Source organism: Phaenicophaeus curvirostris, chromosome 16, assembly GCF_032191515.1.
Source record: "Phaenicophaeus curvirostris isolate KB17595 chromosome 16, BPBGC_Pcur_1.0, whole genome shotgun sequence".
In the NCBI taxonomy this organism is placed as follows: Eukaryota; Metazoa; Chordata; class Aves; order Cuculiformes; family Cuculidae; genus Phaenicophaeus; species Phaenicophaeus curvirostris.
Genome location: NC_091407.1, coordinates 3,737,199 through 3,881,377, shown reverse-complemented (window position 1 = coordinate 3,881,377; position 144,179 = coordinate 3,737,199). Strand labels below are relative to the sequence as shown.

The following is a 144,179-nucleotide window of genomic DNA, read 5'->3' as shown; positions in this document are numbered from 1 at the left end:
AATTTGTCTCTTTATGATTTAAACAGAACACAAGTGGCTTTGAAACAAAACTCTGCAAAGGCTTCCCTGGACAGTATTTTCAAGATGCCTCCTGCTGTGAACATCCAAGGACTTATGTTGGAAGAGATTAAAATGTGTCCATAAGACATAAATCCTGATGTTGCTTTGGATGGGATCTTGGTCAGGGTGGTGAAATTGCTGTGCCTTGTGCTCAAAAGCCAGGAGGCACATCTGAAGTTGGAGATGAAAGACAGCTCCATGAAGCCAAAGCAGGAGTCCATGAACCAGCTAGGACTCATCTGTAGCTTGAAAGACCACATCCCTGATGGGATCTGTGCCAGTTTCTGATAATCAAGCTGTATTTGACCTCACCTTTCACTGACATGAGTCTGGCAAGCAGAATGGTTCCTTTTCTGATAGCTAAATTTGAAAAAAAAAAGGACACAAATTGGCCAATTTTGTATGATAGGCTAAGATAAACAAAGGGAAAATGTATAAAGATAAGGAAAAAAATTATTTTCCAGAACATGATGAAGTCTTTGTGTGTGCAGAGACCTTCCTTTTCCCTTCTGAGCCATCACAATCCATTAAGTCAAGACCTCAGGATCTAAAACCTGAAAGTAATTAGGCATTGACTGAAACAAACCATTTCATTGCTGTGTCTCTTGTGTCAGCAACGTTTGCATTAATGCAAAAGGACCCATCAGAAATCTGATATGGTCAATAAGTAGTTTCTGCTTCCGTAATTTCTTCTTTATGTTAGAAATTTGCCTGTTAATAACTGTCTAATTATTTATTTACTTAGTATGGTCCATGGAACATAAGTTATTTTAACTGCAATTTTAATTGACTGTACATAATAGCTATTGGTGAAATATACGTAATTAGGAAGACTATAAAATTAGGAAGTCTATTACATGTAAGTAATAGTTGCTATTCCATTCCATGGCTCCTTTTATGGAAGATTGCAAAAATACTTAAAAATCTAATCTAATCTAATCTAATCACAAGAACTTCTACCTTTTAAAGGGTCTTCATTTGTGAAACAGAGGGAAAAAAATACTTTCAAAAGCTAAATCATTGTGATCTCCATTTATATCACTGTGCCTCTTCTCGACCAGACATTCTGATGGGCAGAACTTGAGCTGTCAGTCTGGATTTTTATCCCTAACTGACTGTCCTGGCTATTGAAGTCTTAATCCAACCTTTTAACCCAACCTGAAATACATTTATTTGTGGTTGAGCTAAAGACAATTGGGAGCGTTTTGACATCGCATATATTCTGCCTTCAGTGTCTGGAAATTCCAGTTCCTGGCGTCAAGGAACTGACTCCAGTCACTTCCACAATTTCTAGAAATAGCTGTGACCTGCTTTTTTGCACCATTGCTGTCCTTTCAGCCTAACCTGAGCTCTGAGAAACAGAACGCTATTGAAGCGTGACCTTTTTAAGTGCTTACTGCTTGGCAACTTTGTTTTTCCTATTTAATTACAGGTTTCATGTTTAGAGCATGAAGAAGAACATCTTGTAAAGGCACCTTTTCATGTGTGGACAGACCATAAAAATGTAGGCAGGGGCTACTTTTCCACAGGGTGCCCCTGTGGCATTCAGAAATGCCTCAGTGCTCTGTTATCAACTGGACCTGTTTAGAAGAGAAAGAAAAACGACCCCTGAAGTATAACCAACTCCTGCTTGGTTACCTCAGACCAGACACTATTTGGTTGTGTGGGACCAAATGTCAAGCTTGACAAAGAAGGCAAGTATAGAGTGAGTTAGGCTATTGTGGAGAAAGAGAAGGAATACAAACAATGTTGAGAATAGTGACATTTCTGTCAGGCCAGTGGGTGCAGCACACCCACTTTCTTATTGTGAAAATCTTGTGGAGTACAAGTTCTCATAGTTAGCATGGCTGTTATTAAAATCCACTACAACATATGTGACCCATTAGCTTTCTTACTGTTAATAACTGCAATTTTGTGAGTCAATCTAGATGAAAATAGCTTAATTAAAAGTTGCCCTAATTAGTGTGTTATTGCACCAAATGGAAAGGATAATACATTAATGTCCCTCTAGAGCTTTTTTTTTTTTTATTTCTCCCTTTCTATTGAAAGATTTAGCATATGACTGACTGTAAATTACTGATACATTAATTTATGCTTGTGGGATGAGAAAGTTATTTTCAGTAGAACAAAATCTACAACCTACTGATGTAAGAGACGCCTTGTGAGATTCCTCATACTGTAAATCAATCAGTTTCTCCCAGTTCAGGGCTTTGGGGCACCAGCTAAGCTTGCTTTTGTACCACAAGGGCTTATGAATTGTTAAATTTTCTTCCTGATAGGGTAGATGGTGGGTTTTGTGAGTCAACTGAGGTGAGGAACTGAGAAGGAGGAAGAATGAATGTAAAGGATATGAAAGCTAGTAAAACTTCTTTAATATAGGACTATGAACCACTTGGCAACATAGAATCAAATGTGCAGGCAGCCAGGGAGATTTCTACTTTGACTCTTTAGAAAAATATGCATGTACATATGCATTTATTTATTTGATGCTATCAGCACCTTCTTATTTAGCTTTGCATTATAAAGGTATTTATAATACTAATCCCATTAGGCAGATAATATCCCTGCCATGTTCTGGGGAGAGCTAATTACCACTCCTATTGTTCCACTCCTTTTGATTGCTTAGGAGACAAGTAGCTCTTCCAGCCAGTAGACTCAGTCACTGAAATTTAAGACTTAATTAGATCCTCACAACTTTGGTCCAAAGCCACATGGAAGTATTAAACCACTAAGGTACTTAAGCTGATGACTCATATAAGTCATGCTCTTCGTTTGCAGTGAGGGTTCCCATACAACACAAACACAACACAAGCAAGGAATCTACTTATAACAGAGCTGTTACTCAACCGGGTAGGAAAACAGTAGGGTGGATGGGATCTGTCCAGTTTGGGTTTACTCTCATCTGCCAAAAAAAAAAAAAAAAAATTGTTTCCATTTACTCTTTCGGCAAACTTTTCAGAAGAGGACTCTAGCATTTAAAGAGAAACATGAGCGCACTTGGAAAAAGCTAGATAAATTGGGGAATCTTTCTGCTCCTACAGACCTTTGTTTACTGAACAGCATCCAGCCTCGATGAGCTTGGGCTACCACTGAAAGTGCTCCAGGTACCTATTAACATCTCAGGCAAGTCAGTGAAGATAATGCATCTTTCCCTGCTTTCATGTCTTTGACCACAGGGTGATGTGCTCAAAAGTCAGTTGTTATGAACACGCATATTTTGTGTAATTTTCCTTTTAGTAAATGTAGCAACCTCTTTCATATAAAAAACAACCATGTTTTCTTAGGCCCTCTTTAGAAGGCTGTGCTGACATGGGATTAGATGGATCTTCGTTTTTTGTTTGACACCATTTGCATTTGATTATTAGTAATTACGAAGAAAACACATAAACAATTAAAGTTTGATGCCCCGTGGTTCACAAAGGAACACAAAATTTTTAGAAAAGACGTTTTAAATTTTCAAACAAAATCCAACTTTCCCCAAAGTTCAGTTTCCCAATAAGGTCATAGTAGATAATTAGTTCTGCGTTAGCATTTATAAAGGCTCCTAAATGTGCTAGGTTAAGGACAAAAATGGTCAAGCGCCAATGGAGAATTTGAGGCAGCTGCTTCAGAAACCATTTTGATCCAGAGATTTTTAAAGTGATGATTGTAGGAGATGGAGTGGGTGGCTTCAGCTCCAGTCTTTCTCTGAATACAGCCTGACAGCTGTATTAGTGGTGCAGCTATTACAACTTTGTTGTCTTAATGATGAGAGATAAAATGAAAATTTTGACCACTACCTCAACAAAGCCCCAGTATGCCCCTCCTCTTTGGAGCCTCATGCCTGATATACCTTGAAGGAGTAACCTCTTTGAAGATCCATTCGTGAAGAAAGCCGTGGCACTTCTTATCATAGCTGGGCTCCATCTTCAAGGCAAGGAAAATTCCAATGAAACTTCAGGATCCATGGAGGTGGTTTAACTTTTATTAGTCACCCCCTTGGCATGCAGGCTTGAAGATGTTATTGTGATTTTTGTTGGGGAACACATGTTTGTCCTTAGCTTTACTTACAGCCCCTGGTAGAGCACAAGATTTGATGATTAGAAGAGAAAGTTCACTAAAAGCTCCCCTATTTATAGATGTGGTGAAATGACAGGGCTCTGTCCTCAGCTTGTGATTTCAAGGAAAATGAATGTCCATTTGTTGCATGGGAAACAGAGCCAGAACAATTACATAGTTCCACAATAAAAACACTGTTTCACGTGTTCATTATGAAATGGAGGAAAGTTATAACTATTTAGTTAATCAGCTGTGACAATAACCCAGGAATGGAACTGTCCCTGAATAATGCAGTCATGTAGTATCTATATTCATACACATGCTGCTGATTTAGCAATAAACATAAAATACAAGGAAAAGAAAGGAAAGATACTGCTTTTTACAGCCCCATAATCCTACTACCTACAATCCCTGCAACAATCACTACTTGTACTATTTATAAGTAATCTGTACAAGTATTAAATGAATCAGGAAGAATTACAAAGTTAAACATATACTTGCTGACAGTGAAGGTCTGAACGTATTTATAATTGATGTAAGGAGGGAACTGTGCAATTTACTCTAAGCATGGAGTGATTTGAAACAGCTTGCTCAGTGCTTCTGAGTGCTTTTCCAGCAGGGTGGCAAGTTTCCTTAATAAGAAACCTTGTATTATCCCATAATAGGTGTTCAGGATCTTCCTAGTTCTTCCACACTCCATTTGTATACCTTAGAGGACCTTAATATAAGTCTATCGAAGTTAAAGTGATTAATTTTACTCACTTCCTAGGATTTAAATCAGACCCTAGGTATCTTCATCTCCCTGACATTTACTTTCATGGAGTATTTGATTTTTCATCACTTCCTTGTGTGTTCTAGATCCAGCTAATGTGGAAATCTCTGCTTCCCCAGTCAGGGGACATCACCCTTCTGGGATTTTATCTTAACTAGAAATGATCATCTGCGTTATTCAGAAACCTTTCTGTAAATACACTCCTCATAGATGCCTGCAAAATTAGAATCCCTTATGAATATGGTATTTTGTGGCTTAGGATAAAGTATTAATTGATCAAGGAAATAGTCCAAAATGCAACTGGACTGAAGTTTATGTCCACTGAGTTTCTCTTTGTTTTTCACTCCTTGCATTATATTCAGATAAATCCATCACATCCCTGTTAACCAATATTTCTTTCTAATAAGATTGTACTCTTCAAAATACGTAGTACTAGTACTAAGAAGTATCCAGACAGCTTTGACTTGTACCCTCTACTGCAGGGCATACATAATTTTCTCACTTAATAATGATTTAAAAATGTTTAAAATCTAAACAAAACAACAAGTTCCTACTCTTGTATTCAGGTGTGATTTATCCCTTTTTTCATGATGAGACAGGCATAATAATTCTACAAGCCCTTGGGCTAGTATACACGAGCATTAAAGTGAATTATGACATGATCAAACGGCTAAGGAAAGCCACAGTTATTCTGCAGAAATGAGCCACATTCTGCTCCCCTGTAAGTGATGGCATGCTACAGAAATCAGCAGTTACCTCCCTGGAAAATTCGTGCAACCTAATGTAAACTCGAGATTTTAGCGTTGTCATGCTTGTTCACTCTGCTGCCAAGACAATAACACTGGAACAAGATTATAATTGTTCAGTTTTACACTGCAAGTGCACCCCTAACACTTTGTGAAACAATGGGAACAAAACAAGAGATAACTTGAATACATGGGTTTGAAATATGTGTGGTTTCCGGATGCAAAGCATAAAGGGGGAAAGTGAAAGAATTCTACAGCTATAATACTTTGACCAAAGATCAGAGAAGTCAATGGGAGTCGTTCCATTTTTCTTTCAATGAGATTTAGATCACATCCCTTTGGGGAGTCATATTGAAGTTTATTTCCATTATAAATATACAATTGATATGTCAAATTATACTACCTTCATGAGAAAAAGATTACACAGAGTCACAGCCCAGCTGAATTTCACATGAAAGAAAATTGCATCAAGTTACTATTGCCAAATTCTAAAGGGAATGACATTTGACAAGGAAAACATTCATCCTTCTTAGATACAATCACTAAATTTTATTCTTTCTGTGGTGATAATCCTACTGCATTCACTAATGAGCAGTCTGTCCCTTTTAAAGATTGGTCCTTGCTGACCTTCCTCCATATCTTCCTCCTGATCTTAGCGTATGTCTTACTGGGAGGACAAAAATTATATGTTTTTACTGCAAAACAGTCAACTGCTGTTGGAGGTTGGCTAGGGTACTAGTAGTGACTAACTCATTTTGAAGTATAAATTATTGTCTCCATGGATTTCTTAATTCAATTACTATCTTGATTAATAAATTACTTTATTTTTCTCCTCTAGTGAAGACAACGCATTATTTCAAAGGTAATCTCTTTTTTACAGTCATAAGCTTGACCCTCTGATTTATGGTTTTTATTCTCTGAATATCTCATGTGTATAAACCATATCCAGCTTCAGAAGGAACCACAACTTTTGTGAAGACCTCTGTACTTAAAAAATTAATGAAAACAACCAACACATTGTTAATTACACAGAAAACTGGTATAGAAAAGAGCCTTTGATAATATTTACATCTGAACCTGCTCTTTCCATTTCATCAAGCACTCAGTATTCAGAATTTTCAATCATTTCTACTCATTGTAAACATAATTTGGTTTTGGTGGGTGGAATTCTCATTAGGCTCTGAGCTGGCTGACATGTTTTGATAACTGAAAAACAAAGTTAAAATCTCAGTGATGTGAAAAGTAGCATGTTTGTTTATTTTCCCAAACGACCCTACTGAAACTCTCTCCCAAATTAAAAACATTCTGATATATACTGCTAAATTTCACATGTTCGTAAATTTGAGAGATATAATAATTTTAGACTCTAAATTACTAACCTCTCCCTATATTTCATATTCTCCCAATACTGAGTGTACTGACAGGTTGGAAAGAGGGCACAGCAGAATTAAGTCTAAGAAGAAAATTAGAGCAAATGGATGGAGGAGTGTTTTTTAATCTGTCTGTTTCCTGAAGTCTTCAGATGGTGACTAGATGCCTACAGATTAGACATTTTTTTTGATCAAGGAGGTAGAGAACTTCGTAGTTGAAATGACATTGAGTGAGTCATACAGTAGGTCAGACCAGATCATCTAAGGAAATCTTCAGTTGTTAGAATACACATCCCTCTGAATACAGTTATTAATATTTGCCAAAAGCCAAAGACCAGATCTTCCTAAATCGGTTATCTCAGGGGGGAAGAAGAGCTTCAGGGCACCTACAAATCATTTTTAAAAGACCTAAATGGTAAAGCTGACCTAGGACAACGTGATAGAAGATGCTGGCTGAAATTCTGGCTCCACTGAGCCTAGGAGGGAGTTTGCACTCAGTGGGGCTGTGTTACCACCCAGTGTGTCAATGGGAAAATTGCCAGTTTAAAACAAGAGAAAATTATATAAAATATTTAACTGCAGGAAGCAAAATAGAAAAGCTATTCCAGTCCCAAGTTCCCCAACTCCCCTCAGGACTCCCCCCCGCAACTTACCAACGATGGGGGCCAAATGAAGAGTGACATCAGATTGCTGGTTTGCCTTAGCACAAGGTATGTGTGAAGCAAGTCTCAGCAGAAGACGTGTGTGAGGCAGGAAGTTATTTTTTCTTCTAATTCTTAAAATATGCAGCTAAAGGAATGAGAAATTACATAGATTGGATGAAACAAAGTTCATCAGTGAGTTCACAACATCACAGAAAGTTTGAGGTTGGAAGGAACCACTGAAGGTCATCGTGTCCAACCCACCTGGTTGAGCAGGGTCACCTAAAGCAGGTTGCCCAGGACCGTGGTTCCACTACACAGAAACATCCAAGGCCATATTCCAGTGTTCACCATCAAAATTAATTGACAGTGCCATCAGATCTTTCTTCCAGGTGCAAACACTTCTCTTGCTCTCTCAGTACCACTGTTTCTCATTCACCCATGGATCATCCAGCAGAGATTTATTGACATGCAGGTAGATATTAAATCAACAGTTGTTACCAGAGTCAGGGCAGAGCATAATTCTAATTGCAGGAAAGAGGAGGGAAGGGGCGGGGGGGGGGGGCTTTCAGAATGTTTTATTGTAATTTAAGTAGGCTTCTAGGATATGAGAAGCCAGCAATCATGTCAAAAGTTACGAGGAGTTATCGTGCAATTGCAAATCCATATTTCTTCACTCTAACAGACAATCTAAAAGAAGAGCAGCTAGAGCTAAGTGGCAGAACCAGGAGGAGGAAGAGAGCTCTGGTTAGTCTCTCTGTTTGATCAGATCATAACTTCACAGTAGCAGCTTCCACAGCAAAACCCTTGTAGCCCTTCTAGATCAACTTTCAAGCTTGACTTGCTGGAGTTGGGAAATTTCAGAAACGTGAGAGCAGCTAGGAAGGCAGAGGAAAAGTTCTTTCTGGCTGCAATGAAATGCATGGGATCCCTCTGTGGCACAGCTTGATCTCCTTTGCCTACAAACCCTGCAGGTTCCCCAATAAGATGGAATACGTTAATTTGTCATTTGTTATTAGGAAAATCCTGAGAAGAATCAAGACCATGTTGTGAATGTTTGATGGGCACCTGTCTGGTTTTTTTCTAATTGGCTAAGATTTTCTCTGCTGGATGCATATTTCAAAGCACCATAAAATCAATCCTCACTCAACTATTTCACGCTGGTAGACATCCCAAAGAATGTCACTGAATGAACTGAAGTAATTCGGGATACTACTTGGCATAACAGAACACAATTGTTCTGCTGAGATTGTTCCAGTTCAAATCTGGTAAGATTTGAGCTATTAATTTTATTTTTTTTGCTTGTCAATTAGCTTTTCCAGCATTTTAGATGATATTTCCTGTTTTAATCCATCCAGGGCACAATTGATTTTTTTTTCCTTGCAGTTCCCAGGGCAGAAGGAAGAAAATGGGCATCAGTTTAGATGGTTTCTGCCAGGAAATATATAATAATGCTGTCATTCTTAAGAAAACTCTGCAGCAGCAGGCTCAGACAGCTACAAACTGGAGAACATGCATGGATTTGTCATCCTGCCTTACTCTTAAACAACATTGGGTTCTTTGTCAATTGTGAGGAAACAAGGGGGGAAACCCCTTGGAGGTGAGCCACACATTTATTTGTTCCTGAGTTCTGATCGCTATGTTGGCTGCAACACAATCCTTTTTTTAGAAAGGAAAGGTGAGCATCTGTGTGACTTGTTCAGAAAAGTCAACGGATATGTTTGACAAATGCATTTTCTTGACATAGCTTGACTTGCGACATCCAAGGACAGGATGTATGTGACCGTGTAAATCCCATGTTCATGATAGATCGTGAGTGTTGCTACCTGTCACCTCCAGCTCCACTTCTGCTATGAAGAAGCCATGAAGTGTGGGAGTGATGCATGGGCTGGAGTTGCCCTGCAGGCAGCCTGCCCTGGTGACTGCGTGGGCAGAAACATCATTTTTGGTCTTCTGCATCAAAGTCCCCCATCATGTTTCCACTTAAATTAGTGATTTCATAAGACTGGGTCTTTCATCAATTTTAGCTGAGTGTGTCTCACTGACACGGGATATATCTGACTTTACTCCACCTCCTTCTTCTTGACCATTCACAAGGCATGAAGAGGTTCAGCTCTCTTGTGGCCAAGCAGATACTAGATCTATGGACCTAAAGTCCCACCAGTTCCTACAATGCCTGTTTCCAGTGGGAAGAAGATGCCAAAAGATCCATTATTCAGTGTTGTAGATTATTCAGGATTTTTGCCTTCACTAAATACTTGGAAGATATCATAAAAATATTTGTTCCCAGAGCTACCAGAAAACCCTGTAAAGCACCTGAAGACAATTACAAGTATTTAGGCATAATTGAGGTAATTTCATACTTAGAGTCTAGGACAAACTGTATCAAGTGCTATCTCTTCCTCTTGCCCAGCCTCTGCTGGACCCCACCACATCACGCCTCTGGGACATGCTCTGTATCACCTCTTCAGGACATGCCGTGATGCTCCAGAGCTCCCTCCCATCAGCTTCACAGCTAGTGCTTAGCCTAGCACTAGGTTACAATAAATAATCATGAAAGAGAATTAAGAACTAACTGAGAAAGACCAGCAAAATCGTCACAGAGCTAAGGAGCTTTCCATAGCTTAGGCTTGAAAAAAAATTGTCACAAATTATATTTATCTTCTAATCCTTCTCTATCCCTTGCTCAGTCTTAGTGAGAGAAATATATATCTCTTCTCTTTTAGATTTTGTAATTTTCCTCATTAATCTTGTATTGTCCAACTCTGTTCCCATTCAGCCTCAAGGCTGGGACCCTGGATCTTCAGCAAGTATTTGTCCCTCTCATCACAGTTCTTATTCCTCTCTTCCCTTAGGAAATGTAGCTCATTAAAGATCAAGCAGAATTTAATTAAAATATCTCTCTAATATATAGCATTTCCCTCCTCATCTCCACTGCGTTTTTCTCAGTATATTTTATTTTCACCAGTTGGACTAACCTCTCAAAAACAACTTTCCAACTCTGTAGCTCCATCATAGTTAACAGAGTTACCCTGCATTTACAGTGAGAGTAAAGATCCCAGCTTTATACTGTTGTATCATGTAATCAGTAAAAGCTGCAGTTTACAGGTTCTGCAGCCTTTTAAGCTTTTCTTAATAAGGAGTACTTATGCTTGTCACAAAAATGTAACTTTGTGATTATACAAGAATAAAACTTCCTTTTGTCTTTCCTTCCAGGTGTCCATGTGTCTGCAACAGGGAATCTGGCCAGCTCACAGAAACTGCCTCTCCTCCAAGAACTACATATTGAGGCAAATTCCCAGCTTATTAAAAAATAGTTCTGCTATATTGCCATCTTGTTTGTTCTTCAATTCCTCTGTATTTTTCCCTTCTTATTTTTTTCTTTTTTAAATTTTTTTTTTAATGTTGCCTCTGGCTTTTGGGGAAAAAAAGGAAATGGAAAAGAAAAAAAAAAACAACCCCCAAGAAATTCTTAAATATGCCTTTATTTTGGGCTTCTCAGTGTCACTGAAAAATCCAAGGTCACTTCCCAACTCCTGTAGTAATTGATAGGAACATCCCAATGTTCAGTTGCTATTTGTGTAGTAAAGAGCTGATTGGGTGAATAAGCTCATGAGAACCTCCTAAAAATCCTAAAAAAACTTTAGAAAAGTACTTCATAAAACTTCTCTTCAGCTTCTGACAGAAGTGCCTTAACTTCACTGTTGCTTAAGTCTTTTCTAAAGTACATTAAATCAAAACTGGAATGGCTAAAACTTTAGTAATACTGCCCCAGAAGTTAATGTGGTCTAGACACTCAGTTTCAAAATTTAGGTTAGTTGTTTTAGATTAGTTTTCTTGAGTGAGACAACTTTTCAATTCAGCGGTGTTTTAGTTTCTACATGATCACCTGAGCTTAAAGCTTCCAAGATATTTTTCTAGATTTTGAAAGTAAAACCCAATTATGGTGAGTTCTGTGAAACTGGTCCTTCAAAATAAAAGAAAATACTACGGTCTGTGGCTCGGTTCATGAAGACAATGAGTTGACCATGGCAACTTATTATATATTTTTAATTATATTCCATCCTACATTATTATTTTGAAGGAAAGGATTAACATACTGAGAACAGACTGCCTTATGCCCTTTCTTCTTTGAATGCTGTAAAAGAATCCTACAAGTTATTTTGTGTCCTTAATTTTTTACACTTGTGAAAAAAATTGAAAAAGTGTAATATTTGATCACGAATCATCAAAATGGCACCGAGGCTCCCTGCAACAACACAGCAGACAGTTGTGTAGCTATTTGCAGCTTCACTTAATTGAATGCAGTTTCACAATGCCACTTTCTACTGCTTCGCTTTGAAGAATCCATTTTCTTACTGTTTAAAAATGTGCGTTAGGTTTCTGAGAGGAGACTTTCAGTTGTGCCTGTTGCTGGCTGTTGATAATCTTTCACCATAGAGCCTCTCCTCCCTGCCCCAGGCGATGCTATCTGCACAGCTCACCAGGGATGTTGTTTGAGTGAGGGAGTTACACCTCCCAATCATAACACATTCTTATCCTTTTACATCACGCAGCGAACCGGCAGCCTGATTTAGTCATTGACAGCCTTTGGTGTCTCTCCATTGCACAATGGTTACGGTTTTAATATATGGTCTCCGTGTTTTGTTTTTTTTCTGCTCTACCATAGCTAAGCCACAAGGACTCGTGTCCTCCAGCAGCAAAACGTGATGTTTTAGTAAACTTTTCAACCCTCCTCGCATGCTGCCAAGCTGAATGGTGGGAAAAACTTGCTCTGTCTTAATGGTCTGAGTGGATTCAGCATCGGGCTGCGAGTACGAGTGTTTATGGAAGGAAGGAAAGCAAAAAAAAGGGTTTCACGGAGGGGTATGATGTCACCCAGATCACAGCCTATTTCTGGAACTGGGCTGTGAAACCCATGATACATTTTGACACATAAATGTTGCCAAGTAAAACTGATAATATAATTGTTAATACGGTCACAGCCAACTGTTTTCCAGATAAGGAGGTAAACTCTTCTATGAAATACAGTATTTGTGGAACGTAGCACCTAGTCTGTTCCTTGCTTTCATTGGCTCTGTGATTACTTACTATCATATTTAAATAAAAAGACTAGATTATTTGGTACCATAAGAACAATGGCTTGCTTAATGGTCTTGCGGCCTTTATCTTAAGTCAATACAAAAGTTTTGAGTTTCTAAGCCTATGTCAAGGGCAGTGAAACAAGGGCCACATTCAGTGAACTAGTCATTTGTTTATTTTTTAACGCACATGTAAGTATCCTATTTTGGGGACTCAGATATACTTAGATGATTCAGTTAAATACAGATTAATTTTCAAAAAAATTACGCCTGTCTGAGGAACAACATCTGACAGAAAATACTAGAGGTTATTATGTGCAATTTGTTCTAGACAAGAGTAATGATCAAACAACTTCCTCGTCTCTGCCATAGCGCAAGTTCCCCATACAAGGTACATTTTGTATAGCATCCTTCAGATGATCTTTGTTGCTAAAAGCTTGACAGGGCTCCACAATGTAATTATAGAGTAATTAGGAGTAAGTAATACCAGAAAAGAAGAGATACTCTAGAAGTGTAGATATGAAAGGGAAGGAATAATTTCAGATATGAAACAGAGAGAGACTGTGGTCCAGAGTTATAAAAAAACTGCTCAAAGGGGCTCAGAACACAGAGACAAAGGATGACAGCCAGGATTCAGGGTGTGCAGGGATCAAGCGGGGACTGAAGGATGAAGCCTGGGCTTGAAAAGCAAGTGGAGCATCTTTGCCACCTGCAAAAATGCAGGCAGGACAGTGTTTAAAAGTTATTTATGTGACCACTTAAAAGTTTCAGAGAAACAGAAGTCTGCCTGGGTTTTAGACTCCTTTGTGCCCCACAAAGGCTCATAATGCCCTTTTTTTACATTGTTACAGACAGAAAATTTGAAGAGTAAGTTTATAAAATCTTATGGTGTTTAATTTTTTAAATCCGTGCTTCCTACCCCTTAAATTCAGAAATTTCTGATTACAATGAAATAAAATTAAAGTTTTGTCCTGAAGTGGATCACTGCAGTTCATTTGCAGCTATGGCAAATTTACTCCACTATGGAAAAAAAACCCAAACAGGTCTCTCATTGAGTCTTTCCTTAAAACACAGAATAACATCTTTTTATTGCTGACAATTCCCTTTCCCAATGTGAGAGTGGAATGAGTGGCTTCAGCAATGAACACACTGTATTTCTGACTTTAATGGTGTCTGAAGGTACATAAACAATTCAGATAGGAGCGCTTTGTGTTATTCCCATTTCCTTGAAAAAGTGTTTTCTACAATGATATGAAGGCAGCAGCATGGAGGGGATGCTTTTTATCCTTTGCTTTCTCAAGTAGCAGTTTTCCAAATAAAGGGTCAGAGGCTGAATGGGAGCATGGAAGTGGGCTGCCAGGAGATAGTTATATATATTGTTTTTCCTTACCTAAGAGAGAACATGAATTCCAGAGGATTCAGTATTGCTGCCAACTCAGCTTGAGCTCATTTCTAACCTTTACTGCACACTGAGCAGCCATTGGCCAGCTAATACCAGAGTGCAGTCCTGCCTGATGAAGCCTGGATTTTTGTGTAATTGGTTCCCATGTTACTGAACTTACAATGCCACACTGCACCTCCTCACCTTATCAGGCACCTTCCCATTGGCCCAGTGTCCAGTCTGACAGCTACGTGTCTCCCTTTTCATGAGACCTGGAGGAAGACCTTATTGGTGGTAGAAGGGGATGGTCATTTGGAACCCTTTATTTATTTATTTATTGGTTGAGAAGGTTTGGTTGGGGATAACGCAGCTAATGCTGCAAAGCAGAGATGGAGAACTTGCATTTCCATCCTGAATATCCATTGTTAGTGCTGGCTGTGGGAATTGTAACATTCGTGAAAACAGGTGCATGTTCACACCAGTGTTCCAGAAGAACTCTGCTCTCTACAAGAATCTCAGTTTGCTGTGAAAAGGCTATTTGTATGTAAATAACTGCTATGCACGTTTCAGATTTCTAATGTCTATGAAATTTCAGTTACCTAGTAAAGGAGGAAAAGGAAAAAAAAAGGAGCATCACGTGACAGATTAGTTTAAGAAATTATATGGCCACTCAACACTTCTATATCTGCGTGTAGCTGGCCCTGCTAAGCTTGTTTTCCTCTCATCATTAACCTCTTTGTACAGATGGGGATCCAAGGAGTGAAAAGATGAAATGCTGAAATGCTGTGTGACAGCCAAGCAGGGAAACCATGACCGAGCCATGGAGACAACTCACATTTCCTGAGGAATAAACGCTCAAAGCCATTTCTAGGTGACAGAGGAACTGGGCAGGGAAAATCGTAGCAGGCCACAGAAAGTCAGAGATAAGGGAAACAACTTTCTCTGAGGCACTTACAAATTTCACAAAAATCAGCAGGAATTAAAGTTAGTCACATTTTGCTTGTGCACACAACAGGTAGTTGATGTTGGGGGCAAAAAATAATCAGGAAGGAAGTGTTAAAAAAAAAAAATCAATACCAATTATCAGCCTTGCCTCTACCTTTGCCCTCACATCTCTTGAGGTGCCTCATGGCCAGCGTGGCAGTCGGCACCATGGATTCAGTACTCACCATCACCAGAAGGGTGGGAACCACTGTTAGCAGCAGCAGGTCTCCAGGGTGGGATTCTCTTGGATGGAGCAAGCGTCTGCTTTGTTAGTGGCTAATCTATCTGACATGGCTCTCCTGCTCCTCTGCCAAGAGCCAATTCCATCATTTGTGTGCTCACAACCTAAGAAAGAGGGTGCAGGCCACAAGCAGGGAGAAGATAGGATAAGTAGGATTAGTGGATGATAAGGTAGTGTTGGTGACCAGAATAGCGGGGCTAAATGTCTTAGCAATGATAAACTAATAAGCTTTGTCCAAACACCATTAGTAAACCAGTTACCACTAGACAACCCCCAAAGGATTGATCCCTTTGGGGCACCATGGCCAGGTCAAGTGCTGCCCGGGGTCATTGCTGAGCTGATGTTATTTCCCAAGTCTCAGCCACAACCTGGCTAAAAATTCCTTCCTTCACGTGTCAGAGTGGGCTCCAGGGCTTCAGTTCAAAGGCAACATCAGCTGAGCACAGGTTTCTATTCCACAGGAGTGTGGTGATCATGTTACTTTCTTGTGGCTATGGATAGTGAAGAAGAAAATAATTCGGTAAGTCTGCACCATGTTTTTATTGTCATGTCAACAAAATATTTTCTGCCTCCACAGACTGTAGAAGTACTTAGCATGCAGCATCCATACAGTTCTGGAAAGCACTTGAAAACCATCAGCAGAATCTCACTATTCCTTTTTTTAGCTACATAATGAAAAAGCAAACAAGAAATATGCTGATTCCCAAAGTGAACTATTCTTTTTTTTTTCTGAAGCAATTTAATTTTTTAGCTTTGATCTGATACTAGAACCCAAAGGACTTACTTGCTATTTCTAAATAATGAGTCTAATGTTTATGCTCTGAGCCTGAACTTTTCTGGTTTTGGAAAAAATGTGACTTTACATAAAAGTCCTTTGATTAAGAGATCTGCAGTCAGAGGAGTTTTCGATACAATAATGAAAAGGCCTTTCAGATTGCTAACTCGAACACTGCTCAGCGTGATATTACTCAAGATGGGGAGAAGCCGACAGAACAATCACACTATTAGTCTTTGCTTTGCCAAGTGTTGTGTTAGTCATATTCCTGGTCAAATCTCCCAGAAGTGGCAAGAGAAGCCTTACATAGCATGGAGTGATGCATGCCTCATAGTGCACCCTGACCTGGGTGGTCTGTCACACTGCCTTTCTCCTTTTCTTGTTTTTTAACCCTGTTGCATTGAGGCTTGTGATTGCTATACAGAGGGAAATTGCCTGGAGGAAAAACAGAGGCTGTTTCCTCTTGCTATGGTCCAAATTCCCCTGTAGAGGGATGGTACCTACAGCAGGCTACAGCAGGCTTTTCTTCTGAGCAAGGTCACAGCACAAAACACAGCATTTTCTCACTTGCATAGTAAAGATCCCATTCCCTGCCCCACTGGAGCATCCAGGCGTTGGGCAAAAGGGCTGCTGTGCACCCACCTCTCCCTGGGCACTACGAGCACCTAACAGCTGGGCTCATCTCTGCTCTTTCTGTGGCTGCAAAGGTCACCCCTCTGCCTCCGTCCCCTCTTTCTTAGACATGAGATGGAAGGAGTGACTTTCACCCTGGTGAAGTGGGTTGAAGTTTTGGAGCTGAATGCCTGCGTTATTTATGCAGAACTGACATGCCTCTTTGTCCTGAGCCATGTGGCCCAGATTCCAGCCCTTGTATCTACAAAACATTACTCATGTGCGCGCTCCTCTTTCAAGTCCTTGATTCCAACGGGATTACTCACATGTGCACGCATACCACGACGGTGCCTGATTGCAGCTCACGTCCCTGCAAAGCAGAGGTAACTCCTGCTGCTTTCAGCTGATTTACACCTCTGAGCCAGAGATGAAAATCTGAAGCAGGAGAGGCTAGCTGGTAAAAGAAAGATCAACCTGATACCTATTTCTCCTCCTTATGCTCCTTCATGTTTCCAATATCCCCTGTCATCAGGGCAGCCTGCTGGAAGGTGTGCTCCTCTGTACCATCTGGGCATTGCTGCATACTAGGGGTTAAAATGAGAAGGCACTTTGGTTTTGGAGATTTATTGCTTTCCTCCTGCTATATTTGTAAAGCTCATCATTAGCCATCCCCACCCCTGAAGCTGTCTTGACATTTTTTCTTTCGTTCTAGAGATGTACTTTACTGAGGAAATTATAATTATTAAAACACACAAGGTCATGCTCTAGATGAACTTCGAAACAGTTCAAATATGTTTCAGGTTTGAAACTATTTAGCAGCTATGGCCAAGTGGTGAGTTCATAACAAAAGAATGGTTAATTTCTCACTTCAGATAACATTTTCCACGGAAAGCGTTAAAGCATATTGGTACAGAATTATTAAAGGTGGAAAAGACTGGAGACACATAATCAGTCATTAGTCCTGATAATTAGATCTTAAAGGCAGGCTCAGGGATGGGGCAGAGTGATTCTCCCTGAATGAGCCAGTGTCTGCACCTTGCCTTTAAACACTCTTCTAAACTTTTGCATGTTCAGAAATTCACTGTGATTTTGTGGTCTAACAGTGAGGGACATCTTGAGAGCTACCCCACAAACACCCCTTCTCCCCCTCCTGCAGATAACAAGTTCTGGTTACACATCTCTGCACAACATCATCAGGCCATCACTAGACTTGAAATTTGCAATTGATACACTGAAATAGCAGTGAAAAAACCCACCAATATCCCTCTCCCTGAGTTACCTTCCCCTGTGCGTTGGGATGGTAGAAGGAAAGCAACGGCAGGTGTTCGTGGCTTCCCCAGCGGTCTGCATCAACAATAATCACTGCTTTTCCCTTGCAAACAGGGAAAGGGGTTTTGACAAAGCAGGTTTTGAAAGATCAAACCTCCTTTGTGCAGACAGCAGCCTGAAATAAGCCTCTGTGAGATTTGTGGCTAAAGTAGGTTGATCTCTATTGGTTATCTTCCAAAAGTTGGGCTCTCCCATGCAAACCTCCCCTCCTTCATTAACCTGTATGTCAGTGTTGAGGTTTATCAGTAGCCATTAAAAAAAATGACTTAAAACAATGTTTCTCTTAAACAAAACAAAACGAACCTCCAAACTAGCTCTGCCTTCACTGGCACTGACATCCAAACATGAATCCTAGATGTTACAAATTTTTCCTCAGCAGCTTTCCCCTAGAAATAGCAACAGCCCAGACAGGGTCATCCAGACAGCTTCAGCCATGCCTCTAGCTCCCCAGGCTCATTCTGCACTGGTGAAAACACACAGCACATTTGACTTTTGCAGGTAGAGTTGTGAAAATCTACTGAACAGAAAACCAGGAGGTGACTACATGCTATTGCCACATGCATGTCCCACTGCCACGACCGGCAGGAGACACTGGAATCTGGGCTATGACTCTGGATAAATCAGTGATACCCCTGGCTGCTGGCACAGGGGAGAAAGGTGATGCTTTGGGGTTTTGCCCTAGCTGAGGGTCTGTTAGTTACTCAGCTATGCAGAGCTATAGACATGCTCACAGATTGTCTCTGAATCATGTCCCAGTCCTGAGCCTCACCTATGAATTTTCCTTCTTGCCCAGGTATCCGATTTGATTTTTAATTTAGGAAGATTTTACTTATGTCGTTGTTGGGGAAGAAAAAGGATCAGCAGTGAGCATTCAATACTAGTTTCATTTTTCATCACCATTATCAAGGTTTGGATTTTCACTTTGGAATGTCCTTATCTAAAATGAAATCAAATAAGCACTTGGTGGTAGGGGGTCCCACACTCCCTCCTCACCTAAGGGAGATTGTGCAATGTGTAGCATTTGCCCCACTGTTGCATGCTTGAATCCGTTCACTGAAGCTGACACACCTACATGTCTACCTAAATGTAATACCTACATGCACGTGTGGCTGATAATGTATATTATCCATTCTCAAAGGTTTACACCACAGAAGGCTTTCCGGGCTCCGGATACAGATAAGACTGGCTGTGGGTGCAGTTATAGGTAGATATTCAAGTAAAGTGAATACATGGAAAACTTTAAGCATATATTTAATGAACCTAGAACAGCACACGGCAGGACACCAGTGGGACCCCATCCCTGTGAGTCACACAAAAGTAAGCTCTGCATAACAGGAAGATCACACAGATCTGACCATGCTGTGAGGACCTCAGAAAGGCTTTCACTTCATCCATCCTCATGACCCATGTGCTTCCAGAGCATGTTTCCAACTCCAGCTTCTGTCAAAAGCTGGATGCAGGAAGAAAAGGGCTCAAGGACCCTGAACTCTAGCCTCTTCTCCCAAGTGACAGGGGACAGGACGAGAGGGAATGGCCTCAAGCTCCACCAGGGGAGGTTTAGTCTGGACATTAGGAAAAAATTTTTTACAGAAAGGGTCACTGGGCACTGGCAGAGGCTGCCCAGGGAGGTGGTTGATTCACCTTCCCTGGAGTGGTTTAAGGCACGGGTGGATGAGGTGCTGAGGGACATGGGTTAGTGTTTGATAGGAATGGTTGGACTCGATGATCCGGTGGGTCTCTTCCAACCTGGTTATTCTGTGATTCTATGAACCCACCACATGACCAGACCATCCAGAGGGGCTGTGTATTTGTGTGCCCATGATGTGGACATCTGACAAGTTGAAACTGGAGAGCAGTCTTGGGCCTGGGCTTACTTGCAAACATGGAAACACCTAGTTTCCTCCCAACCCCCTTTGTGTTGTGAAAGCACATACATCAAAGCAAGCCGATTCCTGCCTCTGCTTCTGCCACACAAGGGATGGACAGAATGGGCCCAAGCATTACATCATCTGCTTTCCGTGGTGTGGGGAGAGCTCGACTTGGAGCTGGGAGGCCTGGCAGCTCTCTGGTTTCTCAGCACCTTCCAGGCTTTCTTTTCTTCCTGAACCTAATGGGTAAATGGCAGCTGAGCTCACGAGGATTTTAAAATGAGCTCAGAGGAGCTGGTTCATGAGAATTAAAACCCTTGGCAAATGACCCACACTAGCTGATATTTTTTCCAATTATGGGGGAGAGTGTTTTCCAGTTAAGTGTATTTTTTTAACTCTCATAACCAACACATATTTTAAGCCTAATTCCTCTGCAACCCCTTTGGAACCAAATACACTCTTTCGAAGCACACATGCCTCTGTCTGAAAGACTGAACAGCTTTTCAAATGGGTGTCTGCTCTCTCACTCCCATGCATCAAGTTTGGCTCCTGGACAACCTAACTGGTTTGTGTGGGAAGCAGAGCTGCCCCAGGCTGGCAAAATGAAAGAGTGAAACCTCTAGGAGGGGGAATAACGGCACATTAAAGTTAGTAGTTGAAGGACCTGATCTAACAAATAAACAGAAATAACAAATAGGGAGAGGAACAAAAGGAAGCAAAAGACAGGTTCCTATCAGACACATGTTGATGTTGCTCACCTGACTTGTAGACTGCAGTGAACCCATCTGCCCCCACACACCAGTATTGCCCAGGATGCATGATGTTGTCTAAGTAAATCTTGCTGCTTTTGATTTTTTGGAAATATTAGTGCTATTATCTGCAGTATTCTACCCTCATGTCATTGAAGAAGAATGTTCTGAAAATGAACTGCTGAAGACTTTACAAATATCAAGAGCCAAAAATCAGCTCTCGTATAAATCCATTGTCTTGGATAGAGTTACTGCAAGGGTGATGCCTCCCCTCCTCTCTTCCCAATCTTAATCAATACCATTTCATTCTAATTTCTGTAACAGTTTGGAAGCAGCTCTGGGAAAAGCTCTAGTTGCCAAAAGTGTGGATTCTGCAAGATTAAAATGTTTTGTGAATTTGCCTCATTTCTACTGAACTATTCCTGCTGAGGCAAACAAACATTCAGAAGAAGCACCCTTCAAAACAGAATGTTTTGATTTTCCAGTCAGAACAAATATCTTAACACTTGCTGCTGTCCTTAACATCAATTAAAAGAAAATAAAATTTTAATGACATTTCTCAAACTTGAAGGGAAATGTAACATTTTGTCCCAGACAAGCTATTGTGTTGGCCTGAGCTAACTAAAATTTATTTGCTTTTTCAGCTTGCTAAAATAAGTAAATCTTTGTTTTCTGACTTGATCCATTAATTTCAATATTGGTTTACAAAATCCTCAGAGGAACAAATGAAGAAATAATAACAAGCAAGTAAACTGTGCTCTCATCTGGCTCTACATGGGAAGCTGGAAAGAGCATGAATGAGTGAGCTGAGCTCAGGTGTTGACTTAACACTGCTACAAATTCAGTGTGCAAGTGAGTTGGGAAGATAAAACTATTTGGTCCAAAGAATACCTTCAGCAATATGCTGCCTTTATAATGCAGCTTCAGCTTTCAGAATTCTCTGCCTGTGACAGGGATCAGAATTCATCTGTACAATTTCAATATATTGATTTTATACCTTTTCAGTTCGTGAAGGTTGTGTCTGATCTGGTGTGCCATTTTCTTTGAGCAGATTAAGCAGAATTGTGTGGTACAATGTTTCAGCAAAGCTTGGTCTCACCTGTCTTTTAGCAACCTGATTTGTAACAGATTTTTTATAATCAAGGTAGCTATACGAAATAACCCAGGGCAGTCATCTTTCTCACTTCCAAAATCAGGGCTGAAAATTCAAGAGCAATCCTCTAATTTGGGAAAAGTTGCTTTTTCTTGGATTTCCTTGCATGCCAGGAACCTACTTGAAAGTCAAGACCTCACCTTGGCTCACACACACAGGTTGCTTTGTTAAACAATATCAAAAGTTTTGCTCCATTGCTTCTTCTTCCGGTAGCAATGAACTGATTACTTAAAGATCAAAAGTCGTACAAACTCATCCAAACAACAGAAATTACAGCACAATTTGCCGTGCTTTAGTTCTAAACCAAAGATTTCCCCTCTGACTTGCACCAAGGCTCCTTCAGTATTTCTCTTCTGCACCACATCCTTGGTAATTCCCATCAGGATACTTCAGTGGCAAGGAATTTTTTTCATATATGCATATCTTCTGGCATGGCACTTTCACAAACTTCTCTGTTGAAGATGTGGTGGATTCATTAAGGAATCTACAAATACCAAGAAAAGGCGAAAAAATTTACGGATCTGGAGAGGACCTTGGTACAGATCGGAAGAACAACACTGGCTCACTGCCAGACATCAAAACTGCTATCACTGCACACCCCATGTGCAGCACTGCTGCCTTCGAAGAATAGCCTATCCTTTTTGCAGCATAAATTAGCAATTTTTCCTTGAACTGCAAAAATACATAATGTGAACACAAATCTGATCTTATTTACACTGTTGAGAGGTGAGACCCTCTACTGAAATTAAATCATTACAATAATAATGTAAATGAAAGGGAACTTTGGTAAGGGCTGAAAATACCACTAGTCTGTAAATCAGTGGGCTATCGTCTGCTTTCTGAATATCTGGGTTTCCAGTTAGGCAGGTAAAATATTGGTCAAGTTGCCAGGACAGTACGTACACTCCCATAGCAGATTCTTTCATAGTTTCCTAGTTGCACATTCACTAGAAGAGCATACTGGAGACAAACACAGCAAAGAGAAAGTTTCTTTGGAGTCCACAGCCTAATGTAAGTTAACATGGCTCTACCAATTCTCAATGGTCAGTTTTGCATAAGGAAAAAAATGAGTCAATTTAACTAGTTGAAGAAGTGCTGCTTGACATGTGGAACTAATTCAGAAACCAAGGGAGGGAGCTACTTACTTGCTGTGAGAAAATAAAGCTCCATTCAAATTAATGGAGTTGCACTAATTCACTTCCATGGGGATTTACTTCTGGTCTCAGAAGTATCTGCTCAGAGTAGTTAATGGGACCTTTGGCATGGACTTAGGAAAGCCTGAATATTGTCCTAGTTAGTAGGTGGTGATATTAAAAATTAAACCGGGATAATATTGAACAGATAAGGCATGATTTTAGTATTATTTGAGACATGCAATCTGAAAGATAATTAGTTTATTAAAAATACACTAGAACTGGATATTCCAGGTACAATCTGTGTTGTGTCAGCCTGATGACATCCAAGTGGGTTATGCACTTCATAACTTGTCAACCTGTAGTCATTCAGTTGTTATAAAGCTCTAAAATCAATCCAGTCAACTTTATCATTATATAAAGAAAGAACCTGAGTTGCTGAACAAAGTGCTCTGAACTCCATGGTTCCATCCATCATCTTGTCCTAAGGAGCTTGCTGTCTTGCTTTCTTGAAACTGGCTCCTGTTCAGAAAGAGATTAAGCAGCAAGTTTTCAAAGGCAAGATAAAAGCAGAACTATGGGCTCCGTGCTTGCCTTTGTTCAACAACTTCCACCTCCTTTCTTTGGAGCACAGAGGAATGGCTGGAGAATCTGGGTTTTACAGATGAACAAGGCTAGGGAAGAAGAAATCACAGTGTTGGAGAGAATAGCATGTGCTGGCATGCACTCAGTTACAACTGTGTTAACAAGTGGATATTGTTCAGGGGAAACACAGTAATCAAGTTTATCTGCACACTGTCCCAGTTTAGGTTTCACAGCCATGTCTCTGGTCCCTGCAGGAATTGGCTGAGGCACCAGCTACCAACAATGGGAATAACAGGGCACCGTGCACTCCTGGTGTCAGCCTGACCCTCCTTTACTCTTCTATCACTGTGTTAACTAAACATATTTACTGTGAGGAAGTTCTACTACATCTAAACATTTCCTGCTGCCTGAAATACTTTCAGTCAAATACAGCTGAGACAAGAACAAAAGTAAGAGAAATGTCCAAAGAAATTAGGAATTTCTAATGCCCTATGTAATGGCCAATCAGATAAGGTGTTCATTAAGGTCTTGTGTACTGGGAACGGATATAAAACTGAAGACTGGATGTTGCTTAATGCTGTTTAAAGGAAAATCTTTCTGAAAGGGTCATTTCTGTCTACTGAAAGACCACAAGCAGTATTTGTAAAGCATATTAACAGCACTGCTAATGATATATATAGCTCAATAAATCATATGATGGGTCTGATTTATATTCTACTCAACTAAACGATGCTGCTTAGGACAGCCCCAATGCGGCTGTTATTAGGCTGTGTGACCCTCATTGTCTTCCTGTCAGGATCTAGAAACCGGTGCATGTACCTGATTTACAGCACTGGAGGATGCTGGAGGGACCGTGAGGCAAATATTCCAGGCATATATAGGCACAGTTGGTCCTAGAGAAGCATCAATTCAAGACATAATACACTTCAATGCATAAAACCAAAACAAAACGCAAAGCAGTGGAACCCTCATTTCCTCCTTGATATCCAGTTTTGGGGATGACTTTTATCTAGCCCTTTCTGGGAAAGGGTTAGGCATCTCCTACTATGTCTTCCTAGTATGTGATTTGCATATGTCACTCAGAATGTGATTTGCATAGTAATTGTTGACTAGTTTTCTCCTTGATGGATTTACATGGGCTCCTAAGGTAATGATTAAGGTGTCTAAGGAGAATATGAGGCTAAGGTCCACATCTTCCTTAAATGTGTTGTTCAGTTAGCTAAATGACAAATAGATCATCAGACATCTGTTAAGGTGTGACATAAAGCAATAGCCCAGTAAATTGGCTTACTGATTCCTTCTGCTATATGAATACCAGAGTTTCAGCTCTTACATATTAGTTTCACTCCCTGTTAAAGCGAATGGGTAAAAGCAGGGTTAAAGTGCATTACTGAGGGCTTTCCTGCTAAATCTGCACCTGTCTACTTGCACATAGCTACACAGTAGATGGAGTGCCTGGGACACATAAATAAAGTGCTTCCTGGCAGGTCATTCGAGATGGTGTAGGATGGTATGTTTTTATATCATTCCTTCCAGTCCTGGAGATATGAGATGATCTAATCACCAAAGATAAGCAACATCAGGTCTGGTCGGTATGGGGATGAGAAACCTCCAAGAAAAACACAGGTGCTCCAGGAAATGCTGCTGTGTTCCAGCGCTGCAGACAACACTGCATGGGGCTTCGGGAGCGCATCTGCAGTGGCAACAAACCCACTGGGAGAGCTATAAATCCCTGGCACTTCGTACAGAAGTGGGGTATTACCTCTTGGGTGTGTGCTCTCATATTGTAATTCCTGATGAGAGAGAGCTCCTGCTCCACGCTTCTCCTACGACAACTGCTATACCAGTTGACTATGATGAGTACTCTTCTCCATATGCTGTAAGGTGGTTTTAAGAGGCACAAGTCTCTCAGACAAATCACAATATGCATAATTATTTAACTAGCTAAAATATGACCCTGTTCTACCTTGTGTCTTGTTTCCCTCCTTCTCCATAAAAGCTTCATGCTGTACCCAGTGCAAACCAGCTCCCCTGTTCCACCCTGGAGAAGGGTGAATGTCAGCACTGGATTTGTATTTCTGCACAATGAAAGACGACAGGAGTTTGTTTTTACCTCTAGAAATGATGTTGCAGTATTGGTCAGTCACCACTAGCAACTGACTCTGGATTTATTCTCCTTTCTTGTTTTGGGAGGAATGGATGGCAAAGCAATACTTTAAGAGTAAAATTGTTCTTCATCTCTAAAATACTGTTTTTTTCATACTGTTGTGGGTTTTTTTTTTCATACTGTCTGGTGGTTGGGTTTGGGTTTTTTTTCAGTATTTTGTTATGTTTTCTTGTGGTGGTAATTAAACTGGTAGACAAATATCTAACCTTACTGGAAGATTTAGGCAACTCGTGCGTTCTGAAGTCTGCCTTGTCTGTTAAAGGAAACTTGAATGTTGCAATTTTCCCAATTCTGAGAATACAACCTTCTGCAAATGAACATTTCACAGAAGCAGCAATTATGTGTTTTGGATAAGGAAAAGGTGGGAGGGAAAAAAAAAGAAGTGAAGAAGATATTCAAAGAAATTTTGGAATTGTCTGTAATCCTCAAGAGACACGTGAGGATGAGAAGTGGACAATTTCTAATAAGAGAGCTGTGTCTGTTGGTTTCTCCACACAGAAAAATAGAGCTAAATTATACCACAAGATAGACTGAACAGCAGTTCACTTTATAGTTTAAACGGCTTGGGAGCTTCCAGAAAAATCTTCTGCATCAAACCTTTACTACTATTGCCACCATGTGGTGAAATCTAACAAAAGGCTTCTCTAGATGCCACACAATTTATTTATTCATTATGATTTGTCTTGTATTGACTGTATTCATCAACATTTAGTGACCACCATATTTTTAATGATGACAAGAATTACAAACTTTATTTTGCCTTCTCAGAGAAAGCCTTGCATAAGATGCAGCAAGTTCCTCTGTGGTTTAAGTCGCAGCATCTGTGGTAAAATTACCCTAAAGGAATTGGCATTTTCAGCTGGACCTGAGCTCTGGGGACAAGGGACCCTCCAGCTTTCCTGTAATGTTCCCAGACTCATCCTGAGTGCCTCAGGCTGTTGGCAATCCCCCTCTAACCAGCAATGTCATGGATACTGCAACAACCGCAGGTCACAAAGCCTGAAGTTTGGTTATTTCAGCAGTTTGGTTAATATTTTACCCGGTAGATTGGGGAATCCTCCTACAATGTGAGTCCAAGCTGTACATTCCTGCCCATTTCTGCTCAGGTCTGGTTCCTCCATTGCCATTGAACACATTTTAGTAGATAAAACAGTTACGAAGCACTCGATCTATACAGATCCCCGTGCCATTTTCCTTCCAGTTAATCCCAGCCTCTGTCCTGCTCTTTTTTCCTTGCTTATTTAAACTAGCCTGTTTTCAACTATTTGAACTGAAGTACAGGTTTTGCCTGTGTCTCCTTTGTGTGTCCTGAGAACAAGGGTAAGAGCAGGGATTGTGGGCAGTGCCCATATTTGCCTGTGCTGTGAATCTGAAAATACAACTATCATCTAACACACCTGATACCCCTGCTCTTACAGGTGGCCTAGTGCATCTACTGTTTTCCCCGTTCACAAGACATATTTATTGAAGGCTGTTTCCAATTCAGGCTCTGTTTACCGGTACCCTTAGTGGTTTTTTTGGGTAGGCGCTCAGTTCATCCCAATTTAGTGTCTACAGGTAGTTACACTACGTCCCCTGTGACAGAAATGAGCACTTAGGGCACCATTCAGCTGACCCAGTTGAGAAAGCTGCATCAACAGAGACAAGTCATGCTTAGAGAGCAGTGAGCATCTTGACTGCATCTTGCTTGGTAGTGAAGGAAACTCAAAGGGCAATGTAGACATTGTAAAGATGCATATATCATGATATACATCTATACCCCCTCAGGGAACAGGCTGTGTCCCTCACTGCCAGACACAGTTCCAGTGACTTCCCTCCTTTCTTCAAAAGTTCAAAATGTGGGAGAGGAGCCCCTGATTGATAGATAAGGGACATGAAGGTCCTTTGGTGGTTCTGACACCAAACTGGGAAAAGAAAAAAAAAAAAAAAAGATAAGGTGGTAGAAAACTTGGGTGGATTGAAGTGAAAGAGGCTTTTGGAAATTTCTGAATGAAACTAAATAATACACGCCTGCCCTCTACCCCTGAAAATGTTTAATTTTGATTAAAGGGGTATGTTTTTCTTAGACTGAAACCACGGAATTTCTTTAATTTTCAGGCTATTTAACCTTCTCAAGGCTTGTGCAGGCATTCTTATGAAAAGAAAACTAATGTTTGCAAAACAAGAAGTCAAAGAGTTAACTTTTGGAAGCATAAAAACATCAACTGCAAAGGTTTTCAGGATAAAATATTTAATATAAAAAACATTGAAAGAATCTGTTTAATAAGAATTATTCCCTTGCCTTTATTCCTTTTTTTTTTAACTGAAAAGATTTCAGAACAGCTTTTGTCCTGTATTTTATTTTTTACTCATTGAAAACATTGACTTATTTAAAAAAGACCGGATTGGGATAGTCTAAACACTCCCATTCCTTAAACATGCAGAGATCTGTGTTATAGATGGTTGTAAGTGCAAACGAGCAAAAGAATAGGCTATGAGGAAAAGAAAAACATCCCCATTATACTGTATTTATTTATCTATTGATGTGTGCTGTCATCCATGCACCATTGCTGCTGTAACAATCTTTGTCCGTTAGCTCATTCATCTGTTTAGAGCTGCTGATCATTTCTTTGCCATAGCAGGTGGCTCACCCACATCCTAAAACACAGCCATTTGGCCAAAAATTTGCTTTTCTCCCTTTACCTTCCCCTTATTTGATGACTCTAGTGGCGCATCTTTTATGACTCATGTTTTGTTACTGCTTCTGCCAACCAGCATTCGTGCTTCTGCCCAAATCAGCTCCCCACCCTCAAAGCTTGGGGTGAAAGCGGAATGTTTTCCCTTTTACTCTATCAAATGTATCCATGGAACCCTCTGAGTAGTTATAACAACCACGAAACCTCATCAATTTACCAAGAAAGCCTGCCACAAGTCTCATCAAAAAAATAAAAGGGCTTTAATCACAGCAAGACTCACCCTTTTGAACTTTGCTTTTAAGTAAAAAATGTACATGAGGCAAACACAGTCTTTGGCACATCTACATGGAAAAACTTCAGAGTGCTCCACAACTTGGCCTCTTGAGCACGAGGCTGAGCTCTCACTCTGTCAGTCTGATGGGATTTTTACTACTTTTCTTTTTTTTTTTGGTTGCTCTCTTGTTGGGATAGAGGGAATCTCTAGCTGCCAGATACCAAACTGTGTATGAGCTTATTGAGCAGTCAAAATAAAAACTTATTTCCTTTTCTATACATGGTAATGAGAGAGCTGTTCCTTTCTTCGGGCTTTAGATGTTTGTCTTTAGGCTGGATTTAGGTAGTTTGCAACGACAGTCATCGACTGTCCAGATTCTCAGATAGATAAAAATTCTTTGCAATTAATGACAATTTTTTCCCCCAGGATCTCAGAAACATCAGCCAGGCTAAGGATGCTGTTCTCAGCAAGGAAAGCTGCTAGTAGTGAATTTAGCAGCTATTCCAGCTGAAATAACATTAGGACTTTCTTTTTCCTCTTTATGAGCTGAACTTCAGCAGTGTGAATCCAGCATCTTTCCTTCAAGTATAGTTCACCCTGTTTTTTCTGTAAATATCTGTACATATTAATATTAGAGACAAAAAGTATGTTAAATTAACATTGAGTTCAATGCCAGTAAAAGTGAAAAAAAATCAACGTTGAAATGATTACTTGACTTTAAACTCACTGCTTGTTTCTGGCTGGGTGCCTAAGCCTATGATTACCAAGGTCACGCACTTTGATGAAGTTCCCTGGCACAGTGGGAGAGTTAAAATAATGTATCATAGTTCCTTTTGCAGTGGGGTAATGCTACAAACATTGTTTATTTGGTCTCTATCCTGCCTCCAGCCATCCCCACTTCAGACTAGGAAGGAATCAGCTCTCATGAGGTAAACAGGGTCAAAGCTGGTGAGGTGTTGGGATGTGAACAGTGTGAATGCTTGTGGCCAAATATTTTATTAATAAAAAAAAAGAAAAAAAATGTCGATGTGAGTCCTCTGACAGGCTTGTAAATTAAATAAAATTTCTCAGGTGTTTCAGCCAAGAGAAGATGATAGCTAACAGTAATTCAAAATAATAATTCATAATGCTCCAATGTTTTGCTTTGCAAGATTCACAAGATGAAGCTTTGCTTTGCTTTGACTCCAACATTTTTGTTGGGATCTTTTGTTTAGAAATGGATCTAAACATGTTTGTGCTTCAAGGAGAAAGCAATAATGGAAATTCAATATTTCACGGTAGATTTTTGCTTGGAATGTTTTGTTTTAATGAAATTTAAGATAATTTTTTTTCAGTGCCTGATTGTGTCTGTGAAAAAAAAAACAGGTAGAACAGCATCTCATAGGGCTGGCAAAAACTGAAGTCCCTTCCTATAGCTTTGCATTACTCTCCTGCTTCCCAAAGGGAGTAGTCCTGGAGCCCTGATAAGGGAATGCTTTCTCTTCTTTGCTGCTTTGGGAAGTTACTCCCTGACACCTGCTGTTCACAGCTAAAAATGAGGTGTTCTTTGCTTCTAGATAATCACCCCCTGGTACACTCCATCTTCCCTCTAGCTGTTCCCTGCGTATTGCTCACTACACCTAATGAAATACTGGTTGCTTGCCTGTAAGGTGCTGCCTTTCAGCAGCCTTTCCTGGTCTTCTAGTTTGTTGAAAGGTGCTAGAATATACCTTAGCATCGTTCATTGTTGTTGTCTTCATAATAACTTCATTTATGGTTTATTAAAGCTCTTGGTTGAGGAGGCTAAATTCATACAAGCAGCTCTTGGATGCTCTACATTAAGGTGAGGCCAATATTTATGGAAAACAAAACATGTTTGATAGGAATGGTTGGACTCGATGATCCGGTGGGTCTCTTCCAACCTGGTTTTTCTATGATTCTATGGCAAAAACGTTGGGGTTTGTGGTTACTACAGAATGTCCCCATTGTTTCCTTTTCTGGTGCGATTCCTTCACCGCTTGCCTTCATTGGCCAAGTTTGCTCTTTTTCTTGACAGAATGGCTTGCTAAAACCGTGTTTTCTGATTAATATCACAGTTTGACAACACTTCGGATGAATAGATGGAACAGATCTTCTCTCTGCTTCTTAGAAAGAAAACAGCCCTGAAATCCTTCTGCTGGTCCCATTCAGGTGAACGATGCAAACCACCAGATTTGTGCACAGTGAAAATCAACACCAAGAGCCTGTGAGGAGTAAGGAGCTTCCAGCTTCTCCCAGGGAAAAGATAGGAGCCTCAAACCTGGATTTTTTTCCTGTCTGGAGTGGTGCTTTCTTTGCATTTTGCATTGCAGAGCTGGGAAGAAGCCAGAGATGTCTCATCTGCTGGAGAATCATGGAGGAAATAAGTACCTGTGGGGCATCCCTCACACTGTAAGGGGTTGATGCAGGGGCTGTGGCTTCTGCCATCTCCTCCACATGTGGTTAAAGGACACGGTGTACCCATGGTGTAAACACCTGTACTCCTGAGACCCTCCCCGGAGTTACTTTCCTTTGAGGACCGTGGTGGGCTTTGCTGTTTCTGTTCATATATGGTTTGGATTTACTGCAGGCTCCCCGGGTTGTGTGCACACACATCACTCACAGCACACCAGTGTTCCCTTCCTCCAGCTGCTCTCACCATTTGGCCTCTGCTCTGGTACCAAAACCAAATCCCTTTCTGCCCCACAGACCCCACCAGACTGACTCAGAACCCAAACTCAGCAAATTCAAACCAGCAAGGCAGAGTGAACTGGGAGACCTGCTTTCAATCAGATTAGTCTGAGGGAGGAGGAGGAGGGATCCTTGCAGCTCTCCTAATTTTAACCATAGTTAGCGCCTAATTAATGAAATATTTAACTTGTCTGGGACATGGGCTTGGTGGAGGGAGAGATACCTCAGGCCAATCAGCACTGATGAATTCTGTTTCTCTTTGACAGGGCAGAGCATTTCTAAGAGATGTGTGTGTGATTGCTTCCAGATTTACAATTACTTCCATCTTTTTAATGCTAGATTTAGAAAAAGTACTCCAAAGAAGTTGGTTTGGCATAATCTAATTTTCTCATGTGAAACAGTTTGTAGACCAGATGACCCCAAACAATAGGAGGGTTTGTCTCAGCCTGGATGCTCTTGCTGCAGGCAGCCTTTCTCTCTGCTGCCCTCCTGTAACCAAACGTGAACAACTGTCCTTTCTTTATGTTTGTCAGCTCTGCTTGGGGACTTCTATACTCCTGCCTTAGCCAGGTTCCAGTGCTGTCAAGTGATGAGCACATTACAGCAGATAAGACTGGATGCGTCTCCTGCCAAGGAGAGGACCAAAACCAGACTAAGTCAGATTTTTTTCCCACTAAATAGCAAATTTTGGAAATTCTCTGAGGTTAGCCAGAAGTTAAGGGACGTAACCTTGGACTAGTTAAGATACAGATGAGCTCACGGGGTTTTAAAACACATCTAGCTCAGCTGCATTTTAAATATCTCCATTCAGATAGCACTGCAGTCATCAAAACGTTTCATCTGAGTTGTTCCAGGGGTGAAGATGGAGCATGAAGGAATTTTTCATCATCCTAAGTGACTGCTATGAAAGTCTAACAACACCCATCTGCAGCTGATCAGATTAATTGCCATGGGGTAGAGATGCAGCTCATTTCCTAGAGGGGCACACCTCTCTCCACCTACCTACAAAGGGTCCTCAGCCTCCTCAGAATTTCTTGCCTTGTTTGTCATCCTTGTCATTTGCCCTGGTACACGGGACGAGAACATGGCAATAATAACTGGTAAGAGATTTCTGTGTGTCATTTGTGTGACAGTCAGGTTGTAGGAAGAATTCCCAAAAGCTGGGATTTTCAGAGGTCCCTCTCCTTCCAGCACTGTTTATCATTCATGTCCTTGAGATTTACCTTAGCCATATGCTTTTTTTTTTGTTCATTGTGGTAGTTTATTTTGCAATCATTACAGTGGCATATGAGTGAATAACATTGTGAATGTTAGTATGATTTTCATTTATTTCCAGAGACAATAGCCGTGTGAATCAGCAGGGCTCCACTATATACGCTGAGGATTTCAGAGTTGTTGAAGCTAGTTGGAAAGGAATGGGAACTAGGGGCTGTAGAGTAGCTGATTATACACTCATTATGATTCCATCCTTGAATGTGAGGAGTATCAAACGCTTGATTAGAGCGCCGTATATAAGGAGAGCAAATATAACTGAGAAATCTGTGGATTATAATCCTTCATTAAGAGAAAAAGCTAATAATAAAAGAAAGTGCCAGATAGAGTGCGCACAGAGGTGGACTTATGTTAGTATAGAGAATTGTTCTTCCCAGCAAAATACACGTAATGCTTATCAGAATGCCTTTCCTGCTTGTGAATCTGTGGTTCGTGTTTGACTGTATTGCTTCAGGTTACAAAGACATTTTTCTGCTTCCTTCTGAGGATAAAACGCTGAGCTGTGGGATTTGATTGGAGGTCAGGGTGGTCTTAATCTCCTTCTGCATCTTTTCTCCTCTGCCCTCTTCTGAGGACCTAATTTAGATAGCCACGCAGACTGTCCCCAGGGCTCAGTGAATGCCAGCACTGTGCAGATCCCCCAGCCTGCTTGCAGAGCCACAGGATGTGTTAGAGTACATCGACCTCTGTCCCTGTGCTCTCTGCCTTTACCCCAGTTCATTCAGTCTCCGCAAGCTCCTTTGAGTTGCCATGGGAGGACAGGAGATGAAGATAACCAAGCTTGACGATATTTTCTTTATTTGTTGCCCTCTTATCTAGCTGTACAACCTGTTCTCCTGAAATTTCCCCGCTACAATTTCACATCTAGACCAAGATCTGTTGGAAGTTAAGTGACTATTACTGAAATGTCTCGCTACGTTCATGAGGCATTTGCAAGCAAATATGAAAACTTAGTAAGGAATGTGGTTTCTCTCATTGTAATTTCTGTGCACAGAGACCAACAGCAAAATCTCCTTAAGGCTGATCAGGTGGTGGCTCAGGGCTTAGAGCCGTGATGACTTGAGTGGCATATCCACATGGCAAGGTGCTTCGTTGCTGAAATGCTCAGCTGCCATTGGTGAGCTTCAAAGAGTCCCATTACTGCACAATGAAGAACTCATTGTTAAATGGACTGAGTCTTGTGTCATTACAAGTCTCAATTTCACTCCAAGCATTCTGGATGCCTGTTTGGGTCGATGCCCTTCAGGAATTTGGGGGGAAACCTTCCCCCTGTTGGCTCTGTTAAATTAAGCAGAAGAAAATGATTGTGATCTTCTACATGACTGCCTTTAAAATGTTACTCCCACAGATTTCTTTCAGCCACTATCCTGTTAAAACATATCATATGTGATTCTCCCTATATACCATGTAAATATTGAGCCAGGGACTCAGCAGTGTTTGGAAGTGCCGCTCACTGGCAGCGTTGGCAGCAGCTGCTGGTTTTTGGCTAATAATCACCTGGGCTGCTCCTCTTCTTCAGGACTTTATTTTGCAATATGCTTGGATAGATAAAACTCAAAGTGTTGGTGTCATTCACTTATTTTCTAAGGTCTGGTGACCCAATTTTCATTTTTACCTAGTGAAGAATTTTCTGGCCTCATATTTCTTTCACAAAGAGTAGTGGAAAGAAACATTTCAATGAGTGACCACAATGGTCTTTTCCTTGCTGTTTTGGTATTCCAGTTTGATCTAATTTGTGGCATTTCCTCCTCATATTTGTTGTTTTATATTATATATTTAAATATGATGTATCCATAATATAAAAAATGTGTTCTGTACTTTTGAGAACATTTCTACAAAGGCTAATTCTTATGCTATAATTTGAAAAACATGAATCATAAACAAAAATTAAAGGGAACAACTGACTTAAACATACTTAAGGTAATGACATGCTTTCAGGGAAAACAACTACGTATTAATTTTCATGCCAAGTCAAATGTACCCTGGAAGAAGATCTAGATATATTAATATTCACTTATTTTAAAATTGGTTATATACTGTAACTTAAACAGAATGAGGTAATCAATCTTTATATGGCTGTATAAATAAAACAAACTACTTAATTTATTTTAAGTTACAAAGACTTGGGCTCGTAATGGGAATCGAGTGCATTTGTGAATTTATGTAACAAACATATCACTACCAGGACCAAATTACATCTCAATCAATGTTAAAAGCCATCTGACATTTCCCTTTGATTTATGGATTAACCTTTACAGTTAATACAGTCTAGCATTTATTGTTCTCATCAGTTCGTGGTTTGGTAGCAACCTCAGAGCTCATTGCAGGGAACTGACTAAATGATTAGCTTTTCCCACCATGATCAAACAACTGGTGAAAAAGATTTATTTTGCACAGCTGGTGGATGCTAATATTTAAACTAACAAAACAAACCTTTATGAAGGACAAATGAGTCTTGGGTCCTGATTCTGCTCAGTAAAGTTATTTTTTCTGGGGAAATCAAGGTGTGCCTATTGACTGGGGTTAAACCTGGCTAAAAACATAATGTATTTAAAAAAATGTGACATGAAAGCAGCCCTGAAGTGGCAGCCAGAGGAATAGGTTTTATTTCAGGATCAATTTGTAAGCAAGAAGTAGAAAATTTACATACCTCATTGTCTGAGCCGTTCTCTCTTTGGCATGGAAAAGTTTGGAAAAAAAATACAGGTAGTTTTGCCAAATTCTGCTCCCATAAATATTGTTCAGATGCTGAGGGATTGTATGTTAGAATTACAAAAAATTAAGCAATTATATGCATCACTTTGTGGAAGTAATTCAAATACAAAAGAGCTTTCTTGAATAAAGCATTACACCACCTGAAAATAACCCAACTCATTCTCCAAATTAGCCTGATTGAAGACTAATTAATTTAATAAAAAACATTATGCAATTTAAACTTATTTTACTGATGAGAAGTCAGTTAACCAGAGACTTTTCAAGTGTCATTTTACACACATTTAACCACCATGAAATTCCTATTAACTTTTGTATTGCAAGAAAAAGGGGATTAGCACCTGGATGAGTATAACACAGTCTGGGTCCACATAAGCCATGGAGAAGATATGACAGGCCGGTTACGTTAGTCTTCTGTTTTTTTTATGATAAAAGATAGACTGAGTTTAAGAGCTTTGAGAAAATTGAGAGATTTGGTTACATTTGTACTACTCTTCTCAATTTCTCTTGAGTTTGTCCTAGACACCTTATGTTAGCAGTGAAATTTCCACTCTGTCTCATTTGCAAGAAGGAAAAGTTCACTAAGAAGAGCCACTCTCGCTGTATTTGGGCATGTCTGCTTCCTCCTTGTCTTCAATATTCATTTTTCTTAAGGTTCACAGAAGGTTTCCAAGCCTTAAAAGCCATTGTTCGTTATAGCTGAGCTCTTGTTTGAATTGCAAACATCTGGCACTGCAAAGAGACCAAGTCCTATGCTGCAACCTTATTAGAGTTCATAGTGGCCCCAACGCATGCTACCTTACACCTTCAGCAGTGGTTGTGGGAGGATGATCTTCATCGTTACAGTGCAGTTTCATCTATTTCATTCACTCTCACAGCTAGTTTTTGCTGTGGCTTAGTCATACATGCAAAGCCCCAGGGACTTCTGAAGGACAGAGGAGAGCAGAACTCATTAGTAAAAGCTCTTTTCTCACAAATCACACAGGCAAGTAAAAAAAAAAAAAAATACAAACCCAAAAAAACAGTCCAAAGAACTTTCCCACTTCTACTGAACTTTTCTTCTGAAAAGGTTGGCCTGCTGAGAAGCCACAATCCGTGACAATCCACTTTTTCTCAGCCACTGTGTAGCTGATGGACATGGATCATTACTTCAGGATGGCACTGAGACTAGGTTTGTAGCAAATACCAAGTAACGAGCTTGTTTTGGCCTGGGAAATTTCTCTGAGGGAAAAAATAAAGATGTCATCTTGTCAAGCCTGTATTATTGAGATATTGAATCCTCCCTGCTTCGAATAGGGTTAGGAATATCCCAGGAAGAGTCAGGCTGCATTCTCCAGGAGATTTGACATCCAGAGAGCATCCACTATGGCAAAATTAATTTAAGGTCATGCATGGATTCCTTGGATTTGAACAAATATCCTGACAGTATCGTTTGAAGAGAATGGTTCAATAACTCATTGCAATACCATTGATGCCAATACTAGAGAGCTGTCTTTACATTACAGTAGTTTTCTACTCATTTTTACTGGCAGCATGAAGTTTGGGGTTTGCTGTGGTTTGTGTTTGTTTGTTTGGGGTTTTTTGTGGGCCTTTTTGGAAAAAGTTGGCAGTAGAAATGCTTCCACTTGCTATTATGGCACAAAGTTTGCTAGCATATGCATCAGTGTGAGTTAATGTACAGTGCAAGTTGGAAAGTTTCTTTCATTTAGCTGGAGACATGGGTCTGCTTGATCTCATCTTGAAAATAAGGAGTGAGAAGTTTATTAAAAAAAAAAAAGGTAACATCTTCAAGCTTTGTAACCTGGTCCCAGACATCTTTGTATTTGTTTTTGTGTTTCTTACAACTCCCTCTCCTGGAATCCTGTGCGAATAGGAGAGCTGGTAGTTTTTCAACCTTTATGCATGACTCAGTCCTCTGCAAAACAGATCTATGGCAATTTGTCAGTGGCAGGATAGATAAAATGTTGAAGCACTTGAGAAGATTAAAGCAGAAGCAGGAAAGGTGACAGCAGATGAAGAGAATGTAGGTCAATAGCACGAGCCCACTGATATTGCATATTTCTAACAAAATGCTTTACAAAGGTGAACGCTCTGTACTGCAACAAAAGGGGACGTGGAGACACTAAGACATAAAATTACTTGCCCCAAGGTGTTGCCCGTGTTGGAGACAAAATAGACCTCAATCTCTGGAGCCAGAAGATTTTATTCTTAGACTATACCAGAGAAAAGGCTGGAGTGCAGTAGCAAACAAAAATGTTTTCTTGGCTGTAGTTTAAAAAAGAAACATAGACTTTCCTGCCATCTCAAATGAGTGCATTATAATCAGAGTGTGGTTAAATCTAATAAAGGTGTCCATGTGCCACCACCAGCAACACTCCTTTTGTAATGGCCTCAAGCTATTGCTATTAGTCGTTCAGATTGCAATTTCCCTGTACTGTATGCCACTATTACTGGATCACAGGTGAGGAAACAGGAAGCCTGATAATCAATTTTAGTAGCTACACAGTCATTTAGCTTGTGAGCTCAGCAGTTGGAAAAATTCTAAACTTCAGCTCCAGAATAAAGACAGAGGAGTAAAGAAAATATTCCTATCCATTAAGGTGTATTCATTTCTTCCCCTTGCTGAAATCAATTTCTGGTGTAAGTAGCAAGCTACAGATTTATCATCCTGTAGCACAGACCTGTCGTGGTTATTCATTTTGACTTACAAAACAGGCACTTAAAGGAGACCTGAGCCTCCTCTCAAATAAGCATCTGCAAACAAGGAGTGTTTCAGGCAAGAGCGCTTTGCCTCCTCTGCCAGTGAGTGCTGGTGGACGTGCTGGTGGTGCCCACACCTAGCTCCACGGGGACCCGTCATAGAGAGGGGAGGGTGTGGGGACTGTGAAACGTGGGCAGCAAATCTCTCACAAGGTGCAGATCCTATACTATTTTCATCCATCCAAAATGCGCTACCATTTTAATCCAAGTAACATAGATAGACCCAAGAACAGATTAGGTGGTGGTCTCCAGAGATGAGGGATCTGATCCCTGCATGTCTTCTGTGTCCCTTCTGCTTTCACCTAGTGGGAATGGACATGAGAGAAAGCAGGCTGCTGGGATTGCCTAGGAGCAGTTGATATGGCTTGTCCCCTCTATCTACGTGGTCCTAGGAGAGAAGTTAGGTGAGACCAGGCTAAGGATGTTCTTTGCGGTACACGTCCTGCTTTCCACCTGGTCTTGGCTTGTCTGGGTTTCATATACTTGGGAGCAGAAAGAACCAGGCTTCCTCTTGACTTTAGGATCAGAACCTAAACTGGATTAAAATGCTGCTGCCTCAATTTTAAAATGTTATTTTCCATGACATGATTACATGACCTACCTTTGTTTATTATAAATCTAATACCACAAGTTACACTTCAATGAGTTCACATTTTATTTGAATTTTTTTTTGTCTGGAGTAGCCTAAAGCTCTTCAAGAAACAATTGCACAAAACCATATGAGAGCTGCTAATTTATAATCTGCAGCATCACAGCACAACTAGCTTTTCATTTGGTTAAAAGGAAATGGTTACTTAGAACAACAAAGCAAACCATATGTCTGTAGTTTATATTAAATGCCCTTGGTATTTATTAGGGATACACAATGCATCATCCTGAAAATATTTATTTCCTTGTAATTTCAACAACAGCAAAATAAAAGAAGAAATTATACAGTGTCATCCCTTCGCCAAACTGTAGCAGATCCTGGGATAATTTCCTGTTGAAAGAAAATTTGTGATCCTGAGTCTGGGTATTAATTTAGTATAAATTATTTATTTGACTATATACCAGCCCCAGAAAAGAGGTGCTCTGAAAGAACATAGAAGCATCTTTGCATCAGGAACCTCACCCCAGATGCCAACATCTGGCTCTGCTGCGTTCAGCCCTTGGGCTTTGGAGAATTTCTTCTCTATTTGGACACGTTTCCCATTGAATTCAGGAAGTGTTTTGCCTGGCTGAAAGACAGAACCAGAGAAACCTGTGGAAACAAGCTGTTATTTTGTCTTGAGAATATACCAAGCAACTGCTAGAAGATATTTAATTTTCTCTGCTGTCCACATGGCCTTTAATGTTGTTAATCCTGGTCCTGGCACCAGAAGATGAAGTTTTGGTCCCTTCAACCTCATGGCAAAACTCCCATTAATTTCATGAGAGTCAGGACACAACCCATGAAGCCAGTCCCAGATGCTCCGACACAGAGCAATGTTATGGGCTGATTAGTACTGAAATGCCTCTCAGGGCTTGCTAATCGCTTATATAGCCCTCAGCCTTGGAAAAGATTGAGACAGAGTAATCATAAAACACAGCTCATTCCACCTGTTATCTTCCACATTCGCTTTTATGGAGAGAACTACTGTTTTCCACTCTCGGAGAGGCTATGCTGGAAGGAGAGGATGGCAGCAGAGGATGCTCGTTGCAGTCAATACTAGGATATTGTAACGCCTTGAAGCAAACAGGGGAAGACAGGGAGCGATTTTGATGTAGGAATAAATATATGTGGTACGAAACCTCAAAAAGGATTTTCAGCTAAAGCAGATCTTGCTTGGGACAGATGGCTAATGGTCAGCAGAGCCTTTGGGCTTAAGAAGAAAGTTGATTCTATAATAATTTTTTTTCCTGTACAAATGAAAACAGGACAGAAAGCACTGGCAGCTATGGGAACTGCAGCTTCAGTAGGGCAGTTAGACCCACACGCATGGGGTTGTAAGGCCAAGTGCCAGTACAAACAAAAGTTTTTCATGGCTGAGGGGAAGAGGAGCATTGTTGTAGCTGTGAAAATTTCAGGAAGCCTAATTCTTTAATTAGAGCCACTGATATCACTATGAAAACTGAACAAACTTCCAAACCTATTAAATTTTCATCATGCCTTCAACGAAGACCTAATAGGGAGCCACTTTTGTGAAGAGCAGTTATAGTGAGGACCTGTAGCAATGAGAAAGCTGCGCTGAAGTGCACCATACAGGCTGGCAAGTCAAGGAGTATTTCTACATCTTATTTCCAGCCTGCTCAGGTTGGCAAGACATGATAGTACGTGCCCAATATAAATGTCCAAAACTTTCTTCTGAAATACAGCAGCAGAATGACGACCCTCAAAAGATGAAAGGTTGTTCCCATTGCCGCACGCTGCCAATCCCTGCTGTGAAGTGACAATGAACACACAGAGAAACACTCATGACAGCAACAAAAAGAAAAAAAAAAAGAGTTGGTGGGGCTTACTGCAACTTCTAGTTTTCTCCTCTGACAGTGCTCTGCAAGCGCTTATTTTCAGTTTCATAGTTATGGTGAGAAACATGGTATGTTTTGATTCCTAATTTAGCCTGTTTATCCTGAAAGATTCCAGGATCTTCATTTGAAAGATAAATTCAAACCTTGTTTTTCCTTTGCAGCACTCATTCCATAACAAAAACATTGCATGCCATACTTCGTTACAGGGCTTGGAAGACCTTCATGACCATAAATTTAGGAACTTGTGGAACACAATGGACTTAAGGATGGAAACAAGCCAGTTGGCCTATCTGGTCAGGTCCATCCCTTCTGTTTGAATTAACAGCTGGATTTCACAGTGGGAGAAATCCAGCAGTTCTTTCTCAGGCAAAATTCTCACAGTAGGATTTGCCTCCAACCGTTGTAGCTAGGGTGGGAGGCAGCACAACTTACTTTGTTATTTTTTGTTAGCTCTCTGGGTAAAAAAATTCCAGTGCAATTTCCATAGGACTTGGACCTACCCTGTACTTAAATTTAATGACCCTGAGTGCAATAAGAAAGACAGTCCCAGTAAGAGACAGAGGCCATGGACTAAATTCTTTGTGCATTGTAGTACATATGGTAGCCACGTTCTGGAGAAAGTAATTAGAAGCTGAATGTTGAGGCAAAATCAAGAGGCAGGATCATTTGTTGCCTGAGAATCTATCTAGGAGATGAGTTTCTAGCGTGGCAGGCTGTGTGAGTACAGATGCTGGGTATAAAATGGGAAGTTAGGTTTCATATGTGCTATTTCAATTCCCAAAGTAATTGTAATAAAGTTAATGGATTTGCAAGGATTTACATGCCCACAGCTGGGAGGAGCCAGTGTGGGGAGAGGCCAGCTGGAATGAGCAGTGCAGGATTTCTGTGTCTTGGGTTTGGGGTATGAAGTGCTGATCACAGAAAGGGATTTGTGTTACACTTCCAGAGGTGAAGACTGAGGCCCTTTTTGCTCAGGGGCTTGTGGGCTACGTCCCCTCTTTCACTTGTGCTTGAGTGTGGTGGGACACTGGAGAGATGCTGCCCTCAATTTACAGTACAGGGATTTGATGCGCAGTCCTGAGGTCCTTGCACTGTACTGTTCACAGAGTTCCAAAGCAGCTTTGTACTACTGGAAGATGTGTAGCAGAGCTTTTTCCCCAGGGTTTGTACCTCCAAACCCATTTCCTTCCCATTGTGTCCACTCTGTTGGTAGAGAGTGAAGAGGACACATGAGATTTGGACCTGAACAGGCAATATCTATCCAAAAGGAAAACCCTCTGTGACAGAAAATGGTACAAAAATCTCAATTCAGCTTTGAGGGAGCACGTAGATTGCTCTGTGAGTTAGCTGAGGACCAACTTGCTGTGCAGCCATGGAAGATTGTAACAGCCCGAGCAGCAAGATGGAGCACGATAAAGCAGAGGCGTGGGGAGAGCCAGCTCTCCAGTGTGGTTTGACCTTCAAATGCTCCTCAAACAGCCTCTGTTTATACAGGGATTTAATGGGTCTCAACTAATAAGATCTATCTGATTGGCTGAAAAATAGGGGGGGCTTGGTTCTACTGACAAAGAAAAGGGTTGTTTTCAGCTACGTGATTTGCATTAGCACTGCCGTAGCGAGGAGGAATCTCTTCTGAGGGCAAGGTTCCCGCAGGTGAGGTCAACAAGTGGCCTCATTGGGTGTTTTCTGAGACAGAGCATCACCTTGCTGTGCGAAAAGCATTTCTGTGACACCAATGACAAAAAACTAAGAAATTCAATAGTTAGAAGTGAAATCAATGCAGAATGACCATCAAAATTATCATGTGAAGCCTTCCTTTAAGAGGATAAATAAACCAAACACCCCAGGGTCCCTCAGTGAGGCCGAGCCCAGCTTCTCCTCAGAAAGAAACCTTTCACCTTTCCTTTGCAAATATATTTCTGATCCTAGAAGAGGAGGGCAACTTATTCTTGCCCTGCTTTGCCCACCAACCTGGCAAGGAGGAGCAGCTCTTGCACATGCCTCCTTCCTCACCTCGAGGTTGGAATGGGGAGTGTTAGCCCCTCCAAGGGAAGCACCTCTTTCGGGGGTTAGAAAATCCATGGCTCACTTGGGGTCTCTTTTTTTGAGTAAGGAATACCCTTTGAGATGAGGAATTGAGTCAAACAGCACCATCTTTTCTCACGTTGACTGCTGTGCACGACCTGAACAGCCTAGCGATGGCTTTGGTGGAGTGCAGACCCCTGCCCTCGCCTGGTTTCAGCTCAGCTTTTAACCCATGGACAAAACCACCTATGTCTGGAGAATATTCACAGGAGAAGGAGGGATGCTCCTGTGGGATTTTATCTTTTTTTTGGTTTATTTTTGTTCTGGCTTTATTTTAGTGGCTGACAGGCTGTGATGAAGCTAAAGAAACAGCTCTAGACTCAGAGTGCAGGGATGAAAATTAAAAAAAACCTAGACTTTTTTCCCCCTTCCCTGAGAAAAGGTAATTTACGTAAATTTATCCACGACCAGCATACAGCAATAGCTCACAACTTTGTTAATGGAAACCTGGTGATCCATAACACTTGTGTGGGAGACATTTGCTTGGGGGTAATACAATATTAATGTTAATATCAATGATCGATCAGAGGATTTGCAAGAAAGGCATAAAGTATTTAATTATAATTACATTGCGAATGGCTCTGTAATGGCTACGACATTTGAATAAGGTCACGTCTAGCCCTCACCCCTGTTATGTTGTTCTATATTAAATGCCATTCACTTTAAGTGCTGGAAACCTTTCTGAAGTCGTCAGAATATAATATACTGGGTAAATTGAAATATGTCCCTTCATTTTTTGAAATATGATTGATACTCTTTGCAAAACAAATGTTAACACCTATTTGTACACAAATTTCTTTGATTATATGTTAGGGAAACTCAAGTATGACAGTCTCTCCTAGCAGGCACTTCACTGTGAGTAAAGGACGTGGTTATTTGTGAATATTAATTCAACTTACTGAAAATGGTTTCAGATCTCTGCTGTAAATCCACCGGGGTGCATTTCTGCCTTTCCTAATATATTATTCTTATCTTGCTTAGTAGCCATAACTGTATCTCCATCGATCTCAGCAGCCCCCTCTGTTCACCCAGGTAAAGTGATGCTTAGTAGGAACTTTTGCAGTCATTGAATTATCTTTTGCTATCAGCAATAACAAAGAACACATAGTAAGAATCACATTCACACATTTCACAGCAAAAAAATATATATTTCATATATACTGCAGATGTAGACTAGAACTATCAGTCTAACAGCAGCATTGCCATGTTTAAAACAATCAAGAAAAAAAATCCGCGTATAAAGCATCAATACATAGATGTAGGTAGCATCCTGGAGGTGCACACGTACCAACCCACATGTGACTGCATGCATTACATTGAAGTACTAAATGAGGACATGCTCTTTCCACACCTATTTACTACTGAGCATAAATAATGAAGGAGCAAATTCTTGTCCCTCTTCACATGAGAATTCATCTATCCAGTGACCCCAGAGATTTTCTTTTATTTCTAACATAGGTGTAAACAGCAGATCAGTTAGGTGTAATGCATCAAAGTTTGTTTTCAGATAATCTCCCAGGATAGCCATTGATTCACAGAGCATTGAAAGCTCCTATTTGAAGAGAGAATTTAGTCGCCAGAAAGCATCCCATCAAAGTTTGGAATACATGCAGTGATGTAACTGACGTGATTTTCCATTTTGGCTTTTCTGAAGAAGAAGCAAAGACTTTTGCATGCTGCGGGAAAGCCTGAAGATAGCAAGACTTATAGTTTTCCAAAAAATGAACATTTATTACCGATCAGTATGAGATACCACTGATGGTAAATTTTAAGTATATGGCAGGAGTTTCAGCATCATGACAACATATATCATGCATTTTTACAACATATAAGTGCAGTAATATTGTTCCCTTTCTCAATAACAATATATAAGAATATATAGTATAAATGTACAGTATTTATTAGACACAATGTAAAATAACTTAGTGAAATGTCAAAGCTTCAGCATAAAAATTCAAGTCATGCCTGAGTATACCTCTAGCGCAATTTTGTTTTATCTTATCTCGTATACCTTCATTTACCTCTTGTTCGTGTTGCAAAGATAATTTTATCTCTCTGTATATAATTACTTAAAACCACCAGAATCCTTGTCTTTTTTTCTTTTATCTGCAGTAGGTGAAGCCTGTAGCTGCCAAGCCAAAACCAAGATATTGTGAAGTCTTTAGTAATGCTCCCATTAGGTACTGGGAAGCAATTCATTGTGAATAGACTGTATTAAAGCCAGTTCCTAAATGCTTGTTACAGTTAATCAGTGTCCATCAGGTTCTGTTCTGAAATATTTCACCCCATGTCAGTGGTGATGAAATGGCTTTCTTTAGAAATCGAGTTCATGATCCACATTGCTATCTGTAAATTATGAATCTCACCAGCTTTGCTGAAATCATATCAAGTATCACTTTGGTAATTGCTTGCAAGAAGGATCAATAGAAGAATCTACTGAACAGGAATATAGAGCTTGCCTCAAAGACAGTAGGTGGAATTCTAGCTTTGGTCAGCACTGGATACAGCTCCTTGCAAAGCCTGGTTTCCCTTCACACTTGATACATGAAATATGTTCAAAGACTTTCCTGCAGCATCTTAGGAAGCTTTCTGATAGTACAAGGGGAGAATTTTTATTTGTAAAAACAAGGCATTAAGACATCCTATGCCTTGGTCAAATTATCCATCAGAGACTACCAGAATTCAACAGCCTTGCAGGTAGCTTTCTTGGTATTATTTTGAATACAACTTCAACAGTTTAAACAACTCTGCCCTAAATATCAACAAAAATGCACATTAAACAGTTATTAATAACTACATTTTCTAGATAATGATGAAATAAAGCTGCAAAGCAGTTTGAAATATGTTCTTTAAATAAAAAAGAAGGGAAGGCAGTGATTTTCTGTGATTCCTTTTAAGAAAACATGCCCCCTTACATTCTCAGCCAGTGTAAATTGACAGAATTGCACTGTTTTAGATCATCTCAAGTGCTGGCCTATATACTTCAGTGGAATTAATCCTAATTTCCACCAGCAAAAGTGGGATCAAATTAACTTTGTTTTGAATAAAGTAAAGGGTGACAAGCAACCTTCCTTTCTGTTGAATTCTGCTTGAGAAAGGAAATTCTTTGTGATGTTAAATTATGTCCAAGACAGTTTAGAAAACAAAGCTAGGATTTAATGAATTTCAGAATAGTGAAAACTGATATTGGTAACTGTTATTTATGCTTTAATCTTAGCAAAGTTCTTTGGGAACAGAGAGAGTATCAGCAGCTGAATCAGTAACCCTTTCTGGGCACTGTTCAGGAGGAAAATTAGGAGGCAGGTGGCTGATATTCAGTGACATGAGGCTGCTGAATATACTGCAACTCAGACTTTGTTACCCTGAATAAATAACATCACATTGTCCAGAACTGGAGATTTATTTGCTGGGTCTCCAGTAGATGATACTTATTTTCTTGCATATTATATTGAGATTTCAGGACAGGCAAAGGGTCAGGGGCTGAAAGGATGTAATCAATGCTGAACTTAATTTCAGAATCCGATTTTGCTAAGGAGGAATTGCTTAAGCTCTGCCTGTTGGTCATCCTGTTCGGACCAAACCCATGAGGCTCCAGCAGTCTTGGACCCAATTCAATTCTTTCATGTTTACTTTCAGAACAGGAAATGTTGTTTAAAGCCGAGTCCACAGAAGATGTATCAGGGGATGAAGGACTTTTCCCTCTGCTTGGTCTCTGCTCTTTATGATCCTTCTTCATGTTCCTTCTCCTCCGTCTTCGCCTGTAATTCCCATTTTCAAAAAGATCCAACATGGATTCACATCCTGTTGCAAAGCTCCAATAGTTTCCTTTCCCCTTCTCATTCCCTTCTGTTCTGGGAACCTGTATTTGTTTAAAGGCATTCGTATGTGTTACAGATGCTGCTGCTTAACATCTGCATTCATTTACATTCAAGAATGGTGTAAACACATATGACAACTTTTAAGCCTACTCTCTTTCATTATATGGATAGGATGTAAACTCAATCCTCTTCAATTTGTTATCTATTAGCGCACATCACACAAGGATATACTCTTTATTTCTGTAATTGACAGCTCAGACAGATTTTAAGTGATTCGCAGCTCAGCTGCTTGTTTCCCTTCTTTCCTAGTGATGAAATTATTACAGTTTTTTTTTTTAGCCATGCACAGTGTGTATTTAAATATACGGTTACTGATCTTACCTTTACAAAACAACTGTTAAGCGATAAGTTATGTCGGATGGAGTTCTGCCAGGCTCTTTGATTTGATCTGTAGTAAGGAAATTTCTTCATTATAAAGTCATAAATGCCAGACAGGGTGACTTTATTTGAAGGGCTTTGCTGGATGGCCATTGCAATTAAGGCAATGTAGCTGAAAAAAGGAAAACTTGCTGTTACACCACCACCTTACTCACAAACTCGGATATTAGGATCACATGGATACATGTGTGCCTGTATCCTGCTTCAAAAGTTCTTCCAGTGGATCTGTGACCTGACCTGAGAATTCCCAGGGATGAGCCCCAAGTGTGGTCCTCACCTCTTCGCCCTGAGCCCCTGCAGTGATGCTCAGGCTTTGCTTCCAGGCAACTGAGTCCGGTCGGGCTGCTTGCCCTGGCACTCAGCACAGAGTGCTGCGATACAGGAGGATTACAGAAAGATCACCCACCTCCCAAACCCCGGCAGAAAAGTTTCCCTGAGCTGAAAGGCTGCAGTGAGATAGATCAGGCTCACAGACACTGTCACTGGAGACCTTGCCTGCTCATGGAAAGGACCTTAGATGCCTCTGAGAACATCTACACTGCATGCCTTCCCACCACACTGGTGATTATCTGCATCCAATTCACCCATTGGCATGTTGCACATTTAATTCCCCTTTTCCTGGGGCTCCTGGAGGTCAGAAGAGATGACCTGAGAGCTGATGTCTCAACAGCATACCAGAGTTGCAGGAAGAAACAAATCATGACCACTTCAAACACAGAGAGGAGGAAAATCTACTCAGTGCCGTGCCTGTGCTGGGGTCAGACCCACAGTGCATACATGGGGAGAGGTCCCATGCTCCCCTGAGAACTGTGATCCCACCATCCCAGAACTCAGAAACCTCCCCGGAGATGGAGCGACTTGGAAAAACTTCATCTTACCTGTATGCTGGTCTGGTGAATTTTTTCTCTTCATCAGAACTACAGGTAGGATAATCATCCCCATCATAATTAAAGCAGTTATAGGGGTATTGCGTGTTGTCAAACATCGTCCTGCTCCTTGCTCAGCTCCTGTACAGTGAGAGAGATGGAGTGATGTTTCTCAGAGCTTGGACTCTCTCCTCCCTTCTTCCCTCCCCTCTGCCTGTCTCGTTCCCTCTCTCCCCCCTCCTCACGCTCCCTCTCCTCTATGCACACATAGTCTCTGTGGTGGGGTGGGGATTGTTTTTGCAATTCTCACATCCCAGACAGCCTGTCTGTTAGGATATGATTTTATTTTTTGCGGGGGGAGGGGGTTGCTGTTATTATTATTGCTGCTACCTCCAATGGGGCGGCGGAGCCAGGCGGCTGCTGGCTGATGGAGCTGGTGAATTTGGGGGTGAACCTTTCAACTGGGGTGTGCGCTGCCAGTAGCTCCGCTCGGCTCGCTGGGTGGTCCAGGCTGGAGAGGGGCCAGCGCTTCCCCCGCCACATCCACAACGTGACAAAAGCAAACAGCATGATGTTAATAAATCATGCTTCAAGGTCTCTCCTTGGAAATTAAACTTTGAGAACAGCGTGCAGCTCCCCCCCCTAGCCCCTGAGTCCTCCCCCTTCATATTTTTCTTTCCCTGGTGAAGCAGGGTGGCTTTCTTATTTATTTATTTTTAGAAACCCGATGTAAAATAAACAGACGTTCCAGGCAGTAATGCACGCTTGTCCTGATCTGCAATCTATAATACAGTATAATAGACATAAATTATATTTCCATGACTAAAGGAAAATGCGTACGTTCAAAGAAAGTAGAACAGAGGGATATGAGGGACTACTGTCAAGCAGGAAAGTAAAAGGAAAATAGCTGTAGGCAGGAGAGCTGCCTGTGTGGGCTTTGATCTGAAGGATGAATTAGACTAATAGCCCTGTGTGTTGGCATCCAATACTGTAACAATTTAATAGTTTTTCAATGCTTTGGAGTGTTTTCCAACAAGTGATGTAAACCAAAGGCATTACGCGCCATTTCAGGGGAGACTAAAAAGGTGTATGCCATATGATAATTAAATTATTTGAAGACAGCTCTGTCCCAGAAACTAGCCCCAGGAGGAAATGAGTATTGGAAAAGAGAAAGTAAATTGGTGTGCAGAGAGTTACCTGGATGGGAATATAAAAGCAGAACCACTAGCAATGCAACTTTTGTTTTCTATAGCATCTTTCATACAAAGTATGTCCCCAAACCCCTTTTGGAGTTAAAGGATACAATTAAGGGAAAATTCACCCCAGTGATAAAGAGCCCTTTAAAATGATACTTACTTGGATCCTAGAGTTTTGATAAAGATGGACATAAGAAAGACTTTACTGTAGAATATAACAATACTTTATAGCAGGGAGTAGGGGGACATACATGGCATGAAAAAATAGATGCAAGAGGTGTTTGCTTGGAAATATGAAGCCAGAACAGGTTCCCAAAATAAAAAATTATCTCCAATCTAAAATACATCAATAGGCATATGCATGAGGCATCCACTGCGGAGGAGGTCTTAATACAAAGGGTCAGCTGCTGCTGCCTAAGGCATTAGCAAGGCTTTAATATTGAGTAACATGGAGCGGATTCAGTGGTGGAGAATGAAATACCTAACTCCTGAGCTTCATTCATACTTTGCCCAGCTGGATGGAGAAAGTTTAAAGTAAAGAAGGATCTGGGCCACAGACTTGGGAAGATTTTTCATCACTAAAGCTCAAGATCCTTGAGACACAAGTAAATGTCTGCTTTTGTCTTTAGTGGTGGTTCTTCTCTTTAAGGTGTCATACCACACTGAAATTCCAGTAATTCAAGCAGTCTCGCTTTTGATTTATAACAATTTCTAAAAAGCAGAACTAGGTTAGTTGGCTCTGATTTGACACAGCCTGTTAGCACCTTTTTTCAGTTCTTTATATGTGAAAATTGCTTTGCTAAGGAAGTCAAACACTATACTTTGACCAAAATCCTTACGTATTTGCTGACAATATGTAATAGGTGAAGTATTCTGTAACAGGAATTAGAGCAAATGATTGCAATGTCACGCACTTAGTAACGTTATTTACCTTGATTCTTGTCTTTTCTTGCTGTGGTGAGTGTTAGCAGCTCACTCATATCTAGCACATCTACAACATGCGTTATAGCTGGTGGCCAGCTCTACTCTCCGTGCAAGAGTTCATGACCGTTGTATTCCGCATCCATTTCAGTGGAAAATAAAACTAGATTAAATTTCCATCTCAGCGACTGGTTTGTAAAACTAGATCCAGCACACGTAGGTGGATTGTAACAACCAGGGCTGGTGTCCTTGAGCAGCATCTCAGGAGTAAGAGCACAGGTGGGTGGAGTGTGTGTTACCATTTGTGTAACACACAGTCTGTGAAGCAACATTATTATTTCCTGATAGACAGCAGTGGGCTGGAGGATTTAGTTTCCAGCTCTGTAAATATCACTGAATTCACCTCCTACAAATTCATATAGGCCATGAGAATGCAGGCCATTTTTGAGTCTTACCAGATCAAAAAATTTATATATTATCTCTCATTAACTTGCTTCTGAAATCCAGATATGCGAAACTGGTTGAGTATTTCGCAAGATATTTTTTAAAGCCTGTATACTGATATTTTATCCCCAAATGGATGTTTATGATCCAACTATAATCCTTGGAAATAATATTCATAAAGAAATGCTAATATGCTCTCCTGTGTACAGTGGTGGAGCTAGCAGGTGCCATGCTTATGGTGGCAAAACATGTTGTACGATACCTTTTTCCTAGCATCTGTGTAGCCATTACAGTTTAACTAGAGTAACTATAACTCATCCCTGTCATAATCATAAAAGTATAGTTTTGTCAGGCTAGTGTTTTCTTACATTGTATATTTTCAGAGCACAAGGTTGTAAACCACTTGATTTGAGATTGTAAATAGGCAATAAAAATTCTCTGAAAGATTTGCTAATTCTTTAACATTGATATTAAAAAGTTATTTGCAATTTTTGTAATTATGACATAGATTATGAAAATTGTACGTGAAGTTCTGGCTGGTCATAAATCCAAACAGGGCTGAATTACTAATCTTTCCCAGAGCATAGTAAATCCTTTTCTAGTAAGACGCTCTCAAATAAGTGAAGTGACAACCACTGAGTGGGCAAGAAGCCAGAAGCTGTGGAGAAAGCCTCAGGTCTGTGGGACCAGCTCGGGGGACCACTGGGTTTCCTCCTGGAGCTGTTCTTAGTGATATTTGGGGGTTGACTGTGAGTAATAGCACAGGAAATAGCACTATAATGTATTGTTTCTCCTTTGCTGCCATGGAGTCATGGCTTCAAAGACAATGGAGGGAGAACATAGAATCATAGAATAACCAGGTTGGAAGAGACCCAACGGATCATCGAGTCCAACCATTCAACATGGGCAAGTGGTTAGCTTTTAGACATTTCTTAAGCAAAATTCTTGATTTTTTTTAGTGCGTTTTCTACTTCAAACCAAAAATGTTGGAAAAGGAATTAAAAAGCTTTACAAAGAATTGTAAAAAAAAATCAGCTTAGATTAGGTAAAATGTTTTGTGTTCACCTAGAAGTATTTTCAAGATTTTACATTCTCTCTTCTTGGTTTGCCCAGTACTTTTCTGCAGGAGGAATGCTGGCAGTTAGAATGCCACACCTCAATTTTTCTGTTTGATATGGATACATGAGACAGAAGCTCAGAGTTTGCGTGCTTGTGATTTGGTATTCTTCTCCATCTTAGTGGCATAAAATTAAATACTCCTATTTGACCTCACAGACAGATGGGATAAAACACAGTAGGGATGTACAAGGCTGCATAGGAGACCAGGCATTAATGTTGATGGGATTCTTCCTCCCCGAGCTGTGAAAGTCTTCAGAATCACTGATCCGTGAAACTTTTGGAGACAAGTAGGATGAGCTGGAGGATTTGAAGAGGGGATAAATTGAAAGGTGATGGCCATTCCTTGCCACAGAGTGAACCCCTTGCATCTGCACAACAATCATAACTTGACTCAGTCCACGCTTGTTTACCAAAACTGGACATTATCTTGGCACAGCTGCTGTATCTCATCCATCTTTGGTCATTTCTCATTTCAGCTATGTACAAAATCATTTGGCTATAGGCCTTACTTCATACAATGTTTGAATTCTGCACCAGACACAGCTAATAGCTTGGGCCAGGAAACTTGTTCCAGATGTTAATTAACTCCCTCTGCATTAACTGGAATCACACAATTAAGGCCTGATTATTTATAAAACCATTTTGTCAAAAGAATTAGGAGAATGAACACAAACATCCTTGCTCACACTTTCACACAAACGTCCATGTGCTGTTAAATTGTGGAAACTGGCACGCGTTGCCCTACACATTTATTTTCAGGCATCATAATTATTCCAGAGGAGAAAGAAGAACAGTCAGCCAGGCGTGGAGGAGCAATGCTGAAGCAAAACAGCTAATTCCCAGCCAAGCTAAGGTCTACTATTGTGCCACCAACAGGCCTCGGAGATGCCTATCAAATATTCCATAGGCAATGCGGCTCTCCTACTGCTGTAAATCTAAATGACAGAGTAAGTCCCATTTTACCCAGTCACGGACTGCAGTATTTAGCAGTTTGGTAGCTACTCGAGGGCTGCAGGACCTGCCCAGCATCCACGGTGCTTTGTGTGTGCTCTACATGTTTCTTCATTTAAGGGACTTTGGGTGGGGGGTGTCACACAACCTAGAGTCGGTGAATCAGGGACTTTTAATTATCTGATGTTTCAAAATGGACAGATATAACACAGGGAAATGCAAGGTGCAAGCAAGCTTTGCCTAAGCTAACTCAATGCATGTTTCCACTGACTTCTGATTCCTCCCTTGGACAAGCTTGTGAGGTTCAGTGGTGCACACTGAGGCAGGACCCACAGATTAAGGGGATAGGCTGGCTGGTGGTTATTTACCTCCTCTTTTTGCACCCTGTTGGCACCTTCAGCATTATGAGTCCCACCCTGTGAGAGCAGAAGGGTAGAGAGAGGCAGCACTGTTATGTTTGGCTAATTTCATTTTAATTTGAAAATAACGCTTCATTCCAGTTCACTTATTCATAACTTCCACCCACTTAGAGGCTTTCTGGGAGCTTTATGAACGATCCCAAAACAGCACAAATCAAACTGGCAAGACAAAAGTAACTGGAAACTCAACCCTAAGCAGGTGCTGTTACTGAAGAAGGTGATGGTAAGCAGGGACTCCATGTTCATTCATAACTGAGCTGCAGGATTACCCTCTCAGGTCCTCCATCTACTGATTTCCCTTCAGGCATAATCCCTTCTAATTTCTCCATAAGGTGCAACTTGTGGCTGCGTAAACCCTCTAGGATATTCCAGTTTTCTACAATGCCCATCTTTAAAATGGGACCATGCTTTGTCAGATGTTTCCCACCTCTTAGTTACCAAATGGTAATAATATTTCCCCATTACCAGTATGATTTTTTATTCCCATAACACCTCCCTCCTAACTCAGAGATCTAATGTGATGTATTTCTCCCCATAAGCAAGTTCAATTGTCAAGGCTTTTCTTCATCCTGAAAAAATTTCATGTTTTCATAATACCAGTTAAACTACTTGACTTCATTCCAGGATAAACACTTCATGGTTAATGTGTCAGGGACATCCGATTACATTTTCCTCCGTGCCAGACATAAGCCTTCTTCTTTTCCTCTGAATTAGAATAATCATCCAATGTTCATCGTTTATCATCCTTCAAGTATTTGGCTATCTATCACATGAAAGCAACTCTCAGCACAGAACCGTCAGCTAACATTGTATTTTGAGGTTTCTGCTGATAGCTCCTTAAAGAGGTATAAGCTTCCTTCTTGCTTTTCCATCCTTTTCATCTTATGAGAGGCTTTCTAATGCACAGAGTGGAGTCTAAAGAGAAAGAAGCTTTGATCTCTGCCACCTGAAGTGCATGCTCACCATCAGCAATTTCAGGTGAAAGTATTTGTGGTGTAATGCTAGTCCTCAACTCTGCTGTCTTTAGGCAGGTTGGGAGCTTTGCTGGGCATCTATCTGTGAAGTCACATTTTGTTTGAGCTGGGTAAGTGTGAGAAAAAGAATATATATGTATAGAAATATAAACCAGTTTTGTTTCTGCTTCTTGTCATTGTTTTGACCTTAGATTCCTTTTTTTCCTCTGCATCTCAGTTTGATCAGTTTGAAACGTCTTTAGGATTTATAAGTGTCTGAAGGCAACTTGTAGCACTAAAAGTTTCTCACTTTACTTATGCTCAACATGCAGCTGCCTTCCTTTAGACAGCTGAATTTAACAAAAGGAACCCTTTAAGAAATTGAGTATTTTCTTCCCATTCATCTGTTATGTGGTATTTTCAGTTATTAATAGGTAAGTTCTTGGTAAACTGCATACCATGACTGAGTGTTAAACATTTCCTTATTTGAGAGTCAAATCCTGTGTTTTTTCTGACTAATCTATTCTTGCAGTCGCTTGTTAGACCAGGTGTGTAAGCAAAGGGATGATTATTTACAAGCATACGTCTCAGTTAATGAGTATTTTTGAGAGTATTTTTTTCCTTTAGTATCTTCCTTATTTTCCGAGTCCCTCATCAATCCCTGCAAATAATTCTCAGGAGTTCAGAATTTGGAAACATTAATCCTAATTCTTAAGCTCTGGGGAGAACACTTTTTGGGAAATAATAAAAAATGACTTAGATGCATTTAACTGCTAGCATGAATTTCTAGGCAAACAGCAATTTATGAAACTTCAAGGATTTAGGACTCTGTGTTTGTCTGCGTGCTCAAAAGACAACAAATGGGATCTAAAAAATTGTAGGGGAGCTAAGTTAGTACTTTTTACCATGCAAAAGCTGTTCCTAAATCCAGCTGCTTACGTGCTCATCTGCTCTCATGCTGGTGAACAGTCCCCAAAGGGAACACTACAAAACATTTCTCCTTAGGGCTGCGACCTAACTCTATGGGGAAAATGGTACTATGTGGAGTATTTTGCAGCATGAAGCTTCACAAGCAAAATAACTAGGTTTGCGCCCACACAAAATTCTCCAGCCACAGCTCCAAGGGGACCCAAATAGCCCAACGCTGTACTTGTAAAACTGAGCTGCAAGAAAAGGAGTTTTATCAATTGACACCGTGGCAGCTGCTTGGGGTGAACGGGAGCAGAGAAGGAGGAGGAGTGTGGGTGGTGACAATGGTAGTGACATGACCCAGGAAACAACAAGGAGTGTATCTATATTTAATTGCAGATCCTGTTGTTAATGATAGTCCCAAGTAGAAATCTTCAGGGTCAGCATTTGTAGACTGGTCCATAAAGGGGTGATCGGTGGGTGGAAATGAGACACAGGTATGATTTCAGCTGTTCATTCTTTAAAGCTGCCTGGGAGTCTTGACCAATTGACTTTTTTTTTCTTTTTTTTTTGATCTTCAGTACATATCAAGATAGGCACAATCACAAAAAAGAATTTTGCATGCACTGAGACTAACAAGGAATTAGCGGACCCTCAAAACACATGCTGCCACTGCCCAACACACAGCATTCATCTGAAAGGAAGAAAGGATACAAGACTGTCCTGGATATTTTGCTTCATGTCTGTAATTTTAATCCAGACAAATAACACCATGTGCATGCAAAAATGAGCAATAGAGATCTGTGTAGAAGCACCCCAGCTAACAGAGTTGCCTTTTCTAATGCAGTGTCCAAATGCCGTTGAATAAGCGTGGCTCTTCACTGGCTTAGCTGGGCTCAGTGGCACTTGGTGTTATTTATTCAGCATTCTTGGGAAAGATTTGAAGCAGCCTCTTACCTGATATTAGGCTCTGGGCTGCTACAGGCAACTCACACTGCAGAAGCAGCCTGTAAACAGAAACGGTCTTTAAAATTGCTCAGGTGGAGAGATGCATCAGTATTTATAAAGGATGTTAGAATATAACTAGGATTTCTAGGATGTAAGATACAAAGACAACAAATTATCACTTAAAAGAAGCAGAGAATCTTATTCTGACCTGTAATGTGGAGGTACCTGCTCAGAGTGCATCACTGTGTGTTGGCAATTGAGAAAACCGGCACGTGGGAGTTTTACAGTTCATACCGTGTGCTCTTGAGCTATTCTGCAGTAACTAAGCTTGGACCATGAACGTTTCTTCTGTTTAATTTATTTAATAAGTGAAAACTGGACACCAGGATGAGATGATCATGGAAGGGCTGTCTGAATCACGAACTTGTATTTGCATTTTGAACTCAATAGAAATCGTGGATCTCAATAATTCTTCATTTGGAGCATGCAGGATTCATCTCAGTTTTTGTGGTTAAGAGCCTACATATCTGTTGCTAGATTTTGTGGTGAAACCTTCTTAAAAAAACCAAAAAAGCATTGCAACTATTTGTGTTTACTTGTTTGGTACAGGACTGAAGAGTATCAAGCAGAGAGCCAGAGATGTATTTAGATTCGTTTCCCTGGAATATGGGTGGGGATGTACATGTTCTTGATTAAAACTTGGAGTTTAGAAGATTTTTTCCCAAGGTTATTTTTGGTTGCTGGAGTCTGGATCTGAAGCTTGTTGCCTGGCTTTAGCCCCAGTGCGTTCGTATCTGATTTGGGTGATTTAGAACTTAATCTTTATTTGGAAGCAAAGAAGAGCGACCATTCACTTCACAGATGTCAAGGGATGTACCAAATTTTCCTTAGAACAGCATAAACCTATCTGAGCAATCGGAGTTTTACAAATGCATCCACCTTGCAGCTTGTCGATGTATTTTCTTAGTAGATGAGGGGTAGATTGGGAAACCTCTGAATGTCCTTGGGGTATCTAAGAAAGGACAACACCTTTGTGAAAAAGTACCCATCTGGAAAGTACCCAGTGCATCCCTTGCCATTTGTAGCAGCTTCCCAGTCCTCCCCCAGCTATGTAGCACCTAACAACCATTAACTGATAATGCAACAAGTCAATAAGAAAATTATTTTTCCACTGCATCACTAGATGTCCAGATTTCTAGCTAAGTAGTTGAGGGTCTGGAATCAGATCTTTCCTCCTTGGAAGTTAAATATTCTCCAGCTATTACAGTATTTAAGGGTGAGTTTTGCTTCACAGATAACCTCAGATCTGGTTAAGGTTTCTTGGATCACTGTGTACCCTGGCAAAAACATTCACCCTCCTTAGAACAGTGCATTGATTAATACAGTGGTATGTGCTAATAATCTAATAAAAAACTGATTAGTGGTTTGTTAAATCAGTTCTCACACAGAAAACCAGGAAATGCTTCCCTTGCTGAGTAAGAGGTCACTGTGAAGCTTAATGTGTATTTAATAAGAGCACACATGCAACCACTGGCTCCAGATGGAAGTCTCTTCAACTACAGGACAAGCTTAAGCACAGGGAGCTTTAATACAGAGATGGTGAGGGTATATATTTAAAAAAAAGGTCTAAGCAGAAGGAATGGAAGAGATGTATACAGTATACATCATACTGTATGAAGGCTTCTGGATAGAGGTTGACCATAACAACAAAAGTTAGCATAATAACAAAGGAAGAGCCTAATGCTAATGAGGGCAGGGAAGAGTTAGCGTGGTCAGGGTTGTGTGTCTCGGTGTATTTTATCCAGCTCTTTTACACACAGATCCTTGCCTTTGTGCCACTCCAGCAATTCACAGAGAAATATTTTCAATAGCGTATGTTCCTGCAGAGCTGCACCGACTATAGCTAGGAGGCAGTGGGAATATAGAAATATTATCTGTACAGTGCTGCTGCTGCCCTCTAGATGGTGCAGTCTGATAAAAAATTTGAGTAAAGGCTGTAATTTGTTTTGAATGGGATCTCTTCTTTTTGGGGGGGCAGAGATTTTTTTAATTGCATTTAGAGGAGGGCCAGTTACTGGGAACTGGAACACCACACTGCTGATAATTCCCTTAAGTGTTGGAATGAGAGCCAGATCCAGTATGGTACGAGCATATTTCCCAAAACCTGGTGCATTGCACTGTATAAATAAAATAAATATATAAATATAATTTTTATATTATTATTTTATTATTATATTATTATTTATTATTTATATTATCATTTTAATATTTATTTTTAATAAATAAATATTTATAAATCAATAAATAGCACTTGAGCTATTTATTTTGAGCATTAAATTTGTGCCAAATCATTCTATTTCTATCTACCTATCTATTTATTTATTTATTTCAATCCAGGAGTCTGTGTCAGGAAATGCACAGCACTTTGGAGGTCAAACTGGGAAATATCACAGAGCTGTGTAAGAGACCTAATTAAGTGGCTTTCGGTATTTATAGCTCAGATCCACAGGTTGCTGACTGCAAATTTTTAGTGAACAAAACCAGCAGTGTATATGCCATGCTGCAAAGGAGATATTTCGCAAAGCTGATCACTGTCAAGTGGAACTGATTGCGGGGAAAAAAAAAAGGGGAGGGGAAGAAAATGGGAATAAAACCATGCCAGTTCTTAAAATGCAAAAAATGCCACTTTAGACAGCAGACAGCAAGTGGAGGTGAAAGCCCATTTTTCATTTACTAATGAAATCAATGCAGCAGCTAGAGTGAAAAGAGCAACACACGCTGCACGAGAGTGTGTGTATACAAATGGGCAGCAGCCAACACAAGCTGGAGATCATTAGGTCCAGAAAATTTGAGGGGGAGATCTCTATATCTGAATATCCAGAGCAGGAACAGTTAAGGAAAATAAAAAGGAGATTTGTTTTGAAGCGAAAACATATCCTAGCAACATCACTGGCCTGCTGTTAGGTGGAAATTCTGAAGATGACACAGGCATGGGAAAGGGAGAGGTATCCAATAGATACTTTCTGTGTTTGGAAAGCAGCTCTCTTTTCACAGGAGCTTGGGTGGTACCTCCTAGTCCATCCAGCTAGGAAAATGTTAGGCATCACCTGCTGGTGAAAAAAAAAAAATCAGACTTAATTATTCTTGCCACTCAGCATCCCAGAAGAACTGGCCAAAAAAGTTCCTGGCCCATGAGAATTAATTTTTGGGTAGCTTGAAAGTGATGAAGTCCATGACTGGAATAGGATGTGACTGGAATAGGATATAGAATTTGATAGGAATGGTTAGACTTGATGATCCGGTGGGTCTCTTCCAACCTGGTGATTCTATGATTCTATGGAAGGATGCTACTGCTGTGTTGGTACTTGAGTGGGGCCAGCTGGTGGATATCTTGTCATCCAAGAGGTGGACGATGAACCCTGTGAAGGTAAAAACGCAGGACAGGACTATAATTAATGCTGAACAAACAGAAAAAAGTTTTTCTAGATAAGGCCTAGGTTGACAAATCTAGTAGTTGTCTAGATATGGTCTGATTGTTGGACTAGAGAGCAGGTAGATAGGAAAAGGTCCTTTTGCTTCTCTCTGCTCAGGCACCTGCGATGCCAGTGATGGGACTGCTTCTATGTTGAATGGTTTGAGAGTGCTGATGGAAGCTCAGAAGAGAGTGGCACTGCCAAAGAGAAAGAGCTTAGCTGAAGGGAATGTTGCAAGGGAATGTGTCTGAAGTGTATATATAATGTGATGAAAAAGGACAGAGCAAAAAAAAGTGACACATTCAGACTGGAGAGGTCACCCGTGTTAAATGGAGAGCATCGGGAGGAGCTGCCAAGGGAAGAAGGTTGTTTTGCCATCTCTTTGTGGCTTCAAATCAACTGTAGTTGCCTTCGGCCAGATAATTACTGGGCTTGGTTCAGGGATACCTGGTAAAACACTGACATAATGTAGATCTGGTCTAAAGTGCCCTCCTGGCCTTTAACTCCAGAGTAATGAAAATGACTCTGAAGAAAGATTGATAGAGACAGTGTGTGAGAGCAACGGATAATCTGGGGATTTTCTTCTCTCCCCTTGTTCGTCTAACTGGAATTTAGTGGCTTCTTCTCTCAAGCTTGCTAGGTCTCTCATTCTGAAGAATAAACCAACAATGTTTGCAAAGGAGAGCCCTGAGACATTGTCAAGGAGGTTCAGCACTGCCCTGACCCAGCTGCCCTAGGGGAGTGACCCAGCTGTGTTGGGACAGTGCCACATCTGAGCCCAGAAGCCGCGCTGAAGGGCTCCTTTCCGCACACGTAAGCCATTCATTATGTCCTGCAAGGTAGCGCGTCCCCTGTAAAACCTGGCAGGTCAACGTGCCACTGCTGGGGGTGAAGAAATCAAATCAAAGCCTGTGCCCAGATTTGTGCAGCTGAACAATTCACTTGCCTGTGAACTTCCCACAGCGGGGTTGGGCATAGAATCATAGAATCATAGAACAACGAGGTTGGAAGAGACCCACTGGATCATCGAGTCCACACCAGCAACCATCCTGCTCAGCAAAGCATCAGAATAAGTGTTCTGGTGCTGGAAATTTGTCTGTATGAATTTTAGTGGAGTTTCAGTTTTAACTTTTTAATCTTTACATTTTCTTTTTGGTGTATAATTGCTATTTACCATGAATTCTTCCTCTCCTGCTCTTTGAAGTAACCTTTTGCCCAGACCTCCTGGCATGACTGGAGCAGCTGGAACTTCTTCAGATCAGGGAATGTGGCTGGTTTTTGCAATAGACTGTGAGCTCCAGTCCAGTGGTTTTTTAAAAACTATTATTGCAAGTGAAAGGCTACATTTAAAAATGTATAAGCATGGACTTTCAGCACTGCATGCCTTCGTTCATAATTCACCAGTGCTCGTTTCTAAAGAACTGGTATTTTTACCAGGTAAATGTACTTTAAAACCTTTCTTCACTTTGCAGTGAATGCGCGATTAAGTGAGCTCACTGAATAGAAGAGGGAAGCAAGGTTTAGAGTAGGGTTACCCAGATAGCCCAGATTGTAATTTTCCTGCAATTCAGATGTGATTGGGAAATGGTTTTGCGTTTCTGTTCACAGTACAGCCATGGGTTTGGTGCTGATAGAGGGGATTTTTCTGAAAAGATCTCCCAGTTCTTGGCTGGAAAATATAAGAATCAGCATCTTTATGCCTGAAGCAAAGACCTGCTTAGGGGAGAGGATGTCATTCTCATCTCTAATTAACCTGCCAGAGACCCACATTGCTGAAACCAGTTCAGCAGACTGGTCTGGCCTGACGGTTGCACCAGTGCCCTAATACCTAAACCAACCCCAAAGACTCATTGATACGCAGATAAGAGAGAGAGCTCTGCAGATGCTCCAGAAAAGCTGGACTCTGGGTCCTGAAGGTAGAAAGACTCTGGTGCGTGGCATGAAGTCCCCTGAAGTGAGCGGTGTTGATGGCAGCGCATAACTTTATTCAAGTCCATCGTGCTCAGGCTCCTGCTGGCACTAGCCAGATTAACCCACACTCTTCCCAAGGCAAACGTGTCCTGTGAGTTTCCATAGATGAATAAATTGAAATGGAAAAATGCAACGACACCTTGAGATCACAGGAGGAATCAAGATGAATTCTGGAAACGGAGATTCTCCTACCTACTAACTTTTGGCTCTAGATGAATCTACACATTAATCATAGAATGGGACCTTATCTAAGTCAGGTTAACGTTTTCAGCTTGTAACAAAGCCAAAGCTGGGAATTCAGTGGAAAAAAGCCTTTGACTAACAATATATTGCAAACTGGTATTCAGGACAGATGGTATTTTCTAAATGTAGCTGTTTACTCCTAGAATTACTCCTGTTCCTTCCTGTGGCATTTCTTCCTCTTTCTGTGGTAATTCTGCCCACAAACTTGTCTTTTTCAGCATATTTCTGGTGGCAATTTCAATAACCTTAAAAAAAAAAAAGGTATAAAAAACCACTCTCCACTTCTTTTTCTTCTTACCTTCATGTTCCTCTCTGGCAAAATCCTGTCTTAATTACAGATAAATATACAATATTTAAATATACAATATTTATCTGTATATTCATTTTATATATATATATTTAGTTATTTTGGAAAATGTCTTTTCTTTTCATGTAGGAGGTATAATTAGCAGCTTTTTTTGTCTTGCTTTTTGTTCAGCTAAATGTCACACACTCTTTTTATGTCGTTGCCTTTTTTTCCATCTAAGTGAGGAAACCAAGAATAGATTGCGAAAAGAAATGAAACAAGATACATATTCTTTTAGAAAGCTGGCTTTCAGCTGCACTCTCCTCATTTCCCCTTTCGTAAAGGACAGCAGCCTGTTTGAGGTGTTTGCCACCAGGACCTCTCCCTTCTAATAAATCCAATCTGTCTTTATGCCAGTGTGCAAATCAAGAGAAATCAGTATTTGGCCCAGCAGAACCAATAGGAACTGTACCCAGGGCTTGACAAAAACAATTAGACACCTCACGGGGCAGAACTAGACTCAATTAAATACCTTGAAGGTGCCGTTTTATGTAAGACTCATTATCCTGTGATGAGACTCAGCTTTTGTATTCCTTAGTCCCAATCTTGAACACCAGATTTTATGTTGTTTAAGCCATACTTTCTTTCAGTTTGGACAAGGATGACTTTCCACTGGCACCATATTCATTAAACTGCCTCTGAGTCCTTAGCATTATTCAAAGGTGTTGCTCATTAAACCTTGGAAGGCAGACAACTTTCCTATTTTATGTTGGAGAGGATGAAAACACTTGCAAAAATCTTCCTTATAGAAATAAAAATAGTCTCAGAAGAGCAGCATTTCTTTTTTTCTTCCCATTCTACACAGGTTGCTTTGCTAATTATTGCAACTAATATTGTGTTATTTTATTTCTGGATACTTTTACAACAAACCCAGAGTAATTCAACAGGGATTCTTCTCATCACATAATCAACTAGTGTTCTTGATCTAGTGTCTTATTGGTACCTATTACCCTTGTTTTAACAGGCATTTCAGAAATAAAATTAGAGATACAGATGCTAAATTTTACAATATTCACAATGCTGAATTTTGTTTTGTCTGCTTTTACCTTTTAATTCTATACTTGATATAAAATTAAAGATATTCCTACTCTCAAATGATGGAGTGGCACTTGTTTTAGGGGTAATGGAACTGCAAATATAGTTATTAACTTCTTTTCTTGAGAGAGATGAAAAAAAAAAAGGAGGAATTATTGTTGGTGCTGTAGAAGAAAGATGGAAAAAGTGCTGGTTTCAGATTACATATAGCATGTGTCTGAAAAAATGCAGCCAAGTGGGAACCTGCAGGGCCAAACTGTTTGCAATTAATCCCTACTCACCAAAGCCTGAAAAGTAGATTTTCAGCTCATATATATTACATAGCATCCTGGAATAGGCTGGCAGTGGCTCAATTCCTCTGGCAAAATAGTTGTCTGTAAAAGAAGAGCTCATTTGTGCAGGAGGCAGAGCTTTCTCTGAGGTTCCACTGTGCTCCTGTAGAAGAAGAAAGGGGATGTGGGAAACCCTGCTGCTGTCTGCTTTGATCCTGCTGTGGAAATGCTGCTTACTGGGCTTTGCCTTCTCAAGTGGAATCACGGTAATGGGATCGGTTAAAGGGAGAAATAAAAAAACCTTAGACAACAGGCATGCTCTGCTAGGTGCAAACTGCACGGCTTGAGTGAAACTGCCTGTGACGGCTGCCACTTAGGCGATACAGGACTGGCAAGTGCCCACACACTCTACCAGGAGCAGCAGCATCAGTTCTACAGCCTCACCCAGCCAAGCAGGCTGGGGAAGAACATGCAAGCTCAGAAGAGTAACAGCTTCCAGTTAAAATATTGTAATGCCACTTTTTAGGAAACAGTTGTGTTTATGGGCATTTTCAGTATTTTATTCTTCTGGTTATTTTTGCCCTTTGAAAGAGAAAAAATCTTTTTCTTACTTTGCATTTAACTTTGGTCTTTGGAGCGCTATTTTTCATGACCACTATGTTTAATTTTTCAAAGAATGATTACAGTTTCCCAGACGGTGTAAGAACTGGGATTTTGAGAGGACACAAACCCCACTTTTACTGTTAATTAAAAGGAATTTTGAATATATCGTAGGACACTCTTGCTACTGTATTTCCAGTGGAAGACTTCGTCCATCTTCCTTGCCTGGGTGGGACCGTTCTCCAGGTTTCTTACCAATTTTCCTGTCCTTGTTTTGGTTTAGTCTTATATCTCCACCTCTATTTTATCTGTCGCTGAAAGGAAAGCATAAAAATATCTTTATTGAAATAGTTGCCTTATACCCAGTTAAGTTTACACCGTGACAACTTCTTAAGGAACCTAAGCATGTAGAACTTCAACAGTCTTTAAAGCGACATTAAGAGTAGGAAAGAACAACTTATTTCATCCACAAGCACCAAGCACATTTCAGCAGTCAGGCACAGACTGATAGTCTCATGAGCAACACTTATTTCCACTATTGTTCATGCTCATGCAAAAGATTAATCTTTTTGCCCACAGCAGGCTACTTATCTCATTTATTTCTGTGTGTGATGGGGACCCTACCCAGGCCTCTGGCTCTGTGCGGTCACTGCAAGGACATCTGATTACCACCTCATCATTTTACTTTGATTAAATGATAGTTAAGATGAACGGCCCCACTTGTATTGTGTCCTCTGATTTTTTGTCTTGCTATTAACGCACGCTCAGCACTGGCTGCCTAAGACACCAGCCCTTGCCTGGATGTAAAGCCAGCTGCACTCAGCAAGAGCCTTTTTAGTGACTTCAGGGGACCTTGGATCAAGACTCTGCTATGAAGTGTTATAGGCTGGTAGTCATAACAATTTGTTTTTTCAATCACAGGAAACTCCGTGCTCCTAGACACAGCCAGCTCAAACAAATACATATTCAAATGAGAACACACCATAGGTGGGAGGATAAACATAATTGCACCCAATTTTGCACTTGCACTTGTCCTCTAGGAGCTAAAATGAGATTTTTAATGTACCTATTGTGAATATGTGCATCTGCTCTGCCATTTTTGCATAATGAGCACATTCCTGATACTTAAAGAATTAGCTTCCTCTCTCTCTAAGAGATTGGCAAAATGAGGCATGCTGTTATTCGTGTGTTTATTTATTCATTCTTTTTTTTTTTTTCCTGAAGCATACTGGGCAATCCATCTTGTTCCCAGGAAAAGCCCAGGGGGTATGGCGGAGGCTTAGCATTCAGTTCTGAACTCAATTATAACAAATCTTATCCTATAAATTAGAACATGTTGCAGAGAAAGAAGAAAACACAGCTCCCCATAGTACATTCCCGGAAAAACATAAAGCAAAAAATGCTTTCGGACAGTTGCCTTGAGAAATACAGGGGAGGGAGATTATCCAGCATCCCCAAGACCCGTGCAGTGGGAAGACAAGAGTCTGTTGGCTGCAATTCCAAATATGTTTTTGCATGTCATGGTTTCATACACTGAGCAAAGTCCAAAGCAGCAATGATAAACAGAGACAACATACGTTAGTCTTGACTCAAGTAGCTGAAAGTCAGACGTGATAACTGAAAGGAAAGCAACATTTCTTGCTTGAGCAAACCAAATCATGAGTCTCTATTTGCCCCTTCAATGACTCAGAAGATCGTTCTAAAATTATGCTATTTGACAGTGTAATTCAGATGCCAGAAAGCCATCAGCAGAACACCTATGGGGTGTATCCCTGCAGCATGATTTATGTCCCTTAGAAGTGACACATCCCTCCCTGGCTACAATCAGGCCAGTTTTCCAAGAAAATACCACCAGCTCATAGGTTTTGAAATGTTTGGGAACACCCAAGTCCCCACTTGCTAGCAGATTACTATAGCTGATATTTTCCTTTGAGAGATGTTCATAAGTAGACATGATTCATAACAACAGTGGTTGTTGTAGTTCTCTTAGTGGCTTCATTTACAGCAAAAGCCAGACACCCACTTGTGCCTGGTTTGGGGGGAACAAGGTGTGCAGATTGTGCAAAAGCTGTGGAAGAGGAATTGCTCTTTAAAACTAACTGATATTTGTGCATTGCTGAACTCATAATGCCTTCACTTATTTAAATAGCGGTCCTATTTAAACATGTTTCTTTGTTGTATGTCACTTATTTAAACTAATTTAGGTTCTGACTTAATCAGGAGAATTGCAGAGCTCTTTGTTACAGTTCCTGGTGCATCTGCAGTTTTGCACTGAAGGATGAACGCTGAACAATGATCCTCAGATGCTCAAATAGCAAAGACAACCCACCTCACGATGTTGTGCTTTTTAGGTGAATCTCTCACAGGGGTTTGAAGGCTGATGAATGAGCAAGAATCTTGTTGCCTGGCTGAAGCGGTACCTAACTAGTCAGTTCAGCACAACTTCTGCCAGCAGAGGGGAATACGTAAGGAACAGGCTCTCAGGGTGCTGGAGGATGCTGTTAGGTGGGAAACATGCCTGCCAGTTGCCAGCATTCAATGTCTGCATTATCCAGTCTGGGGTGCAAAGTGTGTAGAACAGGAAAATAACCTGTTAAAATGCTAATTAAGCATGATAGGCTTGAGGTGAGATGCTCTAATAATGGTGAGGGTGTGTGAGATGTTCTCATAAATACGCAGCAGTCTGCCAAATGGTTTGTATCCTCTCTGCAAACTACACAGGATTGTGTAGTCCATATATTTTCTTAGCGTCCCTCCTTGGTTACCGACATTTATTTTCACCTGTTACGAAACAGCCCTGTGTAAATAGCTACGGGGTTATTGTTTAACTGGGAACCAAATATACCATCACCAGGTCAAGTAAAACACTGGTACAACCATTAAGGTCTTTTAATTTTTAACATTTCTATTTCCAGGGTGTTTCTCAGGAGCTCAGGCAAGCAGCTCTGTACCACTGGCCCTCTAGAGATGCTCTGGGCTGAATCCAATGAAACTTGAAACTGCTGGGAAGTTTTCCATTAATTTCACACAAGGTGCTATAGAAGTGTACTAGATGTGTCACAAAGGGCTTTGTGGATATGATGAACGTAAGGAAATTTGCTTCAAACAGTCAAGTCTGAAGGCCACTGCCAAGATTTACATGAAGCTGTGATTACAATACGAAGACTTGGCTATAGTTACCTCAATTTATAAATATTGAAGTTTAGAATTTATTCAGGATATAGAAGCCTCCATTAAAAATGGAAATGCTGTCTAGATCAGTGAAGCAAACAGCTAGCAATATACAGAGAAGTTAAACAATAATAATAAGTTATTTAAGCTATCACTGAGGAAGCCATGAGAAAGTCAGAGAGACTATTCATGCATAAATGGGGCAGTGAAAGAAGATAATGGGCCTAAATTCTGCTTCTGTAAAACCCTGTCTTCACTGATTAGGAAGTAATTTCTGAAAAATCAGCAGAAAGGGTTCTGATTTGATCTGGAGAAGAATGCAAGCCACTCAATGGACTAACCAGAAAAACCTTTTATCTTCCCTATTTATAAAGTGCTGCCTGCGGCAAAGATTCCTGGTGCTACTCTAAGAGGTCGGGCAAATTGTAATGGTGAAGAACTAAGGAGGATACGCTAGAAGCAAAGCTGCTTGTGATTTTGGATGGCCCGATTTGCTTAGTTTACGAATCAGAAGAGGATTTGTCCTCAATTTCCAAAGCTCAGCCTGAGATCAGAGCAGTAAGTGGTGCTCCTGCCTCATGCATCACTGTCTGCAAGAAAAGATTTTAGCATCAACTTGCCCTTATCATTTTGGGTTTGTTTTTTCTCCCCCACTTGGATTTTCACAGCTGCATTGCTTACATTTTGCTGACAGCTTTAACTTTCATTTATCATTTGGCTGTGCATGAGGATTCAGAAGATGCACGCAGATTGTAGTCGTGATTGATGCCACCTTCTGCAGGCATCCAGGTGCTCCAGCAAGCACTGTGGACACACAGAGAGTGCAATATTTCATCAGACTCCAGCAAACACCTCTGGAATGATGCACAGCTGGCATTAGCACAGCACCAGCAGCTGGAGGGATAAGATTTTATATTATCTGTCTTTTGAGTGGGATCTATTTTAAGTCACCCCAGGATATATTTTGAAGTTATGTCAGGGTCAACTAAAGCATGCAGGTGGTTTTGTACATATGTCTATCAATTGTTGAGCACCTTTCTAGAAGAAGTGGCAGAGGAATTTATGTAGGATTCCTCGTGTCATTCATTACTGTGGCCAAGGTACAATATGACCCAGATTCTCATATTCATAGAAGTGGAGAGTGCTCTGATCTGACACCTTCAATTTCCAGATATTCTGCTTTAGCTCAAGCTGCCAATTCCATCTGCAAGCTGCTGGGTTTGGGCCCATGTCTGAGCAAGATTCAAGGCGTAACATGTGCTACTTCTGATAGGAGACAGGTCATTGTGTGTAGAGGTCAATTGAAAGACAGGAGCTGATCTCCCAGCACGTAAGTCTTCATATAGTGGATTGGATACAAATGCAGGCACTCCCCCAACCTGTTCATGTCAACTTTATTGAAGTTGCATACATGGGAAACCTTGGAAAGTATTTAATATCTCTAAAAAATGGAGCAGCAGGTAGCATGTGTTCCATCAGTTCTTGAACACAATCTCTAGACACAAACTTTTGCTCTGACCTTGCACCAGAAGAGATGCTGATACTGCCAAATCAATAACCTCCTTTTTTTCGCTGATGCTTCATTTCTGCCCATGACCAGACCCGACCTGACTTCAGTTCTCAGGTCTTCTGACCCACTAAATTGAATTGCTTTCAATTTTTTTTCTAGGAATTCCCCAAAAGCATTGGATTTGCACTTACTGATGCAAACATAGAAGCAAGCAGATAATTCAATTTGATCTGGTCACAGAATGCGTAATGGTTAGAAGGTCCCTATGAATAACTTTCAGTGTAAAAAAATACTTTCAAGAAATCCAGCAGCTTCTAATGAGTAATAACCTGAAATTCCATGTGAAAACTTGTCCCAGGCAACTCAACATCATCCTCAAACACTCAATTTACAGTTGAGAAAGAATCTTCCTTGTACATGTTTGTTTCTGCATATTAGGTGCCAAATATTTTAGTAAATGTTCTCTGGCAAGACGGTCCATAGAAACAACCAGTATCTGGAATAATTCGTGGAAAATGATTTTTGCAGTCCTGCATTCAGTGCTAAAAGACAGCTTTCTCCATCAGGATGCAAATTATCAGGGTTCTAACATGCGTCCATCTCCAAGCTGCAAACTCAGTCAGTTCACACTAGGCCTACAAAAACCTTCATGCAGGGACAGTCTCCAGGTAGAGTCTGGATGTGTTAAGGGGACAGTGAGATTGCTGCAACGGGAGACAGCAAGACATCCTCCGCAGACTGATAGGTACCATAGAGACCAACCAGCAGGAACCAGAATACCCTGTGGACACTCCTCCCTTGAACATCCACATAAGAAAAGTTCATTTTCAGTTCAGCAACCAAAGGCAACAGTGATGCTGAAATCCCAGGATCCCTCCTCCCACGCAGTGCTTGCTGGTGCTTACATGGCAATCTCCTCCAGGCTTGCAGCTTGCACATACACCACAGCCTCTGCCCGGTACTGCTGATCACAACAGTGATAGCTAATTCAAACTATGAGAGCTTTTTTTTTTTTTAATTTGTGGGAATATCCTTTGATCCTTAAATAACAAAAAAGCAGCAAAACAAAACAAGGCTTTCATCTGAATTACTCAGGAGAATACAGTAAGCTATTGTAGGCTGTGAGATACAGTTGTGATTAGGTGCTTTTAGAAATATATTATCTATTTTTATCTGTTATCTATTGTGCACACTATTATGCCGAACATGTTATGCCCCAACAGACTCCTACAGATTTCTTGGTACATTGTTGTCCAGGTGGTTTTGGCTGGTAGATATGTAGGACTAGTAGAGATGTTACACCGTGTCATGCTAATCCTCCCTAGTTCATGGATTATTGGCCTAATGCACAATGACAGTCCTTTCGGAGCCATCATCTCGCACTATGGGAACGGTAACACGCTGTCACACATCCACGTCAAAGAGCATGACCTCTGCACATCAAACCCACGGTGTCCTCCCCACAAGAACCCCCAAGAATTAGCTGTCCCTGTGCCTTTGCACCTTCAGATTATAATCACTGCTGAGATAACTCAGAAAGCTCTCAGTGCCTGAGAAGGATGCATTTTGCCCTAGGAGAGCAACACCCTTTCCCTGAAGGCTCTATGAGGTTTTTGTGAGAAGAAATTCAAGCCAGCTGCTAGCTCTGTCTTGGGGTAACGCAGATGCACCCCAAAAGTGGAGGTTTGCCCCTTCCTGGGCTGTACAGAGAAGTTCTAGAGGCTGTGTTAGCTCCAAGAGCTGAAAGGCAGAGCCACAAGTTCCCTCCCCTGCTCCAGTTTCTTGCCTGTCGTGCCCACTCATCCCTGCCCACACAGAAAAAAGAAAATAATATAACAAAGCAATAATTCTTTTGCCTTCCCAAATACCTCAAAAATTAACGTCAGTTAAAGCTCTGCCAACCTGGCAGCCTGAAAGCAAACACATCAGAGCTTCCTGGTAGACACTGACAAGCAACTCCACAGCTTGTTTCATCAATCAGCCCTTCCACTTCTTGCAGTATCCTCCAGACCAGTCCCATAGCCTCATCCACCCTGGCCACACAAAGGGCCTGAACTCATCTGCTGCCATTCATTGCCTGGTTAATTCACCTCAATTTCTCATCAGCGAGCACAGAGGAAAGGAAACCTTTCCCAGCATCTTAGCTGAAGTGAAAAAAAGCCACGGGGTAACACAGAAATTTTCTGAGTTCCTGGGAAGTTGTATAATTGGAGCTGTTCTGTTGTCTTGTACGCCATGTATGTGAGAGTCATGGGAATTTTAAATGTGCAGTAAAATAGTAAAAGACATATTATTTTAGTGATAATATATCAACCTAAGAAGTGAATGAGACTACATAGCAGCTCCTTCTCTCATTCATAACTTTAAAATGCTGAAATGCCAACATTTCAGTCTAGCTGGCTACAAGCTTTTAAAGTATATGTTTATAAATCCCTGGGAAGAACGACATAAAATGAAATAAATGACAGTTTTGAATTATTGTGATGAATATTGTCATAATAAATTCTCCCCTCACCCAAAAGAGTGATCAGATATTCCTTCTGTTCCACACCATGTTTTCACAAGCCAAATACAGCCACGTGCTGAATTTATGGTTTGCTTTTGGGCTGAAAGTCTCCTCACATATTACACAAACTCTGCTGTAAATTATTTAGTTGAGAATATTATGTTTCCAGATAATTTAGGCTGAGATTTTCTGGGTTGTGCAAGAGCTTTTGCTACCTAAGTCAGAGAAACTGATATAGCTAAATCCTCTGGGCAGCGTGTCAAGCCATAATCTTTTAGAGGTGTTGCTCTACAGCATGTTTCTACAGCTATAATTGCAAGAGAAAGGGACGCTGAAATGTTAGTCAAAACAAAGCTTTTGTATGAAAGATTAGCTGTTTTCAGCACCATGGTCCTTATCAGAGTTGTAATGCATATTAATCATCAACTCCCTACTTTATCTTGACTTGCTGTTGCTACAAAAAGGGATGACAATTTAAATGACTGTTTCTGGAATACTTGGCTATTGTGCACAGCTTTGCTCTGAGCAACATCTCCAACAAGAAATGAATCCATTGAGACACCATGGCTACACATTTTGCCATATCTTTATTGCACTTTTACCACGTTGCAAACAATTCCACAAAAATGCTGCAAAAGTAAGCCTAGAGCTGCCGAAAACAGCTTTTTACCCATATATGTATATATTTACACAAAACTATCAAAAGCAAAGTTGAAAAGTAGCAGCTCAGCTATGATAGTCTAGAAAGATAAGAGCTGCCACCTCCTTATGGACAAATAGTACAACTTGTCATTTTACATCACTTCGTAAAACCAACATTCAGGTATTCCCGTCAATGCACAATTAGTGAAATTCCCTTCCAATAACCACTGCATTCATTATTATTATTATAATTATTATTATTTTTTGCTTTTAAGAGTTCATAATGCCTTAACCCTTTAAATGCTTAGTAGCTGGGGGAAAAAAAGCATTCAATTTAAATAAGATACGGTGGATTAGAGCACTTAAAGGGTTAACACAAAATACTAAGTGGACTGTCACCACAAATAAAGTGTGAGTCACAAAACTATGCCATCCCTCTTAGTTAAATTTGGTAGGTAGGTCTGGGGTTTTATAGATATACCATATATAAATACAAAATATTAAGTAAAGGCCTCCTTTCTATACAAAAAGGACAGGAGGTGTTTTGCTATCAGACTGTTGTCTGTCAATGATCTGAGCATTTTCTGAATCTTTTCATAATCTCTCTTTAGGAACTAATGAAAAGCATCACATTAGACTTATTTTTCTTAATGAACTAAGCCTTTGCAGAGTCTACGCTTTACCTACTTTGGGAACAATTATATCTCATTTCTGAATTCACTGAATTCACAAAGTGGAATATACAGTCTTTTGCAAGACTTTTTTTTTTTTTTTCCTCTTTGAATCTTCTTTACTTGGCTGGTAGAAACGTAGTCTTGCGATTTTACTACCTTTCGGCTGTAACAGTGTTAACATCAGTGTTAAAGTCATTTTCAACCACATTGTCATAACCATCCTTTTCTATGCAGTCACTAACAGCCTTGAGGACAATCCGCAGCCGCCTGTCCATCGCCTCCAAGTGAGGCTCATAGAGAATGGGAGCTATTTTATCTTTTAGTAAAGATTCCTTCATCAATTGACTGAGTTTGTATTCCTCCTTGGCTAACAACTGTAATCGCAGATAGGTAGACTTCCTTATTCTGAGAGAAAAAAGGAGAAAAAAAAATGCAAATCAGTATTTTCATCACTATTGATCTTGCCAGGGCTAAAAGGCTTACAGTCAGCACAGCGAGAACAGCGTAAAAGCCTTGTTATGTGATCTGAAATGATGAGAAGCAGGCACTGTCACAGTCCTAATGAGCAGCTGGCATTGTCACCTGGCCACTGATCTTTGGGAGCCCTTAAGAGGTGGAGAGGCTTTGTAGCACAGCTCTAGAGTCAAGTGGAGCCAGCCTTCCCGTTCCTCAGCTGGGTCAGGCACTAACTGGATCTGGTGCAGCATTTCTGCAGTCATGTCCCTCTTGGCAGCGACACGCGTGGTGCATGTGGCAGTGAGGTGGCTTTGGCTGGCAGCAGCAGAGGCTCCTGCTGGCTTACCCCGCAGGGATGCTCAGAGAGAACCACTGCAGCACTGAGCTCACCCTGCATTCCAGCTGTGTGAAGCTGGAACTCTAAATCCCACTTGTCCTCTCTGAAAATCCTGGCCACAGGCATTATAGAAAGGTGTTGTGAAGCATGTGAACTAGCTGGGGGCAGTTTTACCACGACTTCCATGGGACATGTACTTTGTCTTAATAAAGCCTCTCTCACAACGGCTCAGAACCACATTCCTGCAAGGTCCTGATCTCAACAAAGCCCTTTATGTGTTTGTGCCAATACTCAGGGCTAGCTTGGGTCAGGCTCCCTGGGCAGGATTGTAACATCTCCTCCATGCTGTGCAATACAAGATTCACTTCAGCATTTCAGTCCAATTAGTGGGGACAACTATATAAAATGGGAAACAGCTCCAGAGGTGAAACATACCTGCAGCACTGGTTTAAAGGCACCAATATGGAGAGTTCATCATGGGAATATTTTCCAAACCTATTCAAAGATAAGAGCAAGAACATGACAAAGGGTGTTTTAAAGACTTTAATCTTTCCCCCCCTCCCTGCCTCAAAAGAATTTTAAAGGTATTTACCCTCTTCCATTATCTAAGTGGATAATGAATGTTTCATTTCCAAACTTCTCAAATGTTTCGTAGTGATGTCGATCCATGTTACCTACAGAATAAAAAGAAAAAAAAAAGTCTATTCTCACTCTGGCTTGCTGATGAGCCTGCAGGTCAGGGCAATACAAAAACTACAGTTCAGTGAGAAGCCCAGTGCTTACCAAACATGAAGGCTGTGTAGGGCAGAGAAAATAATAGGTCTACTGAGCATATTTGCTTCTACTGTGGAGAGCCTGAAGTGGGGAATACTGGAATATGGGCTGTTACGCCCCTAGGAGCTTTTCAGGCCCTCTGTAGCTATTAAGCTTAAGCTCTAGAAGACCCATCAGGAGACTAAAGAAATGGTCCCACCCTCCAGCGTCCCCTCCTGGGGCGTGCCAAGGAAATCCTTCTCAAGAATGATGGTGTATTGTATTAATATTGTATTAAATTTTTTGAACCACAACCAAAAATCACAGTTTTCCTCTAATATGAACTTTCTCCAAGTTTCTGGCTGTTTGGAAATTCAAAATGATATTATGGCTCTAGCATATGGATTGGGATGTTACTACAGGGGTGCAGCTGAACAGCTCTCTTTGGGCACCCATGGCAGGCAGATGTACGATTTGACTTTTAAGGTCAATGTGCAGTGTACTGGTGCCACGCTATGAATTTTGTCTTTATGGCAGCGGTCTTGAGCCACTTATAGATACACAGATGGTAAGGCATCTGAGCTGTGATTTGGCCTCTCCATCTGAGTAGTGGCAATGGCAGAGGCCATGTCCATGCTGGTAAGTGTCCAAGGATCAAATATGTATGTTGGCACCTTGCAGGTATATTAGCTTCACCAGAAGAGGTTTCATACGATAATGTTGCAATAACGTTGAGGCTCTGGAGCGAGTCCAGAGAAGAGCAACGAAGCTGGTGAAGGGGTTGGAGAACAGGCCTTATGAGGAACGGCTGAGAGAGCTGGGGGTGTTTAGCCTGGAGAAGAGGAGGCTGAGGGGAGACCTCATTGCTCTCTACAACTACCTGAAAGGAGGTTGTAGAGAGGAAGGTGATGGCCTCTTCTCCCAAGTGACAGGGGACAGGACAAGAGGGAATGGCCTCAAGCTCCGCCAGGGGAGATTTAGGCTGGACATTAGGAAATAATTTTTCACAGAAAGGGTCATTGGTCCCTGGCAGAGGCTGCCCAAGGAGGTGGTTGATTCTCCTTCCCTGGAGGTGTTTAAGGCTCGGGTGGACGAGGTGCTAAGGGGCATGGTTTAGTGTTTGATAGGAATGGTTGGACTCAATGATCCGGTGGTTCTCTTCCAACCTGGTTATTCTATGATTCTGTGGTTCTATGACTGAGTAGGCTTAGAATAGGTCACTATTACCTGCTTGTTAATAATTATTTTATTCTGACCTTAGTCTGAGGTTATGAAAGCAGGAAAAAACTTCCCAATACATACCACAGCTGCCTTTGTGACACAGCAACACCACTTGCCCACCTCTGCCCTGCCAGTTTATAGAGCAGTGAATACTACTCCAGGTTAAGAACAATGTGCCAATAATGAACAGTTCTTGTATGTGTATCCAGGAGCCATACATTACAATGGTACTCACTAAAGCAAACTGGAAAACCCTCAATTGTTGTGAAGGATAGAAGCCTGACCTGCATTCACCATCACTCTGCATTCCTGAACATCTTTGTTCCTTTAATCTGCACTGATGCAAATACATAACCATGTAAATCTGCCTTTTCTCATAATCATGTAGAATGGCACGTAGAGTAAATGCAGCTTCAACCACACTATAGCAAACTGCTGAGCTATGCAGAGCGGTGTAGAAAGAAATGGTTCTTACTCTAATTAAATGTTGCATTTAATTTTTGAAAGAGATGAAACATACCCATTAGGAAATCAAAAACTGTCATATCCATTATATCCAGAATTCTGGTCCCACTGTCATACGGGGGTGTTTGTTTAACCTCTTCACAATAATCTGGATCAACTTCCCATCTGGAAAAGCCAATATTTTGATATTTTATGTGACATACAAAGCTTACTGAGTATTGCAAAAAAAATTGTTATTTTGCAAAGATCTAGTTGTATCACTTTTGATTGAGGACAGGGTCAGATGGAGGCATTTAAATTCTTCAGGCTGCTTCCAGTAATAGATGCAAGTGATAAAGATTTTGAGTGATGAAAAAGGAAGAAAATCACAAGACTGAAAACTATCTGGCTAATAGCTTCAAGACTTAGGAGACCAGCCACACCATCAGTCATATGATGAAAACACCTCAAACTTGTTTAGGGCTGCTGACGGCAGTAAATTTTTCTCCCTCTGATATGACTTAGACAGGTCCCATTGCATCTTGTCAAAGCCACGTGTGGTATCTCTCTCTTGAGCAATTATGACATGGAAGAACCTTTCAGGTTCAGGACCATAAGCTGGAGGTCCCTGCAAATGTTAGCACCCTGTCCCTTCCCAGGAGCTAGACTTGCTGAAGAAATGCAGATGCTCTCCTAAGTCTCAACCCTCTAGATCAGCAAGGGCAGTAACTGCAGCACTGTTTTATTTTCCTGTCACCATTTACAGCTGGTAAACCCTTTGCTCACCACTACTCACTCTGCTTTCTTGCGCTTGTGGTAGGAACGTCTCCAAGGGTTCCTCCAGGTTTTCCTTTTAGCTAAAGAGAGATCAGGTAGGAAAGCAGCCAGAGACCCTTCAATCTGATCCGGTTTTCCACACAGAGCGTGCTCTGTTGAGCAGTAGTAGGAACATTCTCCATAGAAGCAGATGTTGTTGGCTGACAAATAAAGGAAAAGAGTTTTAAAACCTACTCTTAAATTAGTGTTCAAGAATTCATAAAAGCACTGACGTACATATGAGCAGAAATAAATCTCAGACACCAAACCATTACCACACATACTTTCCTTCCACTAAAACCACTAGAAAGACATTCATTTCAGTGGCTGAGATCACACCCTAAGCTGAGCTCTCTGTGACCATTTCCAGCCTATTTATATTCCAAAAAACCATTTTTTTAAAATCATTTCCCTTTTCCTTTCATTTTCCCAGACTGATATATCCTTTGGGATATACTTATTACCCTAGGCTGGAACTCCAAATCCCACAGCTTAACAAGTGGCACCTGCCCATAATTAGGTCACCTCTCAAAATCTTGGCTCATTTCTTTTAGGAACCGATAACAACATTTTATTAATTTACTTGCCGGTATGAGAAGAACTGGCAGTTTTCCTAAGGAGAATTATTTACCATGAAGATTCGTGTGGGTGTGTGTGTGGAAGGTGGAAATAGCACAGATGTAACTGTCAGCACACATCCCAAACACAAATTTCTTCCTCCACACGTCACATTACTCCAACAACCACAGAAAAAGAACCTGCCTCAGGTTTTGGAGTGTATGTTACCTTATACATTTCCCCAAAGCTGCCACCATATATTTCTGTACCGACAGGAACACCCGCCTCTTTATGAGAACCCCCCTCCCACATGAATCCACCAGAGGTGGGAGAGAGCAGCTCATCCCTAAACCCCACCAGTGCTGGACTGTGAACAAGAACAGGAACACAATGCTGATATTGTTTACACTGCTTCATGCATATAAAATGTCGTTATGAGTAAGACTGTGCCCTTTCCTTAGGGTACTGCAAGAAGCTGAGAAGTCACATTGCTTCTAAATTCCCTGCAAGGACTCTAAATTCAAATATGGCTTGTGAGCTACTCTCCCTTTGGGCTGGCTCAGTATAAATGAGGCAGGAAAGGCTGGTGAATAGGGGGAGGTGATTTTCTGCCTGCCACAGATGACCCCGTGGCTCAGATAAGTAGGTTTTTGTTGCAGCAAAACACCTTGCCATGGTGTCCCCCCAGGCAAGACCCAACGTATGGACAGCGAAGTGCCTGGTAGAGATGGTGCAGTGCTGGTGGGAAAAACAAGGGAGATGATGCATCAAGAGGATGGGAGCAGTACCACTGTAGCTCCAGTGTTACAGAGAGAACAGGAGGGAGAGAGAAACAGAACAAGGGGCTGCAACTGGGAATGGAGGAACAGGAAGAATATGGAACATGGAAGAATAAAACGGTCTGATAGTGGTTTTGATTGTATTAATTAGCTGCATTATCTGGGGCTGACTGCTAACCATGGAATTACACCATATAATTGGACTATAAGGCTGATGTGTTACTATTTGACAGTTTGTCTTAGCTCTTTATTTCCAAACCTCTGTCACGGCCATCATATTTGCCCATTAAGCTGTACTTTACTCTGGACACGGCCTTTTCAAATCCCTCTGCTTTGACTGACTCACAAGGACCCCCCACCTACCTCTGCTCAGGAACAACTGCAACTCCAACTGTATATTTACATTCACAGGGCTGGCTCATACCAGTTAAATACAACCTGGCTCAGTCTAGAAATAACTACACTGTGGTCAACAACCTCTTGACAATTACTGAAAGAAAAGTACTTCAGGGAAGTGAAATTTAAAAAGGAAGGCGGGAAAAAGACTCAGCATGTCTACACTTTTAATTTTGTAATTTAAAGTGTTTTACTAGGCAAAATATCCTTTCTTAAAAATTATTTTAAAACCTTAGATAAAAAGCATACTTACTCCCTTAACACTTTAATTGAAGGAAAAGCAGTCTGAGACTTCCCATGAGTTAAGTAGCAACCATGTCCGTGGCTGATAAGCCATGCAGTTTGGCTATTTGCTATGAACCCCAGCATGAATCTTTGTGATACTCATCACACAATAAGCCTATTAACTTCTAAACAGTAACTCCACTCATATTTCATTTTAAGCAAGTCAGTAATACAACTTACATTGCTCAGAGTGAAGTTTCAAAAAACTTTTTACAATTTGCATGGGAAAAGAGCAATCACAGTTAGGGAAACTCAAGTTGGAAGGGACTATGGAGCAGTCTAGTCCAAGCTACAGCTTCAGGCCAGCTTCTCCAGATCAAAAAAATCTGAAAAAGCTCATCTTCTTGTACACCAGATGTGCCAGTTCTAGGACCATTTCAGTGGCCCTCCTTCAGACTCACTCAATTTAATTAGTGTAAAATAAAGTATAGAGTCAACAACTAGACAAACCCAACCTAATGCAAGCCTTGGGCGTGCTGCCCTGCAGTCCATATGTAACCTCTCGTGGGTTTCCTTTTAAAAATGCTATTGCAGCATGGACTTGGCACAACTTTTGCAGGGCTACAAAAGGTGCCTCAACTTCACTTTTAATCATCCTGGCACAACCAGGATGGTTTCATGTCTCCCTGTGAATCTCCTCCATAATTCAGGATGGAAGTCAAGAGTTGTACAAGCACCTGTGGGCAGCACTGCCAGATGCAGACAGTCTGCAAACAGGGGGATCCTACTGGGCCATTAGGAAGGTTGGGATAATCTCAGTCAATAAAAATAGGGGAAAAACATCTGTGACTTATACACTTTAAAGAAATTACTGCAGACAAAATATTTCAAGGGGTTCCAGGCTGCCAAAAGGGGTGATTTAGAAGAAATTGCATACAGATGCTGCTCACTGTAGGCCAGCACAGAACAGTTAAGAGATACAAAGACATCCCTTATTTCCTGGGTGCCTGCTGCCTCAGTGGGGAGGCAGGGCTCTCCTCCATGCTGCAGCAAGGGTTTATGTTTCCACTGATCTGAAGCTGCAGTGGGGTTCCTATTTCAATTCAGCAGTGTCAGCATCATCTGCTTGTCTGTGGAGGGAGGGAACCCGTGCAGATTTATCTTGATCGCCTGAGACAATTTATCACCCAAGGTTTCAATGACCTGACTTCCACCTGGCAGCTGGAAGCTGATGCTTGGCTATCTGCCACCATAACAGTTTTTTTTAAAGAGCAAAAGGCTCAGCAACGCCCCTCCTGTGCTATCGCAGCCTCTGCTACTCACTATGTAAATCTGACCTTTCAAAAAACGAATTATATTAAACACAGCATTTTGCGCAGTGGGAAGATAAATACTGTGTTTAATAGTTTGCTTCTGAATTTAACTTTGGGAACAATGAAACCCTGCTCTGTATTGTCAAAGAAAGCAACTGGGACTAATCATTTGACACTAATCACACATTTGTATCCAGATAAATCTTCAGGAAAGCTCGGAGGCTATGGCAGTGATGGCATTTGCTGTCACAGTGACACAGCCAGCAAGCCTGCTGCCTGCAATCATGCCGGGCTGTTCATCCCTGCTCCTGCTGGGCTCCTCCAGCTATTGATTTTGCCCTAGACCCTCACTGCCTGCAACAGGAGTCCAGTCCTCCCAGCAATGGCAGGATGTGTCCTGTCATTAAGACAGCAAACTCGTGGTAAAACCATCAGTGTATTTCTCGGTGAGAAGTTAGTTCCAATGACAAAGCTTTTTCTGCCAGCTGTTATTTTCCCAGTGGACTCAGAGCTGTGGTACGTTGTCTCCATGGCTCCTGTCTGTTTGCTGGGGGCAGTGGGCATGAAAGGATGCTGCATCTCAAGTTACTATTAAATAAATTAATTTCTCTGATTGATACAGAATAGACATCCTGATATGTCTACCCTAGTTCTTATACAGAAGTGAGATGAGTTCTTATTACAGGCAGTGAGATGAAGCAGTTTGAATTATCTGGGGAAACGCTCATTTTTAAGGTTTCTTAAAAATGTAGGGAAAAAAAAGAGGTACCAAATATAGAAAAACACAGTTCTCATTTAAAACGTCAAGGTTCAGTAGCAAGCCTCTTTGAAACCTAAGTAGGTGACCCACATTCTGCACAGCAGGCTGAGGGTGAAACTGCAGCTAGAGACACAAGCCCAGAGCTTCACTGGCAATCTCACACCAAGAGCAGGGTTTGGTTTTTCCAAGCAAAAATAAGAAGGAAGGCAGAAATGAGGTCTAATTGGCGTGTGGCCTTTCTCCTCCAATTAAAATTTCTAAGCTGATACATTCCTTTTGACTGCAATACATGTGTTTCTGTACAGAACCCCTGTCCCTACGTACACCTGCGAAAGAAGCGACTGCCAGAATTTGTGCTCCTGCAGAGGGCTAGAAATGGCAACAGCAGCAGTGCTGGCAAACCAGAGAGGGATGAATGTTTATACATGCTGAAATGTTCAAATGCTGTGAGCTTGGCACATGCAAACTCCTTCTTCATCAAAAACCAAAACTGTTTCCCCAAGGCACTACAGAGGCAAGAGAATCCCGAGTGGTGTTGCAAATGTCTGATGTTCATTATCTGAGGACAAATGGATACAATTGGTAATGAAATCCATGCAAACCCCACGGTTTGGTGATCAAAACTCCAACTAATTATAACTGTGAAGAACCAGAGTGTCTGTGCACTCTTCCACTCTTCTCCACATTTTTTTGGGCATCATCCTGATAGCCGAAAAATAATTCTTCTCAGGAAGAAAAGGAACAAGTAGAGATACCTTAAAGCAAATTGCTTGGCAGAGCAATTCTTTTTGTGAAATTTGCATGACTGTTAATACAGGACATTTAGCGAGCCTGCACAATTGAAGTACTGGAAAGAATCCTGAATATATACTAAAGCAATGCATGAAAAGATCTTTCTTTTACCTGCTCAAAATAATAGCTAATTCAGAATTGCTATTGTTTGCTGAGAGGGGAAAAGAAAATCCATAATCCCTTGGAATTGGTTAATATGAACAAAAACATAGTGCTTACTAGCTGTGTAACATTGATTTCTTTAAGCTGCTGCCTCAATTACTTCCAAAACGAAGGCTGACATCATTAATATGTCTCTTTTTTCCCAGCAAATTACCGCTCATTTGTAAGAGTAGCAGGGCTACTGCAGTCTGCCCTACTGCAAAGGATGTAAAATTAATTTAAATAATTACTGACCTAATTCCATTTCTCATGTGCAGTCCAAACTGCCTGGAAGTGCACTTCTCTGCAATCTGCTTTCTCTCTGAATGCTGCTTAATGCATCAACTAACCTGTCTGCTCACAGCCATTTCCACTCTCCAATGGAAGTAGGGATGCCGCTCTGCAGCGTGCTCTGAAGTTACATCTGCCTGCAGCTTCCTGGCAGTAACAGGCCCTGATTTCCATGCCTGATGGGACAAGGGAGCCGGCCCAGGTGTGGAAATGCAGTGAAGTTTCTTCCAACACATTCCTGCACTGGTCCAAGGAATAATATACAGTGTACTGATGAGCATCATTAATGTTTACCCTCTGAGGGTTTCCACTGCAAAAAGTGGTCTCCCAGCCCAAGGGGAAGGGATTTGTATAAAATCAATTGCAATTCATGCTTGTTTAATTTGAAGAGATGTATATGGCTGCATAGAGAGGGATACATTGCCAGCAGACAGAATGTGTTCCCGTGGCCACTGATTGCTGCTGATCACTGCTTGGGATGGAGATGCAGAACACAGCCACCTGAAAGGGAAGCCCAGAGTGGCCTTGACAGATTAATGTGGGTGCACAGACTGGTTCTTTGAAGTATCTATATGTTACAACACAATTTCTCAGCTGTGTAACCAGTTCTCCCTCAAAAACAACTGAATTTGCTGCCCCTCATCTGCCAGGGGAGACAGGTCACGCTCCTGGTCCCTCTCTATCCTAACTTTCCCCAGGCCAAGGGGCTTGTCTCAGTACCCTCCTCTTTTCCTTTTTCTGCCCTCAATCTGCTGCTTCAGCTGCCTGCTTGGTTTGTGAATTTGTTTCTAAATGCTTGATTTAGGACCTTTAATACTTTTTCATTAAGCATTAATCAATGCCTGCTTTTTAAGGTCAAAATGAAATACAAACTGAAGGTTGGGCATATGTTAATGAGAATCCAACTAATTAAACTGGGGACATGTAGGGAAGAACTCCAACAAGTCACCAACATGATTTAGGCAAAGTATACTGATTTAAGAAATGTAAAACTGAAAGAAAAATTAATTGCTTAAGCATTTTATTCTACAGAAAAGCCTGATTCACAGTTAATCAAATATTTTAATTGAATTTATCTGAGGCCTCTAAATACATTTGAACAAAGGATTAAGTTTGGATCATCCCTTAGATGTCTGGAAGTTCATAATGACAAGATAAAGATCTCCATATGAACTGGCTGCCTTAACTCCACATTACCACGCTCCAGCTGCCGTAAGCTGCTCAGTACTTGAGTTACAGTTTTGTAATTCTCAGAAATCACTCAAGTTCACCCCTAAGCCTTGATACATAGCCTGGGAAGGCTGACAAGCAAGCAAAGCTATTAATCCATGCCTTACTTGCTAAGGTGGGGAAAAAATGGCTTATATTTCAAATGAGCCATGTGCCCTGTGCACATAAACAGTCACAAGATTTTTTTGCCATCTTTTGCATGTGATTGCCTACAAAAAAAATCAAGCAAAAAGAAAAAGAGAGGGAGAGAAAGCAACTGAGATACAAGTGCCTAGCAGACAGAAATTTGTGCACATCCGATTTGGTGAACACAGTCGCCATGTATTGTCAACCCTGTCACCACGACTGTACATGTAAAATTAGAGCACTCATAACACAGAGTAAAATGAAACCTCTTGCAAGCTAAAAATAACGGTCATAATAATTACTTTATTGGTGATCATGAAGTTGTGATAAACATTTTAAACGAGAAAGCTCTGCAATGACAGGGCTCTGATTTCTAGCTAACAGAAATAAATTACAGTTACATTAAGAAGAACCGTAATTAAGTCTTTGGATCTTGACTTTAGGGATCTGAAATAAACAGCTTCTGGCCAATCACACATAGAGCAAGGGAGAGATCTCTGGAGATTTCTGCTCCAGATTGCCTGTTACACAAATCACAGCCTGAGTTTGGCAAAGCACATTTGCACACAGCTGAAATAATATGACTTAAGATCAAGGGAACATAGCTACATGCTTTAAAATGACTATTTTCCCATATATTCTTTCTCTAAGAACACACTTAAGCATGTATTTTTTCGCTTTAACTCAAAGCCTTAATTTCTCCATCTCAGCATCCCAGACGCTAAACAGAAACGATACCACTTTCTCCCACTCTTAGCCCATCTTTACCTAATCCAGATGTAAATTCTGGTGAGCAGGGCATGGTTTTACCCTGTGTTTGTCAAATTCCCACTGTGTGGACCTCTATCTTTAGCTGGGGCCACCAGCTGTTGTGAAAGAGTGAAGAGTATTAGAAACAGAGAGAGGTATTTGTTCCTAGGGTCAGCCCTCAAAGGAAGAATAAGAACTGTGAACAATTCATGTCACTTCTCCTTTGGCCTCTACTGAGTGGAGAATTTGAGCTGGAAGCAGGATATGTTACACATCTATTTGCTTGATTTTTTTCTTCCAAATCCTGTTGTAACAAAAACTGAAGTCGTGAATCTGAGAAAATTAGGTGATAGTCCTCCAGTCAAAACCAAGAAATAAATGCATCTGACCAACATAAGTGAAGAATCACAATGCAGTAGGAAAAAACCCTCTAAATAACTAATGGGCTAAGTAATACCGTTCTGGGTAAACTGAGAGCAGCAGCAGAAGTTGTTTCAGAAACATCTGTTGAATACATTGCTTTTGTGAACATAAAAGCCTGTCTCTGCAGATAAAATGTCAAGGGGAAAAGGCACTCAATTCAAAACAATGAAGTTTTCTTTGTAGGCTATGTCTCCACATTTATTTTTATTCAAAGGTCTAAAAGACAGTTCTATTAGAAATAGCCGAGCAATTAAGCAATCTACAAATCATTCCCTTAAGTATGTGTGTTCAGTGGGATAGAAAGAATAGTGTTATTTCCAAGACTACCTGGTGAGATGAAAAACGTTCTCCATAGTTTCTTGTCACGAGTAACATCTCGTATTTCTTTCGTCATGTTAACCAGTCTACCTGCAACCGGTGGCACACGACGGAAATCCAAGATTCTGGAAGAGAAAGAAAAGAGATGGTTAATGTAAAGGATTAAAAAATAATGATAGCGATAGGTTTTAGGAAGGTTCATTCCACCCTAAAGGCACATTTATCCATGGTCTTTAAGGAGTAAAAAGCCCATCAACTTTAAACTGGATAATCCTTCCTCTAGTATAGTACAAAATAAGTCCTGAATATGATCAGATCTGACTTGCCTACGTAGTATGGAGTGAATGCAAAATACAGAGGAGTATGGGGACAGAGTGTTCTGCTAAAAAAAAAGAATTCCAGAAATAAAACACAGTAGAAACTTATCTTTGACTTAGTGCTACTTCAGGATTGTTATTGCATACATTTTGCTCACAAGTTTTCTAAGCAACTTGGGGAATGAGATTTCAGTCTCTTTCTTCCATAAACACCATCTAACAGATCTAAAATCCAGTAATTTTTTTCTGACAGTCTTAGTATTTGTTTGATTTATTTGCATCTGCTCGTCTCTGTTTTAATACCCTTACACCTATCCAAACAATCTCCCTCGGACTAAAAATTTTCCCATGGGCAAAGGCTGGATGAAGAGCCTTTCTCAACCCCAAACTCCCCTGCCTTAGTAGATCATTAAAAATTCCGATGAAGCATTGCTATCAGATACAGTAAAAGAGCAAAGTCCCCATATGAGCATCCCCATAGGTGGTATTTTTATGTCCATGTTCTGCTGATAAGATTTTCTACATTGGGTAGCAACTGCTTTTTCTGCTTAGTGTGTAGATATTTAACATACCTCCCTGCAGGAACTCCTTAATGTTTTTTTTCCTACAGCACCATCTGCTTAAAATGGGAATATAAAATATAAAGCAGAAGGGATGAACACCAAGATCAACAACAATAAAATAGAGAAGATCCTTGAAGGATCTGACCAGGATGGCTTTTAACGTCAAATACACCCCGTAGGTACTGACAGGTTCCCACACCCTAACCACCAATCCAGATGGCAGCAATACATACCCCCAAATAATTTGTGGCTCCAAAGCTTCAAGCTTGAAGGCTATTTCTTGGCACTTCAGGGTCTAAAAGATGTTTCAGGTCTAACTCAGCTTGTTAAATGCCATGGTTTCTAGCCATACTGTTAATTGCTCCTCACTAATTATTAACTCCTGCTTCTAACCTGGACAGGCTGAAGACCTGCAGACCTTGGGGTACCCACCACATCCTGTACTAACTCTCCCTGCGGGGACGTTTTCAGCTAACAGGAGCATGGGATGACCATTGGTGTCCTCTCCTTCCTACTGACTTGTGGCATAAAAATGCTTCTGATATGGGATAGCCCAAGGTTTTTGCTGTGAAACCAGCACTCCCTCCCCATCTCAATTACTCCTCTCTGAATAATGATTCCCCACATGTCACTCAGATTTCCATGCCCTGGAGCTAATCAGAGTGAGCCAGACTGCCCTGTCACACTTATGCTCCATATTCCTGAGGGACTCATCCTCTCCACGTGGGCTTCAAGATCACAGGGGAAATTAATTTCTCAGCTTCTCTTCAATATAATTTCTTTTTCTTTTTGAGAATTACTTATTGCCAGGTTTCTTATTCCCAGAGCAAGTCACACTTCCTAATTACTAATCTACTCTTTCATCACCTGCCATTTCATTTATTCATGACATTTGCCCCCTTTTGCTCCATTCTCCCCCTTTTTGAAAGTAATTCAGTTACAGGACTGGCCAAGTGCAGAAACTTATAACAGTATTTCCACTTTTCTTTTAATGCAAATCCATTTTACTTGCCTGTCCAAATGAAAAGCTGCTATTTCTGCATTATGTCTTTCATAGTCTGAGAAATAAAAAAAGTCAGGCGGGGTTTCTTGTTCTCTGGTTTGTCTGCAAAGAAAAACAAGGAAAGTGTTTTAATGGTGGGTTAGCATTTCTAAGGAGGAATACTCAGTCATCAGCATGCTATTTAGGAGTTCAGTATTGTTTGCTTAACAGAAGGTCTTTAAATACTTCATGTGTGTATTACTTGCCATGTAGCCTTCATTTTAACTTCTTTTTAAACTACTGTAACAAAAAGTAGGAATTCAAGACTTGTGTATACAAGCTGCTGTCACAAAGCTATTCCACTCAAGACTCCTGCTCTATTTAAGAAGATCTTTTTTATTACTCTAAACATTTCATTAGTGATAGCGGTGAAGACAATGTAATTTCATTAAATTATCATTAACTGTAATTATGAAATTTTCAAAAGTAATAACTTTTTTCTTTCATCTTTGGCAGCCATGCATTTCCTATCTAAAATATGACTCTCCCTTTGTATTACTTAAAGCCAAAAGTGACATGTTTTTCTCATTTCAGAAGAAATGGGATCACTGCAGTTTGATGGCCACGACACATGTCATGTTTCAAAGAACATTAACAAGACCGTGCTCCAGAGAGAACGTAGAACTTGTTGTTTCTTCAGTTCAAGAACCAATAAAAATGTCATTCTGATGGAAATAGAAAGGCTATGGCTTCAACACCAAACTCCATGGAAAACAGAAAGCTTTATATAGCAAAGGAGCAAATCTTGATCACACGTCAGGCTATTTCCAGTTCCAATGGCTTTTGGAAGAAGCACGATTTGCAGTTGACCAGTACCATGTCAGGGTCGCACCTCATCCTGCATCACACCCTGTTTTGAAGTCTTAAATGGAAAATAAACAATGCAAAGCTGTTCTGCAGAGCATCTGCAAGGGAGGGCAGTTCCCCACCAGAGGAAAACAAAGCCCTTTCTCATTCCCACTGTCGCAGCTTGCCAGCTGACAGCTCATGCATTACCCATGCTACACACTGGCCATTCAAATACAGCTTCTACACCAGGACTTTGTTGAGTGAAAGGCTTTAGGCTTGTGCAGATGCAGAACTCAGACTTCCAGAGAATTTGCAGCAAGTCTTGGTTACGAGGCCTGTTGGCAACCTGAAGCTGTGTCCACCCACACTCACTTCCACAAAGATCACTGTGACTAGCAGGACTGGTATCTGCCTGTGAACCCTCCTGTATCCACCTTGCTGAAGAAACCAGACAAGCCTTATTTTTTTGACTATGTGAAGACCTTGCTGCGCAAACCACAGCACCTGAAAGGCTGATAGCCTGTCTCAGACACTCTTTTTTACATTAACATCTTGGCAAGGTACTCTGTCTCGCCCTAAATGATGAACTAAATGAAGTCCTACCAGTGCACTGCTGTGGCTGCAAAGGGTTCACAAGAAGACAAGCTAAAAGTGACTCCAGCATAAAGTGAAAGATAATATTTTACTTTGTCTCCACAACAAATGCAATAGGAAAAGAAGCACACCTACAAAATGGAATACAGGAGAGCCAGAAATCTATGGCGTGTCACACAACACACCATGCAATCAAGATAAGAGCTAGGAGAGCTGCAACTTCGTTATACATATTCCCCTCAAAAATGAAGAAATGAGCCCTGAATATAAAAGGAAAAGGTTAAAGTATTTCTGTTGGGCAAAAATTTACACATTTGTGTAATTTTCCCTCTCCTCCGGTTTTAAAATATTCAATTTATTCAACAAATCTAAGAAAGATCCCAAGTTTTGCAAACTTTACACATATCAGCACAGCTGATAAGTTGCAGAAAATATTACTAATTAGCTAATCAATGCCATCTGCTTTTCACCTCCCAAAGACTTTAAACAAATCACGGCTGTTCCTTTATAAGAAAATCTTTCTCCAGAAAATCAGACTTAAAGAGAGGCTGGATTGCAATCTTGCAAGCACAGCTATACCCACAGCCCAGTTCCTTTGTGTTGCCTGTTGACACACTGGGCAATCAGTACATCACCGCCGGGATAGTCTGGTCTCTCTAATTTCACTTTTCTATTTGCTCCCTGCCACCCTCGGCAATGGCTGGGGATATTATTCATTTGGGAGTAAGTATAGCAGTCCTGCAGGCTTAGACTTGTTTGTACATATTTCTCTCCTGTCATAATGTATTATTAAGTCGTAGCGCACCCTCCTAGAAAATCATGAACTTCATTGTCCTAAAACTTTCAAAAATAGACAGCAAATCCTCACGGTAATCTAGACAATTGAAATATCAATATTTTTTGAACTTGACTATACATCATGAAACAAAGTCCCATGTTCCTTTGGCATTTCAGGTGCTTCCGTCTACTTATCTACAGAAGAATACTCTCCAGACACTCCTCATGGTCTATGCCCATGTCAAACAAAAATCTGCAGAATGAAGATGTAGCAGATCTAAACATGAAACCCTCTCCTGAAATAAACTTAAAAACCCCTTTCTACCGACTTTTTCCAATATTCCATAGACAGAATAAGAACCTTGTTGCTTGGATCTCATTTTAGCTGGCAAGAGTTTTATTCAATCATTCATGTATTGTTAATTTGATATCTGCAGCAACACCTAAAGAGAATTGCTCAGCCACAGTAAGCTGTCGCACCAACAGCAAATGCTAACACGTGTGATTATCATAGCCTACAGCACACAACTGAATTCAAAAAGCCATATGAGCCTAAGACAGCTTTTAATCAATGGACTACTATGAGAATTGCTTTAACTGTTAAAAGGGCACCTGCATTATAATCTATACTTTTTACTTTATCCAAATGTGTTTATAAATTATTTAATTTTATCCATGATAAAAAGCTTGCTTTTTTTTTGTGCTGACAATCTAATCAATGTATTGCCTGATTTGGTGCTAGTTCTTCTGATGATCTACTCTAATGTATATATAGAGAGAGGTGGAAGATCAAGCTTTGCTCTCAGCGATGTAGATGTACAGTCAGCAAGTCCTGTCAGTTACTCCAGCTTCAGATTGTGGTAACTGGCCCTCAGTCTCTAAGAGAAACCCTGAGAAAGAGGCTTTCACTCTGAGTCCCTTGCAAGTCAAGTAAATCTTATAAAGCAACACTGGAACGACACATCCCGCAGTATGTATTTAATCAGAATTGCATTTTAAAGGGGAGAAACCCCTCAACTTTCAAGTTATTTCGGTTTCATTACCTGACTGCTACTGAAGGTTATTTTCTAACAAAACAACACACATAACGACCTATGCAAAAGGTTACGCTTCCGAGGGACAACAAATTAAAGCAATAGCCAGGGCTCCTCAGTGCCATCAGTAACATCCCACAATGTGCAGGGGGACAGATTCTGCACAGGTTGCAGACGGTGGGAGAGGATTTTTGGCAGCAGTTCTTATTTTGCAAACAGTTGGAATCTGGTGATCCTCTCTTTGGAGAAGGATTTGGCAGATATTTATAACGGCAGGCTGGGAAGCTCTGGAGGAGAGACAGATGGAGGTCTGTTGATACAGCACACAGTTAAAAATTACACAGTGGCACTAGACCAATTACAGCATGAGGAAAAGACACATCAGCACGGTAACCCTAGTAGAGGAGAAATAAGAACTAAAGGGAAATCAAAGCCCATGAAAATTCTCCCAGCACGTTACAACTCAGAGAAAATGCAAGGTGTAAAGAATAAATTTAAAGAGGAGAGGGAAAATTTCATGTTGACACAAGATGAGATGCAACTGTGATCTGATCTAGTGGCTAGAAAAGTAAATTATGCTTACAAATAGAAGAAACAAAACTACTCTGGTAAATGAAAAGAATCATGAATAAATCTGGTATGCCAGCTCCATCCCTGATATGGTTAGGAGTTGTTTCATGTTTAGTAGTGTTTAGATAAACCAACACAGTGGTTTGCATGTAGAAATAATTGTAAAGACTCAAGCTCTTCTTAAATGATTCTGTAAATATTTTTTTGGCAATTAGTTGATCCCCCAAACCCAACATGAATAATTTCTTGGGTTTTTTTCTGCCATTCATAAACCTCATCACCACAGTGAGGCTACAGGCTCTGCAGATTCTCTGGCATTTCAGAAACTGCTGTTACAGAAAAAAAACCTTTAACATGGAAATGTATATTTAGTTTCCAGGATCTCTTGCATACACCTGCCTAAACTGTCAGGATTAATACCCACCGGGGCAATGTATTACTCGAAAGAATCCTGCCGCAATGCCAGACTTCCTCAGCACTGGAGGGGTCCTATTATCTGTATAGCAGCCAAAAAGCTAGAAAATAGGGCAAACGGCCCAATCTGACTCAAGTGTTATCCTGACAGACACATGCTGTCTTCCTATGCTGCAGTCCAGAGACATTTCAGAGATACCTTTTGTGTCAAACCCGTGTACTTTAACTAATGAAAGGACATGCTGCTGATCTGAAAACAGCTCTTATTAAATAGGTTGCACTCCTGTTCTCACACGTAATCAGGGGAATCAACTACGGGATTAGGGGTGATTAGGGATCACAACAATGAGCTTCGCCACAGCAGGGAGTGGGTTTGCTTGAGTTAGACCATTTGCAGATGGAGACCCTGACCCTCTCCAGCCAGGGAAATCTGGCAGCAGCAAAGTCCTTAAGAGACATAATAGGCCAACGAGACATGATAATTGCATTGGTAGGGACATGACTGACATTGATAAGAGAGTAATTTGTCTATCGGAACAGATAACTGGAGATTATCCGGTTGTACTCACAGCTATAGGTCACTATTCTTCTCCTTTGGAAAGCAGCTTTCATTTCTTCCTATGGAGGATTTAAGGTGCTTAAATACCTGCCGAGGAGCTGAGTCACAGTCTCAACAGTTAATACACTGTGTTACCTAAATGATAAAATATAGCTAATACAAGACTAAAAGGCTGCCACTCGGCACTTTATTGCTGTTTCAATTATTTTGTGACCTGGGAAGGACTTGGGGACTTCTTGCGTTTCTTCCAATAGGCATGAAATCTCCCCAGTCCTTGCCTATGAACTTCTTTGTACTAGTGGAAAACTCAGACTGAAAGTCCAGTGTCTGCTTACAAGCCTCCCCTCCTCCTGCAACCCTTATGTCAAATTGGATTGTGCAGCAGTGGGATCTAGAGTGCCCTGAGATAATCTAAAGCTTATTATTCTAAGTGAAGGAGGCAGCCCATGGAAAAAAAGCGTCTCTGAGGCAGCTGCAGTCCTTAGGAGGATACTTAGATTTTGCATGCAGACTCCTATCATCCAGAAGGGTTTTCTATGCATTTGGCACCAGTTAGAACAGGTGGAAAAACTGCCACTGAATTTTAGAATACATTTTAGTGGCTTTGTAAGTCCTTAAGAAGATACACGGTATTGGTAATGCAGCTACATCTACAGTAGCAAAGATATCTGCTGCCTATTTCTGACTCCTTATGGAGCCTTGGCAGCTAATGGCTTTGGCTTTATCAAAGCATTCTGCTGCAAAGAGCACTCTCAGGAATGATATGAGCTGTTTACAAGAGCAGAATATGGTCCAGAAAATGAGCGGCCAATCCAGGAATGCAAAGACATGCAATTTAAGTGGTACAGAAAGGATGTTTGGCCCATTTCATCACTATCATCCAAATGACAATATAGGCCTCTGCAGGATATTTAGGCTTCTCCCATTTAACTAGCAGTTCTGCAGCAAGTAAAATGAGGGAATATTTACTGTGGCAGAAAGACAGAAATTCACATAGGAACGTGATAGCAACAGGAATAATTAGCAAACTGCCAAAAGGATAAATACCAAGATCATGCTATCGCATGCCAGCCCTGCGGTGCTTTTCTCCCAAGCAGACGAAGAGAGCTTGACAACAGCACATGCTCAAGGACCAGTTAGCTTAATATAAATCATAAACTTCAGATGCAGAGAATGACAATAAACTTCCAAAAGAGCATTTGTATATATAGGTATCTTATTAATTGGCACATGAGGGTAGTGGGGGGAAGAGAAAATCCACACAGAAACAGTATATTAAGGTGTGTTTTCTTTTTGTTTCCAGTTGTGGAGTCAAAGAAAAACAGGCTCAGGAGGTCACCTAACCCATCCCCTGTCCCCAGGGTGAGACCAGCTAGACCTAAACCATTCTTGACAGACATCGCTATAACGTGATCTTCAGAATGTCCTTTGCAATCCCATAGCTATAGCCCTCTCCTCCTTATCTCCAGACACTGGCCTTACTCTTCCACTGAATTCCAGTCTTGCTTTTCCTCCTTGCTCCACGATCAAGGCTACACTCATCACAGTCTCCAGACTCACAGGATTTGATGTGAGCGCCTTTCTGAGGAAGTAATACTTCCATAGACATGCTAAGAACAACCGTCTCCCATTCCTGAAAAGAGCAACCCCAAACCAAGACCTGGAAATTAAGGCTTAAGACCTCTAGACTGAAAATTTCTCAATGATCTCAGAGGTCCCTTTTTCACTAAGCACAATTTGTTTATTTTTAATTCATTAAAATCCCAACCAACCCAAAGCCTTGAAAGCTTGCTTTAGGCTTTGCCCTTAAAACCAGTGCTGCTTCTAGAAGACACTGACGCAACCTCGGATTCGTCTAGATGGATCAGGGTGTTTGCAATAAGGTTGTGCAAAACCAGCCTCTGACTCGGAGCAGCACCAGTGAAAGGTTCCTGCTGTCCTATACATGAGATGCAGCAAAAGGGGAGTATCACCTGAGCAAAACATGAGTCACCACTCCTGACTACACAAGCAGATAGGAGGTGAACGGATGAATAATCAGAGTAAATAATATGATCCAAGAATATGAAAGATTCATTTTATTTTCCTCTAAAATATAAAAATAATAACAAACCCAGACATTTTTCCTCTTCTTTGGGGCTTTTCTGTTCCTTCTAGTGATCTGGATTTGGTTTTAATATCTCACGGTGTACCCTCTCTATATTGTTGCCTTCACTGACATTGCACCGACAGTAAAGTCAAGGCATAATCTCACCAATCATCATTTCATTGTCTACTAGCACAGAAGAACAGCTCTTTTTTTCATTCATTCTCTTGCACTTTCAGATACATAAGACATGAAAAGAATCTTTGATCAGCACAAAACACATAAGAGTTTGATCAACAGGGAAAATTTCCTTCAGCAATTCAGAATATTACTTCCAGCTCTGCCTAGTAAGTAGCTGCCTGTCACTATGGGAAAAGCAAACAGAAAAAAAATATTAGCGTAAGCATATTTGTCAGGATGTCTTCCCTACTTGTGCTTTGCAACGTGACAGCCAGCAGTCCCCTTCCTGCTCACAGGGAACGCAGCTAGAGAGGGTCCCTGTGTTGGGGGCTGTACTCTCAGCCTGGTCAGATATCGGATTAATAATAATAATAATAACAACAACAACAATAACAATAAAAATTATTGTTATTATTGCTTTTCGTTGTTTTTAATTGATTGCAGATGTCTGAAAAGAAAACAAAATGAAATGCTGATATAAAGCAGGTGAGCCATATAAAACTAGACAGATGAGCTCCAGCACTACCAAACTCTAGATGGATGTACATAGGTGCACTTAATGTATAATCCAACACATACAGCAATATCTAATACTGCCTGCTGTGGTATTGGGCACTGTATTTCCCCTGCATCCCACAAACATGTCAAATTTAAGAGGCAGGCACAGTTTAGAGAACACTCAAGTTTAAAACACTTGCAATGAGATGAGCTTTCTCCAGCATTATGGGATAGAGGCTGGTCTCAGTTATTACCAAAACCCACCACCACTGAATTCTCAGGCAAGTGAAATAAAGATGCTTTTCACAACCACTTTTGTAATCTGTGTACAGGGCTGTTCTGTTGTAAGTAATGACATACACGACTGCTTTTTTAGCAGGGACTGAAGTGTGTATTTCCAAAATTAGACTCTCAGGTTCTTCATACCCTGATTTAAAGAAGCCTACTCACTGTGCAGGGGGCTCAGCTGGAGGTATACAATCCATACTGGTATGCTGATAGTGCAGGAGGCAGCATATGCATGCAGAATCGCAGGTGTGCAAGTGTGTAGATTTGCTGTAAATTCATCTTCCTCTCTTTCTTTTGAGGTGCTGATGGGAAGAGGGGATGGAGTAGGATGGAGAACAGATGAACACTGATGCCATGGTGGCTATGTAGCAGTGCCTGTTGGCTACAAATATTTTTCTGCCATCCAGAAAAATGAAAGCTTGTACAGAAAAATAAATGTATTACAGTCCAAAGAGAAAGGCTCTGCAAAGTTCATGTCCCTAATTTACTTTGCAGATAAAAAAATCTTAACCCAGAAATAAGGTTTGATTCATCTTTGAGATAGAAACCTGACTCGACATACAGGCATTGAAAGATTAAGAGGTACTTGACAGCATGATTTCCCAGTGCCAACGTTAATAGAGCCAAGGCTGTAGCCACAGCAGGGAGAAAAAAAAAATCTCATAGCAATCAAATAAGCATGGGACATAATTAATGAGGTGCTACAATGATATTTGTGCCTTTTTTTAAGGTATCTTCATTAGGAAACTGAATCACTATCAGTACTTTCTGCCCCTGTTGGCTAAGATTCCTTTGTGCTCTTAAAACAAGTGGTGGGAGCATTTTTGCCATGCCAAGCCCATGATGTCTGTAATTTTCCCCCTTGATTTATCCCTTTGAGGCTCTGTTGTACATTGTCTTCTAGCCATAAATTGCAAACATGAAAAATCATACAGCTGCAAAACTGTTTTTGAAAACCAGGCAGTGCAAACAGAGCTTCATGTGAGCCCAGGTATCTTCAGCCTTTTTATAGGAAAAAGACTGCAGAACATTTTCTACAAAGGTTTTTCAATATAAAACATTTGTGGAGCTTTGAGAACAAAGGAGGAAAAATATGTATAAAATTAGAAGTCTGAAGCATTTCTTTAGCCCTGAGAATGTTGTTTAATTTGTCTGAAGTCATTAAGGGCAGAGATTTAATGGAACAATAACACTAAATATATTAAAAGCATAGCAGAGCTCACATTTCTTTCAGCTTGTTGGATTTTCTCTTTTTCTGTACGTGATGTATGAGCCATTGAAATTCCAGGGTTCACAGTAAGTTTCAGTTCAAAATAGGTTGGAAAAAGTAATTACTGTGAATCTGATGTATTAAGTTTCCTTCCCATCATTACAAGAACCATGAATGCTAGAAGCTTGTCCTCAAAATCTCCCAGGAAGCAGGAAAATATTAGCCCCATTTTTCAGCCAAAGCTGCAAAACATGGAGCTATTAAGGATTCAGCTCTGCCCTAAGCAAAGCACTCTAGCCTCATTAAGCACATGCTTAACTTTGGGCACACATATAGTCAGTGAACTATGTGTGTCCTTGACAGTCAAGCATAGACTTAATACTTCCTTGGAGCTCTTTTGTGCTCAGCATTTTGCAAGAACAAGCCAGTGATAAGCACCAGATCCCTGAAGCAGCTCTGGCCGCTCACCCCGTCTGCTTCCAGACTCACAGTTGTTTTTTCTCCTTCTTCTTCCACCAATGACAACTACTTGGGGGGAAAAAAATGTGTAATTCTGCCAAAAGTACAAGTGAGTTTGGCCATGGGCTTTGGTAGAACTTAGATGTCACCTTTCAGGTTGACACTGAGGTCTGCAGGTCCTAGGGTGTGCTCAAGACTCTTTGGACCCCAAAACTGCACCTTGCAAAACACTGCAGCTCCTCTAAACAGAAGCTATATCTATATTGATGTTGCTTGGTACTATAAGGGGAGATTACAATGAAGTATGCAAGGGTTGATCATAAAAGCAGAGCTTAGAAAAAACAGCCCAAGGAAAATGAGGCAAGATTGGAGGACAAGAGAAGCGAGGGAAAATCTGCAAAGGATGTGCAGTAAAAGCCTTAGTGAAATGACGTTTTTGCCAAATTTTTTTTTTTTGGAGGTGATTGATGACATGCAGCTGCTTTTCTGTAACAGTGCATGTCTGGCTACTTCTCCTTGAATTTTTAATTGCATTTAAATGTATACAAAATATGAAGCTTATCTATCGCACAGTGTGATAGATACATGTGTGCGTAGCCCACAGGAGTTTTGTGGGAGTCTGGTTTCAAAGAGAGAACTATGTTTTCCCTAAAGCCAAAGATGCTTGTATTTCAGTTTTCCTACCTTTTAATATGCACTGTGAGGATAAGCATATGGTGAAGCAAAGCAATTCCATGATTTAATCTCTGAACTTCATTGCCTCATTCCTTTAGCACCTACTGTTTTTCTATGTGTCTGATTCAACTTTTCTTCTAGTCACCTAGAAGTCCCCCATTGAGCTCAAAGTGAATTGGATCAGAAAGGACAGAGACAGTTCATAAACTGGGACTCAATCTGCCCATATTCAAATTTAAAGGCCAGCAAAGTCATGGGAAAAGCTTCCCCTTGACTGCAGTGGACTGTGGAGCAGATGCAGATTAAAGCGAATAAATAAATGAGCTGTCTGTGATGGCAAATACTCAGTTCTTGTCTGGACGTGGGGGACAGAAGAAATAACCAGGTTTTAGTGTTTAGTTTAAAAACGTCCATGACATCTTCTGCAGCTCTTGCTAATATCAAGGCGGATATTGCAGGATTAAGCAAGAGTAGGAGTAGAAAGGTCTTAAATTAATATTGGAACTTCGACTCTAGCCGAAGTCCACTGTATGTCTGACACTTTCAGGACTGAGATCTTGGATAAAAAAGAATATACAAGGCATCTTGTGTTTTATTACAGGCCCCTCGAGCTTCCTCCTCAGCAATCTCCACTAAGCTGCTATTACCAAATGCCTGAGTAAATTCCAATAAAGCTGAGTGGATATCTTCATTTTATCACACATATTGGTACGACTAAAACCTGGATTTTTTTTTTTTTTTTTATTCCTGGGCACTGTTTTCCAAGCAGCTCTCAAGCAATGATTGTATTGACAGAAATGCTCAACAGCAATATGAATATCAAGAAAGTATTACAAGATTAGTTACAGTCAGACTACCTTCTGACTGAATCGGCTTATTGGTTTAAACAGGTAGAAGGGGAAAACAAAGGAAAAAAAATAAAATGGGTTTATTCCTTGCCTACAGGAATACCTGAAAATGACTCAAAGGTGCAAAGCAGAATTAAATTTGCCATTCCATTTTCTAAACATATGTAGTTCTTTTTAATCATATTAGCTTCAACCTTTGATTTCCAGCATCAAATACATTTGTGACATACATTCACATCAATCACACTCTTTAAATTAGGGATTTCACCTACACAACTACTGTGCAGTCTAAGACTGTGAGATGAACAGCCCTAGGAATCTCGAGGCATCGCCACCTCCTGCTCCCACCACCCAGTTCAGGTTCACCAGACAGGCAGCAGAGGACAGAGCAGCGCAAACACTGAAAACAAAAAAAAAATCCGACCTTACATCCCAAGGAGAGGATAAGAAGAAAAGAGAACAAACTATACCTGGCAGATACTAATCTCTCAGCTCAGAAGGCGCTGGAGAAACCTGTATGGACTAGACTAGACTAAAGCAGTCTCAGGCAGTGCTGGAAAACACCAAAAGCTCAGCACTAGTACAGATTGCTTCATAGCTTGCTGGAAAGGATGGTGGAGTGATGGAGCAACTTGGTCTCTAAGAAAGTGCATTCAGTACAACACTCATCCCCACTAAAAACCCAGGTCATCCCCACTACAGACTCTTTTGGACACTGCCTAAGAATTTAAGTCTTTAAAGACATATTTCCAGATACGCCATTTCCTCCCCTCAACATTCAGCAAGTCTTTAAAACACATCCTAAATCCGATTGCCTTTGTAGCAGGCCAGTAAGCACTGTGGCCAAATAGAAGATTTTTTTTTTATATGACCCTAATAGTTAAATCCTGCCATGAGGTACATGCACACAGCTCCCAGGGACAGAGCCAAGACTTCCCTTGCATCTTGCACTGCCAGTTTTGCCGATGATGAATATCCAGTTTTATACCTTTAATGAAGACATTGTATCCACTTATCTACAGGTCAGATGGCAACTGCAAAACAACCTACTTGTTAGATGGCTGCAGATTCCCTGCTGATACATCTGATTATTTATGCACAGTGTGCAATTCCAAATAGATGACCATATTAAATTATGTGCTTCTGCCCTATTATTTCATGAGCTTTCATGGTTTTCCATTCTTTTTTTATTAGAAAGAAGAAATAGTCGCTCATGCTATTGATATGCTGTAGCTATGTTTTACATCTGCATTTCTAAAGTTATTGAAATGTCTTTCTAAAGCCATAACAAAGAGCAAGTGCCTGACGTTGTTGATTTTTATCATGAAAATAAAGATGAGAATGCAGATCGAGGCTTTTTTTCAAAGACAGTGAGATTTTTTGGCATTTTGAACTATTCTGAGAAATCCAGCAAAAATTTTGTGCTCAACTTAATTCACACCTGTAGAAAGTCCTTTTGTGCTAGTTACATCTAACTCCAATTCTTAAAACTAATCTCTTCCAAAACCACCAGGCAAACACATGCACTCCACATGGGTACCACCTCTGAGGGATGGGAAAACCCAAGCTGAGTTGCCAGGGAGCATACACGGTCCACTTCCAAATCACAGCAGGTGGCTCTAAGTTGCAAAAACCCATACGAAGTGTTCTGTGCACAACTGGAAGGGAAGAAGGAAAGCATAAAGACACACAAAGCTGCTTTGTGGGAGTTAAAAGTCCATCTCTGAGCTGCAATTTCTTGACCCACAATAAGATGGGCAGCCCCATGACATTAGGGATTCAGCTTCTCCACGGACACTGAGTGTGGGGAGATTTAGGTTGGAAATAAAACCCAGCACAAAAGATCTGTGAATTGCAGGAGAATTTTCTTTCTTCTTTATAAATGTAACTACTACTGTAACATTATTTAACTATAAATAACCAAGTCAGTTCTAGCTCAAAATGTGTTCAGACCATAAATAGTTAGATAAACTCGTTCCAGGCACATCATGTACTTGATTTCCATTTGCAACATGTACTAAAGCTCTGCTTATGCGTAAGTAATGCCTATGAATGGTAGATGGTAAATTTTCCTTCTTAAATACACAAAACACTCCTACCTTACTGAGCACAGGGACACGACTGTGCTTTTATACACCAGCTGATCTTGGCCATCTGAACACTACAAGAGCAACTGCTATTTTTGCAGAGGAGATATTTTAACATATGAATCGCAATTTTCAAATAGCAACATGCACTCACAAAAAAAGAAACAAGTCTGTCAGGAATTTATGGGGACCTTTTGTTTCCAAAATTGCTCAAATGAAGTTTCATTTTCATTATGCTTATCAACTGTGTGTGTCTGGAGTGGCAGGGGAGGCTTCAGAGATCTGCATTTCACTCCACCTTATTTTGCACCTACGAGTCCTAACCCTGGGTTACAAATTCAGACCCCACTTTGATGGATCATAGTGTGACTGCCATGATGTTAAGTTAAACAACAGTCTCGTTCCATGCTATAATTATTGCAAACAATTTCATTGTCTGAGGTGTACTTTGCAGGGTAATGTATTAGCTGATGCTGCTTCTGTCACCGTTCATCACATGAATATTCTCTTTACCTGCTGTGTCTGTGTGGGCCTGAAAGAACTGTAGCATTTTTAATGGCATGATTTCCTGGGATGAACTGAAAAGCAGCACAGCATGGTCTGCATTATTTATATGCTGAGTCCTACAAATGGCAAGGAAAATACTGCCGATTTCCTGGAAATAAATGTATTCATTAGACTGAAGCCTTGTGCATAATATACTATGACACTGAAAGAATTTAATTGCTACCTCAAAAGTATCTTAATTCTGCTAGATTTGTGACAGAAAAAAAAAGTGTCTAGACACATTTTAATTCAAAGACAAAAGACTCCTCATCCACCCAAAAATATCCCGTGCAGATAAATCTAGAAACATGCCCTACTGTTGCTGCTAATTCAGTAGAAAATTCTTAACATTTTTACAGCATGAAATAAATTGTAGATTGAGTCACTTGGGATACTAATAACAGAAGCCATAAAACATTTCGTAACATTAATTACGACTAAAGGAAAAGGACTTGCACCATAGATCAGCAGAGTATTTTGCAACTGTGCTTCATTTAAGACTATGATTCCTGAACATGATTTGGGAGTTGATTTGCCAAGAAGGGTGTTCAGGAATATGTAATTGGCAGCTATGCAATTGTGGTGCTCCTGCAATTCAGCTGTAGCAGCAAAATTAGCTTAGACAGGAGGACGAGGTCTATTTGAACCTACCTGACAAATTTCCAGGCGTTAGCTGAGTTTTCCAAATCAGATTAGAATCAATAATGAATAACCTAATTTTGGATAAGGCCTTAGGATGGCAAGTTACGTTCAGTCCAGACCTAATAAGTGACCTGAGAATTAACAAAATCCTATTTTTATGCCTTCCTTGTTGTTACACACAGACTACCTCCCTGATCGTGTTCAGTAGTCATATTCCAGGGAAATTACTGTTTCTGCCTTCTGACATGCAGGAGTTATCAGAGGAGGCCACTATCCTCTGTTTTACACACTATTAAATGCACTAAAATTAATTTCAAGGCATGATGGTAATTTCATCAGCTTGTTTTTAAAAATCTGCTTCTGAAGGTGCTTCCTTCCAGATGAAATTGTCATTTTAAAAATAGAGGGGATAATGAGGAATAAATTGAAATGGGGGCTGTAACAAGGAGAAAAGATACAAAGGGAAAAAAAGAGCCAGGCTTAAATTTCCTTCCCTTTCTTCTTCCCTGTCATACAAAAATTACCTCCTTGCCCCAAAATAAACAAATCAGTGACTTCTGAAAGGAGGTATTTGAAAAAATCCGTTTTCATCCTGATACAGAATACATTTCTTACAGCTATGCACCACGGAAAATCATTTCTCACCCAGATACAGCTCTAATTCCTCACGCTAGACCTGCTGCAGCTCCCCACTCAAGGCAATATTTGGTCACAAGGTAGTTAAACTAAATCTCTCCTCAACACAGAGGAGTCATACATGTTCAGCCTACAATGTTCCAGCCAAATAATGCTTTGCTAGTGATGTCTGCAGTTAGATGACAAATCAGGCTATTCAAATTGCTTCAGCACATACATCCTTTACAGGCAGGGTATCCAGGTAACCATTCTAGAACGGCTTCAAGGTGGGAGGGAGAAAGCAATATCTAATTTCTTCAGCTAGGTGGAAAATTAATCCTGCAGAGATTTGTCTGCTTTGTTATGGTCAATTTGAAGAAAAAAATTATGATAATTATTAAAGATTTAGCTATATTGGTGATGTTGGCTTGGGTAGAGATAGGGGATATAGTGCTTTTTCCCTGCCCTGGTTAGGGCTAGGGCTTTTTCCAGGATTTTAGAAAGGGTTTCTCTGGCAAGGAGCCATGTGGAGAGGCAAGAGATGGGATACATTCCCCATCCCCACATATCCCCACTGTGGTCTCCAGTTAGGGGGGGAGGGTGGTGTCCTGAATTTCTCCGTTTCTGTGATTTCTCCCTCAGACATCCAGGGGAAGAGGATTCCTCTAGCTGATCCACAAACAGAAATGCTGAGATAAAGTAAGAAGCCAGATTTAGTTCCACCTGAAACACATGAGAGTCCTTCTATTGTGCCCCCAGAGACCAAATAGACACAGGTCCCCAAAGAGCAACGAGGCACCCAGGGGAAGAGGGAAGGGGAAAAACCTGCTCTGCCTGCAAACCTGCTGAGGGTTGGAGACCTGCTGCTCTCCTCCACCTTTCACACAAGGAGAATGTCCAGTTCAGTTCCCAAACCAGTCCAAGGTACAGCCCCACAGGGGAGGGAAAGGGATGGGGCCATCACAACCTGCTCCTTCCCTGCGGTGGGCTCTGCAATGCACGCTCCCTTGATACATGCCCAGCTGTAAAGGCATTTCCAGTTTGCCAAGGCAATGGAAATATTCACACACTGATGCTGTTTCTCTTGTGACGTAGATGATTTTCAAGTGTTCACCAAGTCTTTTAAACAAGAAAATATGAACAGCTTCTAGCATCGCTTTCCTTGAAAGATATTTTGGAAAATATGACTCATTTACTCCTCTCCTAAACAGGAGAATTAATATTTTCCAGCACTCCCTAAGGATGCATTTAGCCAAAAGCTAAGCCAGATGTAGAAATGTCTGCAGATGTTTTCCTTCCTTTCATAAAAAAAAAAGAGAAAAAAGAGAAAAGAAAACTGTAAAGCAAGAGACAAGGTATTACTGAGTTTTAAAGCACTATTGGCCTTTTTGTTACTCTTAAAATCAGATCAGACCACAAAGCAAACATAGCATATGACCAGCTGGAGAAGGTCACATTGCAAAAGAATGCAGGTGGTCTCATTTTTTAACAGCTAACCTAACAGAAGCACAAATCTTCCAGCCACCAAAGAGTCTCTACTGGTTTGGCAATTGCCACATATAATATCTGATGAACTCTGATGTCTCACTGCTCAAGGATAAAATCCCAGCAGGCAGGGGCTGAAGTAACAGCTACATAGTCAGAAAAAAATCTTGTATTATTATAGCAGCCACTTATTTTATTTGCCAGAATTAAAACCTCTTCACAGATAAAAGTGGGGATTTTTTTCATCCCACAAACCAATTTTAGATTTCTATAGAATCATTCAAAAGCAATTAATATCCTCCTCCTGGATTTATATTTGTTGCTCGCAGTGATGTCAGGCTTTGAAATTCAGGGCTGTCGAGTGTAATTCTTTGGGGCTTTGGAGTCATTGCTGAGTGCCAGAAAATGCCTTCCATAAGTTCACAGATATTAAATGTCTTTGGTAACACCAAAACAGTTTCAAGGCCTGTAGCTATTAAAATACAGAAGATATTGCAATAGGGAATGGGTGCAGTATCAGGCAATTCAATACACTGCGATTTCACTGTTTTAGGGAGTGAATTTTTAGGGAAGGGAGAGAAGAGAGAATCCAATAATCTAGTAACAGTACGGTTAGATAAGAAGGACCAGGGAGCTTTTCCAAACTGTCCTAGTGCATTGAGAGTGATAGACTTACATTACCAGGGAAACAAGAAAAAAATCCTTCACAAACAAGCAAGTAAACAACCCAAACCTAGGATCTACACAGAAATGATTCATAGCTCTCATCCATTTACAGGTCTGTGTTATTTAAACTGCAAAGTGAGCCTCCAATACTAGTGTTTGTTTTGGCTTCATTTTATATAACAAAGGAAATTGTTGTTAAAACGGTAATTCAGATGTCAGCAGCGTGAGGCCATTCCCAATTGCAGAAACGCGAAACGGCAGAATTAACACGGCTGTGCCTGAAATGGTATGAAAAGGATGAATCCTGCTATATGCCCCTGAATAAAATGAACAAACCATGGCAAACATAATGGGGTTTAGGCTCGTCCTGCAATGCAGGTACCATTCTGATCCCATCCAATACCCCTGGCAGGTCTTTCTCCTGCCAAAGGAAGCAGCACAAAATAGGAAAAGCGTAGGGTCAACAATATTGGACACAAAACCTCGCCAAAACATCAGCAAAACACATCAGTGATTATGACTATTGGCTTATCAGCACCACTGATGTCTTATCGAGATTGGCATCACCCCAAGAATCTGGTGTTTGTGGATAAACAGGACAATTTCTTTTCTTGGGCCACATTTAATCTACAGAATTGCTGCATTGTTGCTCCTTGAAAGGCAAATGCAGATAAGTAAGTTAAATAAAGCTATAATTATGCTCATGCCTGACATATGAGATTGTTAGAGGCCACCAGGCAGAACTGGCAGAAGATATAAGCTGGCTCAAAACGATTAGAGCAAAATACACTCTTCAAGGACAACAGCAAACCCCAGCTGAAGTCAGCATGGGAAGATTTTATTCCTTCTGCTGATGTTCCATGTGCAGCTCAGCACGGCAGCATGGCTTGGGCGATGGAGTGCAGAGGAGAGGTCATCATGCTGGAGCTGAAGAGGAGATGTAAAGATGGATTTCTGTTCTAACGTTGGGGTGAAACTTAGCCAGCTTAGAAGGAGATAGGTGACCATCCACACACAGAGCCAGTGTTATATTACAGGCAGATCTCATATCCTTCACAGCATCACATCCTACCTAGCAGGGAACAAGGTGAGGCTGAAAGGGCACAATAGAATTTTTCTTTTTGCCATGTTTCTCTTCCACTAAAGTCAGAAAAGGTACAAATAGCCTCACTCCTGCAAACATCTGTTTGAACTGCGGTTGTCAGGAAATTAAGATGGTTGAAGCGGGGGTGGGGGCTATGAAAGGTTCTTCATTAGTCCTGCCTTCTTTAAGATCTTCCCTCTTGAAGACAGATGTGTTTGGGAATGCAGCAGAACAGGATACTTGTGTGTTCAAAGAAACAGGCCTGCAAGGAACTCCTCTCCCCATCCCTTCAGTTTAGAGGGTTAATTAATAACAGTTAATTAATGATGTGTCAATCATCATGAAACGCATGCCTGTGTAAGAAAAGCTGCCCCTTGAGGCAATAAGCATTAAGGCCCTCCCTGGAGTTATGTGTTAAAGAAAGCCCTTGCGACAATTTCTGTGAAGCCACAAAGAGGATGTTTTAATCCTTTTATCTCAGGCTGCACTTCTGGCAAGAGACAGTCTCTCACAGGAAACAACCTCGCAGAAGTAGTTAAAAGAAAAACAACCGCTGTGCTGTTGCCTTCAAGGTGAGTCTCTGGAGGACAGAGGACTGTGCCGGGTGCTGGCTGTCCCCAACTAATTTAGAAGCTCAGGCTGAAAGCATCTCAGAAAGTACCTTGTCCTTGGCGATGGGGTAGCAGGGACCAGGGGAGAATGGCTGGAGTATCATTTCTGGGGTGAAACAACCTGTGCCCACACCAGACACCCCACTGCTGCGCCCGCTCTTCCCTCGTCAGGAGAAATGGGCATTTGGACACGAGCATTGAAGAGCTCTGCTCTCACTCCTCTCTGCCAGATGAACATCCCAGGCTCTTGGCTGCCAGGACTTTCATGCCCATCTGCTCGCATGGCACAGTGCCCGCTCACAAGTTGTCAGACAATTTCATGGGTGCCAAAAGTGCCTGGACTTGAATAGGTGGCCTGGATATGCTGCAAAACCCATCTCTTCTGCATGGCCTCACCGACTGTTAGCAGAGCAGGACCTGGCTGTGCTCACACTGCCCAGAGCCATGGGCTAGCTCTGGACTGGCACCGCAGCAGCAAAGAGGAGGCTTTGCCGCTGCTCCGAGAGAAGCATTTGTGCCCTGAGCACTACAGAAGCACATAAAAAGCAGCTTCTGTACCAAAATACCCAGTGAACACCAAGATAACTTCAAGGCACTGTGACACAATCAGCAGCACAAAAGCCCAACTCTCCAAAACAAAGCCACAAGAGGTGCTTAAACCCTCACAGCTCCCCATGGGCAGTGACAAGTAGGTCAGGCAGAGGAAAAAAGGGCATGTGCTGTGCTAAATTCCCAGTTACCTGGGGTCAGAAGGCTGCAAAAAAAGATGGTTTCAACTTGGAGCTGGTTCTGGAAACAGGAAAATTAGGCAGGCAATGGGAAAAAACCAGGCTCTGCCCTTCTTAGGCACCCTATTTTGCTTGTGTCAGAGCCCCAAGATGTCAGGTTGGCTGCTGCTGTGAACGGGGAGACACAGAGGCTTGTGATGGCACTGGATCCATGCCAAAGGACACAGCTGCTGTCCCTACCTTGCCCAAGGCTGGCATAAATTCTCCTTGCTGCACCCCATCCTTCCGTCGGGGACAACCTCTGGCCCCACATCTCAATCTTATGGAGAAAAACAGGATATTGCTTTAAGCTGTCTCTGCCATCATCAGTTACCAGGAGGCAGAGCTGGTGTTCAAACCACAGCATTGCTCTCCTCTCCTGCTAGCTGAGGCTCATGGAGAGCCCTAACACAAAACCTGGGCTTGCAACATGAAAGGCTGAAAAAAAACTGGGTTTTATGCCCTGGGAACTAGATTTTCTGCTTAATAAACCCCTAAAGAATCAAATGCAGAAGAGTATTTTCTAAAAAATTTTGGCTGTATTATCATATTATGGTGATTCAAATAGGCACAAATTACAGGGAAACACAAATACACAGAGTTGAAATTCTCTTCATGAGATAGAATGAACAAAATCTAAGCCAGCCATACTGAAAATTAAAGAAAATAATACCAATCACTGTAAGATTTCCCCTTGAACCTACAGATTAATTTAATCTTCATTTCTTTTGCTTTTTCATGTCAGCTAATCAAAACAGTTTAAAATCCATATACAGACAGTGTGTACCCACAGTCTGTGCACAATATTTCTGCTTACTGTTACAGGTCTCCAGGCACAGCCATGGCATTATTTGTCCTCTGGCTGGGTGACCACCCCTGCATGAAGAATTTGGACCACTGATTAGCAAGGTTTACAAAAGGGGCTTGAAGTGCTAACAGGATCAGTTGGATGCTGCTGCTGAGAACAGTATCCGGCTTATGTGCTGGCTTGGGTACTTTATTATCCATAGCACATAATCCAGCCCTTTAAAACTGCTTCCATTTACAACAGTTTCACTGCCCCCCCTTACTCTCCAGATCCCACACATTTGCAGATGCTATTTACCCTGGGTTTCTGCTACCTCTTCACATGCAAACGAGTCTTTCAGGCTTTCGCACTTTCATTTACCTACATGCAGAATGATACACCAGGGTGGAAAATTGTAAATTATTAAGAAAAGTACTAACACTGTTGAACCAGACATTGAAAATGAAAAAAAAAAAGTCAGAAATGTCCAGCATGTCCTAAAGCTGTGTTATTAACAGCTATTATGGCTATTTTAAACACATTTTTTTTGTTTGTTTACAGTAGTGAGTCACCAATAGCACCATGTCAAGGGTGTAATTTGGACATGCGTTGTGCACTTTGTCCTAAGCATCTCAGCTTTGCCAAAACCTCCCTGTCTCGACCTGCAAGACACTTGTTACTTTGGTTGTGAGTCCCTCTCGTATGCCACTCAGCCTTCACATTGTCTCTGACAGTGGTACTGTGTCTCCTAAACCAGTGACCTCCAGGAAAGATGCACGTGGGCCCTCAGCCACGAGACATGCTCTTTCATCAGACCCATTTCACTGCTGCTTATCTCCTAACCATTCTGATAGCCAACTTCAAGAAACCTGTAGACGGTTTTAACACGCTGGATGTTAAAAGAGCAAGTACACTTCAAGCAAATCTTGGTGTGAGTGGCCAAATCTCCATCTGCATCCTCCAAAGCAGTGGATATCCCCAGAGTTATCCCTGCGTGAGATAAAGACCAGGGGCAGAGGGGGAGCATGAAAACTCCTCCCAAGAGGGAGATGAGCATGGCGCAACTTGTCTCCACGATAAAGCTGTGCATGCTGCTTCAGAGAGAAAACAGCTTTAGCCTCTGGTTTATGCCACAAGTCCTGCACAAATAATTTTTCCTCCCTGAATTTCAGCCTCTTGAGCCTAGTTTAAAGACTATAAATTGCAGAGAAATGGAGGCAAATTCCCATGAAATATTTCAGGGTAGCAGTATCAGCATATCCTACTGAAAACATTTTGGACACATTTTTTTGCTTAGATTTACTAAGGACATCTTACCTAACTGCTACAGCAATGAGTATCCCATGTGCCAAGCTATGTTACTTTGCAGTAAATTGCAGGTTATGCATTTTATGCCAGCTCTTCCCTCAAGAACATTTGCTGCTTCTCTGCACTGTTGATACAGGGTAAGAAATAAGAAACTGAGGAACTGAAAGTGGGTCTCTGATTAAAAGACAAAGCTACAGGACTGCATTTCTTGGTGTGTAGAAAATTAAAATGAAGGAGTAGCTTGACTAAAACAAGACATTGAAGATGTCTCTTTCCTAATACACTTCAGTAATATGTTAAAAAAAAATAAGTTACCTGCTTTAATAACTGGCTTTTAAAGAAAAAATAAACACCAGCATGCCTTTGTTCCTGAAAACTAATTAGCAAGATTGAATAAGCACGCAGATAGAGGCAGCTAATCAAGCAGACACTTCACTACTGTAAAATATGACTGCCCACTCAGCTCTCCCTTGAAACAGTGATAAGGGGAAGGTACAGCCAGTACCTGTGACCATTTCTGTCTGTGTAAGACCAGAACAAACCCAGATATTGAGCACTGAATTCAGGTGCCAGAGAAACCCCAACAAATGAGCTGAAGAAAAATGTGAGGCTTGAAATATTTGTGCAAAAAGCCCTAGGCACGGTGACTGTGCATCTAAAGTTTCTGTGAGCTGTGAATTGTTCTCCTCCCAGGAGCTCAAGATGCCATGGAAAAATCAGGGGAGAGGGATCACCAGCAATGATGGATGATCACTCCCCAGTGCTGGGAGATGGGATGGGACTGAACCCCACAGACATGGTGACATCCAGTAAAACAGCCCTGATTTGCTGGAGGACCATCTGTTCTCTCCCACCACTGGGACTCATATTCTCCCATCCAGGCTCAGAGCAGCTCCTGCCTGGCTCCAGGAAGGGATAACCAGGGGCCGCTCAGCTTGCACAACAGAGCTGGTGCAGAAAGAGAGGGAAAGAGCTTTGTTTTCCCCTTCTCGACTGCCAGCATTCTGAACCACTGCTGTCATGGATTTCTGCGGATCCTAATCTAAATGGACAACCTTTGAGCTACCTGGACTTTGCAGACTTTGACTCTGGGGTTATTTCATAAACACGTTTGCAGAATTTGAGAACAATTTCTCCTAGGCTGGATAGGATTGATCAATATTTCAGCCAGCAGTTGCTGAGCTGCGGCAGGGGAAAATGCAGCACACAGTGACAGACAGAAGACTGGATTGCATTGCTGTCCAGGGCCATCAGTCAGCCTCAATCCTGATCCAACTCCCCTTGAAGTCACCACAAATTTTCCAATCTGCATAAATGAGATTTGGAACACAGGCACTGCTGAGTGCGAAAACACAATTTGCATTGAAGTACTGAAGAAGTATAATCTGATAAACAGGACTAGTTATAAAAGAGAAAAATACTTCATGCATAATATAACAGAAGTTAAAGAATTAAAATACTACATGTAAATATCTACTGTCCTTATTTAGGACCACATTCAGATCTCATGTACTTTAAGTTTTAAGTGACACAATTTATCCAGCTTACTTCAGATTTATTCCTGATGTAAGTACAATCAAATCTGCCTGTCAGTCTCACTCAGATAAACGTTTCAGCAAAAATTTGGTAGGTAAGGATTTGAATGCCCTTACAAAGCCCAAAATCTCTTGGATGAGATCCACAGAATATCTGATTACTGATTGTTCTGTCCAGCGGCAAAGACAGCATATCTTTTTCACAATGTAATGAGGCAGAACTCCTTGCAATTTTAAAATGCACCTATATAAAATGAATACCAGGTTGGGATTACTAGCTTCAAGCTTTGCAATCAGTTTATTCAACCAGAGCTCTCCAGTGACCAGTACAGTAACACGGCTTAAGCTAAGCAACAAAACATAGCGGCTGCATTTGTACTTTGACCAGCAACTGCTCAGACAGGTTTCGTGCAACACATTCCAGTGTGCTGAAGTGTTAATCCTGGAAGGCTACTAGCATGGCAGCTACTGTATACATATCTCATTTCTCTAGCTGCTCAGAAAAAACATTGCAATTTGATTTAATTGCTATGTTGACTTATAACGGTATGTTTATACTGGATGCCTGCCAGCTGAAATGCAACAGGTTTGCAAAATGTATTTCCTCAAAACAGCATGATACGGAATGTAATAAGGAAAGCAATCTTCCACTGGCCCTGATTCTGAAGTTCATTTCAACTCCTCTGACTTGGAAGCAATGCTACCAAATCAGAAGAATTACACCAGCCTAATTGATATGATAATCAGGCCTGGAGGCTGCATTTTGCAGGTACAACAGTCAGACTGCAGCTTTGGTAAGGGAATGTAACTGTAGGAAATAAAAGCTATTAACAGTTGTTTGCACTATGGGGATTGTTTGGCCTATTTAATATCCCTATCAAAAGATGCATTATTTGTTGAACAGTCCTAAAAGGAAAGGAAAGAGAAACTGAAAGAATGTTGCTAATTCTTTGTTGCTATAAGTATGAAATTTAAAAGCCAGTAAAAAGCTGTGCTTTGCCAATCAAAACGGAAATAATATCTTTCCAATGACCTTGGTTGCTACATTTCAGCTCAGCCAACAGCACCCACGTCTTTGATCCAAAAGATATGCTATAGGAATGTTACAGAAGCTGAAAGGTGAGTGTGCTAGTTTTATTTTTCCAGAGCACTAGCTTTGCACTAGACTGTGACTACCAGCTTATTTTGTGGCTGGCACTGGCATGCCTCTCGTCTCTGAGAGCTGCAGGAACCCTGATCACATCATTAGCATCATCCTGATGCTCATTGGTTCTACTTTGTTAAAGACTTTAACCGTGTAGTTCAGTTACTGAAAGAAACAGCCATGGGGTTCTTACCAAACCTGCACTGTGACTCTTAAAAACAGAAGACAAGAAAAAAATATGTTAAAAATATCAGCAAAATCTAAAGTTGGAACAGTACCGGCTTTTATCTCAGTTTCAGTCAAAAGCGAGACCTCTAGGTGCAGTAGTATTTCTTTGAATGGAACAAATAAGCCTCAAATATTTTACAGTGAATACTCTTTCTACACATTTCTACAGAGCAGTCTATAAAACTGGGAATGTCATTCTTAAGCGCATACCAAGGGACACTTTTCTCACCACTCCAGTAACAGGGTATAATTTTCTATTGGATCCTATTTGGCTTTTCCATAAGGAACTGTGAAAACTCTCTCAAAATCCTGGCAATATTGTATGCAACAGGAATCCGAACATTGACTCTGCTGAAGCAGAATCTCCCCCTTCAAGAATAAATCCTTGGGAAATAAAAAAACAGTGTGTTCGTTTTGCTGCTGAGCCAGCTCTTTAACTACACCAGCTAGCAGAAATAAAGGGAAGCCAAATAAAGCTGTAAAGTGCATGTTCCTTTTGAGCAAAAAAGCCAAAACTCTTTGAAATTTATGGGTCTACACCATCCCTACCTGATAGGTCATATAGAAAGCTATGGCTGCAGATATCAGTGATCATGTAAATAAATTTTATTATGCTGCACAATACCAGCACAGTTAGACACACTAATCATGAGAGAAAAGGAGGTTGCTATTTTTTTCCTGTCCCATATGGTAATAATTTTGTATGATTGAACTGTTATGAGCTAAATAAAACTACACATTAACTGTAAGACACATTGCAAATACATTAAATCTTCCCTGGAGTTTTAGCAAATACTCACTTTTTCTATGATGCATTTGGAATTAGCAAAGGAATCTACACTGGGCCACAGGATTTATAAATAGATTTGGCTTCCTCTGTAATACTTTATGGGCAATTATTTCAGAAAATGAAGATGCAGAGACACAAATAAATAAAATAATTGCCGTTGATCAGGCTTTATTTACCACTATCGTATTTCCCTATCTGTTAAGCTTCCCTCCTCTCATTTGCTCTGGAAGCCTGAATCAATGATTAGATGAAGAGTTGTCAGTTAATGTCAAACACTGAGCACAAGAAGTGCCAAAGGCAGATTCTGTTTTTCCCATTTCCAAATCCTGCCTAGGCCTTTCTGGAGCTGGCTTACTCCCTGGATAAATTCAACATGGGATTACGAGGCTGGGAAAGGGCACAGCAAGTCAGATGAGTTCTGCAGGGCTTCAAGCAATTTGCCAGAATATACATTTTGCTATGACTCCCCTGCAAAAGTCACTGTCAAAGGTCTGGAGACCTCCCCTTCTGCTAGCAGATGCCTAGCTCTGTCAGGGAAGGGTTCATATTGTCTCCCTTATCTGCTGCAGTCCTGATCGACATCAATTCAGTTTGGAAGATATTGAGTACAGCTATATATAGCAAAAATAGCTTTCCAAGTAGTTCAAATGAATCAAAGGCAGGTAGAGACTGGCCTCATGCCTGCATAATACCCTATATGTACCTCAAACCATTTAGCTTTCATTACTTTGGATCTCAGATGGGGTGTGAAACTCAGGATTATCAATTTTCCTTGGGATCGGGCCTGAAATCTGACTGACATGAACTGTGTTATATAAAAAACAGTGTCTCAGTTCAGTTTAACATACAGATGCAACTCATATTCCCCCTTTTGCACTGAAAAAATGCACTGAGGCCCCAGTTTTCACTTGCAGCTGGGTACTCAGTGCTGTTTAATGGTAGTGTTACCTGGGATTCATAAAAAATGTCGCTTGTACTAAGAGGCTTATCAGCTCAGGAGAGAGAAAAACATAATTTCTCCTGCTTTGAAAAAGCATGGAGCTGATAACCCAGTAACAACTAAAACACACAGGAGGTACCACATGCGAATGTCCTGACTATCCTCCAAGGGCTTACTTCAGCAACCCGACTTCTGCAGTGGCCACCAGGATGATGTTTCATTTAAAAAAATTAAGATTCAGAAAAAATGTCCTGGTCCTGATGACCAGAGATGCCTGGCTCTGATCTGTGAGCTCCCTATAGCCTCCTGCACTAGGAAAGGCACGCCCAGTTTTGTGAAGCCTGGATCAGAAGAGTTCCCTGCAGAAACAAGGGAGCACAGAAACGTCCTTGAAGATTGTCTAGGTTCTGAAGAAGACCCTGCAAGAAGAAGTGTCGTAGCTTTAAAGTCTGGGGGGGTTCTTTGTTTGATAGTTCTAGGCTGGTTATTTCTGTATAAAGAAATGATGCTGCAAAGCTCTCCAGAACTTCAACAACAGTCCACAAGCTAGTGAAAAAGGCCAATGGGACCAGATGCCAAAGTAGCTCAGAAGATTTATGCTAGCTGAGCATCTGGCTCCCTGTTCCTTGTTATCAGAATGAAGACAAATACTTGCAAATATCCTTATTCAAAACCACTAATGTGTTCAGCGATGCTCAGCACAAATGCACCAGCATTCCTGCTGTAAGGTGTGGTAACGGGGAACGCAGCTGCTCAATGCTCTAATGCTGCTTTTTCCAGTGGTGTATGCAACACAAAGAGTAGTGATTTGCCCTTCAAATCAAGCAACAGGAATGATTAAGACATCATCAATTTTTGTTATTCTAGTGGACGGTAATAATTGCTTCTACACAGGAACATGGCTATACCTCTATTGTCATCCGTCATCTTCCTAAGGCTGTGTTTAGTACAGTAGAAATGCTAAAGTTTTGATTTGACCTCATTAGAATTCTCACGATTACAATGCCATACCAATTAAAGTTGCAGATGAAGGGGGATGGACCCATACATTGAGGAACTGAGGATCTGAGAATTCAGGGAAAGGGCAGAGAGAGGAAGGGAAGACGTTGGAGCAGACGCTCTCTGATACCACCTTCCCTCTCACTTGCCAGTATTATTTGTACTGCCTCTGACCTCTCCCAGGCAATCAGTGATTCTCTAGAAGCATGGAGAAATTTGTGTGCAATTTGGGAAATAACACAGCCTTTGCACAAATGCCATGTGCTGCCTGGAAGTTCATAGGATTTCCTTGTGATTCCCAGCATAAATGCGCATAAGGAGTGTCCCTGCTCAAACATGAGTTGAAGGAAAGCGGGACCAATTATTTGACCCTTCTAGCAGTGAAATAAGATCAAGTCAAATCCTCACTTGTCTGAGGTCAGTTTATAGCAAAATCTATAGTGAAATAGGGAGTTTCACAGTCTCCAGCCAGCAGCTTATCCCCCGAGCTGTGCCTCCCACTATAACTGTAACACAATGCCAACACATATTCCAAACCACTTGTTCTTGGTTACTTCAGTCTTTTATGGACCATGCTAGAGGAAATTAACTGAACTTCCCTACAGTGGGAACAAAAGAGGAAAATGAATTTACTACTCCAGTGGTACCATTGACACAAATATTGAGTAGCTTCATTAAACATTTTGCAGCTCTGAGTGTCTTTACTAAACCCTCCACAATAAGTACAGACTAATTTTCCTTATTATAACACAAACATACAGGTTAGGATTCAGAACTCATTTACATCTGCTTTGTATCTGAATAACTTCCCTGATTTCAATGGGATCCGGGCAGGTGCATATGAAGGCTGCATCATCCTTATCCTTCCCTTTCTCTCTAGATTCATTATCTTACAGTACCACTCTCAGATAAACTCATTTACACAGTCAGTATAGCCACAGCCAAACAACTAAAACAACCCTTTAATGCAAACAACAATAAATCAATGGATTAAATTATAATTTATCAGCCAGATACAATTTAGCCTTCCCAAAGCTTTTCTGAACCATGTCTCTTGTCTGGCCATATTCCAGAGAAGCACGGACTCTGGCTCAGGCCTGTGGAGTAAATTAACATAAGAAAGAAATGCTGAAAACATACTGTATTCATGACGGGAGATTTCACAGAGATCAGAGTGACTAACATTCCTGAGAAGACTAATGTATCTGAAGCCTCCTCAGTACCTTTTCCAAAGACCAGCCTAGCAGGGCAAGGTTTCAGCTGCCCCTGAAGCTCTACATTCAGCAGCCAGCCTAGGGAACCAGACATTGACCTGAGAGATACTACAGGAAACTTTTGGTGGCTTAGAAAACGGCAGGGGGCTTTTGCATCACAATTTACATCACGATCACTTTACAACACAGGGTTTTTTTACTTACTTCATGGGTTTGAACAATGCTTGTCCATAGTTCTGGAACGTCATGATCAGTTTCAGCTGGGTGCCTCCTGATTTCATGGCTGTGGGAAAAAGACAAAACGGCTTTCAAATGCTACACGCTGATCTACTTACATTCAGCTTCCTTGAAACAAGATCACACATCTTTTGCTCTGTATTAGATTCAGCACTGCGATATCTGAGCACCAAGCAGGGTAATCCTAACTGGACAACAGATTATTCAGCAGGTGCAGAGAACAGGGGAGGGCTTAGGGCTGCCAACCAGGGCTACAAACAGACTGTGCTCCCTGGTATGTCTTTGTCTTCTTCAGTTGGCCACTATGGGCACCACAAGCACCATAATTGAATGGCATGTATAGAAACAGACCATTTGAGTCTTGTTTTCTCCAACTTCAATCGCTTTCGGAGTTCCTTCTAACAAGGGACTCACACTGGGAAAGGAGATTGGGTGCTTTCAAACAACACTGTAGCTGGGCTGTACAGTCCTATGCACAGCAGACATCTCCTTAATTAAAACTATGAGCAGATACTATAGCAATCTCTGATATCCTCTGTGATTTTAATAGTTGTTTCTGAGCAGTAGAGATATGTAAATTCACCTTCTCTATGCACAATGGATACGTATCCAAGCCCATCCATTAAATTCAATGGATATTAAGGTGATTCATACACGAGAGCTGAGCTGTGCAGAGCGGGCTGGCTCTGGTGGTAGGGGAGGAGAGAGCATATGGAGGTGGCAAGGACTGTGGTCCATGCTGCACACTGAGGGACATCCTTGCTCAAACACTAAATGCACTTACTTCCCAGCAGAGAGCTGATGGGAACTTAAGACCGACAATATTCATACCAGCGTGCACAAGTTGGACAATATTATGTTAACATCCATATTATAGTGCTTCTAAAGTCAGAGGTTGGGTTTTTTTTAAGAAAAGAATTCATAAAAAATGCATTTTACTTAATGATAAGGTAACTTTAAAAACTCAAATATATACTTTGGCAAATCAGCTGCTTTTTTACCACCTCAATCAAAACTGCTCCGAAGAAATGAAATGACCTACAACCTGACTCCTTAATTCACTTCTGTGTTAAGAGAGACAGGCCATGGCAGTCATGTCTGTGCGGATGAGTCAGTCCTTTAAAAATGCTTCCCACATATGATCAGATAATCAACCCCTTTCTTTACAGTTCTAACAAAACCCGTGTCAACTGGAGAACTACATAAATGCCAAGTTACCTTGCTCTGTAAATTTTGACTTAGAGCTGCCCTTGTTCCACCTGTATAGCTTGTACAATATTTTTTTTTCTCTAAGCAATGCCATTAGCTGCATATCCTTTTAATTCCTCATCTCTATGTCTTATTACTGATAGGTCATCAGCTCTCTTTCAGCACTTGTAATCTATATTTTCGCAACAAAATGCTATGTAATTATACTTCCCCTAGAATAAAATCCCTCCTGCCTTGTTGTTTTGCTGACCCCAGCCTTCTCTTGCATTTCCAGTTTATCCCAAAGGAATAAATAAATAATTAGAAATTAAAGGGCATTAAATAACTTGCATAGAACAGGTAAAGCAGAAGCATACGGTGTTCACATATCAAACTCCCTCTCTCCTCCAGGGGAGGTCAGTTGATCTGCACTTGAGGGAAGAAGGAATAGTAGACCTTTTCATACCCATCCTGGAGCCTGAAGGCAATGAGAAGCAGCAATCCTCCAGCTAAGAATCTATATATGCTGCCTGCAGACCATTACAGCCCAGGTATGCACCCTGGAAACACTTCTGGTTAGTTTGGACAGCAGACAGCGAGAGCTGCCCTTGCCTCATTCCCCCAAGAATTCATGGCCATGCCCAGGACCAGCTCCCACCACCTTCCCAACCCAGATACTGTCAAGCCTATTTTGATGTACAGCTGGGAAGCCAAGCAATTGGGAAATCACAGCAAGGCAAAGAAGAAGAAAAGAAAAAAAAAAAAAAAGATGTTCCAGTGTGCCTTTTTCTAAGCACAAAGCTTCAGATACACTATGAGGACTGGTTTCTCAGCAAACTGAAGCCACTCCACAGATAATGATTTTGTTAGCAGCCGAACTCAACAATGAGGGTGTCATCACCAAGCAGGGAAACGTATGATGAAGATTAACAATTCAGAATAATTCTTCCATGAGACACAAAGGCCTGGCTTCTTGTCAGAAGGATTTGAGCTGAAGTAAGACAAAAGCATCTCCCCGGTCTTTTCAGATCCATCTTATTGTATTGCCTTAATTGGTTGCAATAGTAGCCCCAACCAAACACAAGTTTTGCTGGCATGTTGTCCCCCACTGCTGCTAGGAGAAAACCTGGGACGTCCTCAAAACAGAGGATGATATTGGTAGGAACAGTGTCCCATTGTGTCTTACAGCAGGGCATGCTGGAAGCCACATGCATCATGGCCAATGCGTGCCAGAGCTCCACATTGGCTTCCTCCACATCATCTGGACTCACATGCAGATAGATATTCTCCCTTTGGCTGCTCATTCAGTGCTACAGATGTGTCAGCCAGGCTGGAGGTGATTCAAAGTCACCCTCCAAGACAGACTAGTTAAAAGTCTAACGTTGTAATCAATGCAAGAAGAAAATGCAGTGCTGAGCTTAGATTGTCCTCTTGAACTCAACAAGATCCTTCATGAATCTCCAAATTAGGCAGACTTGGGAGCGGGGCCTGGGGAAAGCCACCAGCTGCCCAGGGTGCCCAAATCTTAGGGGCAGTAATGCCAGAAAAAACAGGTCTCCTTGTAGATAATTCATTTAGACTTCTAGGTCAGATGACTTCCCTTGCCCTAACTGTGTTACATTTGTCTACTGGCTTCCCTCTTATTTTCTGAGCTGCATTCCTTCAGCAACTCCCTTTCTAACTCTGCTTAGACCTCAGTTATACATGTCCCTCTGGCCATTACAGCCAAACAGGAGTAGTCCCACTACCTGGGACCTACCACTAGCTTATACTGAACAAATACTGCTTGCTTATCTGGAGATGCCATTGTTCCTTCACCTACTGCCCACAGGAACATTTCTGAAGGATTAATAATAGCCAGAAGCAGCATATAAAACTTTCCAAGAACTTGGAGGATGCTACACGATTGCAATCTGTCACGACTATAGTCAGCAGGCTTAGGTATTTTTAAGGCCTTGCAATATAAGACCGTATTGACTCCACAGGAACCACTAGTCACACTCTGAATTCACTTCTTTTTTTGTTTTAAAGCTTTCTGAATATACTGTAACATCCCAGGTCATGAACAGCTCTCACAAAGACTTTATAAACCTGCTAGCTCCCAGCAGATACCTCAAATCAAGTCTTATACAGCTCCTGGATATACTGGCACGGTGTTAAAAAACAAATCCCAATACAATAATTACTTTTTATCTTCAGGCAACTCAAAGCCTCTCTTTTCCCCCCAAAGCAGAAGAAAATGGAAAGCAGCATTAACCCTTCCTGTTAAGCCACTGCAAGGGCTTTTGGGTGTGATCAGCAATCTCCCTAACTTCAGGAGGCCTTGTAAAAAAAAAAATTCCCTGAAATATCTTTTTGCTTGAGTGTGGGATTAGAGTCTTGTCCTAAGACTAGTGAAATTGGTGGGATTCCTTCTGGTTTCTCTCACAGACTTTGGATCAAGCCTTCAAAAATCCCTTCTCCTTTTACATCTATGAGCCTGTTGTCACAGCCACATTTTTGACCTGAAAAGATTTGGAGTTTGACTAGATCTGGCTTCCCAGCTCCTCTCTTTTGATGCACGATAGCTCTCATCCTACTGACTTGTCTAGACTATGATGTCTTTTAATGGAGAGGGAGAGTCTCCACAGGACCTATGAACCCAGATTTGCTCAGAATTCAACAAATATTTTAAATTGCATTTAATTACGCAGTGCTAATGCCTGAGAAGTGAGATACTATCAAAGTTTGGGATGCAGAAACATTTGAAACAGAGGATATTCAGATCCATTTTGGATTCCTATTTATAGATCAAGCTTAAATTTAACTTAAACATGTTGATTCGCTTTAACAAATAATACACGGCCCCAGGCTAGAGACATGGCCCTGGTACAAGCTGTAAGAACATATTTCAAAACAAATGCAAGCCCTCATCATCTCTTAATTTGCTCTTGTTCAGCCAATTCTGCTAACTTGTTTTTAAGGGCCTTTCTTGGTTTAGTCAAGAGAGTAAAAATCTCCTGGAGAGGAAGAGATCTGTGAAATCATTCAGAGGCATTGTTGTACATTTTAGGTCTCTTCCTTTCATCTGGAATTGTATATTAAATCAGTCTGTTGACTCTTGGCAGATTCGTTGTTTTCTTATACAGTAAATCAATAATGCTACATTTCATTATAGTTTTTACATGTTCTCAACAGCACTTTCTCCTTTCCTTCGGATGAGTTTTTTATAATTTCCTTTAGCAACAGAATTCAGGTTCAATATTCAGCATCTTGCCTTTTTGCTTTTTTTCTTTTCTTTCCTGACTTGAAGCAGAGTCCACCTTAGCTAACTGCAGCATTTATTCACCGTGTGAGTAATCATGCATGCTTGCTTTCTAATTACTGCCTGTACAAACTGAAGGCATCACAGGTTCAGAAATGAACTCAGCTGGGTAATGTTCCCAAACCTCTCCCACCAGAGAATTTAAAGAATCAAAAAATAAACCCCAGCTAAACAGAGGAATGACAGAAGCCTTTCCTGCTCACAGGCAACTCCACAACACAGCTCCAGACAGCAATGTGACCAAGAACAAGACCACACTGCCCCTACAAAGCACCATGTCATATTTGTTGTTTAACTGCTGACAGTGCTGCCACAATTATGTACAGATGTCTTGTAAATATGCAAGAAAATAGCTAACTATGGTTATTTATGCATGCAATAAACAGTTATGAAAGGCAAAGGAAATCTGCAATTGCCTGTGCTTTTTCTGAAAACTGGGTTTCAGTGCTCGGTGGAAAAACAATTCTCTTTAGGCTCTATTTATGGCAGGAGGAAATTTTCAGTGAATTAAATCAAATTAAGAGTGATCCCGTTATGCTGAACAAAATGAATAGGAAATACATATATTGATGCAGGGCACAGAATACATCCTCGGCTTGAAAGCTCAGGGTAACTCTGTCCTTTTCAAGGCCAGCTCTAGGTGTCACTGTGGGAGCTGAATGTGATGCTCCTTCCCATCCGTGATTTGTTCCATTTAAACTTTAACATCAAGAAAATGTCACCTTGGTGCTCCCTGCTCTTGGGAATTGCTTCTGTCACCATTTTCATTTTAAAATAACACTGCACGTTACAGAGTCATGTGAGCAGTTCTGATAGATGGCAGGGGGATCAAGCTGGTCACCACTCTTCTCCTGATATAATGCAAGCTGAGCATTGAAATTACAGTGCAGCTAAGAAAGTTGTTTAGCACAACTAAACCCACACAGCAAATCACCTAATACTATAACAGCCAAAGCAAACCTGAATACTGGGAAGAAACTGAATAAAGCAGTGTCCCATTTCATCTATTAGCTTGTATATTTAATTGTCCCACTTCTAAAAATGAAGCCTGAAGATTGAGCATCATGAAGATTTCACGTTAATTCTGACATTCTTTGCACTTGCCTTAAAAAAAGAAAACAAAAAGCAAAATGATAGAAATTGACCATACGGGAAAAAAATAGAAAACTTAGAAAATATGCAGGAATATGGTCAAATATATTACTCCTCGTTAACTAGCGTACATGCTTTTGAATCCCTGCTGCTGCTCTGCAGTAAAACTGAAAACCGACAGGTACTGTTTTAAAACATGTATTTTTAAACACCTAAAAAAACAAGACATGCTGCACCATATAAAACATAAAAACGTATTAACAATATTCTCTTTCTTGCTTTGCAACCTGACTGAAAGCTCCTGAAACTCCAAGGAGGCAGGCAGTGGATGCTACAAGCAAAATTCAGTTCCTGGCATCTTTCTATTGGCAAAAGACCCCTTCCATTTCCATAGGCTTGATTTTAGACTTGGATTTGTGTGTCAGAATCATTCCTTGTCAGCTCCCACAGTGATCGATACCAATACCAAAGGTACCTGATGTTTTAATTTATGGAAATTATCTTGAATCATTGATAGAAATCATGACTCTGTGCTTTTGTTGGGGGTACACGAGGCCGTTCTGTGCTCTGAAGAGCCTTGTTCAAACATTAACAGAGAGACAATCCCATAGGAAATTGCTAATAACAATCATAAATCTTCCTCTGTGGGCCCATGGCCCTTTCCCCTTGTTGATCTGAAAGCTCTATCAAAACCATAATTAATGGAAACCTCACGACCCATCTATATGACACATTAGGTGAAATCATGGCCCCAAGGAAGTAAGTGGCAAAACTTCCACTTGCATCACCAGGATCAGGATCTCACTCCTACTTTTTATAATAACCATTTTGCTGCTAGGTTAACTGAAGCATAGAGAGATTAAGCAATATGCCCAGAAGTACAAGTGAAGAGTGACTACTAAACTACCATTTCTCATTCTTGCCTCCCTTTTTTTTCCACTACTTTTTATGTTCCTACATGAACCTTAACCATCCCACTGCTCTGCAGAAGTGACAGACTTTATGACTCGAACACTGCTGAGTTTGCTGCAAATACTGCTCTCCTCCTGCACAGACAACACTGCTGAGCTCTAATGTGTTGAAGAGGCAGGTAGAGATCGATACACTTAGCAGCCATACAGTACAAAACACCGCTACGGACAACGGGTTTTCTGTAAACCTCCAAGATAAGCTAGGAGATGGTTTGGTTGAGTATCACCTTGGCACAGAGCTGGGGACAGCCTGGTCACTGCCTGGGGCACTGCTGCTCTCTGTGGGGAACAGGGAGGGGCACAGCACCCATCTTTTCCTCCTCAAAGTACATTCTCAAAAAGCAATGTTAACATGTGTTATAAAGCGTTGGCTCAATTCCCATTCGTACATATCACTAATATTCCAGAAACTGTTTTTTATTGAGGGGAGAAGTCAGGAAAGGTGAAGACTATGTCAAGGAGAAAATCACTTGGACCATGTCCGTACAGAGCTCTTGTGCCCTCCAGCACAGACCAGAGGAGTAGGCAGAGTCTGCTGCTACCTGCAGTGCCACATCTGAGCTACAGAAGGGAAAATACATGGCTTAATTGTCAAACCTGAGCTCTTGAATGATTCACTCTGATCCAGAGTTTTGGGGATAGAAAACTGATCACAAGTTAATCAATGAGCCACGTGTCCACTGGACCCTTGAATCCAACATGTGGGATGGTACCTGGGTAACACAAACTGCTTTATCCAAAATCCTGCCCCAGAAGAGCTCAGAGCAGGACTGTGTGCTGAGTACAGCCACAATCGGGCAGCTCAATTCATGGAGGCAAAGCACTCTGCATCTTACACCTACTCCATCCGGATCAGCTAAATCAGCCCATTCTTGATGTTTGAGGATCTCCCTTATTCCTACTCAGCAGCTGCTGTGATTCACACGATGGAAAACGTAAACCTTGGGGCTGCTCATGCTATTCTTGCACAGGCCATTTCCTGCTGAAGCCAGGGGAATTTTTGCCTTGCAGGGTTAAAGACCTGCTGACCTCATCTCCCAGTACCAACACGCTATCAGCACTTTTACAGAGCTCCTGCTATTTCATCCCTCTAAAACAGACTTAGCAACTTTGTGGTCAGTGCAAGCAACTTCATTTTCTGCATGGCTGATGGAAACCGCTGGCTGTGGTGCAGCTCTCTACCTCTGGAAACCGTGGGATGTGTATTTTTTTAGCATCCCAGGGCTTTCATTTGAGGTTGTAGTTTTCTTGCTCTGTGCAGCTAGGCAGGTAAATTCAAGGAGACACACGTTGCCATTAAACAGCCTTGGAGAAAAGCCCTGAATTGTGTCACCTTGTTTAACCAGAAGCAAAGGTTGACATGGGCACATCCCTGTTGTGGATTTACAAGCAGAATAGACAGAGCTGAACCTCCTCAGCGGGAGGCTAGACCGCCTACAGCGCCTTGTGTGATGCTGAGGGAAGCCGCAGCTCTGCTGAGCTGCAGAGCCCCGTGCGCCGGATGCTCCTGCAGCCATCGCTGCAGGGCTGCAGGTCAGCAGCCTCTCTCCTTCCTTAGGAAGACGAGTGCTGCCAGACACAGCCTTTTGAAGAATAATCACCTAATAATACAAATCTGTCTCGTGCAAGATGCTATCTGCTTTTTGCCATCCTTGTTTTATTATTATATTTATTTTAAAGAATCGAATAGGGCATTTTCAGCGTGATTGTGACTAAAAGATCTGTGAAATGAACGGGGTTTACCGTGCTGGCAGACTTTTCTCTTATTCAGGTAATACAAAACTGGCAATATCTCTTTATGTTTAGCAGAAAAATGAGCAGAGAGTCAGGAAACAACGATGTAGGCACACCGGAGAGAAGCCATGCAAAATATTCATTAATATTCAAACAGCAATGAGATCCTGAACAATGAGAAAATAATCATAAAAGAATGATATATATATCTGAACATACCAACACTGGTTATCTTTTGGGAGACCAGGTCTTGTAGTAAAGCCTCAATTGCTGGATTATGTCTGGAATACAACTCGTACCGATTAATGCCAATGTGGAATTTTAACCAGTTAGGGTAGGAGTCTATGGAGGTTTCTCCAGTTGGCAAAAATTCTTCATTATCTTCGTTTTGCCTACCATCAAGAAAAAAAAAAACAAAAAACAACAAAACAAAAAACCCAAAAATGAGGAGAAAGAAACGTTACAGTTTGTAACAGTCATCAAGAAACAGGGCTTAAAATGTGACAACTAGGAAGGGCTAAGCCCTACAGGGGCAGAAGTCCCCAGTTTGTCCCTATACTGGCAGCATCTGCTCCCACCTGGGGCTGAGTGGGAGACAGATTTTTCACCTTGACTCTTCCCACTTCATTTAAGGCCCATGAAAAACAGGACCAAAACTCAGAGTGACATCACTGAGTGTTAGCAGAGGCCCTTACACAGCAGAAACACAGACCTGCAAGTATAACGCTGTGCTTAGGTTGCAGAGGTTTTATGTTGCACACACCTTTTACAAGTCTGACCCAAAGGACAGCATCATCCTGAACCTTTATTTAACAGGGACTTAGGGCTGGGAACTGAGAGTGCAGCAGTAACTTGACCCATTGTACCAAACGCTCACACTCTCCTCTCTCTTTTTTTTTTTTTAAACAGAATGAGCAGAAACTGGATCACTGAACCAGTTCCTAAAGCACAGCTCTGGTTGGTTTTGCCCCTCCCTTAGCAGTAGGGTATTATTAGAGAAAGGAATTGTTCAAACGACTTCTCACTCCTGAATTTCATGTTAGTTCTGTGAACTATAGCTGCAGCCACTAAGGAAAACAGGCAGCTGAATCGTGGACAGCAATGACAATCTCACTCTTCAGCTACTGAGCACACCATCCGGTATCTTCAATCCAGAAGTCGTCCGTGTTTTCAGTCATCTCCCAATGTTCACACATTTGACATTTGTTTGTTTAGGTTTCTTCCCAACTCAGAGAAACCAGAACTTTTCCGGTTTATTTCACTTCATGGTCAGTTTCATTTATTGGATGGATGGGACCTGGACAATTCACACGCTGATGGGGCGGAAATCAGAAATATTTATCCTCTCTTTCTAAAGGTTTAGATCATGCTGACTGCTCTGCAGCTTGACAGAGCTTTTGCAGGGTACAATGCAGCTGTTCAAACATTACAATGTCAGTGTGTTTGGAAGAGGGTGCTGTTGTATCAGACAAGCCTTTTGATTTTTTCCACTCACTCAAATTTCTCAGCATTTCTTACAAGCCAACGGGGCACACGATTCACAGAGGCAACGACCTGCTCTGCAGGCTGGAGAGAGGCAGAGGTGGCCTCAAGCTCCACCAGGGGAGGTTTAGGCTGGACATTAGGAAAAAATTCTTCACAGAAAGGGTCATTGGGCACTGGAACAGGCTGCCCAGGGAGGGGGTTGAGTCCCCTGCCCTGGAGGGGTTTAAGGCACGGGTGGACGAGGTGCTGAGGGACATGGGTTAGTGTTTGATGGGGATGGTTGGACTCGATGATCCGGTGGGTCTCTTCCAACCTGGTGATTCTATGATTCTATGATAGGTGCTAGGACACTGGGGATTAACGGGGGATGAAAAATGTAGCACAGATCAGATCCCAGAGGCAGAAATACCTGCCAGGATGGGACTCCTTTGTGATATTAAACCTTGCATTTGAGAAAAGTTGATGGGGCCGGAGAAGAGGCCTTAGGGGGGCTGGAGGCCTTAGGGGGCTGGGGAACAGGCCTTATGAGGAGCGGCTGAGAGAGCTGGGGGTGTTTAGCCTGGAGAAGAGGAGGCTGAGGGGAGACCTCATTGCTCTCTACAACTACCTGAAAGGAGGTTGTGGAGAGGAGGGAGCCGGGCTCTTCTCCCAAGTGACAGGGGACAGGACGAGAGGGAATGGGCTCCCTGCAGCCCACCGAGCCGAACCCTCGGGACCGAGCCGAATCCCCGAGGATTCGGCTCGGTCCCGAGGGTTCGGCTCGGTCCCGAGGGTTCGCCTCAAGCCAGCCCCCCCCCCCCCCCCCCCCCCAGCCCCGCAGCACTCACCACTCGGTCTGCTCGGCCGCCCGCGGGTTGAACCTGATGTCGCTGTTGACATTGAAGAGCAGGTCCCCGTCGCCGAGCGGGGGCAGGGCGGCTCGGTAGAGCGGGTGCTGGAAGAGCGCGGCCAGCGGGGCGGAGGCGGCGGCGGGAGGCGGCGGGCGCGGCGCCCCGGGGGGGATCAGCCGCCTGGCCCTCGCCGCGCCGCCGCCGCCCCCCCCGTCCGCAGGCCCCGCGCCGCCGCCCCGCTCCGCCGCCGCCCCTCGCTCCGCCGCCTCCCGCGACTGAGACGAGAGGTTGGAGGCCGGCTCGGCGCTGAAGTCCTGCAGGATCCGCAGCGTGTGCTTGCCGGGCCAGCGCGGGGCGGCGCGGGGCGGCGCGGGGGCCGCGGGCGGAGGGCAGGAGCAGCCCGGGCGGCTCTCAGGGCCCCGGCGCTCCAGGCGAGGCAGCAGGTCGATCATGATGTGCATGGTGCAGGCCACGAGGAACACCATGAGGATCAGCACGCGGAATTTGCGCACCAGGAGCATTTTCATGGCCCGCGCGGAGAAGAAATGACCGAGGGAGGGAGGGCGGAGGGGCTGTCGGGCTTCCAGGCCCCCCCCGGGGCTTTGGGTTTCTCCTGGCGGGTCGAGAAGCGAGCGATCAAGTCAATAAAGTTACCTCCATAGGCGCCGAGGGATAAACAGGCTAAAAACAATAGGTCCTCATTTCTCAGTAGCATCAAGAACTTGGTTGGGGGGGGGGGGGGGGGAAGGAAGGAGGAGGGGAAAAAAAAGCAAAAAAAACCAATTAAAAATTAAAAAAAAATTTAAAAAAAAATTAAAAAAACCCGGAGCCTTTAAAATCAATAGCAAAACAAAGCCAGCGGTATCGCAGTGTATAAAGCCGTCCGTTCACGCGCGCTCTCCCTTTCTATCACAGGGTTCGCAACAAATAGGGAAAAGCTGGTTCTTGAAGAGAAATCGGCATCTGACACTAGCTGTAATTAAATAAACTTAAAAAAAAATACGACCCACAGGGAGGAGGAGGAGGGGGGAAGAATATATTAAGAAAACCTGTATGGCAAGGCGGCAGAAGAAAAAAAAATCATCCATAATATTTGGCTGTGCTCGGAACGCTGACTCCTTTCCTTTGGATTTGACCAGTGATGCAGCAGAAGCGCTCTCGCTCCCTCTCTTCTCTGAGACTCTTTTAAGAACATTGGCTGGAAAATAATTTTCTTAGAGCGGTTCCAGTTCCTTCATCCATGGCATCCAGTGCTTGGGAGAGATTAATATGTTCAACTGAGATCGAGTCTGGGTGGCTGCTGTATCCGAGCTGAGCTTTTGCTTTGGCTTGGGTTGGTTTTTTTTGGCTGCAAAACTGTCTGATGGCAGAACTGCAACATAAAGGTTAAATATGGCACAGGAAAAAAAAAGGAGAGGGGGTTGGTATTAGAGGAAAGAAAGTAATATAAATCAGTAGAGGTTCTTTTTAGCAAAGAGGTTCCGTCTTTGATCTCTGCTGAGTCTTACAGATCTGCCTTTTAGAGGGAGAGAGAGAGAGGAAGAGAGGAGGGGGGAGAAGGAAAGAGAGGGGAGAGATCTTTGGCAGGTGCAGAGTGAAAACCTCTTTCAGCTACACTGAATTCTGGAGACTGGTTGGACTAGTAGCTCTGCAGCTCCAGCTTTCAGTGGGTGTGTTAAATATTATGAGCGAGCCATGATTCCTGCCTTCCTCACGTCATAGTTAGGAGATTGGCTAAATAAACGCTACAGTGATAGTAACAGGAAAACCTCAACCAAAAGCGTTTTTTTTTTTTTCCCTTGCTCTCCTCCCTCCTTCCCACCCCCCTTTTCATTCTACTGCAGCTCCAACTGGGGCAAGGAGAGGGCGTCTGTTCCACAAAGGTTTGCAAAATTAAAAAAAGAAATAAAAATATATATATAAAGTGGTAGCAGAGAGGGGAATCTGCACTAACAGCGTTGCGAGGATTGAGTGTGGTCTTTGTACCCAGGCTGGGAATAGTGATTTTGCTCTGTCATTGTCTGGGCTGCCCGCGGCCCCTCGCACTCAGCCCCTCACGGTGCAAGGTCAGCACAGAAAGCTGTGTGTTCCGCGTCCTCCAGAGGAACAGTCTTTATTTTTAATCCGAGATCCTGTGGGCTGTGATAATCCGTGAGCGTGCTTTGGGGTAATCTGCCCTCCTTTCTGCTGCCGTTCGCTGCGCAGAAAGCTCTGAGCTGGGTGGCCTCATGGAGCTGGTGGTCCCAGGGCCAGAGTGCTGCTAGTTGTTGTCTAAGGTTGAGGGCAGTCTGGAGGAAGGGACAAATTACTGCAGTGTTCTTAAGGTAATCAGGCAGAGATGCCCTGGACTGCTGATTTTATCTTTCAGAGGGGGCTTCCCTGGATTTTATGATCCTTAGCAGGACTCTAACAACCATTGAGCGGGGCTGTGGTAGTAATGAGAAAGGTAACATGCTTCTGCCTACCACCTTTCCACAGAATTCCACAGAGTCATCTCAATGCTGATTGCTCTGGCCCGTTTTTCTCTGGATTAAGCAACACAAAAGTATTTCTTTCCCGGAAAAAGTATCCTCCCCTCCCACACCCCCCAGCTCCAGTCAATATTCCCTCACTGGGAGCTTCTGAAAACATGTGTTTAACTGAAACACATCCACACGCTGTCATAGCATCACCATGTTTTGGGCAAGAGAAGACATTGCTTTTCCAATGGGAAAAAGAAGACTAGGGGAAAAAGGAACTGAGGAAAAAAAGAGCTTTCAGGGCCATGATCCTATGGACTGCTCTGTATTTTTGTGGAGGAAGACCTGCCGTCCCAGAGGCACCTCTTGGTACCAAGGTTCAAGTGTACAGCTCGGTGTAGACACAGCACTTTGATTCCCATGAAAGCCATTATGTCAATCTGGAGCTTTCAAGTATGAGTATGAGTGTACTTAATTATAGCACAACATTTTGCTGTGGAGCCAGAAGAAAGGCTTTCCATCTTTTTCTGTCTTTTCACCAAAATTAGCTCAGTCGAAGGATGTCCAGTTTGTTGGCTGCAAGGACATTAACCCTGGTTCCTCATTGCCTCCCACCACTGCTCTATAGCACATCTGTATGGTTCTACTTGGGAAACTGAGTTCAGTTAACTACCTTTCTATGCAGTGAGCTGGAGTTCAGTTTATTTTAACCTAATTTAGCAAGCTGTCATTTTAGGTCTATCAGAAGAAGCCTTGCAGTTTTGGTTCAGCTGGAGAACCCACTGCTGCTGGAAGGGGGTGCAGTACATGATGGGGGTGCAGTATGTGATGGGGGTGCAGCATGAACTGTGGAAGATCATCTCTTTGGATAAGGTTCTTTTTTTGCCTGCCTGAGGCTACGGCCTTTCTTCAGCTGAACTTCTGGTGCTGTTACCTAGGGAAGTCAGGTGTGCTGAATTATTAATCAAGCCTAAGGAGACAAAAGGAGGCAGGTGGAAGCTAGAGCCTGTGCCTCAGGGAGTGGAGTGATGGAGGAGAGCAGCTGAAGCGAGTGCTCCAGGAGAGGTGAGTACAGGGGACGCAGTTCCCAGTGTACAGCTTGTATTCCTTTTGATGTGGCTTTTTTTTGTCTTGGGTGAGCTACTTCTAGTGCTTCATGTAAGGGTAGATAATAGGACACATTGTCTATTTCAGCGTATAGGTTTTATAGGCTGCAAGTTGTAGCTAGAGGGATTTGGTTTTCTCAGTGTCTGACTTACTAAAGCTCAAGGTTGTAGCGTTACATGCAGAGTGAACCTTAGCAGGTATGATGACCAGAATATTCAAAAATACTTAAATGTGTTCTTTAAGTTAGTTGTTTGAAGACATGTTTACATTGTAGTAAGAGAACATTGTGTCAAATATGTCAACACCACATGAAAGAGTTAAAATAGTGAAAGTGAAATTAGCTTTGAAATATAATATAAGCAACTACATGTAATTCATTACATGGCTTCCAAAGGGTGAAATAGTACAATGAAGAAATAAGTGATTCCTTGAAACCTTTTTTGTTCTCATCATTATGACCTTTGGCGCCTGTTGGCTACCTGATTAGGTATGGTTTCATCTAAATTGTCTGCCGGTAATCTGAATCTCCTTAACTCTTTTATGTGCTTTTTGTTCCTTGAGTCTTGTGAACATTTGAATTTTATCTGAAGATGGGAAATGGGTGGATGTACCCTGTTCCCCTCTGTAAATGACCTCTGTGGGCAAGTTTTGCTAGGACCAAAGATTCTTAGAGGTGTTAATAAAGGAGAGATGTCTTAATTCTCTGCATTTCTTCCCTTTCCCTTCCTTCTTTCTGATGGGATACAGAATAATTGAGTCTCACATTTGAAAGATTATACTTACTGCTTTAGGAGAGCTTCTCTGTAGTGTAAATAGCACCTGTATTCTAGTGAAGTAAAGGTGTTGAAATGGCAATTGTCACCAGCTGGAGAAACTCCTGCCATGATTTGCAATAGGGTTATGGATCTGGCTTGTAACTAACTGCTTTTAGGGCAAGGAACACCTCAACCCAGCTTGGCAAATCAGCAGTAACACCTGCTTTTAGCAAGTCTAATTGAAAGACTCCATGGGTCTTTTTTTAATGCGATGTTCTCAAGTACCCCTCCTTATCTGATTTATGATGAAGAGTACTGGTAACCCAGATGTGGGCAGCAAAAGAGGACCCCTTCTGCTATGAACCCCCTCTTTGTGCCTCCTGTGGGTCACTTGAGCAGGTGCCATTCTTGCATGGAAAAGAGGATGTCTCTGGGCTCTGGTCCCAGCCCCCTCAAAGTCTTGGGAAGTATCTTATGAACTGGTTACCTTGCACTGCCTTCAGTGTCAAGCTCTCTGTTCCTGTTGAGAGTCTCCAGGTATATTTTCCTTTAAATTGCCTGACAACTTTCAGGCTTTAGTCTTTCGCAGCAGGGATGAGCAGATGCTGTTACTTGAATCAGTTTGGTTTTTTTGTCATCTTATTCAATGCAATTAAGCAACCTTTAATGGAAAATAATGTGAGCTACTGAAGTTGAGAAACAAAGAATTATCTGTAAACACTTTTACACATAGATGTGGTCATGTGTGAAATAAGATGTGCTGGCTAGTTGGCAAACACTAGCAGAGAGGGAGCTTGTGGCTTTTGGGTTGGACCAAGGGGTAATGTGTAATTCTGTTTTCTAAACCTTTCTTCCTCCATCCTGGAGACTGTCTGTTAAGCATCATCAGCAGTAGTTTATTACAGCCCCTCTGTGCCCTTAAGGTAGGCTAATTGGTAAAGCAGGGAATGAAGCCAAAACCCATCTGGCTTTATCCTCTCCTGTGTGGGTTCCATCTCAACACAAGGAGGATATGATGCTCCACTTTCCTGTTGAGCAAATAGGTGCAAGAATATAACCCTGTTCTCATTTTGGAGCTACTGTGCCTTGGGTGTGAGTGCCTCTCTAATTATCCATTTGGGAATGCAGAGTAAGTGACAATCACATGTTTCCATTCCTGTTGGTGACCCTGTGGGGCTGGTGTGGAGCCTGGTGTTTGGGCCAGGCTGGAGGTGGGAACCCGAATATCTGCTGGGTTGGGAGTGCTGAGGAGGCTTGCAGTCAGGAAATAACAGATTGTAGATGCATGAGGCCAGTAAAATAAGTCAGGAGCTGGGCTGCAGGTCCAGATAGCCTGGAAATTGGGCAGCTGGTACAAGATAAGGACCTGGCAGGGCAAGCAGACTCGGATCTGACCTGAGGTCTACCAAGGCTATGGCAGCTTTCCAGGATGATCTTGTTGCTGAGACTGGGCAGATGTAAGCTTGGTGCAGGAGAGCTTTTGTACTTGTGCTGGGGTCTACTTTGTACGTGACCCACAACAGGGAGAAATGGTTCCTTCCCTTTCCCTGCTGCAAAGGAAGAAATGGGGAGTTGTGTCCAACCAGATGGATTTCAGCTCTGCTTCCTTGTCTAGGTACCTTGATGGCCTGACCCCTTCACTTCCAGTGTTTGAATGCAAGTTATCTCCACCTAGTTTCAAACACTTGCCTTCAAGACTTGGAGCTGATGGGAAAACAATCTTTGACTGCTGGCTGTTGTTCAACCTTTTCGAACAAGCTTTTAATCACAGAACTGGTGTGCATGGAGTCATAGAGTCTTTGTAATAATGCCTGATTTGGGTAGTTTCAGAAGTTAATTTTCCTTTCTGAGGTCTTGGGCTCAGTAAGAAAAATGTAAATATTCCTCTTTATCTAAACTCTGTCTTCATATGGAATTCCAGTACATGGCCAACAGCTTTTCACTTCTGCTGTGCTATGTGTCAGACCAGCATCACTCCTATAATTGCTAGCCTTATATAAACAGGGAAATAATAAGTTCTTAATGGAATATTGTGACATTAAGTTTTAATTCAATGGTCATTCTTCTGTTTCCTTGGAAGTATTTGAATACTATTGGAAATTTTGCACTGAATTACTACCATCACAAATCAAGACTGCTTTGAATCTAACAGGCTTTTAAATTTGGTATTAACGCTAAACACATTCTTTGTATGTTCTACCTTTTTTTGTTTTTATTTCATAATACAATTGAGAATTCAGGAGTGGTTATTGTATACCCTGGCATTTCTTTGTTTTGTGCATGAATTAATAGCTTATCTGCTGGTGAAATCTGTGTAGATGTTTATTTTCCCAATTTTTGTCTGCTTGCCTCACTGAGCAGTGACAATGGTCAGTGTATGTTATAATGTATTCAAGTAAATAAATGAAGCGTGGTTTTGGGTGAGTAAACATACCCAGCTATTATTTTCCATTGTAATAGTTTATAGCCTTCTGATGAAAAGCCTGAATGCAGCAGGGCCAACTAAGTCAGGCCTGAATACACATTTTCATTCAATATAATATTTTTATTGTTACTTCTAATAGAAAATTGCGTTTTCTGTTCCGAAAACCTCTGTGATGCTGGGAGTCCTGAGGGCATCACATGCCTTGCCTGGCTGCTGTGGTGATGCTGCCTAGGGTGTGTTTTCTGCTCTCCCTTTCTTTCTTCCCTCTGAAGATTCATGTGTTGACCCAATTTATTGGTACTTTGCCTAATAAACACCAGTCACACAGGCAATCTAATGGGTACTGTGTATTAACCTCCCACACTATGAAAATCACTTTATTGCTAAGGAATGTGCTTGATACTGAATACAAGGCAATTCTGTAGGCTTAACTTCATAGTCAGCTTGTTGATGTATGAAAGATCAGTGATACCTGCTTGAAGTGGTGTGTTAATATATGTCATTTTTTAAAAAGCAAGCCAATGTTGTCATGGTTGCCTTCCAGCCTAGGCTTCTGTTAGCCATGTGGTATTTTTTAACAAATCTTGATCAGATCTCCTCCCTGAGGCCAAACAGGCAATGTGGCCAGCTATTCCTTCCTGTAATAGTTTTACTGAGGTTGACTGGGGGGTCATTGAGCTGCAAGCCTGAGCTAAAAAGTGATGAAAGGAGGGACATGTGATTTGCTTCCCCTGTTACCAGCAGAACTGGCTGGTACTGTCAAATCATCAGTGCTGGGCAAGGAGTGGTTCATCCTGGAAATGTATTACCAGCCTCAACTGACTTCAGAGAGTCAAATCTTCCAGCTTCAGCCTTTTGCTTTGAGTGTTCCCATTCTATAATTTGTGATACGATATACTGTATGATCCAAAATCCCTAGGGGTTGCTTAATAAACCTGTTGAAAGTACAGAAATCATTATTAAAGCAATGAAACAGAAGGCTTTTCTCTGCCTGTTTATTACTCCTCAGCTGTTGCTGCTGTGGATCAAGGGTTTGCTCCTCAGCTGGTTATCAGCTGGCTTTGATTTCAATGAAATGCCATCTAATTTTATCAGCTGAGGATCTGGTCCACAATGCTCAATTCTTCCATTGGCTGGAACAAAGAACTGCCTGGCAATGCAAGAACAAAACCTGTTATTGTTGCTAGAGCGATGCGATTGGCCTGTGGAGGGATCACATTTGCTCTACTCATTCAAGTGGAGTAGTAATCTTGCATATAGCTACATTACAAAGGGGATGAAAAATTACCTTAAGTGGTAGGATGTCATAAAGAAAATTAGATGTTCGGAGGTTGTGTTCTTATCTAAAAATGGTTATTTAAACTAAGTCAAAACAAATTATCTTGATGTGCATGACATAAAAGCATCTGCTACTTGATTTATCATGGTTTCATCTTCCTATAGTAGCTGATTCCTTTAAAAAGAATCGTGATCAAATAACCTGTATTCATTGTGGGCTTTCTGAGTTCAGGTAATAGTGCATGAATCTTTTTAAAGTGTACGAAACATGGCTTGCTAAATTACACATAGAATCATTTTGCAGATTCATTGAAATCGATGAGGCTATATGATTTATGCCTGGAGAAAATGTGTTCTGATGCTAGAACAAGATGTAGTTATACATGCACACAGGAAACTTCTGCATTCTGCTGTGGGCATAGTCACACACAGGCCCATTTGAGTGCATACAAAGACATGAATGTGTGCACACATTAGCAGCTTAATTATATACTGGAAAAGCTCTTCTGGGAATTCTTTTTTTGTTGCTGTCTAATTTTGATTTGTATGAATGTTTTGACTTCTTCATTTAAGCTTTTTCTCTCTTGAATGGCTAAATTTTCAATTGGATAATTTTAAAAAACCTGAGGAAGTGAGATAGCAAACTATAAATACATTTTAAGAGTGCCACAACCTAAAACAGAAACTAAAATACTAGTAAAACCCCCTCATGGGAGAGTCTTACAACTAGGCAGTGTCACCTAACAGGCTGCAGATTACTGTGTCCCCAGGAGACACAAGGACTCTTCCCAACTTGAATGCTTCCTGGCTATGTGATGCTGGAAAGTTCCTTCAGTTCTGTTTCCTCATCTGGTAGAACAAATTCCCTGGAGCATTTTGTGATCTAGTAATAAAAGTCATCACAGAAGACAATATTTTAGGTCTTCCTTCTTTGGAGAATGATTCATGCTCCTGACTTTAACCTTCCAAGAAACCCAAGCTCTTAAAAACATCCTATATAGGAAGGTCTGAAGCAAGTCTGCTGTTGACTTGCCAAGGGAAGTGGTGAGGATCTTCAGTGTGTCTCTCCCTCCCTTCCCATCAGCAAGATGAGGTTTCCAGGAACTGTTTTGTTGTTGGGGATTTCTATGGTTTTAGCCTGAAACTTGCTTTTGTTTCTTTAAGGGTTTTTCACGCTCCCTTTCCTGGGTTGCTCTATTGGTTGTGACAGTTCTTCTATTGTTGTAATAATAAACTTCAGCAATTAAATCTGGTTATTTTGCATTTGCCATTGAAGGTGGGAGGATGTGTTTAGCCCTTATGGTAATGCAGCCATGCTGGTGTGAGCGAAGGATGATATATGAGTATGGGAGTGTGTCAGGGTGCTGGGGGCAGGTTTGTTTTCTGGCTCTCTTATTTCTTGTCAGGCTTTGGGCTTCTCCAAGGGATGGGTTGAAACACTTGAGACAGCTTAGGGACCTGAGCTGGCAGCTTAATTGCCATAGACTCCCTTGTAAGTCAGACCTAATTGCCTTTGGGGTTGTCATTTAGTTGAGAAACCAACACAGATTTCCATATATAGGTTGGAGTAATAAGACTTGATTTATCTGCTCTGCCTTTTCAGGGAGGTGATGCTCTGAGGCAAGGCCTATCCTTTATTCTGTGTTTGTACAGTGCCTGCAGCAAGAGAGCAGTGTCATTGAGTGGAATACAGGGTGGGAGAAGGATGGGGATAATACATATGCACGGTGCCTGTAATCCAGTGGTGAAAGCAGTTGCTCACTTCTGCGGGAAGATAAAAACTTTGAGCAGTTGCCAAGAATTGCGTCAAGGTTATAACTCTCGGGTGGGCTGCAAACATGAATGTCAGACGTGCAACGTGAAAGTGGTTTCAAGTGTAGGCTTTTTCCTTCTCTAGTTCTTTGAAGCTTGAGGTAGCTTAAAAAGAAGAAAAAAGGTTTCCATGGAAATTTTTGAAACCAAAGGAGTGAGTATTAGGGTGTGCTTTGTTCTGTTCTTCACAGCTGATAGAAGTCACAGTGTAAATGGACCTAACTGCTGAGTGACCTTTGACAAAACTAGATAGGAAGCCTTTGTTGTTGTTGTCAGTAGTGGTGAGTTCATTTTTTTTAGAGGTAAGAAGTCTTTTTTCAGTGAAGTGATTCACTGATTTTAACTGGAACTTTGAGACAGGGACATGGTGACAAGATAGAGATTGCAGTGAGTAACAAGGCTCAGTCAACTATTGAGCAGCCCATCTCAGCACCTTTGTTTCGTTTGCTGACAAAATATCATGACCTTTGTATAGGGAGCTGAGCCTGCAGGAACCAAGCATTAACCATTCTGTGTCCCTGAGAAATTAACATTTTTTTGTTATAAAGGGAATTGAATTCTCTCCTTGCAAAGCTGCTCTTATCTTCTAGATGAGTGTTCTGCGTATGTCTGGCTGCTCTGATTTCTGTTCTTTCATATAGAAACACATGCAGAATAGGTAGAAGCCTGTGCAGTAGCTGTTGTAAAATATTTCAGAAGCCCAAGTAAAGCCAGCTAGAGCAGGGCTAGTGTGGCGTGTATCTCAGCTGAGGCCCCTTAGACATAACTGCAGTATGTACAAATGCTAGTATGTTACTCATAAATATGAATCCTTCTACTGGCACATCTATTTCTGCTGGAGCCAATAGTTTTAAGAGCATATATGGAGTTTCCAGTAACAGTGGCTGCAAAGATCTGCTATGCTTATTTTTTGCTGTGTGAATGTATGCATCTTCTCTTCTTTCCAGTTGTCTTTAAATACAGATTGAGCCTGTCTGACAGACTAGTCAGGGCATGGGGACTGGACTTCTGTCTCTTGCACAGGTATTGCTCCTTTCAGCACTGCAGCTAGAAAACTCTGCAAAAAGGGCTACTACTTGGGATTTCTAAAGGGCCATGGCCCTGGAGCTTCTTATCTTATCTTGCTTGCTCAAATCAGCAGAAGCTCTGATCACGGATTTTCCGTTTGGCAGTCTGATATTCAAAGATTGGACAGGTTGAATTGAAAGGCTGGTGAAGCCCTTGCACGCAATGCCACCACTGGGAGTAGAGATCCTGCTCAGCTCATGATGGGGACCTGCTAATTAACACCAATATGAGCAAAGGTCCTGCTCAGTATGTTAGTGGTCAACAGCTTGGTGGACTAACTTCTGCAAGGCTTGTGTTCAAATTATTGGAGACATTTGTATCAAATGAGGTAGTTAAGTGCTAGGGGTAATAAAGTGAAAACTGATGGTTTTTTAGTTAAGATGTGGGATGATGCAATAAGGTTCCTGGTATTTGATTGCTTCTATGCTGCAGATAATAAATAAGCCAGCAAGAAAAATAAAAATTGCATGAAGAGAAAAGACTTAGCAAATCCCAAAATGCTTCAAAGACAGCACATTGAAATGGGTAGGATTTTTTTTTTTTTAAAAAAAATGCTTTTGGAAAGAAGCATTAAAAGGAAAAACATCAAAGGAAGAATAAAAGGAAGTAGGGACAAATAACTTAAAAAAATATGGAGCAAAAGAACAAAAATTCTTATACAGAAGGGCTGAAATGAAGAAACAATGAAACAAGGGAATAACAAAGGCTGAGATGCAGCTTTGAATATCATTTACATAGGTGCGCGAAGTTAAATATAAACACTTACTTTGTATTTACAGATTTCTTTTCTTTCATCTAGTTTATTGCTCCTTAATGCAGAGAAGATAATCACATGTTCCTCCTAATAAAGATGACAGGCTGTGGCCCCTACCACTAATCTCTAGGTATAAGAGAAGTAGCACTGTGGTTTGTCAAGGACTGCTTGGATGCTTTGCTTTGTACCACTGGCAGTGAGGTGGATGAAGGAGTGTAGATGGCAAAGGGCAAACAATGAATGTGTTCTTGAGTTTGTGTTAGACTTGGGGGTGTGCACAACAGTAGGATGAAGGCTGACTGGGGAGGGGGAGGAGGCTGCTTTCCCTAGGGAGTCTTTGATGGAAGCCTGTCACTGTGTGACTTGTTCCACTTGCTGCCTATAGAGAGGTGCAGAAGAATGTGTGAGCTATGACTGCCAATAAAGTCCATAGAGTTACTTCATGCACCAAGGAAGATGTTATTTCCCAGCCTATTGACATGCAGCTGTTACTTAAACTTGATGTGGAGATCAGTGTATAAATTGGGGCCAAAAGATTCTGCTATGCAACTGCTCCAAATGTGCTCCCTCTGCACCAATGCTGAGCACAGTGATGGCAGCTCTGGGTTAAGGGGTGAGGCTTGCTGTGTGTGTATGGGGTGTAACAGATGCCCAAGCACACTCCAGGGTGAACCCATTACAGAGGCAGCCAGAAGTCAGAGTTTAATCACCCTTTCCCACCTGTTTTTGTTATAAACCTGTGGCAAAATGGAAGTGAAACAGCCAATGGATCTCATGAGTCCACCCAGAAGACCCAAATTGTTTTCCTTGTAAAGGGCTTCAGAGAAGCCAGCTGAACCTCCTCTGTCCATACTCAGTCTTGCATTTTAATTTATTCTCAGAAGGAGACATGAGCATTGCTGCAAAATGGTTCAGTAGGGGTAAGGATGCTGGAAGGCACTGAAATACAAATAACTTTACACTCAGTAAACAAACTTTACACTCAGGGGAAAAATTGGCAGCTTGTATCTGCCCATAGCCTCTTTTTCACCGCTAAATTTATAGGCAGTGTTCTGATGCAGCAGCCCTTTCTCATCTGCTCCTTCATTGCAGTGGTAGCAAGGAATGGTTGAGGACTACAGATGTGCTTCTGTCTGTACCCCACAGTAAGTGCCATCTGAAGTAATTTAGTTCTTCACTTGCTGGCACCTGACAGCCAGAAAGGCTGAGAAACAGCAGAAATGGAGAGTGAGAAGAAGAAAAAAAGAACTGAGGCTAAGAGGTGAGAGACACAGCAGGGGCAATCGCTTCTCAAGTCTTAATAGAAAGGTCTGTAGAAAATTATTTTCTACTTTTCTTTGCTCTCCAGTCCCCAGTGTTCAAAGGGCAGGTGGTGACTCTGCTGCCAGTTGGATCCTCCAGGAGTGCTGTTCTTTTGACTTGGGCAGGCTAAAGCTAGTAGTAGGAAAACTTGCCCTGGGTGTTGAATATGTACATTTGCATTTTTGAAACCCAAGCTGAACTTCATTTTAGTCTGAGTCATGACTGAAAAAAAAAAAAGCAGGAATTACAGTTGCAGGGAAAGGCAGCAGAAATGGCTTTCTGGCACAAACATATGTAAGCCATACTTCAACAATAACTTTTCATGGGAGTTTAACCTCTGAAGGATGTTAATATTCAATTGAACTGTAGACTTTGTAAAAAAAAAAAAAAAAAGATGGTATTGTCAGTCAGTCTGGCAAGTGACAGCCATAGAGAAGTAACACAATATGAAATGGTACACCCACATTTAGAGCAAACAACAAGGAGGTCTTACCAGAGCCCACATTATTGCTGCCATCCCTGTGTGACTATGGCCATGTCATTCAATTTCATTGCATCATCTGAAAATGCGTGTGAAATTAGCACCATATGCAGCTGGGATATAAAGGCTGGGGGGAATAAATCATAGTGAGAGAATCACTTTGCCCTTACAGAGGGAAAATTTGAGAATGAGCACATCTGAAACAACTGGACTTTATCTGCCTGGTGGGTTGGTGGGCATGTGGTGAGCACTTGCCCTGCTTAGGGTGAAGCAACCCAATGATCTTTCTGCCATGATCTGCAACAGAAGGTAGACAAGCTTTGTTACTCCTACTGTTGAGAGCTGTCCCTTAAAGGCAATGGGCTGGGACCTACGTCTGCTTGGGGCTGTCTGGCTGGATGGCCTGGCCAGCCAGATGTGCCTTTGCTAATAATAACAGGAATTGCCTTATGAGCAAAGCTCCATCTGGGTTGCTTGCATAAGCTGTGGAGTATCGGCTCCTCTTCTCCTGGACAGGTTATGTAATCGCATCAGAAATCAAATATACAATTTGGATTTCACCTTTTTCTGAACATCTGGCTGTTCATGTTTTAGGCCAGCTGATTTTATAAGGATCCTGGTTAGAAATGGGTCTCTGCGCATGCAAGCATGGAAAACAAATACTGAAAGGTTGCCAAGACAATGACCTTGGAATTGATTTTCAAATTCAAGCGAATATATTTTCTCCACTCAGCTTGAAGTTACAGCAAGAAAAGAGTTGTGTGTTGACCTCTCTAGCTCTAAATCAGCACTTATTTGAGAGTCCCTTTGTTCTTATGCTGCGTTGCCACATTTGGATTTGGCAGAAAGGAGGCTGCTGGAGCCCTGCAACAAGCCAGAATGTGACCTGAAGCTGGTGGCATCTACACAGATTCCAGTAGACTTCAACAGGCTTTGGAAAGAGCTTGTAAAAGACTGCTGGCAAGGTGCTCTGTGGTGCCCTCACAGCATTTTGGTTTCCTCCATTTGGTCTCAGATGATCTGAACCTACTGACCTTTGGTGCACACTGATAGTCTTCTGGTTTTTCACCAGGGAAGTGAAACTCAAGACAAGTTTTACTGGAGAATTTGTCAGAAGTGACTGCAGCTTTTAATTTGCTTGAGTTACTGGCTGAGGTCAGTGTTGGCAGGTATTTCAGTAGCATATTATTGTTGAAGTTTTTTCTCAATGTATCTTTAAAGCTGTGTTCAAGGTATCTGGTACACCCTGATCTGTGTCCCGTTTACGGTCACCTTCAAGATCCCATTCTCGAGTAATCAAAGTCAATGGGTTTGCATGTCACAGCAGCATGTAAACATAGAGAGGTTTCATAGCCTTGTTCTTAATGCTTTTAAGCCCAGACACTTCAAGAAAATGGGAAGCTAAGTATAGTAATCTGTTCCTTCAAAGTCGCTGTCCCCCCCCAGCATTTTTAACTGCTTCTAATTATTGTAGCAGATAATAAATACAATACATGCACATAAAGCAGCATTATTTTGTGCTTAGTCCATGTGTTTCATGTAGAAATCTGGATGGCAGCCAGATCAGTGGATGATTTTTCAATGGAAACCCAAACCACAACAGATGTACTATATACTGGAAAGAGTTAAAAATAACTGTTTGCAATCTCTGTGCTTGCCTTTAAATAAAATACATAATATACAGAGCAGTGGTTGTTTAGCATATGGAGACTTTACCATTAACTGCTTCCAGTATTTCTGAGAGTTTGCCAGGTTTGTGCAGGGGAGGGGAGTGTGTGGCCTTGAAGTTAATGATGAGTTTCACAGACAGGATTTCTGCTAACATTTTAACTACTCTCTCCGTGTTCAAACCCTGACTGCTATGAGCTGTGAAAATCTTTTTATGATTATTTGCATGTTAGTCACTTTTGTGAAAAGATGTGCAAGTACCTAACAGAAGTTGATTCCTGTCCTTCTGTGGAGCTGAGTATTTTTATTTGCTTTATATCTGGGTAAACAGAGAAGTTAATTCTGGGTCACAAAGCAAGATTTTGATGCTGGTGGCTCTTTCTTATGACTGATACCAATTCTTTCTCATCGCAAAACAGAATAACTAGTTTAGAATTACATAGAGGATTGCCTGCATCTGGTAAAACTGGATTAACTCCAGTGTGCTGCATACCTCCAGTCTGACTGAAATCCTTGTGAGCAAAGGATTTGTCTTTAAGAGTTAATTTAAGTTCTGTCGCAATGTGTATGCCTTCCAGTGAGCTTGGCCTCATTGCAGCTGTCAAATGATGACTAAGGAGCCTTTATGTAAATTTTCACAAGACACATTTGTAAGCTGGTGTGAAGAAAACATTTTCTTCCTTTGCGAATGCTATAGTGGAAGAGTTTTGTCTTCACATCATGCTTATGCTTTAATGTAGCACTACTTTAAATAGTCTCAATGTATGGTACCGTGTAGACTTAGAAACAAATTCTAGTGAATAGTGAACTAAGCCAAAAAGGCTGGATTTTTTTTTTTAGAATAATTTTACCTACTTCTGCCAACTTTCATATAGTACATTCTTGATTTAATACATTGCTCTTCTAAAAAAAAAAAAAAAAGTTGTTTTCATATGTCATGGTTTAGCTCTGGCCTGGATAAATTTCAGTGTCTAAAACCATGCAGCTATGCTCAGCTCCCTGCCCCGCTGCCCCTAGGGGAAGGGGAGAGTGAAATGAGATGAAAGAGACTTGTGGGTTGGAAACTAAAATTACAGCTTTTATGAATTATAACAATAATGATGAAAATTATTAGAAAGAAATAAAATATATACAATATGAGATTGTGCTACCACCCCTAGATGACTTTGAGTTACCACGAATACTGCGGAGGAGATACAAGGGGATGGTCCCTGACTAAGTGGGAGCTGAGCTCAGGAACTGAATTCAGGTACACATAGATGGGGCATCAAGAGCAACCAGATGAAGTCCTCACTAGGTGTTGACCATCACAAAAGAGTGAGAGACTCTCATGATCTCTCAATTTTATATGGGAGAAACCCAAACAACTTACACCAGAAAATCTTTCATGCACTCTAGGGACTTTATCCCCTTTTACTGTATGTATGCTCAAACCACAACATCTTAGAATGCTAAAAAAAGGCTTTTGAAAAGCCATGAGTATAGTGATGAGTTATGCTGGAGAAACCGATATTATCTTTCATCATTTGTCTGGTGTCCTTGCCAAGCTTCTAATTTAGCAGTGCACAGTAGAGCACCAAAGTGAGTCATGAATTCTTCAGTATAATTACAACGCAATGTAAAACTGAGGCCACAGAAGTCTGAACCTTTTCCTGTCTGTTTTTTCCCCTCTACTCCCTTTCCAAATGCCATATGCTTTGCTGGAAAGCTGTGCGTTGCATCACAGCTTCAACCTTGTTCTGAGCAGATATGATTAAAAGCTAGATTTTGAGTTAATAACTAAATGTCTTTTTATGTGGGACAGGGCACAAGCAAAATGTTTGGATTTTTTTCAGCTAGGATTTTTTTTTAGGGAAAGCACTCCTGTAGAGACAGTCACTATAGAGTTGTAAGACTTGATATGAGATCTGAGGAAGTGCTGAGATTGGGTTTTGTTGACATTTGAAAATTAGTTTTTTACTTGAATTAATTTTTATATCCTCATCTTTGTCTTGCCTATGCATTTTAGAAAGTGATCCTTACAGATGAGGTAGTTGCAAAGGGTGACTGGAAGTCTCATGCATTCCTTCAGGGTCCAGCCCCATGGATAAATCAAGAACAGAAGGGTCCCAATGACTTTGTATTGTTGGTGACAGGTGAAGGTGCACCTGCAATCTGGAGTTTCAAAATTGCTACTTTATCCAAATTAACTTGCATTTAGGTGAGTTTATTGAGAATCACTAATTTTTAACTGTTTTATAAGTGTGTACAAGGCCTCAGGTTCTAAAAGGTTGTTACAAAAGATGGAATTCTTTACAAATTTGGTAACGAGCCTATTTTGAGAGAGAGATTAGAGTTCAATGTCAGGATTTGTAAGTAAGATCTCTCACTAAACCCATAGATATGGTTGAAATCTATTCTGTGCGGTGTCCACTTTCAGACGAGAAAAAAATCTTTCAAATTTTTGAAATCTGTCCAAGTTGCTGTTACTTTCAACAGGAATCTGGAGGGGTTGGGAACTTCAAAATTCAATACAAGAACTTCAGTATGGGAGCTTTGTTTCTTCAGCCTATGCAAGCAGATGAATCCTGTCTCCAGACATGCTAAGCTAAATAAATTGATATGTTAAATATTACCTTTGTATTTCACAGAATCGTTTAGGTTGGAGAAGACCTTTGAGATCGAGTCCAACCATAAACCTAATGCTGCTGTGTCCACCACTAAACCATGTAGCTAACCACCATATCTACAAGTCTTTTTAAATACCTCCAAGAATGATGACTCAACCACTTCCTTGGGCAGCCAGAACCCTTGCTCCAGAACCCTTTCAGTGAAGTAGTATTTACTGATATGCAATCTAAACCTCCCCTAGTGCAACTTGAGGCTATTTCCTCTTGTCCTCTCACTTCTTACATGGGAAAAGAGACCAATGTGTACCTCACTACTACCTCCTTTCAGGCAGTTGTACAGAGTAGTAAGGTCCCCCTTCAGCCTCCTGTTCTGCAGATTCCTCATAACACTTGTGCTCCACCTGCCTTCCACCTTCCCTGGAGGTGTTTAAGGGACGGGTGGACGAGGTGCTAAGGGGCATGGGTTAGTGTTTGATAGGAATGGTTGGACTTGATGATCTGGTGGGTCTCTTCCAACCTGGTTATTCTATGATTCTATCTGTTCAGAGTTGATTGCAGCACAGGTGCTACCAGAGCATAAAGAGCTGAGGTACTACAGATCTAGGGGATGTCACTTCTTTCAGCAGCTGTGTTAGGACAGGTAGTGTTCAGTGGAATATGGTTTCTAGGTGTGAAAAACTGCTTCCTGAGCTCTTAACTGCATAAACTTACTTCATGCAGAAAGCATAGGAAAATGTAGTTGCATTTCTGAAGATATAGTTATATTTCAGAGCTGGTACAGAAATAATGCTATTGCAAGGCCCAGCTACACAACCCTCCCCATTTCTTAATATTTCCATGTTTGATAGGGAAATACACCTTTCAGGCATAGGTTTGTTCAGCAGCTATAGATGAAAGATGATTATTTTTGAACTATGGCCATAAACAAATACAACAGCAAAAGATATTACAAACTCCCCTTGCGTTTCTGGAAACTTCTTTCCCTCTTTCCTAGTTACTGTTTTGGCTGCCACATCTTTATTCTGTCTTGTGGCTCAGCTCTGCCCTTGTTTCATGCTTGGATAGAGGCAATTAAAG

The 144,179-nt window shown here is 41.3% G+C and overlaps 2 protein-coding genes across 3 annotated transcripts; both read right to left on the bottom strand.

The window, feature by feature from the left end:
* Positions 1-45,493: 45,493 nt before the first annotated feature.
* Positions 45,494-47,944, bottom strand: FOXL3 (forkhead box L3). Of its 2 annotated transcripts, none has more exons than XM_069869772.1 (3): positions 47,773-47,944; positions 46,838-47,006; positions 45,494-46,497 (listed from the first exon to the last, which is right to left on the bottom strand). In XM_069869772.1, exons 1-3 carry the CDS (start codon positions 47,877-47,879, stop codon positions 46,015-46,017), a joined length of 759 nt encoding a protein of 252 aa, XP_069725873.1. In that variant the 5' UTR covers positions 47,880-47,944; the 3' UTR covers positions 45,494-46,014. The 2 variants fall into 2 exon arrangements, with proteins under 2 accessions (XP_069725873.1, XP_069725874.1); XM_069869773.1 differs by having other exon boundaries at positions 46,838-46,904.
* A 23,373-nt stretch (positions 47,945-71,317) lies between these two features.
* Positions 71,318-125,956, bottom strand: FAM20C (FAM20C golgi associated secretory pathway kinase). Its single transcript, XM_069870494.1, has 10 exons — positions 125,382-125,956; positions 123,289-123,461; positions 114,748-114,826; positions 86,085-86,177; positions 84,202-84,317; positions 76,071-76,251; positions 75,351-75,460; positions 73,449-73,530; positions 73,292-73,351; positions 71,318-72,468 (listed from the first exon to the last, which is right to left on the bottom strand). Exons 1-10 carry the CDS (start codon positions 125,909-125,911, stop codon positions 72,216-72,218), a joined length of 1,677 nt encoding a protein of 558 aa, XP_069726595.1. The 5' UTR covers positions 125,912-125,956; the 3' UTR covers positions 71,318-72,215.
* Positions 125,957-144,179: the final 18,223 nt, after the last annotated feature.

Bases quoted from the DNA above. Each gene is read 5' to 3' on its own strand.
- FOXL3 (XM_069869772.1), bottom strand. From the start codon at position 47,879: ATGTTTGACAACACGCAATACCCCTATAACTGCTTTAATTATGATGGG. The intron at 47,007-47,772 runs GTAAGATGAAGT...TCCTTTTTTCAG, and splicing joins TTCACCAGACCAGCATACAG to CTACATTGCCTTAATTGCAA. The intron at 46,498-46,837 runs GTAAGATCAGTA...AAACAAATACAG, and splicing joins TTAACAGTTGTTTTGTAAAG to GTTCCCAGAACAGAAGGGAA.
- FAM20C (XM_069870494.1), bottom strand. From the start codon at position 125,911: ATGAAAATGCTCCTGGTGCGCAAATTCCGCGTGCTGATCCTCATGGTG. The intron at 86,178-114,747 runs GTAAGTAAAAAA...TTTTCTTTGCAG, and splicing joins GCATTGTTCAAACCCATGAA to ACAAACCAGAGAACAAGAAA. The intron at 84,318-86,084 runs GCAAGTAAAATG...TTTCTCTTCCAG, and splicing joins GCAGCTTTTCATTTGGACAG to AATCTTGGATTTCCGTCGTG.